The 144,179-nt window shown below is 40.2% G+C and overlaps 2 protein-coding genes across 2 annotated transcripts; one reads left to right on the top strand and one right to left on the bottom strand.

The window, feature by feature from the left end:
• The first annotated feature begins 53,267 nt into the window (after nt 1-53,267).
• Nucleotides 53,268-59,206, top strand: TMEM252 (transmembrane protein 252). Its single transcript, XM_038124150.1, has 2 exons — nt 53,268-56,967; nt 58,775-59,206. Exons 1-2 carry the CDS (start codon nt 56,615-56,617, stop codon nt 59,103-59,105), a joined length of 684 nt encoding a protein of 227 aa, XP_037980078.1. The 5' UTR covers nt 53,268-56,614; the 3' UTR covers nt 59,106-59,206.
• Nucleotides 59,207-59,255: 49 nt separating this feature from the next.
• Nucleotides 59,256-132,317, bottom strand: PGM5 (phosphoglucomutase 5). The gene is made up of 11 exons (XM_038124148.1): nt 131,909-132,317; nt 123,824-123,986; nt 121,135-121,281; nt 116,865-116,990; nt 114,629-114,819; nt 113,584-113,738; nt 89,665-89,780; nt 80,852-80,987; nt 79,726-79,909; nt 76,164-76,298; nt 59,256-66,786 (listed from the first exon to the last, which is right to left on the bottom strand). The coding sequence occupies exons 1-11, from the start codon at nt 132,167-132,169 to the stop codon at nt 66,697-66,699; spliced, it is 1,704 nt and encodes a 567-aa protein (XP_037980076.1). The 5' UTR covers nt 132,170-132,317; the 3' UTR covers nt 59,256-66,696.
• Between the last annotated feature and the right edge of the window lie 11,862 nt (nt 132,318-144,179).

Genomic DNA, 144,179 nt, shown 5'->3' with positions numbered 1-144,179 from the left:
AAAGGCTATTCTCTTGCTAGGTTGGATGCATCGTGTAAGATACATTAGAAAAAGGGGGGATGTGCTGTAAGCTCCAACACCACATGATTGTACTACACACACTGAAAGCCACATACTCTGACACTCAGGACAACCAGGTGTCACCCCCAGCCAACAACGTGTTGCTCTAGAGAGGATCCCCACCAACTTCAGATGCCACATTTTCTCTAACAGAGAAAGTTTCTGGTGCCTGAGCAGAAAGAGCCCAGAGCTGCTGTAGATATTAATCTTCAAAATGATGCCATCAAGATATTTACAGTGCTGTGTCATGGCACCATTTGTTTCCTCAGAAAACGTAGCATCTCTGCTGTGCTCACCACAGGGCTCACTGGCTGGGCACAATCAGATGTGACTCAGGACTGTCTGACTCAGCAGCTCTCCAGCAGGCAGGTCATATACCAGTGCCAAAGGTCTGTCACTCTGTACTCTCACGTGGCAATACATAAGGAAGGCAAGTAATCAACATATGAGCTGTAACACTCAGCTATTAATCACCTGAGTGCATAGAGCTCCCAGGATAAGATATACACTGGGTTTATCAGGAAAATGTCTGTTCATCTTTTTTGCTTTTGAATTTGTGATCTTTGGAAATCTGACTTCCCTCACTCACCTTACCCTGCAGTAGTTTTGTGCATCCTTGTGCCAGGATGATGCTGCCTGGCAGGGTGTCAGGAGCCCACTTGCCTAGCTGTGTGAACTTTCGTGGCACTGACATTGGGCGGGTCTGATCCTTCTGAGCGAATATAGCATGCTCACCTTGGTCTTCTAGGAGCAGGCATCATTTTGGGTGTCTCCCTCAAAAATGAGTCACCACTATCCTATGCAAGATCAGATTTCTGCAATCTGTGGAGATGGAGAGCTTGAGGCACCCAAACTCACAAGCTCTTTGTCAGAGTTTATGGTAGTGCTGACTCATTTGCCTGCACAGTATCTGCATCAAGACAGAAACAAGAGATGTGGGCAGAAGCTCAACCAGTCCCAGACATGTTTCCTGTTGAAGGCAGTTTTCAGAAGCCTTTATAATTCCAGTAGGCTGGGTTCTTCTGCACAGGTATCACTGATATCTTAATGCCTTCATCTTCTAACAGCTTTCCTTGCTATCTCTTCATTTATTTGTGCAGTATTAACCATTAATTTTTTCAAATACTCACTCAGTGTAACTGCACTGCTGAATCTCTGTAGTCTTTTGTTTACCCTGCCTAGATTTATTTCACACAGAAGATTGGCACAAATCCCAAAAGACAAAAAAACTAATGAAGGATTGATTTCCATGGTGACAATTACTTGCCTGTCCAAGTTATAAAGGAAGAAAACCTGGCATGTAGATGATGTTGGGTGAGACTGTTTACAGTAAGTGTGTGCTTCAGTCTGAAGATTTAATGTAAAACTGTAATAAACACAAGCTGGATTTCTTTTTTTTTTTTTTTTTTTTTTTTGTAACAATGAGGCTTCAGTTGCAATATTCTTGTCAAAGCTGGCTATTCTACCCAGCAGTGCAACAACTGCACCACTCCTATGATCCTAAGAGATAAGTGGAATATTTTGCCTCCCTTAGCTCAATTTCTTCCAAGAACTATGCTGCAAATATTATGTCCTTCCTTACTTGCAGTTATTTCCATAGATAACCTGATCTTCACTTGTATGTAGCTATAAGTCAGTAATCAAAGAGAAAACATCACAGGGATGCTGTAGATAACATTACCTACACATAAGAGACTTACAGACCAAATGGCAAGAAAGATGTAGTGTTGATTATTGACACCGTATCAGAAAGATTGTAACAACCAGATTAAAACTCATCAGACTGATATGTCATCAAATGCAGAACAATTCTCCACTATGGCATAAACATTAGCTACTACAATGATGACAACATATTTCCAGTGATTTTTGAATATCTAACGTCATTCAGTCATTATAAGTGTAGCAAAAAAAATGACTGATAGTCAGCTTAAATATCAAAATAGCAGACTCCAAAGGCAAACCTAAAGCTCTGCTGGGCTTTACTGTTGCTAGCAAAGGTGATGATATTTCATAGTGCAATGGGCACAAGAGGAAAGATATGGGCACTTCCTGCATGTTCCCATCCTCAGCTGAGTTCCTGGCTCACCAGTGCATCCCAGCCTGGAAAGGGCAATTTCAAAGCTCATCATCTACATTTTTAAGATCAGAAATCTTTCCACTGCCAGTTCCTCCTAGTTTCTGCATCCTGTCAGAGCTGCCAAGCCATTGCCAAAGGTGCCCAGATACTCAGCAGGAATGCCAGATGGGGAGCAGCCCCAGCACCACCAAGCACAGGGATGTCGGCTGCTTGGGAGGAGAAGGGGTTGCAGGGGGAAAGACAAAAGAGCAGCAGCTGATCCTGGCAGAATGCTCCTGCCATCAAAACATCTAGGGCACAATGTGAGATCCTAGTAATGACAGAGATATCATCTATCAGCTCTATGTTACTGTCCTATTTTTTAACATGGAAAAGCAGGCAATGCATTTTTCTGGTTTAAAAGAGAGAATATACTCATCTGTTCAAAAACAATTCAACATATTTTTCCCCTTTTATTGACTACCATCTGCAAGAGACTACATGAAGTCAGCATTCATACCAAGAAAGAGGATAGCAGTCCTAGACTGAACTGTTTTTTTTGTTCTCCATCTGAAAGCGAATACCAACATGTGATGGCATAAAAACTCACCACTCCCATGAACGCAGAGTAGTCACTTCAAATAGTGCTGTGAAAAAGTGCTGCACTATCAGAAACAAATTAATTTCAATTAAATAGTTCTTGATGCAAACTATGCAAATCTCCATCTTCAAAGATAAAGTAGGGGGTACACAGTTTGAGCCATAGACAGGATATCCTAGTCCTTGCCTGGCTCTTTGGTCACCATTCCACAATTCCCAAGGGGTCACAGTCCGCCATCCACTGGCTCTCCATGGATAACTCCACTGGTGTGGAGTTATCCATGGGCTGAAGCTGGTTCTCTGCTCCCCCTTGGACTTCCATGGGCTGCAGGGGCACAGGTGCCTCACCATGGTCTGCACCAGGGGCTGCCAGGGAATCTCTTCTGAGCTGCCTGGAACATCTCCTGTCCCCTCCTACTTTACTAAGCTCATTGTCTGCAGAGCTGTTTCTCCCCTCTCCTTCCTCTCTCTGCCTATTACACAAGGTTTTACCCTCCTCAAATAGATTATTTTGGAGGTTCTACCACCATCACTGATGTGTTCTTCTTTGGCCAGCAGCAGCTCCATCTGAGAGTCAGCTGGCACTGGCTCTGTTGGACATGGGAAACACTCCTGGCATCCTCTCACAGAAGCCTCCCCTCTTAGCCTCTCCTACTACCAATCCTTGCCGCAGAAACCAAATACACATAAAGAGCAATCATCTCCCAAAGCTGCATGTGAGTGTCTGAAATAATCTGTAGGAGGTGATCCAGGCAGGACTGCACTACAGTTCCTATTTCCTCCTTCAACTGGGACTATTAAAACATTATTTGAAAAATCAAAGGAGTGGTAATTTAAGTATGTCAGGGAGTCAAGATAAGACAATGAACCACATAATTTTCTGCAAACATGAGCTGAAGGGGATAAAGCTAGAAACAACTGTTTGAATTTGTGAAAGCAGACAAAGCGAAATCAACTGAGCAAGGAAGAACTGCAGGCAACATTGAAAATAGGACAAAAGTCTTAGCATCTGATAGCATTTAATTTCAATTAATGGACAGTATTAATTTCAATTACTATACTAATGCAAGTTGTAGGATCTTGGGCATAAAAGTTAAAGAAAACAAGATGTTTTTGTTAAAAAAACAAGTGATTTTGTAATAGATGTATTTGCGTATCTGTAACTTGTACCTCTGCAGCTCTTCCAGTGTTATTAATAGGTAATCACTCCATCAGCTTTGAACACATCTGGCTATATCTAATCCTACACATTTCCTCAGTTACTAGGAGCTTAGAGGTGTACTTCAAGATCAATCTGAAGACATCTGTCAGCATCTGCAAATAGTGAAGAAATATTTCAAAATACAGTTTTGTGAGCATTAGCAGTTATTTTAATAAGTAAAATACTGCAAGATCATACTCTTCTGGTCACTTAGTTTGGAATGATTCATCAACACAGTGTCACCAAACTGTCAAAGTAGTGAATATTCAAAATATTATTTCTCTTGTGCCTATGTGTGACATGTGCAGACAATGTTTCTGTGCAAACTGAACAGGTAGTAGAAAAACAACCATTTCTAAGTCTCATGGCTGTAAATATAGATATTAACTTGCAGTATGGGACTACTGAAATAGGTTACTAAAGTCCTAATTTTAGTGACTTAAAAAAAACCATAGCTAACAAAACCATTATTTGATTTATTATGGATGTAATCCAGGGAATTAATAGAACAGCATGTTATGGACCCAGGGCTAGGTTCTGTCCTTTCAACACCCTTAGAAACCAGGCAAAGGAAAATAATTAACTTGTTTAATAAAATTAACTTTGACATGTTCCATTGAATTCTTGTTTCAGGAACTTTGGATAGTCAGTTTGGATACTTATGTGAACCTTCTGTCTACCATTGATCATAAAATTGACTTTTCCTTTTAATTAAATATCTAATTTTCTTTATTTCTGGAAATACAGAAATGTGGGAGCTTTATTTCCCTAGTACATTCTAGCCTCCCTACATTATATTAAGATCAGATGAGAACAAATTGTTGGAGACAGTTTTTGTAAATAAAACCATCAATTCTGTTTCAAACTTTTATGTGTCATTCAAATGATAGAAGTAAAGAAGTATTTTCTATCCTTCACTGAAAATATTTTATTAATGAGAAAAAATACTCATTTAAAATATGCATTTAGATTTACTTATTTGGTTCTAAATGATACCCTGTCACAAGACTAACTTTAAATGTGAGAGTAGTCCTCTAAATTAAATTATTCATTTTTCTAAATTAGATATGCACATAAATAATGACTCTACATTATGAGAACCAAAGAAATTAAAATAATCACTGACAATCAGCCCAGTCCCCATACAAGCTACATGCAGAGTCTGCATATTTTTTCTACTTTTGTTGCAATTCTAAAAGTTATTTTTCATTTATGAATAAATTCTAATAGCAATACATTAAACAGATGCAAAAATGGTGAAAGATGACAAATTATCAAGTGCCATTTCCATTTTATTTTATTGTCCTAAAATGGTATCTTCCTTAAAATTAAAAAAAAAAACAACCAAAAACCAAAAAACCCACCATTTAAAGGAAAAACATTTAACTACAACCCTATTAAGCAGAAATAAAAATCCAAGGGTGGAAATTTCCAACTATCTCTGGTCATGCTTTGCCATGGTAGATGATCTGTACTATATGGAGCATATTCTTCATGAAGTCGAGCTTCCTGTTAGGTTTTCATTAATCAAGGTATCACAGTAGTTTCAAATTTCTTTGCTTCTGAAGGGGGATTAGTTTTACAAATATCTGCATTGGAAATTTTGCAGCACTGGTCCTTTATTCCACAAATTTCAAAAAGTCTTCAGGCAGAGAAATATATTTTTCTCATATTTGTTCCATATTTTGTCTTTGCGCAAAAAACATAGCCATATGTAAAAACTGACTACGACTCCAAAATTCCACATTTAACTGACAGAAGAAGGATTCAAAGGTCAGCCAGCTACAATATACACTGAAATGGATTCAAAACAGTGACACTGTTGGAAAATGTAATAGAATATTGATGTCCCTTCTATTAGTGTATCAAGAAGGTAAAGAAAGTGATAAATTATTATCATCTGTCTTTGGAAGAATACAGTAAGCAAATGCAGAGTCCTCCTTCTAGATCTCTTCTGTTGCTTCTTAGTGCTGATAAAACATTAGTTCTTGGACCAAGCCCCAGAACTAGAGGCAAAACATCAGCACACTGAGAGCAGACAGAGGTGTTTTAGTCCTAAGGCTATTTTAAGGGTACCTCATATAGAAACCAACTGTGATCTCCATGCATATGCTTGTGGATTGCCAGTGTTATGCCTCACTATAAAATGGTGGGGGAGAACTCAGACACATTTCTGACTTACATTTATGACTATCTTCATCATCACAGGTCTGCCAATTTTTTTTTACTTATTGTAAGCAAGTGTTTACCTTTTGGCTTCTAAACTGATTTTATGAGCCCATAATGCTCTGCCTTGCCACCATCAGTCTTTGCAGGCCAGCTCTCTACTGGGCTGATTCTCATGGCATAATTCTATGACTCAGCAAATGGACACAGATGCTGCCCCTAGCCCATATTGCTGGTGGTCAGTGCTGGCCATGAATGTACCCTGTTCATGGCAATAACCCCTAACTTGCTTTCTCCTTAGGGTTGCACGGCAGATGGGCAGCAGTTAGTGAGAAGGAGAGAGTAATTGAATGGGAAATCAGGCAAAGGCCTGTAAAAATCTGGGAGAAAGGCTCAGCTGGAAGGCCAATGTTTATTATGAGTGCTGTTCTTACCAGTGAACCTAATGCACAGATTTAGGCTAGAATAAATGAACAGAATGCAAATAAAAAAACTAAAACAGTCAGAGAAAGCCATGGAGAGGAATACATGCTTCATGAGCACTGATTCATCCCATTTATTCATTAAAATATTTCTTCTCCAGAAGGCACACACCTTGCACCGCTTGCTGCCATAAATTGATGTATCCCAAGAGTCTGCTCCTTCAGATAAGCTTGCAGTGCTTTTAAGGAAGAACTAAGCATCCCACAGCATACTCAAACTGTAACATGCAATGAAGGCTGCCCACAGGTATAGCAAGGTGGTAAGACAGCCCAGTCCCCAGAAGAACCACAGCAAGAAAAAAAGCAAGAGATAACGCCAGAGGAGGCCAAATATGCCAAGCTGTACCAAAACAGCAAAGAAAAAAGGTGTTTATGGACTTAAGTCAAGGTGAAAATAAGATAGTGCTGCCAAAGGGCTGGGGGGAAGAAACAAGTTTGGTCAGGTGGGAGAGGGAAGAATCAGGAAAGCACAGCAGGGAGAGAGCAAAGTAGGAGAGGGATTTTGTGGCACCATAATATATTGCCACTGTTACAGTTTTTGCACAGCAAAAAATTTTCCTTGTTTTTCTGCTTTCAGCCTTTGAGACAAGTGGGAATCTTAAAAGCTTGAGCTTTTGTAAAGATTAAATGTTAAGTCAGTAAATGCACAGCACTAAGCCTACTGAAATGGTGGTAGGGGTCTCCAAGGCCTTTTCTGTACCTTCCTAAGGCTGAGACAGTATATGGTGCTGAAGAGTATCCCAGCGCTCTTCAGTGCCAGCTTGTTCATTGCTGCAGTCACTGTGATGCATCTTTCCTCTGGTCTACAACCAGTATTTATTAGCAATTACTCCTGTAAAAACTGGAAAAGGCTGGGCAATGTGTAATGGACTTAATATTGGTCCCACCATACACCTTGAGATTGCAGACCACTCACTAGTTTATGTAAAGATACAGGTAGAGCACAAAGTAAGAGCAAATTAGTGTAAAGGGTTTTAGAAGCAAATGTTAAATCACAAAAGCTATTTGGTCTCCTAAACCATAACGAATTGAAATGTGATCTAAGTGTTGCTTTGCTCTAATATATCTTTGCAAATGGAAGATTATGATGCTGTTAATGCAAGTCCATGAAATGTATTGTATTCTTTCTTCTACTATATCAAACATCCAAAAATTATATAGTTTTGTATTTTCAATTTTAAACACAATGAGCCAAATTTTCAAGTGATATCAAAAGGTCATTTTCAAAAATATATGGAACAATTACAAGGCTGATTTTTGTTCAGTTATGTTGACAGTGTCTACATAGCAGGTAATATGTCTTCCAGATAGTAATTATGTATCACACAGATACAGAAATGCAACTGATCTTACACAGACTAGCTTTTAGGGATTTGGTGCCTTTCTAATAAGTAAAAACAAAGGGCACAATGATAACCTGTTTCTCTACTCCTTCATTACTATTAAATCCATACACTACTATTAAATCCATACATTAAATAAAAAATATTTTCTGAACTCATGTTTGGCTGTCGCAGCTCCTGCAAGACTATAAGAACTAATAAGAACACAATCCAGTAGCATTGAGTTTCTCAGAAACTCTACTGAATTTACTGTCAGGCCAGTCATTCTCATTTATATGTTTCATTCTCATTTAGATGTTTGGGTTTCTTTCTCTGCTTCAAAGAGCTTCTGCAGTTTCTCTTGATACCCATTGATCAGAGTGGAAAAAAATGCTGTGTATGACTGAGCGACAACTTCTGGTGCAGTAACTCCATCAGCCCTGCAGCTGCTGCTGCAGATGCAGAGTATGCGCTTTCACAGCAAGCAAGCCTTTCTTACAAAGCCGTGAGGGTGTGTGGTGACAGCAAGATTTCTGCTCCCTGCCTGGGGTAGGCAGTGAGATCTAGATAGCCTCTTTGGCCCCTTGACTTCTTACATGGCTTCCAGTGCCATCATCTTCATCCTCTCTCTGCACTTGGATGCTACAGGGAGTTTTATGGATCGCCTCCTTCTGAGAAATAGCACCTTTCAGGTCATATTAGCAGCCACCAGAAGAGTTTTGTTTTTGCCACGATTACTCCCTCTTTGCCCCAGGGCGCCTGGAGAAGGCTGTAGAGCCTGTGAGTCTGTGAGTCCACCCTGAGAGTCTGCACCACCTCCAGCTCGTCATTTCCCAGGATGAGGGTAACACAGACTCTCCAGTCTGTGACTGTTTCCTGAGTGCTGATGCTACAGCCTAGATAAAGGGTCCTCCCCTCAAATGTACTTGTCTTCAAACAAGCAGAATTGGTCCATTTTCTCAGGGCAATCATGACTCCATACATCACCCACCAGGCAAGTGTTGGCCAACACTGTTTGAGTGGGTCAGTAAGTCAGTTTCCCTGTTTTCCTTTTCCAATTGTAAATTATAATTAGTCATTTACAATGCAAAGAGGCAAGATGGGGCAAAGGGTCTCACAACTTCTCTGCTGTCTGGGAAGCCCATGCATCCTGTCCTTCGAGGGGAGGAGTACAGTGCCACCATTCCCAGGTGAAGGCAGGTACCGGAGGACTGGGGACAGACAGTGGCACAGCCTTGGTCTGGTCTCACAGCAGCTGGCATGGAGCATGCTGCAGAAGCTGAGACAAAGCTGAGCCCAGGAAAGGGTTCCATTTTGCCCTTTTGGTCAATGAGCACTCAACTCCAGTTATATGAAAGCCTTCTGCAGGATATACTTGCAGAATTTTATTTTTTACAGAAATTAAATGCATAGATACATCAGTGGATTATCAAAGTGAGTGGGAGACGCACAACACAAATTTGACAAAACCCACTCCTACCCTGGTGTTGCAGGAGCTTGACCGAAAATATTGGTTCTTAGTACAATATTTTAAAATTGCCTTACTTTATGATCCTTGCTTCACAGAATTGCCACTGTCTTCTGATACTGAAAGGGAGAAAACAACATATATTTTTGAAACATATTTTTACTTTGCTATCTAAGGGATATTGAGAGACAGAATGAAATCTGCTGCCCAGCCCCTACAGTACCAGCCATATGGAGGACTGACAATTTTCAGAGGCAGAGAAATGCAGAGAAAACAAAGCTTATAAGTTAATAATTAGTGTGGCTATGATTGGTAAAATATGCCAAAAGTCTAAGTGGCCATATTACAAAACAGATCAATTCTGCATTTGTGCTGACTGTAGAATCATTTTTCATGGTTTTTGACCAGTGAGCCTTGGCTCTTGCTGGTGCAGGCCTAAGTCTTCTAGAGCACCCAGCTATATGGCACCCAAGAGAGAAAGCAGAGGCCTGAAATCTGGGATCTGACTTCTTCTCCCAGGTTTTAAAAAAAAAAGATTTCTTCACTTGGGTGAAAGTCAGATGTGTGAATCAATGCCTGACAGTGTTGTTCTAAAAACAGGCAGAAGGCTGAAAGAGTCACTTTAATGTGTTTTATGGCCTTTGATTTTTTTTTCCTGCATTATCAAATTTTTACAGCACTAGGATTTTGCCAACTGTATATGATACCAAGACAGGAAGTTCTGCCAAAGGTTTTGCTTTAAGGTAGGGGAAGAAAGAAGAGAGTGTTCTTCAATTTAATGTCTGTGATGAGCAGTTTATAAGGTCTGCATATTTAAAGTACTTTGCATTGTTCCTGCATAATTCCAGCCTTGCTTTAGAAGCAAAGACATGACCAATCACCTCAGTTGCATTCAAAAGTTTCCATTTCTTGACATCAGCTGACATTTTGTGAATTATTTACAGTGGGACACTAAAGCATGCATTACATCTCTCCTAAAAGCTTAACTCTTCAAGGCAAATGTCTAGACTTCCTGTCATTGGAATATCTCATCCAAAGAAATTATGCAGGAGCCAAACTCACCCTTATGGCCCCTCAAACCTATTGCAGCCATTTTATCATTCTGCAGATTCAAATAATGTAATTAAAGTGCACTGAGCCTTTGAAAATTAGTGCTATCCAAAGACTATATTTTTTTCTTAAGGCAGGAAAATGCCAGGCTCACAGTCAGAGCCTTCGAAAGACAGATACAGGCTCTGCTGTGAACACCTTCCTCACCAGCTGCAAACACTCAAAACTGCTGTACTGAGGAAGACAGTCCAATTCAGCAGATCCCCACAGTCACGCTGCTAAATGATTTCCAGGAAATGATGTTGAGCTCCTCTGGGAGATGTGGGCAGCGCTACCATGTAAGGCACTACCATGTAAGGCATCTTAAAATACTCACCATCCCGTTGGACTCACTTTCCTGCAGGGCCACTCCCATGGCATTCTTCCATGAAGTTCCCTGAAGAGGCCGAAATTAGTTCTCCTGAAATCTAGGGCTGCAATCTGATGTTCTTCATCCTTGCCAGATACTGAACTCCACAATCCATGGTCCCTGCAGCCAAGGCTGCCTCCAGCCTTTCTTGTTGATTAGTATAAGATGCAACAGTAAACCTTTCCTTGTTGGATCCACAGCCTCTGCAAGAAAGTTAACATCATAGGTGACCTGAAAGGAACCTCAGGGATTGTTATCACAGCCTTGCTGTGTTTTTCCTTCAACTGACATCAGGGTGCTTGAAGTTGCCCACAAGAACCAGGACTCATGACTGTGAGGCTACTTCCAGATGTCTGCAAAAGGGCTCATCCACATCCTCCTCCTCATCAGAGGGCCTGTAGCAAACACTCACTGCAGTGTCACCTTTTTTAGTCTGCCCTTTAATCCTAATACATAAAATGTCACCTTGCTCATCATCTTCCCCAAGGCAGAGCTCCAGCTGCTTCCCTGCAGTTCTGTTCATCAGGCTCCAGGCTAAGCCTGTGGGGAGCTGAGGTCCCCATCCCTATTCACAGTAGCATTCATTGTGAATATTATGATGGTAAAGGTGTCTGCACAGCTCCTTATGTGTCTCACCAGTATGGATCATAAACACAGACACAACTGTCTTTGTGCTGCTTTTCCGTAAGAATATGTGAATATTTTCATAGAAGGGGGTTTGCTGTTAATATATGTGCCTGGAAAAGAGAAAACGGATGAGGCTAATGCCCAAGCATTCCTAAGCACAGATTTCCCTATTCAATGCAAGATTCAAGCACACTGAAGATTTTACACAGCACATTTAACTTCCTCATGTCATCCAGAAAATCCATGTGCCACCTGGGAACTGGGCAGTGATCTTTTAGATCTTTGTGGATGTACACAACTCTCCCACTCTCAATTTCACTCTCAAGTGAAATCCTAGACTGGATGCCCTTGTTCAAGGACATGCCTTAGAAAAAGAATATCATGGGAATAATTCTGCATTAAATGTAGATAATTCAAAAATTTCTATGCCCTTCAGAAGACATGAAGGGCAGGGCAACAGCAGGCAAAAAACAATAGTTACATTGGGTTTTTGGTGATTCAGGAAGGACTGAGGTTCAACCTCAGCTGAAACAGTTGCTTTCCCTTGTATTGATGGGCTACTGTACCAATAGAACAGACCAAGGCAGGCAGATTGCAAGCCTTATCCCACTGAGGTGAAAGTGAAGGCCATTTGAGAGCATTACTTATTTGGATAAGACCAGTGCTTTCATAAATGCTTGCAGTGATGTAGGAAATCGGTCATGAAGCAACTATAGGTGTCTAAAGGGTGCAGAACACCCCTTTATCCAGACATCCTCTTCCTTTCTTTTCAAAATGCCTGTTTTCCAGCTGATAGCATTTGCTTAAGTCTCAGCTTCTGACTAAGGGTTTAATGGCTGAAAAATTGCCCAAGGGTCAGTATACTCCAGCTTGGTTCATCCTTGGGTCACTGCATTGAACCAAGCCTGCAGACAGGAGCCTGACCTCTCCAAAATATTTTATGCCTTATAGAGAAATGCAAGTATTGTACTTGATGTATTGTTTAAAAATGTAATTGATTTTAAAGAACTCGGAGTCTCTTGGATGAAGCCACTAATGGCACTGAAAGCTGTTATTGCCATTCTAAAATTTGCTGAAATAAAATTAATGCTATAAAGAGCAAGACCCTACCTAGCAGTCTAACCAGGGATTTTATTTGATACATCCTGTTGAGAAAACCTACGTGAAAATGTATGAAATCCCGCTCTGATGAATCAGGCAATGTGTTGAGGATATTCTGGCAGCTAAAGGGCACCTTGTCCTGTATTCATATCCACACAGAAAAATGTGTGTGTGTCTATGTGGTTGTTACCTCTTACCTAAACACGCATTAAAGAGCACATGGGTGCAACAAGGTAAATGCAGGTGTAGGTTCAGCACAGGTTGGAGACCAAACTTTCCATGTGCATGTATGCAAAAGAAATCTTATTTGTCTTCATCTTTCAGAAGTTTTGCTCCATTTATTCTTCTGCAGGAACAGCAGAAAAACACCTTATGTATAACTATACTACAATACGCAGACATGTAAGAAGGAGGGAAATGGCATTGAAGAATCCCAAGCAATTTGGTCAGTAAAGCATGCTGTGGTATCTCTGGCAGTCTGTCAGAGCAGTACAGAGCTGGTTTAACTGGTCAGCCATCTGTACAAAATTTTAAAAACATTTTCTGCTATAAACCATGTAATTCGTAGACCAGTTCCTTTCTGACAGAGCACAAGCTGTGACAGTCCCATATTTTATGCACAGCAAATCTCCTGTGTTCCTGTAGATCAATCCATCTGGTACAAATTAGAGTCTCTGTGAAGAGAAGTATTGGCTTTTGGGGTTTTTTATTCATCACAAAGGAAAATGTAAATATACTCTTTGTATTTTTTATTCATCACAGAAGAAAGTGTAAATATACTCTTTCTCTTTGAAAAATGAACATGGAAAAAACATGGCAATGCACCAAAGGAAAAGGAAAAGCACAGCATTGAAAACAAGCATGAATGTATTTTTTTCCCATTGTCTGACACAACATACAACCAGAGGGCATGTCATATCTTTATTTTTTCTCAACAGCACAACTATATTCCGCATATAAAACCCGGGGGAGAAATTACTATAGAGAAACTCCACAAAGTCCTGCACCAGCCTACCACATGGCTTTTTGATCTGCAAAAGGGGCTTTTCCCAACATCACACAGCACAAGCCATCAGATGCAGATTTAATGGCCCAAGCCCCAGCTGCTGCTACTCATGAGAGCAGGATTTGGGCTGTGCACATGTTATTGTACACGCTGAAGCACCCAGGCAAAACATCACTCCCCTCCCTACAGCTGAGTGATATAAAGAAGACTCATATCTTGGTTCACTTAGAAGAAAAATAATCTTTTGCTAACAAATGCAGCCAGGATTATTTTTTGTTGCAGAACAGAGATCAGCTCAGTTGTTTAAAGCAGGGTGCTAATAGCACCAAGATTGCAGGTTCAATATGGGCTATTCCCTTAAGAGTTGTGGGTCCCTTCCTAATCAGAATATTCTGTGATCTGTGATCTATATCAGTGAATTGCTAAATAATGTTTTGAAAGCAATGTTAAAGGGCCGTTTTAACGCAGCCCTTTATCCTGCAGGTTTTCTAGGCATAGCAATATAAAAAAATTACCTGCAGTTTTATTTTCTGATAGCTTATTTTCTCAGTCCAGTGGCTCCTGAGAAGCACAACGTTGATACTGCTGGGCTAAGCTGTAGCACTTGAGACATTCCCAGATACTTCACTGACAAACACTATCAAGAATCCCCCAATATTATTGATTTTTAAGGCTAGTGACAACATCCCTATATAATATATGTTTCAGCATCAAAAAGATGACTATCATCTCAGACATAATTAATGCTGACAACAAATTGGTAGCATTGCCACAGATTGCTAAAAGATATAACTCAGGATCCTGGAACTGACACAAGGGATGGAGGCATTGCTACCCTAGAATGGCTGCGCTAAGAGTCGCCAACACTGCCACAACATTCCACTGAGGGATTAATGCCTTTTTCCCTTTCAGGAAATGTAATTGCCTGCTCTCAGAGTCTGTCACCCAAACAAAGAGAGTGAATACCACGCCTTGCAGAACAGCCCTCAGAAAGGCTGGCCTGGGACCTGTGTAATCCCCAGGGAGCAAAGCTGGATGAGAAGCAGTAAAGCTGGAGCAAAGCAAGGGACTGGGTTCAAGCATTTACCATGCATCCCTTCATGAAACACATGTCGGCGGGAAAAGCCCTCTCCTGAACATGCAGGTTTCTCAAAATTGTATAAGACTGTCCATGCTAGAAAGCCAAATTTATTCTCCACTGCATCCAAAGCAGCGTGGCCAGCAGGGCCAGGGGGAAGATTCTGACCCTCTGCTCTGGTGAGACCTTAGCTGCAGTGCTGCATCCAGCTCTGGGATCCCCAGCATAAAAGGTTATTGGCCTGTTGGGGAGAGTCCAGAGAAGGGTCATGTGTGGATGTGACAGCCTGGTCAGAGAGTGAGAAAACTAGGTAAGTTCTCCCAGAACTGGCTTGTGAGACTTTAGGGAGTTGAAGATAGACAATAATAGCTTATTATTATAAACAAACTGCAGCTGTTGTTTTCCTACTTTCTGTTTTCTTGTTTTTCTCAAAGATTGTTTGTAAGAAAGGCGTTTTGTTAATTAGCCAATCAGATGAAATGTATTGATTAATTGACCTATCAGGTCTATCTGTATTGGAGCAATGCATGAAAGAGGATCTGAAGTAAAGACATGGGGTGCTGTGCAAACCAGCCTTCTGATGAGTCTGCACCATTTCTTACTCAATAGCAATAGCCATGAAGATGATCACAGGGATGGAGCACCTCTCCTTGGAGGACAGACTGAGAGACTTGGGATTTTTCAGCCTTGAGCAGAACAGCTTCTGAGGAGGCCTTCTAACAGCCTTCCAGTACCTAAAGAGGGCTACAATAGAGCTGGAGAGGGACTTTTTACAAGGGCAGGTAGTGACAGAACAAGGTGGAATTGTTCAAACTGAAAGAAGAGAAGATTTTGATTGACTATTACTGGAAAAAATTTTCTTGTGAGCGTGGTGAGACATTGGAACAGGTTGCCTGGAGAAGTTGTGGATGCTCCATCCCTTGACATGTTCAAGGCCAAGTTGAATTGAGCCTTGAGCAACCTGGTCTAGTGGAAGATGTCCCTGCCCATGGTGGGGGATTGGAACAAGGTGATCTTTCAGGTCCCTGCCAATCCAAGCCCTTCTGTGATTCTCTGCAATTGTTTTTCTGAAGATTATAAAACCAGACAGGGTCAGCAAGAAGTACAATCAAAGTAAAAATGTACATTGAAGAATGTAATTTTATGTATGAAAAGATATATTTCTGTCTGTATGTGTCTCATAGTTATGATTTCCTCCCCACTTCTTGTGGTAATTGCACACACATATAGCAAGTTGCAGAGCTCAAGAAAAGCTGCATTTCTTCACACTACTCTCTGTTGACTAGGGTTTTGCAGGCTTTTTGTGTCAGTGTCTGACAAACAGGGTTGCAATTGCCCAGGATTCTGGTGAGAGCAGCAGAATACTTCTGCAATGTCACTCAGTGTGGCCAGGAATGGTTTTAATTTTACGGATGAGCATTTAACTTATGCAGTGCCCTTTAAATCAATGTACTAGGTACACACATTAATAATTAATATTGAAATGCAATATAAAATGTGACAATGCTGCACATTTAATCCAATATAGTTACACCAAAGCTGAGTTTGGCCCACTGTATTGACTTTTGCAGATAAAAAGAGGCACAAATAACCCAGAAGCTGAGAGGAAAAAAAAGAACAGAATATGTTGCTGAGGGGAAACTATATCAAAAAAACTGGGGAAAAAAGTGTATGAAAGAATGGATTAAAACCTGAAATACAAAACATGTATTTCTGTGTAAATACAGCATTTGGAAAGTGCTTGTACAATGCAATGGCAGTATTTCCCTTACAGACATACGTGTGTTGAGGAAGAAAGGCAAAAACCAGCTTGTGGTAAGATGGGGTGAATGTCAGCAATAACCAGGTTCACTGCAGAGAAGTACACCTAGCAGTTTGGGGTCTTTTGTTTTAATAAGCCCTCTGAAGCTGGAATTTTCACAAATGCTTTTAAATTAGCTCTGCACCTTCTTTGTTGTATGAGAACAGCCTGTGTGTGCATCTATTACCCACATGATGAATGTCAAAAAAGGCAGAATGCAAATTCAAGCTGCAGCCAATTAAAACTGGACTGGAAGACGTGTCAGGGGACTGTGGAGCAGCCGCAGCTTGTTACTGGTGAACCCGTGGTGCGTGCTTTCAGCTGCAGACTTGCACGCATCCCCCACCCCCAACAAGTCACATAGCAAACACACTGAGAGCTTGCCTTGCCAGGCATCACCAGACACCTGGTTTGCCAAGTGCTGCACTGGGAGGGAGTGTAGACCTCAGCACAGCTGAAATGTGAGATTATTTCTGGACAAGACAGTCCCAAACAATGAGTGCTCCCCACCAGCTGGAATGCATTTCTCTGGGAGAAAAATAATGTAAAAAACCAGCTTGTACTGAGACAAAACAAAATCAAGCAGCTTAAACCACCTTAGAGTCTATGTGGTTTATATTTATATAGCTTGAACTGCAATCCTGTCATAGGCCCCCTGCATCACCACTCACCTTCATTTTTATGCTTAGCACTTACAAGCAGGATCTGTTTTGACGCAGTGAATTACTGGGAGACAAAAAGCTTTGCTCCAGTCAAGAAATCAAATGTTCATATCCCTCAGCTATAATACAATTTATTTCCCACAAAGTTAATAATCCTTCCATGTAAAATTACACATACAAACTTCCCATATTGTCTTTCCTTACCCTATCCTCAGGCATCACATAATATTTGCAATCCCAAAGAGATAAAACATTTCAGCTGCTCCAAAATGTTCAGAAGTTAACTCGCAAGAGTCACTGTGGTCTTTACACTTTATTCTGGAGCTTTTAGTGACACTAAATAGTGCACAGACAGACAAGAATATGATAGCAAGATTGCAGAATAGAGGAACAGCAAACGTGAACTAATCACTCTAAGACAACACAGTAAGAAGCAATTTATTTCAAGACTGGTTTAAACAAAAAAATGTTCTCTGCTCCAGACATAACACTTGATCAAGATGGTATTTTGCATTTTGATCTCAATAAGTGGAGGAAGGAACTTTTAGGGAATAAACAGCCCTTGCCCTATGGATATTTCATATCAGCATCTCTTTCTCTATACCTATATTTTCCAGTGGTCCAACTTGTGTGGCACAGGTGGCTTTTCTGAGAAAGGAAATTGCGTTGGACAGTCAGAAGCATCCTGGTACTTGTAAGTTCAGATTTCATACCCCTGCTTTACCGTTCAATGCTTCCAGGAAGCAGGCTACTAGTGCCTTACCTTGTGGTACAGAGACACTGATGTCTCGTGTTCAGAGACAGCTGTGAAAGTAAAATTTGCATCTCTTTCACTCACAGCAGCCAAGAGGAATTAGGTACAAATTGATAAAGGCATGCTTAACCTGTTACTGGAAGCTAATACATCATTGCTGTTTGCTTATACAAGTTCCTACCTTCATAAAAGATCATCACATGTTCACATCAATATATTCAGCTACAGCAAAAGTTTCTGCACATTTGTAATGCTGGGCATTGCTGCTCTACACGTGGTAGTAGAAAGTCAAATAGAGGAGTACTGGGCCAAATAAAGAGGCCAGAAGTAGAAGTTGGAGGTTGCTAGGAAGGGACAGTGAGAATACAAGGAGATCTGCCTTCCTCGAGGCTACCATTGGGAGGAAGAGAGGTTACTTGTTGCCTCAGAGACATTTCAACAAAAGTGTCACTTTCTCTATCCTTCATGAAACTTCAACATTTCCCTTGCTCAGGAATGAGCATTGCTTTTTGGGTGGACCGTGGTTGTGCCATAGGTGGTGCCCCAGCACGGGTCTATCCCACCTTTGGCCTGTCCTAACTGAAATGGAAGATCAGAGCGTTCACAATGAGATGAGACTAAAACTGGAGGAGATCTGTTGCTCACCCATGCACACCTGCAAGGCCAATTTACTCAGTACTCTGAGTGGATGCTCCTGGGGTGGAAAAATGCTATTTTTTATTGTCTGCAATAATAATGTTTCCACTCCAATCTCCACACCTTTCAGCATTGATTTGGCTGTAGAAGTAAAGACACTATCTGGCCCTGCTATATTCCCACAACTTCTCTGCAATTTAAGGACTCTGGTGTGTGGCCTCCAGTTGCAGTCCCTTGCTGGAGCCAGTAGCAGCAGCAGCAGGCCTGCTTGGGTAGGGCAGTCTGCCGGGTCTCACCAGGTCCACCATCATGGTCCACCAGCTGGGGCTGCTAGAGGAAGGAGGAAATGAATGACACAAGGGCCTCTTGTTACAAACATGTTCAATCAGCAGCTAGGGAGCAAAGTTAATACGTTGCTGTATTAACCATGGAAAGCATTTCATGCACTGTCTGTATGAAACCTGTATTTCTATTTTCCCAAAGCAAAAGCTGTTTTTTTTTACTTTTGCAGCTCCATAATGTCATACAAATAATGCATTGATCCTGGGTATGCTGGTTTTGTCTGGGGAAGAGTTAATTTTCTTCACGGGGCTGGTATGAGGCTGTATTTTGGTCTTGTGTTGAAAACAGGCTAATAGTATAGAAATGTTTTCGTTGCTGTTGAGCAGTGCTCAGTCTGTTCAGCAGGCTTTTCTGCTTTTGTACTGTCACTCTGGCAAGGAAGCTGGGGGTGTTTGGGAGGCTGGGAGGAGACAGGACAGGTGACACAAACTGACCAAAGGGATGTTCCAGACCATGTGACATCATGCTCAGGGTATAAAGTGGGAAGAAGAAGAAGAAAGGAGGGGACATTTGGAGTGAGAGAGTTTTGTCTTTACAAGTAACCATTATGTGAGATGGGGCCCTGCTCTCACAGAGATGACTGAACATGAACTGCCTGTTCATGGGAAGTACTGAATTTGTTCCCTAGTTTTTCCACTTGCATGTGCAGCTTTTGTTTTGCCTATTAAACTGTTTTTATGTCAACCCCATGAGTTATCCAGCTTTCACCTTCCTGATCCTCTCCCCAGTCTTGCTGGTGGAGGAGTGAGTGGCTGTGGGGGCTTGGCTACTGGCTGGGGCTAAACCATGATATTGGGAGAGTGGCCAGATACCCACCCTCTTCCATGTACCTCCTCTGGTGCCATACCCCAGATCATCAGCCTCTCATCCATTCCACTGCATTTTGGACAAGCTTCCAAGAGCAGTGACTCAGGCAAGCTTCCCGCTGCAGACAGAGACAGAGGTTTTCACTGACAAGTTTATTGTGTTCAGTTATTGTTTCCATTGGTGCTTTCACAGATCCTAAGTTAATGTATTTTTCTCCTGTCTAGTGCAATGACCTGTATTAAGTTTTTTCATGCAAATCAATCATCTACTTATTTCCCTCTGCATGTGCTACCTTTAACAACAGATTGTTGATGAGAACACATAGACAGACCAAAACCATGTGATTAGGCCTTCATTGCAGAGGACATTGTAGTATCTGTCCTGATTTTCCTCCCTTTATTTCTGTCCTTAAGCAAGGATATCTCCTTTCTCAAGGATAAAGAAAAGGGAAAGCAGAAGCAGGGGAAAAGTCTGGCTTCCTGAAATTTGGCCCATTTGAGAATTTTTATACTTAAGCTATTATAAAAATAATTTCTTCTACTCACATACAAGGCTACAGTCACACATAGTTGCATGTCTTGGCTACTACATTCTAATGATCTCCCAAACTGTCCTAACATGGGACCGTGGTGCCTGGCATCTCTTGGCTGGACATGCCTGAGCGCTCACACTTTGGGAGCATCATGTTTGAAATTCACTCTTTTGTCCATAAAACGGAAAAAATAGTTTCCAGACATGAGAATGAAGTCTCAGATGGAAATTCTTTGAAGGAACAAGGGAGGGAAGGTTAATGAAATGTGTGAGGTGACAGAAAGAATTTTCTATTTGTCCCCAGTGCTAGTTGGGTATTTACACTGAAGCAAATCAAGAAAATTAAAAATTAATAAAGCATTAAATACCAGACATTGAATCAGAATTACGGTGCTGGAGCAATGCACCCAGAGAATGAAACAATATACAAGCTAAAGATCTTATCACTGTTGGGGTAGAACATGGTTTTCATAGAACATGGATTTCATAGTGCTTCTCTCTGCAGCACTGCTCCTTTTGTTCACAGTTTGCCTAATTCAGCACTGTTTCGTGGGAAAACAGTCTCATTTCATTGATGCTGCTTTAAGGCACAAACTTGCACTCTGACAAAGGGCTGGGGGTAGAGAATGCACACCTATCTCTGCGTGATCAGGCATGGTGACTTCAACAGGAGTGATGCATGGCCCAGTAACCCTTGCTGCTCATGGCTCATGTTTCCATTAGCAGGAGACATGGGCAGCTGCCAGACAGGGAATCACACCTGCCCTAAATGTTCAAGGATGTTCTATTGTCTGTGCCACAGTACAGGAGCTGCTGCCTCTCCAATGTGAGTAATGCAAGACACCTCTCTCCTGCCGCTCATTGCTGGAGTCCTGCCATGGATCTGTGCAAGTACAGCAGCACCCGCAGATTAGAAATTTATTCAAAAATGTAATATGAGAGTTTATATTTTCTGGTACTTCTGTGTTCCCAGAGGGCAAGGAAGATACCTAAAAACTAAATACACAGCTCAGTAACACAGAAAAATTGAGAAATACAAAGCCGTGTTTGATGGGAATGTATAATTGTTTGGCACCTGCTACTAAGGTTTTTCACACCAGGAGAAAAAGAAGGAAGAAGAACACCTTCAGTCTGGAAACACATAAATCGTAGAGGTAAGTGGCTCACAAATACCACCTTTCTTTAATGCTGCTGACAAGAAATCAAGGACTTATCTAAAATACATGTTATTCAGAAATAACAAACAGTTTGTAACAACTGCTGTTCAAAATTGTTTTGCTGTGCTTCATCCAGCTAATGAGCCCAAATCACTGCTTTGGTCATGTCAAGGGCTGGACTCGGATTGCTGTTGCAAATTCATCCATTTAATAATTTCAAAAACTGTTTCCCAACACTGTTGCAAATTACTGACATAATTCCTGCACATCTGCAGTGTGGATCATAACCTCCATTTTAAGAGCCAAGCAGTGCTGCTCAGAACCAGTAGTCAGAAGCCATGGCAGCTCATCTCAAGCCTGGCTATCACTGCCCTCCACCTTGGGGACCTCCACTGGATGAACCAATGGGACAGCTGGAGCTGGACAGCAGAAAGATGGTGTTTCCAGGGTCATGTTGTTTGTTGTCCTGACTTCCTATGCAGGCACCACAACACTTACCAGACGGTCACAGAAAGGAGGGATAACACACACACCTGCTCCTTGTTGCCAAACAACAGGAAAGCCCAAAGTGCAGATGCTAAACTCAGGGGACACTTGCCAGATTCACACATAGGAACTGTAGGGGGTCTTGGGGGTCCCAAGACCGAGAAACAGTGAAACGCTCCTAATACTCACATGAGCTCAGATTAATAGAGGGCCAAATGTAGAGTGGGATCATTCACAAGAGAGACCCAAACCTGCTGATAATACATGGACTCCAATAGTTCTGGCAGTAATTTCATTCTCTGTGTTTTATATAAGATGAAATCTAATGAAAATGGAAATCTTTTGAAAAATAACTGAATACAAGTGATGGATTATAAGAAAGAATCAATCAAAGGCTGAAAAGAAAGCAGGGTAGATTTTCTGCTTCTTCCCTCCTATGCATATATAAAGAATGGCATACTTTATATCGTGAAACCATTTCTTAAGCAGTTTATCTCATAAAACTCATTATGCAGCTTAAGTTTAAAAAAAGAGAATATTTTAGTTATAGTGACCTTCTTTAGAACTGCTTTGAAAATTACAGGAAAAAGGCATTATCCAGGAGCTACATGTTCCTCCACCCCAAAGGGAAGGAGCTTCACAGAATCAGAAACAATAACTGAACTACATTGTGAAAGACAAAAGCTATCATTACAGTAAAACATTTAATTAAAAAATCCATGAGTTTTGGCAATGTTATAAGCTTTCAGTATTCAGGGCACACAATAGCTTCCCATCAAATGGGATTATAAAAAGTGTTATTTTCTTGAAAGGTTAATTTATGATTGCCCATATCAGAACCTTTTCATGTGTGTCTCAAAGCTTCTTCATTAATTGCTGAATACTGGTTTAGATCAGAAACTCATCCACTATCACCATATTCAATATTCAAGCTCCCACCCCAAACAAGTGTAACAAAAGGGAATGCAAAACGATCTTAGATTCTGCTCAAAGAGGCTGATTTTTGCTCATATTAACTGAAGCTCATTTTAACAGCAGTTACTTCAGGATTTCACTAAGTAATCAAGAGGTATCCCCTATTACTGGCAATGTAGCTGTTACAAGATGCTTGCCTTGGCCAAGAGGCAGACAGGGAATGTGTGAAAGTATTTGTTGTACATCCATCTTCAGCTTTGCAGGAATTGTGCATGAGCAAAATCACACTTTCTTCAATACTTGAGAATTTAACACTAGTGACCCTACTGGCAAAAATGGCTAATAATCACATCAGTTAAAAAAAACCAGAATGCCATTATTAATGTATCTGATCACACAGAAATGAATATAACTTTAACTGAATATATGGTTCTCTCTACAAAGCCTCTGTATAAAGCCTTCCTTCATAAGCATTTCTCCGTGCTTCATTCAATATTTCTACCATACAGAGAATTAATTCGTATTCTCACAGATGTAAAATATTTAGAATACTTTTTAACTTTTGCAGAATGTCATTTTTGTATAGGCATAATTATAATGAAATATTTTTGCTTACTTATTTTACTACATGCTAAACATAGCTGGTATTGAATTCCAAAAATTAAACCACTCCAAAAGTCCATTTGAAGACAATAGTGCTACAACCAAAATATAAAACTTATTCATATTTTTCTTGTCCTGAAGTATTTAGAGCTGAGCCTCAACTGGCAAATGAGTCAGCCCTTGTCTTGGGTCACTGTCTCCTATTTCTTTGATTTACCTTTCCGGATGGAAACTCTTCACTGACAAGAAGCTGAGTCTTAGAGCAGAGCTAAATAACACATCTGAAATGAAAATTACTGTTTGAGATTTTGACTATTTAGACATTGTACCTCTGCTTTTGCAGCTGTAATGCTCCTAGTGGAAAGGTATGAAGAGGACAAGAGTTACGAGGCGGGTCAGTGTGGGTGCCAGGATACTGTGGACATGGGCATGCAGTGGAAATTACTTCGAGAGAAGGCTGCCAGGCAGGAGGATGACCATTGCTGCAGCCAGCTGCCTCCAGCAGGCTCACAAGCTTACAGAAAGACTTTCACAGAGGTTGGTGCAAATATTTCTCCAGGTCCAGCAGCCAGAGAGCAAGGGAAACCTGGAGCCACGGAGGCTCACTGTCCAGGTAAACTGCTGTCATACTGCTGGACACTAAAGGAAGATTTGGAGCAGAGGGATGGTATGTTGTGTGGAGGTCTCTGGTGAAGGTTTAGTAGCTGAGGACATACTATTGTCCTTTTGACGTTCTTCCCTTTTGTATGGAAATAGTTCCAATCTCAAAAAAAAAAAAACCAAAAAAAAAAAACCAAAAAACCCACAACCAAAAAATCCCAAAACAAAAACCACCACCAAATACAATCTATCCAAACCAAAAACCAAGACCCCAGCACCCCAATATCTGAAAAGTATTTTCCAAATAGTTCTTGCCTGCCTAAAACAAATTTCTGAGAACTGACCTGTAGAGTTCCGCCTGTTGGCACCTCAGGCTTGTTGTATCCCATACATTTATCCTGATTTACTTACTGCTTGCATCAAGCCAGTATAGTCTGGTATGCTTAATGTAGAGAACAGAGAGAGTAAGAATCACCTAATGTTAAACCTAAGTTTTATTTATGTATTTTTCAAGTGATCAAGTTAATCTGTGCGCACATCTTGAGTGTGGCAGTCAATAGTCTGCCACAGCAGTTCAAATTGGCCCCTTTAAAGAAGATATTCTACACCTAGGAGGTGCAGAGAAGTGATTTTGCACAGATCTGTGAAGATAACAATAACTGCCATAAGCCTTTATGGAAACTTCTCAATCACAAGGCACCATGAAAATGGAGCAGATGATAAAAGACATTCCAGCCTAGCTTCTAGAAAATGTGAATGGACTCTTGCTAAGAAATGTGAAAATGCAGAAGATGATGGCAAAGTGACTCAGAAATTCTGAATTATAATGCTATTCATATTCTTACCCTTGGTGATAAATTAAGTAAATTTTATTCAAGATTTTCACATACCTTTTGATCACAAAAAATTCACATATTGCCTCAATATAGCACTCCCTCTTAGCAGAGGATAAAACTGGAGTCTCATCTCAGGTGTACATAGTTACCTATATGGGCACAGTTTGTCTGAAACACTGAAAATAACCAAATTTTTGCCTATCTGTTTTTTATTATAGAATTAAAAATAAATGATCCCAGGATTTGGTAGGGTTTTTCCTAGCTGCTTTGGGGTTTTTTTGAGACCGGAGTGCTGCATTATGAATTTTTTTATCTGTAAAGAGTGTGCTACAGCCAAACAGCTTGAATCTTGACAACAGATTATGTTTTGCAGATGATTTTGGAACACAACATGAGAAACACTATCTATTTAGAGATTAATAGAAAAGCAGAGTGAAATTTACTTCTAGATAATTGTTCCATTTAGATGATAAACTATGCAGCAAAGTACACCATAGATAGTCATACTTTACTCCTAAAGACTATAACATATTCTGAATTACTTTTATTCATCTGCCAGAAGTGTTTCAGAATGATAAAAAATTCATTTTTTCAAATGTGAACATGCCTGAATACCAAAGCATCCTCTCACAAGACAGTTATGGCTTCATCCTGCTGCTGAAAGGCTAAGCATGTCTATCAGCTATTATATTTTACTTCTGAATACCAGGTCAATTGGAAAAATCTGACTTTATATGCATTAACATACACAAACCATGCATTCCTGAAGAAGAAGTTGGGGCCCAAAGGTTGCTTCACCACATTGATTTGTTCTAGAGTTAACAAAGTATTTGTCTGGGAACATCTTCTCATCAAGTGGGGACTGGGAAAGTGATTTAACTCCATCATGTATCCAGTCTCAGGCCTAATTGCATTTTATGAACAGAGTTAGCAATTGAAACAGGTTAATCTTGCTTTATTCTATGCAATTTTTATTTTGTATAAACAGATGCCTCAAGTTTGCCATGAGGCTTGGTAGCCCTTGTTTATATCCATTATATTGTAGGCTGAGAAACACAGTAGTTGTTGTGTATGCATCTTTTAAGACCTTTGCACCATTTGTATCCATCAAAGTACCATTTTAAATAGTAATATGAAAATCACGATGGCTGCACTTTCATTTTTGAAGTGCAGAAATTATACTTCAGTAAAGATGTATTTTAGCACAGGCAGAAAGGAAGAATTAAGAATTCACATTAGAACCAGTGAGATATAAAATATATGCACTCAACATGACAGACTGTCCTGTTCCCTGTTCCTGTATCACCTTCTGTACTCAACACTAGGACAGATGTAGTCTGAATTCAATCAGTCCACAGTAGGAGAGTGAAATTCCCTCTCCATTGTAAAGGGATCAGGCTGTGATCACCTTCCTTCTCTCAGAAGCACTAGGCTTTACTCCTTTTCTGTGGCTGGGGTATGTGGCCTTTCCTCCACACAGCAGACTGCAACTGCACAGGCTTCACCAACAGAATATTCCCTGAGTTATGGATGCTTCCCATTTTTCCTCTCCTAGTACACCCTGCTGCTAGTCCTGGAATTACTGAGATGTTTGCAAACATTTGTCGTGGAATATTTCATTGTCTGTACAGATCTTCTCCACATTAGATGGCATGTTCACACTTTCCTCCTAAACCCTTTGGAACAACACCTTGCTTTGAAATGGAAAATGCTGCACTGGTTGTACAGACACTGTACTGGGCAATGACTGGTTTCCAAGAACTGGAAGCGGTAAAAAATTTTGCCTTGTGTTTACCTGAAAGAGAGCCCAATAGCTACAGCTGTGGATCTGACTTATGAGCTTTGGGGTGCTCACCTGGCACCTGTGTTTTTCTCCCATGTGAAGAATCAGTAAAATTGTACCCTCTGAAAACTTTACTCCTTGAGTCTTGCCACAATTTTTCCTTTAACCGTGATCTTTCCAAAGGCAAAACTGTGCACTTGTCAGAAGCTTGTGAGAGGTGAACCCTGCTCTACACATCTTACGGACTGAACACAGGAGAGGACACTGCTGGTTGCTACCAGATGTAATTCATTAATTTGTGAATTTTAGAGACAAAGGGACATTTTCCTATGCAAATCTTATTATGACAGGCTCTTTCCTCTCCTAGTTTAGGAGATTATTTCCAATGGGCCAGCAGCAATTCTCACTGCCACAGCAATCACAGCCACAGTCAGTCATGTATTTTCACAGACTGAATTTTAAGAACATGTCCCTGAAGGGAATGTATTTGAATAGCTTAGTCAGAATTGTATTTAGCAACTATCTTTTGACCCTGGAGCAGAGAGGGCTTGAGTCAGCAAGTCTGCAATGACTGTGTTTCTACAGACTTCTTCACTCAAAGAAAAGTTATGGATGGTGTGATGTTTGAGATTTTTAATTATGACATTCAAACATCTCCCTACATTTATCAGGAAACAGCTTAGCAAAGACCTCAGCTAATGTAACAGTTGCCTTTCCTTTTTTGCTTTCTCTAAAGTTAAAGCAAAAATTTAGGCCTTCCTTTCCTCCTTTAGATATAGTGGCATTTTGAAAAAGCTGTTATTTTCCTGGCAGAAGCACACAGTATATCAATAAATTCTTTTCCTCAGAGGTGTCTGTTACACCTAATTGAAAATTTAATTTTACAGATAAAATATACTTCTGAAACAAGAGGTGGAGGGCCGTTGATGCTGGGGACTTTTCTCCTCTGATGTTTTTCCCTACAGTCCAGCTACAAGAAAATCACTGTGGCTAAGTCCAACCACTACAGCCAAGTGCAAGTGGTTGTTTCTTGTTTGTTTGGGTTTTTGTTTTGGGGTTTTTTGTGTGTTTTTTGTTTGTGTGTGTGTTTGTGTGTGTGTGTTTGTGTGTGCGTGTTTGTGTGCATGTGTTTGTTTGTTTGGTGGTGTCCCTTGTATTTTGAGCTGCACTACTGCCCAGCACTGCAGTGCATATTCCCACACAACAGCTACCAGCTCCTGCATCCCTTGGAAATTGAAAACCAAGTTGTGACTCAGCAAAATCAAACTGGAAAATAATACAATATGCAACACAGAGTAAATTGCAAGTAGCTCAAAACCCAAAGGACAATAAACGCTGAAGAAAATCACTCCTTTCCATGGAAGAATATTCTTCATTAGAATGACGTCATCCATCACTAGCTGTTACAGCAGTTAAACTAAAAACAGCTACAAACACATCAATATCTCAAATGATACTGTATCATTCTTTCTTCCTATACGCACAAGAAGCTTAAAATAGATAACTCTATTAGTGCTTGATTTTTACAATGCCTTGTTCCTGCTAGCCCAAGATTTCACTCTCTAAAAGCTTTTTAAAAGGCAGGCTTCATTTGAGCCTGGTTTTGTTCAACATGACGGCTATCTTATGAAATTCCTAAGCTGGTGACTTTAATCCTTTCCTGATTTCAGACAGCTTCTAGTAATGAGAGAGTTTTAACCTTCCCCTTACCTGGCCACCTTAGTGAAGCAGGAGGGACCACCAACAGAGAGGACTTGTGCAGGGTGCATGGTTTACCTTTCCTCTTACAGGCTGGTTAAGAAAACTCTGAGCCTATAGTGAGCCCTGAAGGGAGCAGAGAGGAAATCTTTTTTGATTTCACTGATTAATTTCTGAAAACCCTAAGGAAGCCAAAAGGGTTTCCACACAAACTGGGGGGTCGGTGCCTGATTAGACCAGGCTGCTTCTTCCATTAGACCAGCCATAAGGTTCTTCCACAGATATCTTTCTGAAAAGAGCATGAAAAACAGCACAGACCTCACTCCACGCAGCAAAACATGATCTTACTCCTATGCATTGTCTAATTAGTCTCAGTGGAAAGTGAATCTCAAAATGTCAGCTCCTGCAAGTCATGCTGACCTATATTAGCTAAGAATCTGCCTTCTAAAGGCTCTCAAGAGGACATTAAATGGATTCCAGTGTGACATCCTCCAGCACAGCTGCCTATTCAAGGAGACCTCTAGTGTAAAGGGTGAATGGGGAAGTTAGTGTAAGGTTGCAAACACTAAGTGCTTCAATGTCTAAACATCATCTTTTATGATATTTCTATTTCAGCAGTACCCAAGTCAGAACTGTGAGACACAGTTATTTCTCACCCATAGGCAGAGCAATCTGCAACACTGTGCACACAACCCCTGTTTTTGTTCACTTTCTTTTTAGTTATTATTTTTTCCTTAGAGTTTAGGGTAATGAATTCAAAGATGAGAGAAACACCCTACTCTATCCAGAAACGGCAAAACAAAATGAAAAGCATGGGGAAAGCATTTACGAGATTGTTCCATTATTTTTTGACATAATGTTCCAGAACAACGTTCTGGAATGTTCTCACCTGGAATGTTCATAATGTTCTCATCTCAGACCTTCTCCATGCCACCCTGGGGTGGCACATAGCTTCCGCCAGCTCCCACACATAGCTTCCACCAGCCTCCATTTTGTACTAGCAGTACAGATACCCAAGTGGACAGCAATTGCTGACCACAGCTGGGCTCCTGTCCCTACTACCTAGCTGAGTCTCTTTGGATAACAGCTCTTCAGAGTTTGCCAGACTGTCATGCTTTGCTGCTGCCCACATGCAGAACAGCCACCTTCTTTTGAATCATTCCAGAAGCATTGAAAAAGGACTCTGCTGCTGTGGGTTCCTTATAAAGCACACACCTTGTCAGGAGCCAGTGCAGGCAATGTTACATTTGCTGTAACATCTGTCATGATTCCATCATTTCAGACAAACATCACCCAGAGCTTCTCTCTAGCTTCCCCAAAGCACAGGTATCAGGACTGTGCTGTGCCTGCAACGCTCATCCACCCTGAGTAATAGGATGGGCAAAAGGAAAAGAAACCCTCCCCTTCCTTCCCACTTCCATACGGGGTCCCTGTCTGCCTCAAGCCCAGTAACAGCCAAATGACACTCAGCTGCTTCTTGGTGTACCCACAGCAAAACTGTTGTTTTACATCCATGGGAGATGGAACTAAATCAAAGAGCCCAAACCCAGACCTGAATCCCCCGGGACCATGGCGTGGACTGGTCTGAGGGCTGTATTCCATGTGCCACCAAGGCTGAAGATGCTCTGCTGCAAGCTAAGCCTAAAAAAAATGGTATTCTCCTTCTGAAATCAGCTAATTTCTCCTCCTTGATTAGAGAAATGAAGGAGATTACACAATTTTTAGAAAGAGAGAGCAAAAGGAGCTTCAATGCCCCAGGCAGCAATGCTAAAGCAGATGGTAAGATGTGCTGCAGGGAGAGATAACCACAAGGATTATAACAGCAAACCATGAGCCCTGACTATTATCAAATAACTACTGAAGTAGAAGGATCTGAAAATCCAGTGTCTGAAATCCAGTGACATGCGGACTAAGGCTGAAATTTATAAAAGCAATGCTTTGTTGATGCTTTCACAAGAAACATAGACACAGCAACCATCAGAAAAAACCAAGACTCGGCTGTGTAGATTCAATAGGCTACATTTAAAAGGATTTTTGGTGTCAGGTTCCAACAACCAGTTTAAAAAACTGGAGGCCTATTACCTCAACAGCTTGTGGGAAATCAGCCTGGATAATGGCCACTTATGCTAATACTTGCACAATGCCCTTGTGAAATACAGAATGCCCACCCAAAACCACCTGGACACCAGCGTGGGGGAGCAGCAGTAGCAGATGCTTTTCTCTTTAAGACCCAAGGGCTTAAAGCATTAGCAGCTAAGCTTTGCCTGGGCTTCATTTAAATAAAGAGTGAGGGTGATTTTTATGGGAATCATGCCCTCTGTTGTTGCAGGTGAAGCACTTTACTGAGATGGTGTTTCTGGCTGAAGTATGGCTGCCTCAGTAAGATATGTTCATAGCTAGGAAAGGGTTGGTTTTGTTTGTTTGTATAGATTTTTAATGATATTTTTCAAATAACCCCACATCAGACATCATCTGAAAAGGTCTTCATAGAAATGCATTAACCTGGAAAAGCTTTTCTGGTCACTACTTATGGCTTTTCCTCCTGGGATGAGCGCGAGAAGAGCAGGCCCACGTGTCCACCTCCCTCTGGTGACTATACACGAGATAAGAATAACAGTGTCTTGAGCAAACAGGAGAAGACAAGGCCATGTACTGCCATGTGAGTGAGTTGCATCATTTGCAGGATTTCAGTGCCTGAGTCAAAAGACAGAGCAAGAATGAGAAGACTAATAACAAATTAAATTTATATCACAAATTAGGGCTTCACTAAGTATCTGCATTTCCTCATATGTTCCTTCAGACATTTGTCTTTTCCAAATCATACTTCTAGCAAATATTGTTTCCCCCAAAAAATCGGAGGAGGCAATGAAACTGTTCAAATATACCATGTCATATTCAGCATACAGAATATGCCAATATAGCAATGCAGAATACACATGAATTTTCCTTTAAGAGTTCTCTTTAAGCAAGGCTTTCTAAGCAAGTATTTTATCCCCCTGGTCTATAAGACTGTATTACATTAGCTCAGGTTAGATGTACAATTCAAACAACGGGGCAGCCCCTCCAAGCACTCTTTTTGGTCTTCTACTCTGTAGGCTTTTCTAACAAGACCCAAATGTTGTGTTCATTAGGGAGATTTCTAATGGCATCCACCTAAGCTTTTCTGAAGTCTCACTGCTCTGTGCTGGTTTTGGATCCCTTTATTCTACATACCTCTATATCCTTTTTCATGTTTGTCATGCTTGCTGGAGATGAAAGCCACCCTTCCCAGAAACCAGTCATAGATGCATTATTTAATATCCTATGATATGTATATTTTATATTTTAATTTTTTTAAAAAAATGCATTACAAGCAGTGATTTCAAACCTTGGTGCAATTCTTGGATGCGAGTTTCAAGCAGATTGTCTGCAGGGTATGTGCACAGACACACACTTGGATGGAAAAAATCTGAGGAGTTCTGCAAAGACTTGCTATTTCCATCTGAAGAGTGAATATGTTATCAGAGATCAAGACATAAAGCTTGGGAAACAGCTAGTGTGGTTCAGACTTACAAACTTAAAGCCAGGAAATCTGGCATCTGCCCAACAACAATACTGGCTGATGCTCAACAGGAAGGGAAAAGTCTCATAAGGATCAAGGAAACTTTGGAAATGTTAATTAAATGTTGAAGTTAAGATTTTAAGTCAATGCCTGACCCCCTGTTTGCATTGCTGCCTCTGCCTAGCAAGAGGCAGCCATCTGTCATGCAGCTGCACTGGCTTTCCCAGGCCTCGCCAGTTCTCCACAGGGAGACAATATTAATCACCCAGTGCGCATATGAAGTGTCCCTGAAAGGGATGGGGGAGGCAAATACCTTTCCCTCCTTCTTTTCTCACCTGCCTTGTCCTGGACGGCTGGAACAGCTGTCCCATAGTCTGAGGACAAGTCCTGTTCATCCTGCTCAGGTAGGAAACATTAACATGGAGAGAGTTTCCAGGCTCTGGTCATATTCCTGAAGATTTACCAAAGACCAAAGGGAAGAAGAATACCAATTCCCAACTTTTAGGCACTCAAATATGTACATATGGGGAGACCTTATGGCATTTCAGTACTTAAAGGGGGGCTGTAAGAAAGAGGAACTCAAACTTTTTAGCAGGGTCGGTTGTAACAGGACAAGGGATCATGATTTTAAAATGAAGGAGGTTCAATTTAGATGAAATTTAAGAAATTTTTTACAATGAAGGTAGTAAAACATTGGCACAGGTTGCCCAGAGAGGTGTCCTGAGTTATGGCAGAACTAGATAATTTTATAAGATCCATTCCAACCCCAACTCAACCCTATGATTACAGACAAAAATTTATCCTGTGATGACAGCTTTGCTGAGTGCAAATAATGAATTCCAAATGGAAAAGGATCCTAAAAGTTCACCATTGCAATGAGACACTGCAGTGCCACTGAAAGCCCCATTGCAAAAGGATTATCTTGCTCAAACATCACAGGTGTTTTTGGAGATAGTACACATTAGCAAGAAGATTGCTCATAGAAGACAATAACAGAGGCACAATTTCTTGCTTTCTTGCTCAGCTTGTCAAGGTTGTGTACTTTATCTAAAAACAGATATAATCAAAGAGCATATTCACCCCCAATTGTTATTACAGAGCCCACTTACATTTGCTTAAGATAGATAATTGTAACATACCATGCTACATTGTGCTCCGTTAAACATTTCCAGTCATTGTCTTCACCTTGCAAATGCTTTATTTGCAGAAGTTCGACATGAGAGTAATGCATAGAGGGAGAATGTGCTAGAGACAAAACAGGCATCTCTGTTAAGCCTTTGCCTGAAAGGAATCTGATCAAACATGCTCTCCCATGTTCTGTATTAACTGGCTGGTTTCTTTTTAACCTTGAATAGTAAGATAGTCTCTGGGAGTATAAAAATCTCATTGAATAATTAGTCATAATTTATCAATTTACCTCAACAATATATTCATTCATTTCATAGTTTGGAAGGAAAATCTGGAGGTTTCTAATCCAAATCTCTGCTTGAAACAGAGTTGATACCAAAATTACATGGGGTCTTTCATGGCCCCACCCAAAAAGGTTTTGTATATCTCCAATGACAGAGACCCTAAAGCGTCTCTCAACAGCCTCCTTTAGTGTAAAGACTGTCAAAAGGAGGAACCCTTGCCTAGTACATAATAGAATTTCCCTTGGTGCAAGTTGTGTCCTTTTATCCTTATATCTTGGAAAAGGATTCTGTGTCCATGTCCGCTATAACTCTCATTAGGTACCTGGAAACAGCATCTAGATCCCCATCACTAGATCCCCTTTCAGGTTTTTTACTCCGTGATGAACTCATTCACCTCCCAGGAAAGCCAAATTCAGATGTGTTATGTTGCTCCTGGCCTCTTGCAGAGTGCTTACTGAGGTGAGAGGAAACACATTTTCATTTGCCTAAACCATCATTTTCAAGCCAACTCCTAATTACAGCTGACTATCAGGAAGATTGATTTTAAACATCAACTTTTTTCCTCAATAACTAAGATTCCTATTCTGGTCCCACATCAGGAGCAGCAAAACAAGCAGAGCACAAACTACAGTTATTTTTGCTGCTTCTAGCACAGCCAAGTCCAGGAAACAGAGTTTCTCTAGGGACAGGACCACCCTGTGAGTCTGCCAGGCCAAGGAGTTGTGGTTGCAGATGGAAAAAACAGGAGTCTTCCATGGTGTGGGGTTTTCAGAACAGCTTGTGCTTTTTCTATGCCAGTACTTATCTAGTCCTCCTTTTGATTGCCTCCCATTAGGAAGACACTGAGAAAAAAACCCTGGGCACTTGATTTATGAGTATTTTGGAGAAAGGACTGCCTTTTTTACACTTCCAGTACACCAAGCAAACTGTCAGATCTTAAACAAGGGATTCATAAATAAGTAACTGTGTTGCTAGGCATATTAGAAAATACTACATATATAAAAAATTCTCAAACTTGTCTTGCATTCAGAACCATCAACGGCTCAGCACTCCTCTCAAAAGAAATCCTGTTAATTTTAACATTGGGTTATGAAGGTGGGCCCCTTCCCTGTTTAACTTAGGACAGATGAGGCATCTCTGCATCAGCTGTTCACACTGCTGCCTGTGTTATAAATGCCAGGGTGATCAAATTTCTCCTGCTTTTGTAGACATTTCCACTGTAATTTCCTAAAATAATAAAAATATTTAAAAATTATACAGTAGTATTACCAGTGGTTATCCTTCTTAAAAGGAGACAAAAAACTGACTAAACTGCTTTTGAGACAGCTCTGTTCCAAGCCCTTCTGTTTGCATTGTGTGTACCATTTGCTGACCCTGCAAGTGAGTGAGTGCATTGAGAACAGCTGGGTGCAGGGAGCCCTGTCCTGTTCCTGCTTGCATGGGGCTGGGCTGGCTTTCTGTGCCTACACACTCTTGGGAGGCATGAGGAATAGCCATATTCCCCTGCTGCACTTACATCAGGAGCTTCCCACCCTCACACCCTGAATAATTACTCATATTATTCTTTGCAAAGGAAATAATTTCTTGGAACAACAATAACATACATCTATGCCTTATTTGGCACATGACAGGCAAAATTAGGCTTTTCAAAACTATTTAATCTCATAAGCTCTGTAGGTCTTTCCTTCACTTGAGCTTTTTTTAAAGCACAGATGAATGCTAATGGTGCCCACCACACAACAGTGCAGCACTGACAACATTGTAGGTAACCACAGCATGTACTTGCAGCCAAGAAGGCAGTGGTGTCCTGGGAGCCATTAGGAACAGCATTACCAGTAGGTCATAGGTGATCCTGGCTGCCTCAGGGCCTTCAGCCCTGCTGAGGCCATGTCTGGAGTGCCATGTCCACCTCTAGGCTCCTCAGGATAAGAGAGACATGGAGCTCCTGGAGCAAGTGCAGTGAAGGACTACAAAGGTGATTTAAAAATAGGAGCATCTGTCTTAGGAGAAAGAGCTGAGGGAATTGGGCATGTTCAGCCTCAAGAGATGTTTGAGAGGGGACATCATCAAGGTCTATAAGTATCTGAAGGGTGGGAGACAAGAGGATGGAGCCAGGCTCTTCCGAAGGGTGCTGAGCAATAGGACAAGAGGCAAAAGGCAGAAACTGCTGGACAGGAAGTTCCACCTAAACATAAGAAAAAACTTTATTGTGCAAGTGACTGAACACTGGAACTGATTGCCCAGAGAGGCTGTGGAGTCTCTATTACTGAGGATATTACAAAACTGTCTGGACACAATCCTGTGTCATGCACCCTGGGAGGCCCTTCTTGAGCAAGGAGGTTGGAACAGATGACCCCAGTGATCTGTTCCAACCTGACCTGTTCCTGGGATTCTATGATTCTATAACCTTTCAAAAATATTTGGTTTTCAACATCACTATCCACTCATGTTTTATGGTGTAAGCACCCACTTATGTAACAAAGAGACATGCTTATGTGTTAATATTTTTTCTTAAGCCATGCAGAGGTCTTGAAGAATTAGGCCAAATTCTAAATTCTGGTCTCAAAAATCCATGAAATTACAGGTCTAGTTAGAATTTGACTTCAGTTTGCACTTGAGATTGGTCTGTATCCTAAGATCTGTTGCAGCTGAAATTTCTGCTTTTCCTCTAACTGGCCCTTATTACAGCACTTTGGTCAACACAGGGATTTGACCACAGACCTCTGGTGCTCTCCAAACCAAAGTCCAGTGTGGCTCCCAACACCTCCTTCCGTTTTTTCCAGGTCCAGCTTGACTGTCAAGGCAACTTCTGTAGTTTCCTCTGACATGCACTGAAATAAGCATCACTTGTGCTTTTGTGTGGTGTCCCATCGGCATGTGCCCAAACTCTGTGGCAAAGGCACATCAGCAACTTCTGGAGATGGCAGGGCTCAGTATCTTTGTTGTCAGCTTTTTAGTCAACACAAATGTTGGTCAGGGGTAAGACAACAAGCAGAGATGTTTGCTTTTGGAGTTTTTTTAAGTGTGGAAGGAACATTTATTTTAAAAAATAATGGTGTCTTGATGACTGCATTACACTAGATTTCAAGGAAGAAAAACACCATCTTCAAGCTGTAACAACCCAGGACCTAAGCTTGCTTCTTGCTTTCATTGTGGTCAGAGCTCAGCCTGGGCCTGAGGGCAGAGACTTCCCCTATCTTCGTGCTCTCTGGCTTTGCTTATTCTTCTTTCCCCTTTATTCAGCTTCAGACCTTCACACACACCTTACTGAAACTGTTGTGGTTGCCATAATAACCCTTTCCTGCTCAACTACCTCTGCCTTTTCCCCTTTCAAACCCCCCACCCCCATTAATAACCCTCTCCTTCATAACCGTATTGTAGTCCCCATCATCAGAGATACTGCTAAAGGCTGTGCTTTACTCTGCAGAAATCAAGAAGCTCTTCTTCTCAGGCCCATGTGCCACTGTCTCTGCTTATTCCTATTGGTCTCAATTTTCTTTTGCAAAGTTGTCATGAAAAGAAGTGCAGATAGCATTTGATCTGAAGCTGTGCCACTCAGTCCTGTAATGGAAGAAGGGTCTCCTCGACAGTGATATTCAGAGGAAAAAACATCCCCTTATCATTTCCCCTGGACAACTAAAACCTGTAGACCAGATGTTTCAGTGAGCTACACACAAAGATGCTTAGGTCAGAAAACAGTAATTATGGTCTAGCTGTATGAAATATGCATATTAATTAACTATGACGGCTCTTTATGGACTGAAGTAACTGTGGCATATTACAGTGCTTTTGATTTGTTTTCCTAATCATCAGTCAAGTCCTGGATAAGGTGAAAAATCAGCTTTCTGTTAAAGTATTCAGTTCATTTTCTATGCAGGCTTTATTGAGCAACCAGTATTAAAATTGCATTCCTTAACTATGCTTTAGATAAGAACATAAAAAAACCTCAAAACATTGCATTTTGCAAAAGAGCTCTAATAGCTTCAAGAAAGTGTTGTTACTTAATTTATTAGCAGCAGAAATACCCGCAAATCCATATGATTCAGTTTACATTACAATTCAAAAAATTAAAAAAATTCATTTATGTAGCCATACTAACAAGGAGACATTCAAAAGTGGCTTAAAAGGGCCAATTATTAGATATATTTGAAAATGAAGTATTAGTTTCCAGGGGCCTACATGCTGCTGGTAGCCCTCTCTTCAGCAACAACCACCTCTAGCATGCAAGCTAGCTACTTGTAAAATGGCAGCAGTGCTTATTTGGAACTCTTCCATCAGTGATGGAAGTGATGAAGTTTCAGTGTGATTCCAAGCCAGCTAAGGCTAAGGTTCCTTTTGTCTTCTTCAGAATTTGCCAGATGCAGAATTAAGAATTCCATATTGTTGTATCACTTAAAGTCCAAGTAAGGCTTCGGAGGTGCTGAGTAGGGCAGTCCTGTTACAAAAAGCATATCTCCCTAGAATCACAGAATCATTTATGTTGGGAAAGACCTTTAAGATCAGCAAATCCAACCATTAAGCCAGCACTGCCAGGTCCACCACTGAATCATTTCCACAGGTGCCACATCTACATGCCTTTTAAATAACTCTGGGCATAGTGACCCAACCACTTCCCAGGCACTCTGTTCCGATGCTTTAATTCTGTATAGAAATTCTGTAGAAATAGAAATTATAGAATATCCAATCTAAATCTTCCCTGGCAAAGGTTAAGGCCATTTCTTCTAGTCCTGTCACTTGTTACGTGGGAGAAGACGTGGGAGAAGACCCCCGCCTCACACAGCCTCCTTTTAGGCAGTTGTAGAGAGTGATAAGGTTCCCCTGAGCCTGCTTTTCTCCAGGCCAAACACACCCAGCTCCCTCAGCCCTCCTCATGGCACTTGTGCTCCAGACCCTTCCTCTGCTCCATGGCTCTTCTCTGGTCTTGTTCCAGAACCTTGATGTTTCACTTGGAGTGAGAGGCCTAGAGCTGAATACAAGATTCAAGCTGTGGCCTCATCAGTGCTGAGTACAGGGGAATAATCCCTGCCCTGGTCCTGCTGGCCACACTATTGGTGGTGTCCTTTGGCTAGCACTGTGCTTTACAGAGAACAATGGAGACTAAAGAGGAAAAAAGTATTTGGTGCAATAAAGTTATGTTTGATTTTTGGTGTTTTGACAGCAATCTGAGCAGTGGTATCTCAGAGGTATCTCAGTGATGAGAGACCCCATCTCATGGTATCATTTAAGCTAAATGAGAAAGTTGAACAGTTCAAGAGGGCATTAGTGATAACAATGGGGTACTGCATAGAAATTCTTCAGCATAATCATACCAAGTTAGATGGGGCTTTCTGCCACCTGGTTTAGTGGAAGTTATCCCTACCTATGGCAGGATATTTGAAACAGACTATCTTTAAGGTGGCTTTTAACCCAAGCCATTCTATGGTTCTTTGATAACCAGAGGTTGTAAACTCTGGCCCCTTATTTTGATTCCCATAAATACAGGCTGGAAATTTATAGATAATTTTTCTGCCTTGAGCACAAATGACCAGAAAAAGCACAATTAAAGTGTTGCTGTCATCAACTCTGTGTGCATACAGATCACAAAAACGACTGAGGAATGCCTTTTTTTAAAACAATAAACCACAGACCCCTATGTCTATTGACATATTTTGAAACCTTAATCAAGGAATATTATCACTGCATTTGCTGTCTCTCTAAATACAGATTATTCTCCTTACTCTGGAAGAGAACTCTTTGGCAAGAAACATGCAAAGTGTATACTAATACCACCCTTGTACAAAGGTATCATATATAAACCACAGATATGAAGATTAATTCTGTTCACCATAACGCAGACTTGTAAAGCCACCAGTAATGGACCTTATTTAAGGAGAAAGATGTAACTTTCTGATCTAACTTTGCCTCCTCCAGGGTCACAGCATACATCTGTTGTTTCTATCACATTGAATACACAGGGTGAGTAGTATCATTATGGTAATAGGTTACTTCAATCTAATCACAGAACTGTAAATACAACATGTATTTATAAAGTACTCGGAAGGTGTCCAGATTAGCTCAGAGCAGTGCAACATTTAAATGGTGTTATTGCGCATACTTAATTTAATACCTGACATTTTAGTTGTGCCAGAATTATATGCACAGCCTGCTACTGCCATTCAGTGGGAGTTACTGGAACAGCATACAGAGAAGGGAGCCAACACTGCCAAACAGGAAGAGTTCCTGAGAGAGGTCTGTGTCTATTTCAAGGTCTTGAAAAAAGATTTAAAATATACCAAAAAACCACTACAGTATGTGACAAGGTCTGTTGCAAACAAAGAGAGTGTCCTATCACCTAAGGTTTTCTCTCCCCCAAGCTTTCCTTGCCAGAGGGCTGCTTGGGGACCCTGATTTCTTGAAAGCCAGGTGAGTGCATGTTTCTCTGTTGTTATGGTGGCAAGGCCTCACCATTAACCAAACTTGTGTGCTTAAACTTTATTGGTTTCAAGAAGATCCTACAGCAATGGAAAAAACCTGTGGCTTTCTTTTAATCCTACTCTCAGTAACGCTGTAGATCAGACACTGCTTATTTACAAAACACCACAAATGTCACAGAGAAAATGCTTTTGAAAAGTTGGATTTTCCAGCATGTAGCAGATACATACACTACATACCACAGCTCTTTCAAAACCGATTTGGAATAAAGGGTTTGCAAATCAAAGCTCCTGCAAAGCACACAAATCTGTGCAAGAAGGTTGGGGAAGAGGGTATTCCTGCAATTGGGAAAGGTACCCTTGCAGTTAATCCACATCACAACAAATGATTGTCAAATAATTGCCACACTCTTCCTAGGTTTGGCTTCAGCTGGAGCTAATGTACTAACATTGTGTCAGGGACAGAAATGATCTTGCAAGAGCTGCTGTTTTATCAAGATAGTCAAGACAATCACAGAGTACAAAGGTGAAGAAATAAGAAATGTTTCCTAATGAGCATGTGCTGTATATCATGGTAAACTGCAAGTGGTGATACATTGCACTGGTGATGGATGCCTCCGCTGACTTACTCATTTGATTCCAGCAAGGCACTGGCCTCATTGGTGGGAGTGTCAGGATGGTGAGAGGTGGTCCTTGCCTTGTCTTGCTCTGCCTTTCTCTTCTCTCATTTTTAATGATTCTGTTATGCTGACTGTAAATTGATTCCTATGATATTCTTCAAGCACATGCTCATGTGCTTGGGAAAAGAAATATGCATCTTAGGCATCGAAATCATCCTAGTTTGAGGTCAATTTATCCTGGCTTCATGTATAAGTTTTCCTACCAGCAGCAGCTTGCCTTCAACAAGACAGTAACTTTCTTAGAAGTCCTGTATGTCAGCCTAAGGATTTCCACACGTGCAAATACCAGCAAAATAAACACTTAAAAATTTACCCTGCACGTAAAGGTACATGATTAAAATCATGCTTTAGCCCATGCTAAATGTGAGTCTGCGTTAACCTAAGGATGTCTAGGATAGGGTGTTAGCAGTGTTATTCCTATTTCAGCAGCACTTTTAACTGGAGTAGCAATGCGGAGTGTGAAACAGGTACTGTCCCCTCTTCCCATCCCATGGTTCTCTCCATCAGGCAAAGCCATCAGCAGGCCAAACCCAGCTCCTGGATGGGCAGTGATGCTTCACAGCTGTCCATTCCAGCTACAAGGCATTCTGCTTTGCATTGATCTTCGTCTTGTAAAACACATGGCTAGGTGCAGCTAACACATAGTTAACTTTTGCAGAAGAAGGCAAAATCTCTAAATCACTTTGCATGAATAATTCTCCCCCAGGAAAGAGAGAAAGACTGACAAACCCTGATCTCACAAGTTAGCATGTATATCACTGCAGCAGTACCATGAACATTTTTACTGACTCCTCAGGTCAAAACTGAGGGAAGACACTCTTTTCCAGAGTGTTTGGGATCCAAAACTCCTGACTTTCAGAGTATAAAAGCCTGTGTGTAATTCTACCTAATATCCACAGGTGTCAGTGAAAGACCAGTACTTCTGACATTTATGAGGTAAAAAACCACTGAGTTGGCTGGAAACATAGAAATTTAACATAGCTTTACTCCATGACTGTAGGCTCATCACCTGGAAAACACGCAGTTTTAAAAAGAGTTCAAGAGACATTTCCTGGCAAGTTCAGAAAAAGCATTCCTAGAATGAAGCAGGCTGAACAGCAGAGTGGTTCCTTTCAGCACTGATCTAATCCTCTCCTTTGTAGCGTAAAACCCCATCTCTTTTCATTTATTTCCACAGCACAGACACCTCCCATTTCCCAATCCCTTAGCTCCTTCCCTGTGCTAAACTCCTAGTGTGTTTGCCCTTCATTTCCCTGGACTTTGCAAGTCTGGGCTCACATTCTATGTCAGCACTGGATAGCTCTGCCTCATTTGTATTTTTCCATGCCAATTCCATCCAGCCACCTAGTGCCTCCTGCAGCCCTTCAAATTAAGGCTTCCCAACCTGATGTTGCTAATCTGAGTGCTGCTGGAGGAGTGAAGGAGACAGGAAGCCCTTAGATATGGTTGTTTCACAGTCCCCCCACCCAGCCCAGGCTCATGGCAGACACCAGGCTCTTGCAGTCATGAAGGCAAGATGGGTCTTAAGGAGAGGAATTGCGGCAAAGAGAGGGGACCAGTCCTGGTAGCTGTCCCCAGGGACATCTGATCAGCTAAACAGCTGCACTCTCCATGGGGTCTGCCTGTGCAAAATGCTGTGCTATTTGCATCTTTGTGATCTCCATTCAGGCAGGGCTCCTTCAGGCGATGTAGGCTAGGACATCCCCTTGCGGGAGCTACCTGGCACCATCTGGGGATAGACGCCTCCTACACGACTTACAGATGTAAACCACCTTTTTGCTGTGAAGTAGGAAAAGGTGCATAATCCTTCCCTAGCAGATCACTGCTCTGTATGTGAGCACGCCCCCAGCTGTGCGAGCAGGTATTTCTGACGGGAACACACTGTGGTGTGAAGTCACCCTCCCTTGTCAAAATAAACTTACAGATCAAGCTGGAAGACAGCTACATGGCTTCTCTGGTCATTCCATGATGCAGCTGAGAGTGACCTTGGCTTCAGATGAGAGCAGTGCTGCTACCAGCTGCTGAGGCTGGTACAGTCCCAGCCAAGCCAGGCCAGGAGGGAGCTCCTTGGGCCACCACATTCAGCTGCAGGATGAGGCTGAGCTGTTTTGCCTCTGACAGACATGTCTGGAAGGGACAACTGGGTGCAGCCAGGTGCTAGGATTGCAGTGCTTGCTAGTCTGTAGCCCTATCAGATGTTTTAGCACTGCAGTGCTACATAAACTAATAAAGGGCATGTAGGCATCGTCACCCATCCTGTGGAAAATCTCACTTCTGTGAGATCTTACTTTCCTTGATTAAACTATTTTTATTTAACTTTTACAAAGAATGTAGAGAATTTGAGAATTAGGAAAGAACTGAGATGGATGTTACCAGTGAAACTCATGAAAAATTGCAACTGTAATGCTGTTAGCATGTTAATTGAGAAGAATAATTATGTATATGGTCATTTCTAAAGTATGAAACTTCTAGCTTGCAGGAGAAGGGGATAAGATGCAAAGCTTCAATCATGCAGATTGCTTAAAGAAATGAGATGAAAGTCCTTTAGAAAAAATGGGAAATTGTTCCCTGAATGAAGGAAATATTAAGTGTATTAAGAAAATTTCCTGTTGTGCAATAAAAGTTAACATAAATTCTTGGTAAAAAAAAAACCCAATATAATGCATGAATGTATTTATAAATGCAAATATAAATATTATGCCACTGTAAAAATAATTTTTAAATCTGAAGCATGGCAAAGTTTCCCAACAAAAAAGACTCTTTATGAGATTTTATGTCAAGTGTAAGCAGATGTAGAAGTACATTCTGCTCACTACTGTATCTTTTGAAACTCCACTTAACTTCCAACTGTTCAAAAATCCTTCTGATGTAACTGGAAGAGCAACCAAACCAACGTTACAGTCTGTGCAGACTTACATTAATCTGCACTATTTATTGTCAGTGAAGTAGTTTCATGCCTAATGATTTACAAACAGCTCTGATTACTGAAAACCTCTCCAGCTGCCATTGTTCATCAAAATCTCTAGAGCATCTACACAGAATTCAAGGGATAATTCATAATTTATGTGTTGTATTGTCCCTAATTTGATTTGGAAGAAAAATGTTCCATTAGAACTAGCTCCAACCCTGTAAGTCTTGCAGACTGCTCCAATCATGTGTTAAGAAAGAGAAGTGAGTTCCCTATAACTTCTCTCTGAGGTTGCTTCTGAGCCCTGCAGCTCTGGTCCTTCACAGTGTCCAAACAGCGGCCCCCTGTGCGCAGGTGTTGAGCTGAGCCATGATGCAAATGTCTGAATCCCAAAGCTGTGCACAGCCCTGTCTCACCACCTGGCTGAGCTCTTTGAGGATTTCTAGGGATCTCTGCACTCTATATGCAAAGAATAAAACAACATTTTCATCTGAAGTTGTACATGCCCCAGCGGTTATCTGGCAGTTTGTATGATTCTTATGTCTATAGTCAGGTGTGAGGAAACATTTGCCTTTTTAAGCTGCTCATAAATATTAAAATCCAGCTCACACACCACTGCTTGGGCTGGATAGTCAACTTGGTTTGATGTCAGCTGTGCCCTAGGCATGTTCAAATCAGACAGCGTTGCAGAGGAAGAATGCTGTGCACCAGAATGGAGGTACTTGTCAGGGACATGGCTCAAACAAACACCAGTTCTGCCTGACCAATCTAATGGCCTTCCAAGATGGGGTGATAGCATCTGTGCACAAGGGAAGGGCTACAGATGTAATTTATCTGGACTTCTATAAGGCCTTCAACACAGTCCCTCACAATATCTTTCTCTCTAAACTGGAGAAAATCTGTGATTGTGTTACTCTTACTTATATTCTGTATTTAGTGTGACATCTCTTCTGCTCAAAGGGTGTTTTTTTTCAATTCATGTTTTTGCAGTGCCTTGTTATATTCTTATGAGGCCAAATTATCAGGTGAGAAACAGCATGAAATAGAAAGGTGCCAGCAGTATGAAGAACTATGGGTTGAGAAAGGAGGATTTCAGGCTAGTGGGGAAGACAAAGAGATTGATATTTACCCATAAATTTTACTTTTGTGAAGAATATTACAATCTTTTCAGATTGTTATTTAATAGGTGATGACTAGGAAAGTCATATGGAACCTGAAAATAGGCATTTACTTCCATAAAAATGATGGAACTACTTAATTATCCACTTATTTCACTCAGTGCAAAAGATAAAGTACTTCCATGATCAAGTTTTTCGGATGCCAGGCCTGAAGGCACAGTCTCCTTCTTTTGCCTTGACCTGGAGCATCAGTTTTAATGTCCATCTTGTTAAGAACAAAATCTTAATTCAAATGAGACATCTGAGGGCTGGGAAGTGGAGGTGGTGTTACAAAGCCGTATTTTGCACGGCTGAGTAGTGAGTAATTAGACTGCAGTCAGTATGTGGGTTCTCCTTTACCATTACAAGATGACTCCCTTTCATCAGGTAAGATTGCAAACAGAGCACAACAGAGCCTTAACATCAAATTTGTCACTAGGAGTTCAAGATGTTTTGAGTTATATCAAAGGAAATAGCTCCCAGAGTGAGATCACAAGTTGCATGGTCCAAAGCTGTCTTTGTTATTGCACAGCTGGGGGAGAGATCATTGAAGTAACATTACAAGAAAGTAACAATGCAAAATTTAATAACTTATCTTAGATCTTCTGTAAAGATGGATGCAGATCTGGTCTGCTGCAGGGAACAGAAGCACTGACCAATGGCAGAATTTGAATTGTGTATGGACTGACATATTATTAAAAAGCCTAAATTTTAACACGCCCTTCCCTCCCTTTTGTTCCTGTCTAAGATCTGTATGGAAGCCTTCTAGTTTATGTGCAGACATTCTATGTTTAAGGATAACAAATTTCAAAGAGCTCTCTTTTTCTTCTTAAAAACCACTGATGTTTGTTTACATTTGCTGGGCACCATGAGTCTGATGAACAACAGCAGAGTTAAAATGCTGCATATCAGAGCTCTACACATATTGAGGTGTTTTGTACTTGAGAATTCTAAGGAAAAAGCAAAGTTTCCAACAGCCAAATCTCGTAAGTATACAGGTGTATTTTTTTCTTAGAGCTTTTTCTCTGTCATGCTTCATGTAGATGGTCTTTGCTGGCCTCAGCATTTCCAGTGGAAATCATCCAGGAGTCAATCAGACATTGAGATGAAATGAAGCAGAAAACAAACAAATTGCACATGAACAAAGTACTGAAGGGTATGCAGAGACTTCATCAACTTTGGTAGTTGCATAGTCAAGGATTAGAGATAAAGGGAAGAAATACTTCCTTTATCAGTAACCATGAACAGGACCTGTAGAATTCAGGAGAGTGGATTGCAAGCAAATAGGATGGAGTCAGTTAGAAAAAAGGAAAACCGTGAAAAATGTTGAAACCCAACAAGTACTGGATACTTTTCATCTCTAAAATGTATCTGTCTTCATTAAGCAAATAATACACTATAAAGGAGGGTTAGTCTGCAAGGTATCCAAAGTGAGTTGTCGTATAATAAACTCACTTTCTTTTCAGTAATCTCCCTCCAGGAAATGGAAGGCTGCTTTAGTTTCCCCACCTCCTCCTGCTTGCACTGGGATGAACAGGAACTCTCTACCTTTTTCTCATATTTCCTATGCTCCAGCTACAGCTATTTAAGTCATCCTTACCACAAATCATTAAACTATATTGATATCTGTTTTATAATCAGGGGTTAAAATTGGACACTTGCATGCTGCTCAACTTGAAATGCTGCATGTTTTAAAGAAGAATGCAGCATCTTTAAAGAAGGAAGTTGGCTTTGCAAAAAGGATTGGGTAAGGAGTAGGAAGAAACTGGGAGAAAATGGTGAAGATGAAGAGCAGGAAAGAAGAGAGAGAATGAGAAGCAGAGAGCAGAACTTCAGCCTGAGGAAAAAAAAAATCTAATCAGAATATAGGTAGGAACTGTTTCTCCTTTGGGGGTGTAATCAACAAGTACACAGTTACCAAAGGTGAAGTTGTGCCTTTCTTCCTGACCCAGCTGCCCAATTCTAGCTGTTCCTTCACTTGCTGGAGGAACTGAGCAGCTGCAAATTGAACTAGATGAGTGGAAAATAAGGAGGAAAAAAAAGTTCTTTTCTCTGATTCAGACTGTGGTCTTTTGAGTGTAAGTGCTGGATCAAATGGGAAGGGAGCAAAAGAGGGGCTGGGAAGCACAAAAGGCAGTGACCGTGAGCTAGGAGATAGGTACATAATCCTTTGGATGCTGCTTTATGCTGACTGAAGGGCTGCAGCATCATTCCAGAAGTTAAATTACATGTGCACCATGTTCAATAGGAGCTGAGAAGTAAATGCACAGGACTGCAATTCTGCTCCTCCTTCAAGGTTAGATTATTGAAGTCTTTGAAAGACACCCAGCTGCAAAAAATCCAAAAGTTGAGTCTGGGTAAATAATCTGCTCTGGCATATTATAAAATACAGACTCTGCTCAGCAGCTATATTTTTGACAGAGAAATCTCTGAAGCTGTACCCCAACATCTTTTTTATAGCATTCTATGTGTTCAGTGTTTGGAATGTGATGGTAAAGACAACAGATATCAGGAGCATGGGACATCATATTTATGAGACCTGGCATGGTTCAGGTGGACAGAATCATTGATCAGTGATGGTCATCTGGGAAGAGAAAGCTGGGAAGGTGACTCCAAGTGACTTACCTGGAAAAATGAAGCATTAACCAGCAAGCTATCATGAGGTTCCTGCATGTGTGTGGCTAAAGGTTTACATTTTTTTCTTTCTCCAGAGAACAATCAGTCAGGAACAGAAGTGAGCTAAATTGCTGACATGATGAGTTGGAGACCAGGTTCACCTTAAACTTTGCAGGTAAAATACCTCCAAAAAGTCTTTTATGCCTTCCTGTTTTGGAGGCAACATACTGGGAAGGAAAGTTTGACATGATTTCTCTCATAGACTACACTATTGTTTTAATTAGAGTATGTTGTATGAGTTCACAAAACAGTAATGTGGTTCAGATTAATCCACTGAAATGAACTTCAAAGCCCTTAGAGTGTCTATATCCTCCTTTTATCAAAGTCTGTTTATGCAAGGTATCTTGGGAGTACAGAGCAGGGAAACTTGTCACTGTAGATATGCATTCACTGGTATTTATTCTTTCCTATTTAGTTAGTTTCACAGTTATTATATGTTTTCAATCATTGATTCTAAAAAGAATGAGGAATTTCCCTCTTCTAAGTCCACTCATTTTCAGGCTAAGTTTCTCCTGGCTATTTTGAATCCTTTTTTTCTTATGCTTATAGTAATAACTTCAGTAGTTCCTTTCCTTCTGACCTTGCTGTTCCCTTGTTGATGTGTTTGTGGACAATAACCACATTGCCTCTCAGCTTTCATTTTGCCCAGTACAGCATGTCCAGCACCTTCAGTTGCTTCCTGTATGATGAGCTGTTGATTCACCCTTTACTTAACAGCACTTCTGTGTGCCTGCTACAGGTTCAAAGAAACCTTGACCAGAATATCAGAAGTCATGTATGGAATCAATGCTCTTGAATATGAATATTAACGCTTCTTCATCCTTGCAGAAAAGATCTTTCTTGAGGCCTCCTATGGTCCTATCTGTCTCTGTTACAGTTGTGTCATTGAATCTTGTCATCAGCAGTACTACAGATTTCTTGCCTCCCCTCTTGTGAAGCTGGAAATGTTCTCAGCGAAGTGTTAACTTTCTATGTGTGGTCCTATTGGTTCCAAGGAATTGGAGTCAGTCCAGTATGACCTACATTCCCTGCTTCTTCTGCTCCTTAGTAAGAATATATTTGATATTTCTTGGATTTACTCATCAGCTCCTCTTAAGTCTTAAATTCAAGGCAGAGTTGCTGTCTTACTTATCCAGACAATGTTTTTGGTTGACCCATGATCCAAAGGAAAAGTTACATTTTTTTTCCAGTTTTCTGTTAGCTTGCTGGTTTTTTTCCTGTCCCTTTCCTTCCTAGTGTTTTCAGTCAAAGAATCACAGAATCAAAAAATTACTTGGGTTGGAAGGGAACTTCAAAGGTCATCCAGTCCACCCTCCTGCAGAGAGTAGGGACATCTTCCAATATATTGTCCCCATCCAAACTGACCTTGAAAGTTTCCAGGGATGGAGCAACTACCACCTCTCACCTCTTTCAATGCTTCACCACCTTCATTGTAAAAAAACTTCTTTGTTGTATCTAATCTAAATTGACCCTCCCTTAGTTTAAAACCATTATCCCTTGTCCTATAAACAAATCATCAAAATCTGCCAATCAAAAGCAGTGACTTTCTTAGATTCTTTTTGAGTGTCATCATGTTATCCACCAGATCATTAAAGATTTGTCAAAAACAAAAGTCCATGTTATACCCTATGGTCTCCCTAACACTGATTCTGCCTCCTGCATCACCACCAGCTGTGGTTCTACTTGATGTTTCTAGTACAAGCCCCATCAGCCACACTGTTTAAAACATCCTTAAGTTTTATACCTCAAAGAATTATGCAGGACTTTGCTACCTTTTTTTCACCTGTGAATATAGAACCATCAAGGGGTAACTAGTGGGGTCCTGGACCATAAGCTCTACAGACTCACCAAGAACAAACTGACAGCAACTGCAGTTCATAGAATAGAATATTCCTTGTGGTGGAAGGGACCCAGAGGTATCATCAAAGTCTAAATCCTGGCCCTGCAAAGGACACCCCAAGAAATACACCATGTGCTTGAGAGCATTGCTCAAATGCTTCTTGAACTTGTCAGGCTGGTGCTGTGACCACTTCCCTGGCAAGTGTGTCCCAGTGCGCAGCCACACTCTGGGTGAAGAACCTTTCCCTAATATTCAACCTAAACCTCCCCTGGCACAACTTCATGCAATTGCCAGGTCCTGTCCCTGGTGACCAGAATGAAGGAGTCTGCCCCTCCTCTTCGTCCTGTGAGGAAGCTGTAGACTATGATGAGGCCTCCCCATTGATTCATTTGGACATCCATGATGTTGCAGACCTGGCGGTATTTTAAGTATGCATAGGTCAGCCTGCACCATCTCTTTGGCCAGAAACAGGGTCTGGTCTGTCACTCTACACCCATGGAAGGTCTTCAACAGACACTTATTTCCTGCAGAAACTCCATGACCACTCAAACAGATGCCTCTTCTGAGGTGGGAAGTGCTCTTTCATCTTCTCTAAGAAGAAATCTACAAAGGAGACAGAGTTTGCACATGTCTTGTGAGGGGCTGAAGATGATCCTGTATCATGTATAGTAGTGGATCTCCAAATAGTGAGAAGCAATGCCAGTATAGTGTCCTGTAGCCACCTGCAAAGAGAATGGAAATGCTTCCTCAAGCATGGAATTAGTCAGCTTTTGCAATGGGACTGCCAGCCTCTGCATGCACCTGTGGCTTGTGCATTTCACAACCTGTAGTGGCTGGAGACATTTCTCCTTGAATCATCAGGGAGATACCAGTCTCCTGCACTCCATTTTCCTGTAAAGCAGCAAAATAAATGTAGGTCTCTTTTCTTCATGCATTAATGAGCAGTGTTGTGTAGGTATTTCCTGCCAGTATCAGCAGTCTCATTTATGAACAGAAGGTTAAAGAGCCCTGAGGGTCTGCTGATATTTCTGGGTCCACTTGTCAAAATGCAGACCTTCATCTCAAACACCCATCTCCTATGACACTTCTTATTATTCTGGATTTTTTGTTTGCTTTTTTTTTTTTTTTTTTTTTTTTTTTTTTTTTTTTTTTTTTTTTTTTTTTTTTTGCGTGTGTGTGCGTGTGTGTGTGCTTGGCTGACCAGTTTTCAATCAGTCAGGCTTGTTCATTTGCACAGAAGTGTGCAAACTTTGCCCAGTGCAAGCTTCACACATGCCACAGGCTGTAGTTCTTCTCCATGTGCTTTTCCAGACAATTCATATTTGTGTTAACTGCTCCTTAGGACAATGTGCTTAATTCTCTCTTTTTAAATTGTTTTGTGTTTTCTTGTGATACTCACCTTCTTCATTTTCTTTGGCAAATCAGGTATGCTGTAAGTGCTGCTAACAGCTGCTTCTTTACAAACCTGCTTCTTTACAAACCTGCCTTATTGAAAGGTAGACTGCTGACATTTACCTGAGTATTGATTAACTCGTTTGGTTCAAATTAGAAATGACTAGACCTCTACGAGTAAAATTACATAGCAAAGCATACACTGCATTTATGGAAACAAATACAGATAACTGTAATTTCTAACACCAAATTCACTCTGAAAATAATTTTGAAAGATATTTTAAGATCTCACTATGTGAGATCATTTGATAATTTTGTGTAAAACTCAAAGGATTTGTCTAACCCAGAGCTGGACTTTTGCATCTGTTCCACTTAAAATTCTTAAAAGTTACACCTATGATAATGAAACTCTACTGATGTACAATATTTGATTGTAGTGTTCAGCCAGCTTGCTGGAATGACGTCAAATAAGAAGAGTTTCAGGAGGTTCAATCTAATTGTGTTACAATATTTAACTGTATTTGAAAGCCAATACGAATCCTTGTTTTAATATTAAACAGTTCAGCACAGCCAAACAGCTAGGTCTAAGCTTTTTGTGCTTTGTTAGATCAAGAGCTAACAGCAGCTCCTTCAAGGTTTGCTTTTGATCTACTTTTGATAAAACTCCAGAAATCTTCAAGCCAAGATAGAATGCCTGACTTTGCCCCTGCTGTCAAAGGCAAATAGACATCAGCTCCAACAGGACTGTGCTTCAGTGCCTCCCACACCATAAAACTAAAGACAGATTTAAAAGGTGCTCAAGGCAGTCCTTGCCTTTCCTAGAGGAGAACAACACTGTTCATATGGGCAGGACCCTATGCTCTCATGCTTATCTGAGCCCTACTTGGAAGTATCTATACAGGCTATACGTCTTTCTTTGACTCCTTATACAAAAACATATTTTACTCCTAGACCTCAATATAAAAATCCTTAGAACAACCATCTCCTGGAGAAAAGAAGTATGCAGGAGGAGTAAAAGTTAAAAAGAAGAGTGACACAAATTTTGAATGGAAAATAGTGCTTGTTCACTTTCTCCCTAAGTAAAATTTTCCCCCAGACATTTTACACTGCCATTAAACCATAGAATCAGCTAATTACCTATAATAGCACTATTATTTAACTGGTAATTTTTTACCATTTTATGATTGGAATTCTGCCAAAATCCTCACATATGAAATGGTGGAATACAAATCTTTCAGTAAAATGAACATTTCAGCTGGCACATCATCTACAGTACTGATACATGAATGAAAGGGACTTTGTCTCATGCACAAAGGATGCTCATTCTTTGGGGTCAAAGTTATCCATATTTGCTAAGCAGTACTGTAAAATTGTTTCGTACTCAGAAGTCATGCAGATACAACTGTGCTGGAGGCACCACAAACAGTTGAAACAGAGCAGAATGGAGACGATGGCCTTGCACAGCCTCTAATCCACACTGCTCAGCCAGGCTGTCACTCTGCTTACCCACAGCTCTGATCCTTATGCTCAGGTAAACAGACACCAAAGCCTTCTGTTTTGTGGGCTTGGTTATTCTTGTTTGGTTTTTTGGAGGTTTTTTTCTCATTTTAAAAGCATTCTATTTCACTTTACACATGTTAATTTGTTTAACTCTTAATTCCACTGAAAGAAGCATAATGTCTGATTCAATAGATGTTCATATGCAATTCATAGCTTTCCCAAGCTCCTGGATATCAGGCATGACATGGTATTTTAAAATATGTGAACATGAGACAAATAAGCATGCCTGTATTTTCATTGCCAGAACCTTCCACTATATCTTCTTGCTAAGAGAAAAACAAAAGCAGTGTCCACTGTATTTTTTTTCCTAACACAGCTAGCATTCTGGTTTTGACATATATAAACTAAAAGGGAAGGCCTCAGATGTCTTGATAATCCATCATGTTCATTTCAAAGTTTTACAAAAATATACATTTGTGATAGATATATCAATAAATAGCCTGATAGACTACAGATAATTCCATATTCATTAGGGAACTGTCCCATTTATGTATTTTTTCTGACTAACCAGTTCACATAATCACTTTAAACTACTTAAAATGTTATAGCTTTAAACTAATAAACTCTGAATTATTGTTAGTTATCACAATTTTTATCAAACTTACTGTATGTCATTCTTTTAGTAAATAAATAAAACAGTAAAATTTGGAAAAAATACCTGGGGAAAAAAATCTGATTCACCAAAAATAAAGTTTAAATATTTGTTACAATATTGGCTGTTAAACATCAAAATTTTTGCCATTATTTCAAAACTTATTCTCTTAATTCTTCTTATTTTAAGTATTTTTTTGCTGTTTTCTGTTACCCGTTCTAGAGTAACTATTCTCAACCATTTGGGGAAATCTCTCAACAAAAATCCTGCAGTGTATTATTTTTAACCCAATTAGTTAATTTCTGCTCTTTTCAATTATTTGTAGAATGACTTATACCCAGTTTCCTTTACGAAATTCAATCATTCATTCTCAAATAGGAGCCACATTTCCTAAAATCGCAATACTTTCAGACACAAAGCGTAGCCCTGGCTGTGTTCATGCTTTTTGTTTTGTCTAGGCATTATCACATTCTCAGGTTGGAAATTTCTGATCTGTGAAACATGATTTTGTTGTTCATATTGCATTGACTCTCAGTCATTCTTAAACTTTTCTATGCTCTCAAAACTGTCACTAATTCAGGTGTGATGTGGAGAAGAGACTACACCTGCAGAGCTTAAAATAATTTCCCATTAGCTCAGTTTTATATTTCTAAGGAATACTGGAATTGCTAAAGAAACCCATTGGCAAATCTGCTCTGAATTATTGACAACAACATAAAAAACCCTTTAGGTGAGCTATTACAATAAATCATGTCAGCTAAGGGTGCTAGAAAGTTACAGAAAAAAAAAATCAAAACTGGTATAAATTCAGAGTTTTAATTTTATTTAAAAATAATTAATTTCAGACCAGAGTAAAACATATAACTTTCAAACTTTTGGTAAAATATCACTTTTTAGTAGCAAATGTGACCTCAAATATGACATTATCATATATCATGCACGTATTATGATATGATATGCAGCTGGCACTAACACACCACAAGTATTGGTATTAAAAAGTCTATTTTTTCATTTTCTGATTATCAAATTTTCAATTTTATTAGTAGTTAAAAAATAAGTTTGTGTTTCACAACTCTAAAAAATGTGCATGATATCACAAATTTCTTTTTGAGTAGCAAGCAGCATAATTCTAGAAACTGGTTTGTTGAAGCCTTACATGTTGCAACAGGATACAAGATAAGCAGTGACCTTTCTAAAGTGAAATGCAAATTGCCAAACAATCACAATTGTCAAATCATCCAGTGGAACACCCATTAAGTTCATCTTCAATCAGACTTCCTAAGAATTGCTTTTTCTCCATCTGGACTGCTACCTTTTGACCTTGGTCTGCAGCCAATTCTGCTCAGTAACCTTTACACCATGTTAGTTATTCCCTTTTCCCACCTGATCTCATTAGAAGCAACTTTCTTCCTGTTTTGTAAGAGAAATAGGAAATCTGCTCATTCAGTGTGATGCAGTCCAAGACACTCACTGCCAATAAAACAATCAAGATGCAAAATGTTGGGGAAATTGGATAAGGCCAAGAATAACATTACAGAAAATATGAAGTGATGGAAAATAAGAAAAATAATGGAACCCTGATAATTAAGCAGCATTGTGGTGCTCTTGTCACTTTTTTTTAACCTTTTCCTTTATATACCCCCGGCTGAGATACAGATGCCATTTTCAGGAGTAATATACCTATAGTCTGTTGCAATGGATGAACTGACCTCTTGGAGAAACCACCAAACTTCTGAAGCCTACAAAAAAACCCTGCAAATCTCCAAATGCAAAACAAGAGGCAGATAGCTGTCTTCCCCAAAAAAGGGGCTCCTGTATTTGTCATCTTCTCCCACAGCATTGCAAGGACTAACCCCTTGTTGTCTGTGATCCCCATTCCCAGCTGCTGGGCAGTGCCGAGCTAGCTGTTGTCTGGTCAGAGCACCTTGCAGCCCCTTCACAGCCCTGCACCCTCCCCGCGGGTGGGTTCTGCCTTCACCAAAATGTGGAGCCAGCAGCTGCCTCTGACAGGTCTTGCCTGCTTCTCTTTCATTTCTTACGGTTGTCAGGGAACTGGCTGGCATAGAAAACTAGTTTTTCTTTGGCTAAAGATTATCCTGCTATCTAGTTCTTCCCTCTAAGTGAGGTGTAGCCTAGTCACTGGCTTTTGATTCTTCTGAGAGTTACAATATTTATTTAATCTTTTTACTTCCTAATTAAGGATTTTTTTCAGACTATCCCTTTTTATCTCTTTTCCTATAGAAAGGGAGTGTATTTGAATTCTTAGATTTTTTTTTTTCACACAGAGAGAATACAATTTCCTGTCCAGGTTTTCCTGTAACATTTAATTAATCCTTTATCACCACAAATATGATGCTATAATATTCCAAGTATAAATTTCTATGACCAGGCAAGTGAGTACAGATCTACACAGAAAACAAGAAGTTAAAATTATTTTTATCGACACCATTCTTTCATAAATACCATCTTGTAGCAGAAGGAGTAGCATTACAGAAGATGTGAATTACATTAATTAACTGAACTTTAGATAGCAGTCATGAATAACTCAATATTTCTATTTAGGGTGAGTTGAGATCTGAAACATCAAAAAACCCAGAAGTAATAAAAAGTATTTTGTAAAATAAAGTATGTTTAACAGATATGCAGAAAGTAGAAATTGTACAGGAGAAGGATTATTGTAAATTCACCTGGATCTGTTAACCTATGGGAAAACAACTTGAAGGAAGAGCATTCATTAATATTTGAAACCAGAGAGCATGAAGCGAAGGTGTCTCGGTAAACAGTCCTGCAGCAGAAAGAAGATGAACTGGTGGACTTCATATTAGGCAAGACAGATGTAAATTACTTGCCTTTTGAAACAGTTTATTTTAATGTGTTTCTGTCACAGTACACTTTTGCAGTTACATTTCTGGAAGAGAAGCTGTTGCTGTTGAGTGGGCATCCAGCAGCACTGACTCTACCATTTCACTGTGCTCCACCTGCCTCCCATGTTCTCAGCTTCACTCACACCTTCCCTGCACTAATTCCTACCCCCAACAACCAAGAGCTTTACCTTCCTTATTACTGATTTCCTCTGTCACAACTGGGCCACCTCTTTTAAAGACCTGAATTCAGTGAAGTCAGTGTCTAAAATAACAGCTTTCCCTGACCAGCACAACCTCCTGCCCCCCATCCCTGAGAAAGATGCACCTGCCTACATGCTGAGTGGCAGCTCACATTAGTGGGAATCTGCTCCACTTTATGTCTTTTCCACTGAAGCACATCTTTTAAGGGAAGTAATCTATTTTTGTGTCACTAGTTGCTTTTGCAGTTGAATTTTTTTCTGTTTTTGCAACTTGAACCTTACAAACCAGTACAGGGAGGTGTGAGCTGGCTGTTGAAAGACCCATCCAATGATAACTACACAAGTTAGGCAGCTGGAGAGAAAGCTGGGAGTGCTTTTCAGACCCCAGCATATCTTTGGGGTAACTCCATGTCTAGGAAACCTGCTCAGTAAGAGACGCATGCCTTCTGCTGCTTCTTCTGGGAGCTCACAGACACCCCTCAAGGTTGCCCTGTGTCCCAGTCTGGGGTGCTGGACTCCTGCATAGGTCATGCAAGTGCTTCATGCCAGCTTCCTAGGCTCTCTGGACCAAGGTACTGGATGGCAACATGTAGTGCTCAGAGAAGTAAATCCTTTGTTGAACCTAGATTGACACCTCTCAGATACTAATATTCTTTAGTGCTACTGTATCTTGGCAAGTCAGAGAGAAAAGGTGAGGTGACATCCCCCCTCACAGAACAGCATTTTTTACCTATGCCCATTCCCCTCCCATGTCAGTGTCTGCATTTATATGAAGCATATTTTCCCTCAAAACTTTTAATGGGGATTCATGAAGAGCATCTTTGATGGTTGTTGGTTGTTTTTCTTTTAAAGTCAAGTAAGTCAAATTTAGCAAATACAGATCCCATTCATAAGCAGTGAAGTGTATAAACCTCTGCAAATCATGCAATGAAGGGAGCAGTCCAAGTTTACACTCCAAAGATTACAGTGGCAAAAGAACAGTTCAGGAAGTTTCTGCTTCCTTCCTAAAGTAGGTAGAAGGTTACAAATTAATCTCAAAAGAGTTTATAAGTCTTCAAAGAGTTAATAAGTAGGTTAAAACTGCTTGCTTCTCTTAATTGTCGACAGGGCAGTTGGTCCTGTAGCATATAAAGTACCCATACATGAAAATGAGAAGAACAGCAGAGAGAGACAGCAAACAAACAGCAGACATGAACAAAGTGCTGTGTCTTCTGCAAAAGATGCCAAAAGGTTTTTTTACTTTCATTCGTCTTTTTATGCTCTTACTCAGTTTCTCCACTATTTGCCTGGGAGTACTTTGCATGTCCACAAATTCCTCCATGTGCAAATGTGGGAAAAACAAGCTAGTGTTTTATTGCCTGTTAGCTCTGGGGCTCTGTCTCCTTGTTACTGGTATTTTCTGGAGCACTTTCCATGAAGTCTTGAAATACAGGGCCCTTGGCATCTTCATTCGAAATCCCAGCCACAGAGAACCACATGTCTGCACCATAGACAGGTATGTGTTGCAGATGAATTGGGAGGGAGGGATGCTATTTTTTAAACAAACCGTGAAAAGAAAGAAGCAATACAAGGTTTTTACAAAATGCAAATCCTGTAGCCATTTTATTATTTTTCTGTGGAGAGAACTGTAGTCTGAAATTTTATTTGCTAGAGTAAGCAGCAATGTGCAAACAGCCATTCATGCAAACAATACCTAAGGTAAGGTATACTACATGAAACAGAAAGTTTCAAACTTCCAAAGCCATGCATGGAGGGACTAGGTGCAGCTATTCCAGCTTCACACCGGAGCATAGTGAGATCCATCTCAGCAGAAAATTTAAGATGCTGCTGGGGCGTAGGCGCTCACGTAGGTCGCCAAAGTTGAGGTATGCAGGGGGCCTCCACTCATTCATTATATGGCTACTGCTTAAATTTTATTGTTTAATTGTGCCCCTGATTTAAAAACTTCAGGAAATTCAACCAAACACAAAGTTCTGCATCTGGGTTGGTGCAAATTGAAGCACAAACATAAGCTGGGCAGAGAATGGTTTGAGAGCAGTCCTGGGGAGAAGAAGCTGGGGGGGTTTTGTTGATGAAGTAGGTCAATGTGACCCAGGAATGTGCACTTGCAGCCCAGAAAGCCAAATGTGTCCTGGGCTGCATCCAAAGAAGTGTGACCAACAGGTTGAGGGAGGGCATTCTGCTCCTCAGCTGTGTCTTTTTTAGTCCTCACCTGGAGCATTGCATCCATATCTAGTGTTCTTGGCACAGAAAGGGCATGGACCTGCTACAGTAGGTCCAGAAAAGTGCCATGAAGATGACCAGGGGAATAGAACACTTCTCCTGTGATGACAGGCTGAGAGAGCTGGAGTTATTCAGCCCTGAGAGGGTTCCAGTGAGCTACAGCAACCTAGGTACATGAAGGGAGCTTACAGGAAAGATGGGCAGGAACATCCAAAAAGAACATGTAGTGACAGGACAAGGGGGGATGGTTTCAAATGGTGAAAGGTATTGTTTATATTAGATATTGGGGAAAAAATGCTTTACTGTGAGGGTGGTGAGGCACTGGAGCAGGTTGCCCAGAGAAGCTGTCCCATCCCTGGAAGTGCCCAAGGTGAGGTTGGATGGACAACCTGGTCTAGTGGAAGGTGGCCCTGCCCATGGCAGGAACTGAATGATCACTAAGGTCCCTTGCCAAAATATTCTGTGACCCTCTAATTTTCTTCTTAACGAAGTCTGATGCTTTGAGAGAGTTTCTTAAACTGCACTAGTCCTGGCAAACTCTTTAACATGGTCACTGGATACAAATTTCTTTTCCTGGACTGTTGTGGAAACCGTACTAGAAACACTGACAATGGGTGTTCTAAAGGCACTATAAAAGCAACATTCAGTAAATTTTGGTTAGATAAGAAGAAACATACCAAATTTATTTTTAAACTGTGGAAAACAATGGTTATTGCAATGATAAATAAGTTTGAACACTTATCTCATTCTTCTTCCAAATTAAACCTTTCTCTCACTTGTTAAAATACTCACATGCATGAGTGTTTGTCTGCCATGGTTGGGAATTTTCATGAGGAAGGACTGTCTTTTTAGAGTGCTATGCTTTAATAAAACATTTTGTACAAAGGCAAGGCAAATGATACCAGTTATGCCTACATTTTATATTAATGTATTTCATTCTTTAAACACACTTAGATGTCTATTTACAGTTAAAGCCTCATCTAAATTTTGGAAACATAACAGATGAAGCATCTAACGAAGCTCTGTGAGATGAATCACACTTTACCATGATGTGCTTCTTTTTGGTTTTCTTATTTTAGGCCTGACTTCTATCCTCCCTCTTATGAAGACAGCATAGATCCTGAAAAACTGGTCTCCCCACTGTCAGTTGCCTCCACACTAAAACAGCAAGAATTCATCAATATTCCTCCGCCTCCATACAGTGAAAGCAGCGCAGAGTTTGTCAGTGAAACAAATGAGCAGGAACAGCCACCACCATACACATTATCTCTGGAGCAACAGCAAACAGCTGACCAAGACCCAAATCCCAGAAAGGAGTTAAATTCTCATATATTCATGCAAGAAATCAGTTGCCAACAGGATACAGATTTCCAGAGGGCCTCAGGAAGAGCAACACCTGTCAAAACATGAGAGACAGGCAGCCAGTAAAATCCTGCATCTGCAAAGCAGGGAAAACTGGAAGAAGACTTGTGTCAGTGATCCCCAATAGTAATACTATTTAAGGTGAAATTGGCACCATGGTGTTACCAATCTTGACTTGTGCTTCATAAGGAGTTTCAGAAGAAAACTCTCATTTTTCATTTTGAGATATTAACTGACTTGGGAAACCTATTAACTTAGCTTTTGTTTGAAATTTGCAGATTATTTGTTGCAACTGATTATTTTTGTATTGTGCGCCTTTCAAGTTGTTTGTTTTATGTGGGGATAAAAAGAACTGCTATTTTACTAGTGAATTCATGAATAAATTTTGTATTTAAAACAAATGCCTTGTATTTGCTTATATGACACAAGGTGTCCATGATTCAGGATAAGGGCACAATAAAATACACCACCTAGCTGCCAAACAGAGAGCTCTGGTTATGCTTACATCTCCTCAGAGGGAACCATCAATTGCAGGAGGAAAAATCATCTCTGACTCCTCTGAGCCAATGCCAAGAGCAGTTGCTTCTGTCACAGCTTACTCAAGACTGTGGGAACTGAAAAATGGACTCTATTCTGACACAAGTGACTTCATAATTACACAACAAACACCAGGAAAAGGACAGGCTTGGACTCATCCTTCTTCTGTTACATGTATCCTTCCTCCCACAAAATCACCGAGGCAAGTTTGCATCCAGGCCACTGTCATCTGTAATTCCAGATGGCAAGAAAAATTTCAAGAGGGTTCACTCAGATTTGAACTTGTAATATTTACTTTGGATGGAATTTTTCTTTCTGGGTTGGAAGGTTTGGATTGGAGAAGATCATTTAGTCCAAGCCCTTGCAATGAGCAGGTACATCTCCAATTAGATCAGGTTGGTCAGAGCACTGTCCAACCTGACCTTGAATTTTTCCAGGAACGGGACATGAATCACCTCTCTGGGCAACTTGTTCCTGGTTTTGTTACAGACCAGTGAGACAGAAAAGCTACCACACTTTCCAGATGTTCACATATTTTAAGACTACAAGTTAAGCATTACAGCTGTACATGCAAACCATGGTGGTAGCCAAGGCTAAGGCCAGGGAACTGACAGTTGCCTCAGTTTGGTCTTTCAAAGAATTTCATCCTTTATGGGAAGAACACACAGTTGCCTCAGTTGCTATAAACAGAAAGGAAAGAAGAATTAAAAGGGGTGGACAAGCTACAGAGGAAGAAAAATCCTTCCAGGACAAGCTGGGGATGAGAAATGTAGAAAAGTACCCAGAGGGAGAAAAAAAGAGTCCCTGAAAGAGACAGAAGATAGAAATACTTTTCAGAGCGACTGAGAAGCAGCACACCACAGAGAACAATAAAAAAATCAGAGGAACCAAACACATTATTTCCAAAACAGTTAAAGCGAGGGTCTGCTTGAGTGACCTTGTTATGGCCTTACCTCCTAGCATTACAATATCCATCCTCTAAAATTTCCTGCTTCTCTACTCCAGAGTCCCAGATTCTGAAGACAGCCAGCATTGTGCAAGTATTAGTGCAGGCATCAATCACAACAGGTAAGACTGATTAACCAGGCGATATCCCACAGCAAAATCCTTGTCCTCTAAAGCAAGACCAAGAGAGTGGAAAATGGCTGGCACTACAGTTCTGGGTCATACTAAGAGCAAGTATTGCAGGAGTATCACTGATGTTAGCTCTTGGAGTGGTTTGGTATAGGAAACACATTCAGAGCATTTCCACACATATTTATTAACAGTCAGGAAGTTCTTTCCTTTCTTCCAATTCCACAAGAGTCCTGCAGCACCCCTTTTTAGCGCCAGCCCTTTGCAAATGTTGTGGGGTCATAATGGAACCAGAAATGTGAAACTGAGGATAAACGCATCCTCAACCTGCAGTATGCAATAAAGTATTTGATACAAAAAACTTACTGAGGTAGGGAGAACATTCACATTAATACCTAATATTTTGATACAATCTGGTTTTAAGTTTCTCTTTTCAGCTAATGATTATGAACTTACTGCAAAATGCCATGGGCAATGAGCTCAAAAATGTCAACAATCTTAAGGCAGCAAAAGGCTTTAAACACTTTGCCTTTGTTTGTATTTAATAGCATGAATTTATCTTTGCCAGGAGTAGCAGCTGGAAATTTTACACTAAAATAAATGAAGGGTATGAAGGATCTGAAGGATATGAACTGGTCAGACTAAAGCTTCAGAGCAGAACAGATTCAGTGCATTGACAAACAACTTCCTGACAATGATGACTGAGAAACCAATCTTGGCACTCATAACACCAGAAGAAATGTGTGGGCATGTGAAGGTTTTTGCTGCAGGGATCATAAGACGTCATGAGACCGTGAATTCAGAAATTTGAGAGGAGGGAGAATAGCAAAGAGTGGAATGGAAGTTTGCAGAGCAGACTTTAACATCTTCAGCTGCTTGAAAGAGTCACATGGGTTCTGGCCCTGGAGAAAAGATGAGTCCAGGACAGATGTTTAATTTTCAAAGATCACCTCCTTTAGGCTCAGGAATTGTTCAACCTAATATGCAGAGTTCAAACAAAGGCAGCAGAAGGCCTACATGGATGGCCAGAGAGCTCCTGACTAAACTCAGATATAAACAGGAAATGTATGGTCAGTGGAAGCGGGGACAGCTGAATTAGGAAGAATGTAGAGCACAGTCATGCAGGGATAAGATGAGGAAAGCCAAAGCTCACCTGGAGTTGAACGAGGTGATGTTATGGTTTAAGATCAGCTTGAAATTAAGCTCCAAACAGCCACTTCCCTTCCCTTGACGCCCTCCAGTGAGAAAGGGACAAGAAAAGAGAGATTATGGGTTGAGACAACAATTTACTGGAAAAATAATACGATAAGGAAAACAAACAGTAACAGCATCAATACTAATAATAACACAATATTACAACATGGATTACATGCCAAAAATGCTTATGGAAGTCCAACTATCCTGTTGTTACCACGACCAGCAACATGAGGCTTTTCCTGAGACAAAGGAGAAAAACGGCAGGTGTTATCGCATCCCTGGTAGCCATGTGGATTTTCCAAAGACAAAGGAGAAAAAGGTGGACATTACCACAGCCAATGCGAGGGTTTTTGTCCCACATCTGAGACAATGGAAAACAACGGTGGACAAATCTCCCAAGCCAGTCTGCATGGCTTCACCCAGACCACATCAACTGCACCACTCTGTTTGGCACTGTGCTTTCATGGGTAAAGAGGGAATAAAAATGTCTGCTCTTCCACTCTGCCTTTTCTTTCACCCAAAACCACACCCTACAGCGATGACATGACTAGTATAGAATAAATCACCTGTACACATCCATATGGCTCCAGCCTCCTTGACCTTCCCATACCTCCATCCCAGCAAATGCAAAAATAACTCTGTATGGGCTGAAACTAGGACAGATGGGAAATGTGAAGGGTATTGGTAAAGTTTCTACAGCTACGTGAGTTTAAAGAGGACATAGAAAAGGCTGAGGTGCTCAATGCCTAGAGGAAAAATGTGGAGTGAGGAAGACTTACATTGGATGGAGCAAGAAAAGGTCAGCAAGTACTTGAAAAAACAGGACATACACACATCCATGGAATGACTTAGGATGGCATGCACAGAGCTGAAGAAGCTGAGTCATGCTACTGCAAGCTACCCTCTACTGCCTTTGAAAGATTGTGCGTGACCGGAAGTGGTCCCTGAAGTAAGAGAGCAAATATCACTCCTGTCCCTGAAAGGAGGATCCGGGGTGTTATAGGCTGGTCAGCTTCACTTTAGTTCCTGGAGAGGTGATGGAATAGCCAGTGCTGGAAACCCTTGCCAAAGCCAAGGACAAGAAAGTAATAAGGATCAGGAAGGATTTATGAAAGGTAAATTGTGCTTAACCAACTTGACAACCTTCTACAATACTGAAGATCAACAAAGGGAAGTCCTGCCCCTGTGGACGAACAAACCCAGACAGTAACACATGCTGCAGCCAGTGGGCTGGAAAACACTACACAGAGAAGGATCCGGGGGTCACGTGCTTAACAAAAAGTTGTCAACTCATCAGCAACTCACCTGCACAGCAAAGACAGCAACTTACATACTGAGTTGCACCAGGAAAAACAGCAGCAGCAACTGGAAGAAGGTGATCCTTTCCCTCTGCTCAGCACTGGTAGAGTTAAGGTACATCTGGAGTGCTGGGTCCAGGTCTGAGTTTCCCAAGCACAAAACAGTCATGGACATTCCAGCTCACCTCCAGCAAAGGACCATAAAGGAATTGGAAAATTTGTCATTCGATGAATCTATGAGAGAGCTGGGAGTGTTTAGTCTGGAGAAGAGAAGGCTCTTGAAGGACCTTACTGATTTCTAGAACTGATTTCTAGAAACACTTGGTGGGAGAAAAAGAAGTGTATGGACCTAGGCTCTTCTCAGTGACAGGACAAGAGGCAATGGGCACAAACTGGATGACATGAAATTCCATCTGAACACTCCATAAGGTTTTGCTATTCAGTTTTTGGTTTTGGCCTTTTTTTTTTTTTTTTTTTTTTTTTTTTACCATGGGAGCAGTTAATCACTTGTACAGATTGCCCAAAGAAGTTCTGGCATCTCAGCCCTTGGAGATAATTAAAACCAACTACATATGGTCCTAGGCAGCCTCCTCTACCTGATTCTGCTGTGAGCTGGGACACAGCTCACATAGCATGGTGATTTTAATCCTGATGAACTAGATGGCCCCTTCCAACCTCAAGGATTCTGTGATCTCGGGTTCAGGTGAGTAGTATATCCCCTTCCAAATTGTCTCTGAACACAGGGAAAATATGAGGGTTTAGGAAACAGAATGATCCAAATTAATGTTAGTGCAATCACAGCTGAATAATACAGGAATCTTGCAACTTCCAGACTTGAGGAAGCTGCTCATTAAACAATAGCACAAAAGGGTGTCTGTCACAGTGCCTAGACACTGTGATAAGATGAACAGTATTAATAATAGTTTTCCCCCTACTAAATGTATGGTCTGGTTTTAGGAGCTCTGCTTCTTTTTGTAAGTTCATACAACTTGCTTTTTTCCACACATTTATCTATCACATTAATAATTAAAAGACCTCAGGAAATGCACATTCCATGAGACTGTGGCTACAGTTCTCTCCCACACACATCAGACTTAAAGAGCTGTGCTTGAGCCTTATAAAGTTGTATTCAACTTCTTGCAGAGAAAAGCAGTTAACTGGTGGAAAATACCAGCAACATTTCCTTATTATCACCCATCACCATAAAAAAAGGGATGATGATTTCAGGTTAGGCTACTTCTGCAAGTCTGCTGTTTGACAGCTATTCAAAACCAGACTCAAACAACCCTTTTCTCAAACAGCCTTTTTCTCCATTCCTGTACATGAGCACAACTAATGTTTCTCCAGCCCAGGACAAAGTCAATACAGAGATTTTAAAACATGCCCTTTGTTTATGATGACTTCCTTCATGAAAGTAGACTGCCATCTATGGCAGCTCTAGTGACAGCTTTCTGATAAAAGCACAAGTATCTTTCTTCAGTCTTCATCTGTTCTTGAGTCTTCCCACTGCATCCAAAGACACCTGGCATCAGTATATTTTACTTTTCAAACTATATTCTCATTTCAGAAAAGCTTGATAAATGGGATACTCCATAGTATAAACAGCTAGTTCACATGTGATCAAAAATAATTTCATTGTCCAAGAATGTGCAAGAGATTTTAGAAATTTTAGTGGACTGACTTTCAGAATGTTCCCTCCCACAACCCAATAATTTGAACTGTCATAATCCAGAATGTGTCTATGCTTGACTATGTGTGATCTACTAGTTAGGAGCTTATTATCCTGCACCTAGAGAAGCTGAATATAAAGATATATATAAATATATATGTCTACATTTATATATATAAATAAATACAAAATATTATATATACAAGGTTTCTGTGAAGATGAGTGCTCTTACATTATAAAGCAGATGTCCAAACTGTGTGAGAATGTCTTGATCATACAAAAGAAAAATCTCTGTAAAAAAAACTGAAGTTTGAAAATCTCTTTTGGTTTGTGGGAACATTTAATGGTAAGGTAGGACACCAAGTGAGAACATACCTGATTTGTTTAGAGCCAACTAAGTAATAATGTAATTGTAATAAAGGCAACTTTATTAGTATGCTTGAAAGTGCAGGGTGTCTCATCCACAATTATGTATTAAGACAAATATACAGCATTACTCTTTATTGTATACTAAGTGCTATAGCCATTTTCTGACAGAATTGTTCAAAGAAATTTAAACAATTTCCTTTGCTGCAATATTATATAAATTGTACTAAAATTTGACAACCACAATGAATTGAAATACACTGCAAAGAGGCAAGCTGCACAAAGCCACCTTGATGAATGATACGAGTGATCATACCATTTCCAAGGAAGCAAAGCTTTCAGGCAATCACATGCATAAAGTGTTTGTGTTCTTTTTCAGAGCACAGTATTGTAGCTAGAACTGCTGTATCACTTCACAGGCAGAAAAATGCTGATGTCCATATCCCCAACAGCCTTCTCAGATCTATGCCGGGAACATCTCTTGCACTCCCCAAATTTTTATTGCATGATCCACTGTTACCAAGAATCTAATAGAAACCATGTCCAGAGGGTGAGTCAGACTAGTATTTCTACTCAATTGATTAGGGTTTAATTCCCTCTCACTCACTTGCTTTGTGGTAAGTGGAGCAAGAGTATTCCAAAGACTTAAAAAAACTTCTGTAACTCCTTAAACAATTACTGAACTTGCAGAGATTATCTTTCAAACACAGTAAGCACCAGTATCATCTCCTGACATGAGGAATATTATGAAAGACAATCAGATTCCATACCCGACATATTGCTGGAAGGACAAAATCAGCTTTATAGAACAAAGGCCTCCTTTTGGAGGAAAACAACCAAAGAGTCAAAAAATAAGGAAAATCTAAAGGCACAAGTCACATTGATACATTTTAAAAGCAGGGTTAAAAAAGTATGGAATAACCCCATCCTTGGGCACAAGTGTAAGTGTGTATACAACACTGCTGTCAGTGTGCATCTGTGAGCAACAGGAGAGGCCTGAGAGGAGGCATGGAGCCAGGGGAGGAAATACACCCCGTGCAAAGCTTAGCACATGGCCCTATGACTCAGACATGCTCTGTACACCTCTTCAGAAACCTACCAGAACACGACAATAATCCCAAACAATACTCACCAAGCATGTCTTTGCTTTGCAACTGCTCCCTCTCTCCCACTTACTGAAATTTCTCCAACTTTTATCATAGCATTCAAAACCAAGAAGTTGTCATTTTTGGCTACATTACTGACAACGTTTGAATGTTAAGGCCTCTTTCTTTGGTTATACTGTTATCAGAAATTATGATACTGCAGGTAAAACAAGTCAATACGCTATTGCATTTGGAGATCAATGCAAATGATTATGCTTAATGTTATATTGAATTTTTCTTCCCACCTAACTTTTAAAATCATACAAGGCACAAATGGCTAACAAGTTTTAACAAGGTTCTGTCTCTTCCTTGCTGTTCCTCTTTTGGCCCTGGCTTAACAATCTTCTGTGGCTTCAAGTGATGACAGTGGGTCCCTTTCGTCCTGTCCTCTCATGAATCTGAGATATTTTCAGTGCAATTGCAATTAGAGGACTCAGCACAGCCTAAAGATGAAGAAATACATTGAATTACATAAAGCAGAAATATCAAAAGACATCTCACATTTATAAATCCTTCTTTTAACTGCACAATTATACAATAATAATAGTAAATAACAATATCACAATATCAAAAACTGACACAACTATGGTGTCTGTTGCTGTTACACTTGACACAATGAAGTATCATGCTTAGCGTATGTTTTGTGAAGTGTTACGTAAGTGAGTATACCTAAGCTATACAGAAAAGAGAAACAGTAAATATAGACTGTACTGATCACTCTCTGTGAAACAGGAAATGTGGAGCTCTTTGAAATCTGCAGTACAAAACAACTCAGAAATAACAGAGGTAGACTTGTTTCTATTCTGATGAGGCAAAGTCAAACACATGATATTTGCTTCCTAAATACACTTAATATGTGAAGCTTAGGATCAGAAGGTACTGTAACAACTAACTACCTTAACAGAATTCACAGAAGTGTGTTTTGACTAATACCACATGCAACTGTATTAATAGGATAAATTCCAACAGAACAGCATGAACTTTCAAGTTTCAGGCTACAGGCCTTATTAAACAGCCATTCATAGGCCTGAATGGGTGAGTACAGATCACAGCTATGATTACCACATGAAAATCAAGTAAAACACAGTTTTTTAAATGGCAATTGGATCTTCTTTCAGTTAGTTAAATGATTCACAGAGACAAAATAGCAGAACTGAGTTTTGTGTGAAAACTTTCTTTTCAGAGACTCATATATTTGGTTATCAAACTAATTCTTCAACCCCTAGAGATTTTCTACAGCCTCCCCTTTCAAATAAATTAATTCCAGCTTCACATACATTAGGTTTGAGAATCAAATTAAACAGAACAGTAATTCTGGACAGCTGAAATTTACATATTATCTTTTTTATAAGCCTGTTTAATCAATACTTTGAATCTGTTTCAGCCACCTGACAGCTTCTGACAGGATGGGGTATTGCTTTATTTATACAAACAGTCAGACAGTTAAATCAAAAGAGTGAAGAGACTAACTGTGCAAGCAGAGTCATGGACTAACACCATGAATGCCATTGGTGTCAAGTGAGTTAATGATTAAGCTCAGTTATGCACAAGTGTGAGCAGTCTGACATGTTATTGTTAAAAAAGTTCCATATTTGTAGATATCTATCTACTGAATAATCACTGAAGCAGAACACAAGTCTATTAAAGTCAAACATACTTAGAGAAGATTAATATGTAGAGCATAAATTCACATCTATGAGCAAATGCTGCAAAAGTAAATATTAAAATGTGCCAATTTATAAGGTCTGGATAAGGCTAATGCATTTGAAGTTCTCCAGCACTCCCCTAAGAAACCTCTCCCTTATTTAATCTAAAAAGTGCAAGAAAAATTAAAAAACAACTGTCCTGACCCGCTTTACTGGACCCTGCTTTTTTAGGCAAGAAATGCACTCTGAATTAAAAAAAAATTCACAAGCAACACTTTACTCAGTGCTGGAACAAAACACGGAATCAAATGAGTTTATTTGACACCCACTTACAAAAACAATTTAGCTTGCCAAATGATTCCAATTACTACTAAGTATTCTGCTTGTTGCAATCATGCTTCTCAACAGAGAAAGTCCTTTTTTAAGTCTGTCTTTCCACACTTCAATTTTATTTTTACACTTTCTTCATCCAAAGTATGAAAAAAAGGCAAAAGTGCATCATATATGGAATGGCAAGAACAGGACAGAATAACAAGAAACTAGGACTACATATGCCTTTAAAAAATTCCTTTACCTCTGCCATGAATAGTTTACATTTCAGTTGCAAGAGATAAATCTCAGCCAACAATCATTTATCACTAATATTCCTCTAGAAAGACTTCTATATCTCAAGGAGATCTTTTTTTAAAGTATTTTTATTGGTTCTGTCTATTTGAGAAATTGTAAAACTTTACTCTTTACATTTCAACTCTAAGTGACAATTGAAATTACTCTGGATGTTAAATAGCCCATTTATCTCTTGGCAACTGTTTAGGACATATGGCATGCTACCCTTTAGATAAAATGTAAGAATTGAAAATTAACCCAACTGACTTAATCAGAATCTTGCCTTAGTAAACACAGGTAGAAGTTATAGCTCTAAAAAAATAGCTGGGAGGAATGATTACGAGAAAACAAATCAAGCAAGCAGATATCTAACATCACGCAAATACAGATTAAAAGCCTTTTCCTTGGGAATAATCTGTACCAGAGCTGTCAGACACGTATAATTCCTCTTGGCTCGTTAGCAATTTTTCTCTCTGTGATCTTGCAAAAAATTCCATACAATTTCCTCTCTTCTAATCAAGGTCGCAGATAAGATTTGTCCCAATGATGCATCAGGTTTATCAAAAAGTTAGGAAGCGCTGAAATGTAGCTGCTTGCAGTTTAAAAAGCTCAGCATGTGCCTGTACATCCTGCAGAGCTTCTGCCCTAAGGGCTCAACACAGAGCTCATCACACTGTGCCTGCTTTGGCCTTCCATTCCAAAAACACCCAGAAGTCTTTGGAAAGGTTTATGCTACAGCCACCTGCCCTAAACGATCTAAGGGATGTGGTTAATTGTGAAACAAACGGAACTGATGGTGTAATATCCACAGCGCTATTGGTGTTCAGTTGATTCTGAACTGAGAAGAACACCTTCCAAAGAAAAAAAGGAAACTGATCTCTCTAGTCTTGTGCACTGTCTGCCTGTTAACTCAAATGGAAATACAAAAAAGTTCAAGAGCCAGTTGTTCTGCCTCTGGCAATAGAGGAGGGCAGGCATGAGAGGTGAAATAAACAGAAGGAAAATGGAAACCAAGTGGAGCATGAAAACACCTATGTTCACAAAAGATTAGCTCTTTTCTAGTATAACGAAAGAGCTTTGAGAGAAAATTAGGTTTGATTAACTAACTTTCTTGATTCGTGGAATATCTGATAATTAGTGTCCTATGATTTATTTCCTTTGCAGTCCCAGTTGATTTAAAATTTCTTCCCTCTGCAGTGTGACTTCGGGAAGAATCTGAAGCTGAATTACCTGAATAGCATAAACATGCTGCATTATCTAAGAGTGTGCTCAAACAGATGTAAGTCTCCACATTCCATGTGTCCTCTACTAAAATCTTAAGAATTTTAACAGTAAAGGCAAAACTTTTATTATAGTTCAACTCCAGCCAGCAACTAAGTACCCCACAGCTGCTCGCTCACTTCCCTGACCCTGGCAGATTGGTAAAAAATTGGAAAAATGTAAAACTTGTGGACTGAAATAAGCACAGCTTAATAACTGAAATAAACTAAGATACAGTAACAAAATTAGTAATAAGAGAAAAAAGAGTGAGGAATAAAATCCAACCAAACTCCCACAAGTGATGCATAATACAGCACCCATCACCCACTGACTGATGATCAGCCTGACCTGAGCAGGCATCAGCCCCTCACAGCTAACTCCCATACAGTTAATAAACCAAACAAGATGTTCTGTGGTATGGAAGATCCCTTTGGCCAGTTCAGGTCACCCATCACAGCTATGGTCCCTCCCAGATTCTTGTGGACCTCCTCACTGAGAGAGCATGGAGACTGCGAAGTCCTTGACATGGGTTAACTTCTACTTAGCAACAACTACAACATCAGTGTGTTATCAGCATTATTCTCATACCAAATCCAAAACAGCACTGTACCACCTAGTAAGAAGAAAATTAATTCTAGCCAGATGAAAGCAGAAAAATTTTATATTTTTTTTATGGACTGTACTGCATGTTCTGATAACTAAACAGAGTCATGCTAAAAAACCCTCAAAAGTAAACGAAAAGGCAATAATTGTCTAGCAAACTGCACTTGTGCTTAGTGTTGTATGTGCCTTGCAAGAACCATATAGATTCCTTTCATTTTGTCCCAGTGAAGTCCAGGACTTCTGGATTGTTCATTTCAGTTCCCTGCTCTTGGACCACCTCACACCATAAACAATCATTTTTTATAATCACTCATATATACAATCACATATAATAAAAATTTTTCATGCACCAAACAAGATCACCTGCAAATCAGAAGGTTTTTCTCTCTGCTGCTCACTGTTCAAAACTCATTTCAGAAATTCATTGTTTGATGATCAAGATGTATTTTTAACCTTTTTCAAATTTTTTCCCTTTCTAATTGGCTTGCCTTTTCCAATAAAAACACAAAGAAGCAACTCCTGCCCCAAAATCTTTGCTTGGCTGCTGCTAATCTTATGATTCTGCAGCTAACTAGTACATTGTTTACTAGTCTTCAGCAAAAGTAATTGCAGCATTTGTGATTCACTGCATCCCATTTAAGGAGTACCCAATATAGACTGCACACAACTAAGGGAATTGATGTAGTTGCACAGCCATTCTCCTTGATATTTGAAACCCTGGTACCAGCACAGGCTGGGGATGGGCAGATCACAGCAGCCCTGCCCAGAAGGACTTGGGGGCACTGGTGGCTGAGAGGCTGGACATGACCCAGCCATGGGCACTCACAGCCCAGAGAGCCACACGTGTCCTGGGCTGCATCCAGAGCAGTGTGGACAGCAGGGCGGAGGGGATTCTGCCCCTCTGCTCTGCTCTGCTGAGACCCCACCTGCAGTGCTGCATCAGCTCTGGGGTCACAGCACAGGAAGGACATGGACCTGTGAAGCAAGTCCAAAGGAGGGACACCAAGCTGAACAGAGGGATGGAGCACCTGCTGTATGAGGAAAGGCTGATAGAACTGGATCTGTTCAGCTTGGCAAACAGAAGGCCTGGGGGTGACCTAACTGCAGCCTTCCAGCACTTAAAGGAAGCCTACAAGAAGGAGAGGAATTTTTTACATGAAGTGGGAATGGATTAAAACTGAAAAAGCGTAGTTTAGATTAAATACTAGGAAGAAATTCTATAATGTGAGGCTGCTGAGGCACTGGAACAGGCTGTCCCCAGAAGCTCAATATGTCCCATCCTCCATCTTCAAAGTCAGGTGTGGATGGAGCTCTGAGCAATCTGGTCTAGTGAGGGAGGTTGGAACTAGATGATCTTTAAGGTCCCTTCCAACCCAAACTATTCTATAATTCTGTGACTCTATGTAAACACCTATTTATTGCTGACAGAATTTGCATAATAAATTATAATGCACTGTAAACAGAGCTAATAAGGTTATTATCAGAATAATGGGGACTACTGACCATTGACACTCCTTCCAGGACACTTATCCTGAAACAGCAGCACAACATGTTGTTGAAGAACACACTAGATCTGCAAGTACAACCATGGATCATTTCTTTCTTTGTCTTTGTATATGAAACTTCCTGTTTGAATCTTATCCAAGTTAAATAATACATCCATGTGGCTAAACAAAGGACAAGACATGGATGGGGACGTACAAATATGAAATATTGAGGTGACATAACAAAGTAAGGCTATAAATGAGATTAATGGTCAACAAAGCCTAATTTTAGTAGTTCATGCCCATTGAACATCTTTCTACTTTTTACAACTGTACTAAATTTAGGAAAACTCATAACTCTGTTCACTTAGAAAAAGATACATGCCAATGCTTAAAGGTCCAATTCATGTAAGTCTTCAGAGAGAAACCTGTTGTTTGTTATAATGAACTGAGCTTTCTGAAATGCTAGCTGGATGCACATTTGAATAGTTAAAAACAAAGAAATAATTTTTAAATATAAATCTTCCATGTAAAAACTATCTAGAAAGCACTATTCTCAGGAATGCCCAGTGATGAGGGGCATCACTTGTGACAAGGCAAAATCAACAGAGTGGTGTTTAATTCTTCCGTTTTAGTATCTTTCAGTTTTAGAAAAGTGTTAGGCATTTTATTTTCAAGACCTTGTTTTAGATCTACATTGCATCACCACTCTAAGTTATGCAATATTCAAATGAGGATGACATTGAATTGAATTTGATTTGTTTGAATTGAAAACATTGAGTTGTTTCTGATACACTTTGGAGAGAGCATGCTAATTTTTCTTTATTGCTCCTGATTTTCACTGTTGATACTGGCTTGCAGAAAGAACTGAACAGAAAAAAGCAGCAACCCCTTATTTCCCAGGTGTCCGTGTCCATGAAGCTGCTTCTGCAAATCTCTTTAAATGGATCATTCAACAGCCAGAAGTCATGGCTATTCACATTTGTCCATGACCTCAAACATACATTATTGGAAAATTTTACCACTTTCCCCTGAAGTCTTTTGTTGTAGACCAGGAAGTTGTCTATGCTTCATTCTTGGTAGAAAGTATTACCAATTAGTTGTATGAAAAATAGTACTAAAATATGATTTGGGTGACTCTTACATTCATTAACACCTATGGTTTACAACACATACTGGCCTACATATAAACTGGAACAAAAGGTCAAGAAGGTCCACTTCAACTCAAAAAGTGCCACAATTAGTGCTCCAGAAGAATATTCACATCTCAACATGCACAATAGAAAATGTAGTTCAGACGTTTACTTATCTGGGAAAGATTCACCATCAGAAGCTACATTGTCAAAGACTACAGAACCAAAATAAAAGAACTTGAACACTACTGTAAAGTTGGATGATACATTTTGGAAAAGGCTTCGTCTGGAAAAGGAAAGGGGAGGGGGGGGAAAGGATGCTGGTATGAGGCAAAGTCAAGCTAATTACCATAATGATTCCACAAAATGGAACCTCCAACATGACTGAGTTGCCTGTCAATACAGAGACATTTATTTTCTGTGACAAAAAGCAAAAGATACATCAAGGTATTTTTGCCTTTCAGTTCAGGTTTTGACTGGAATTGTCACCAGGCAAAAACATGGAGCAGTGCATTATCTAAAACAAGATGCTGGAAAGACGTGGTGCAATAAAGAGGACCATCTGAATATTTACTTAAGCAGCCAACCATCAAATAATCTTGTCTTGGTTTATGATATAAAAAGTATGGAAGGGAGATTTTCTTGATCATCTATTTTAGAAAGAGTGCAATAACACAGAAACCACATACAATTGTCCCCTCAGCTACAAAAAAATATACATTTATCACTCAAAATGTAACAACTTTCTTAAATACCATAAGGTAATACATAAGGTACATGTATATACTTAACACACTCCTTTATGTCACTGCTTTTTCCATAACAGACCACTTACAAATATGCTGTGTTCCTATTACTGACAGCAAATAGGCATCAAAGTTCTTGAAACTTCAAATCTGTCACACCTCTTTTAGATGTGTGCATGTCAGTTAAGAACTTTAAATCAAACTGAACAATAAAGGAATTACAGAATCAGGAAAACTATGGCACCCCTTCCTAGCAATGCTGCTTTCTGAAAAAGGAGTATTTTATTCACATTCTTTTACATACTTCACTGAAGACTATCAAATGTTCTCCTGGAAAATGTTTAGTTATTTTTGTACATGAGGATCTCCTAAAATTTATGCACTGTCTTGAAGTCCACCATCTGCCGGTCGGATACAATCTATGACCTTGTTGTTTCTAATGCACTCATGTTGTTGGCAAAGCATGCAGCCAGGGCAAGAAGGAGAAGCAGTGGGAACTGTGCAATATTATGCAATGAGAAACCAAATAAAGAATTTATTGTATTAATTGAGATGAAACTTCTATTTATCCCAGATGTTATGCACATGGCAAGAGGTGAGGAGGGTGTTTACAGTACCATGTATTTCCTGAGGCAGTCTGGATATTAAAATGCCTGTCTGCACTGCATAAATGCAGGAAAGTCCCTGTAGCAAGTTTCAAGGCAATGACGTTTCTACCCCTGGGATTATTTGTTCACTAGTGAATGTCCTGATTAAACAGCCAAAAGTGCTATGATCTGACAGGCTCTGTTACCAATACAGAAAAAAATCCCTTCCAGCCTTTCTTCTGTCCTTGGGGAAAGCAGACCCTTTTGGTGTGCTGAATAAAAGACCAAACTCTGAAATCCTCGGGGACAGTCATAAGCCCTACTGGCCTGCTTCGGATCCCCTGAGGACCTTCCACTGCACCCTGGCCACGGCCCATTACATTCGCCTGTCCCAGGGGTGTTGGTTCCTGCCTGAGCTAAGCTGTAGGAGTGCTTGTCTCCAGCCTTATCTCTGCCTCTGTTGCCTGGGTGGAACACAGGCCCATGCTACAGACAGCTTCTTTCCCTGAAAGACTGCTTGGATATATGCTGTATCTTGTCTCCAGTTTTGACTTTGACCCTGTCTCCTGAGTAGGTCTACTCATCCTTGTCTCCAGTTCTGTCTCTGGTACCATCTTCTGCTGCCCCAGATAAACCCTGCATCTGATCCATCCCTTGTTGAGGGAGCTTGCTACCAGAGAGCTGCTCTGTCTGCCTCACTTTCCTGCTGTAGGACTGTCCCCTGTACAAGGAGGGCGCTGCCTCTGGTGCAGCAGATCTGGATACCTGGCTTCTACTGCCTTGTGCAACAGACCTATTCCTGCTGCTCCCTGGACATTGTCTGTATTCTGGTGAGACTTCATGCACCTCTCACAAGCAAATGCAAGCAGAATTTAATAGATCATATCTGCAGACATGGGATCTGCTACATTTCTGTGACAACCAAAGCACGTTTCATGACTTATACACAACTGTTTAACAGCATAAGAAGAAACTCACTAAGTTTATGGTAAAACACTTACCTAGAGTTCAAATTCATTTGACAGCATATATGTTTTTGTAGATTTGCATTTGCATTCCAGTCATGAAGACACAACTACATGAGACTTAAAACTAAAGAGTTTTGATTTACTACAAGCCAAAGGTTTAACTTCTTTTCCATGAAATATCCTTAGTCCTCTCTTGTATATCACAGCTTAAAGAACATTTACTGAGAAGAACCTGAGAGTGTGGAGCATGATTTATTTTATTAATTGTAAAACGCATCTGCTGGACAATCCAGCAACTTGCTCTTAATCTTCACTCTTCTTAGGAAAAGTCTGGTTATGATATGAGATAATTCTTAGACAGCTGCAAGTCTTTCCCTTACAAGGAATTCCTACATTGTTTAGACTCTGGTATCCATATTTCCTAACTGTACTCTGATTGTGAAGAATCCTTGGGATGCCCTAATTAAGTGGCTCTCAGATAATCTGCTTCAAAAATGGTTATCTTATTTTTAAAATACTGTTCCATAAATCAAATCACAACTCTAAAAAAATTCTTAAAAAAATTTTAACTTGAATGACTTCTCTTAACAGATTTGAAGTCATTGATTAAAACTGCTGGTCCTTCCTCAAAAGGTGTACACTTAGAATACTGGGGGAATAATCTACGAACACAGTACGTGGGTCAAAGCATTGAGTGTTGCTTCGGATCAAAGATGAAAACCTGTAGCCACTGCTATTACCGAGGCGGTGCTTTACTTACTGACTTATTACAATCCTGTTGCATTACCTGTGGTTCCTTATTGTGCTGGCTAGGATCCTTTTCATAACTCTCTGCATAAATCCGCAGAGTAGCTCTCACATGACTAGAAGCACTCATTCTGAAGATGAGTCTGGAAGCATCTGAAAAAATAATTCGCAGCCCCTAGGAAAGGAGAAGGAACATATATATGTAAGGTCATAGTACCTTAACAAATCACCAGCCACTGCTCCAAAATAAAAGTGAAAGGAAGAGTCATCTGAATGCCATTCTTCTTTCTCCACAACTTTGGACAACACACTCATTACTCTTTTTTCCTCTCTGAACACTAGAAATTATGCTGTGCATTCCCTCCCACTCCTAATAACAAATACTCTCTTACTGATGTTTTTATTTCTTTTACTTAATTTGCTCTTACTCTGCATGGCAGAGCACAAAATCAATGGCCTGAGAAAAGGTATAGGATCACTAAAGGTAAGTGGCCTACAAAACAGCTACAGAATCCCTGGATCAAAAAATAGTTGTCAGTAGCAAATACAAGAGATAGGACTAGCTGCTACCCCTCAAACACTACACATCAATATATGACTGCAAGAATTTCAATGTCTATAGTACAATTTGGAAAACTTAAAAGTGTTATTAATTTCAAGTACATTAATTAATGCACATTAACTATGTGCACAATAAAGAGGATTGATTAATTCATTAATTAACTAAAAATTTGCTTTTTGCTGCCATCTTCACATCTTTTTTTCTTTTTTCCTCCCCCGTGTTGTACTGCACGTGTGAACACTTTTTTTTCACAGACCACAGCCCATATTCTTGGATCCACAGTTTCTGTACATGAAGGCCATTAAGGCCAGAGGACTGAATTGCACAGATAAATAGTTGTAGTGTTGCAATACTCTACCAGCTGTGCACTAATACACATTCTAGTTCCCTTTATGTAAATGGTATCCTTAGACTAAGTACAACCTCTGATAAGCCACTGAACTTTTCTTCCCCTTTGTCCTTCTGCTGTCAAAGGTCTAGTGTGCAAACTTAGATCCTTGCTACGTCTGTTTAAAGGGCAATAAGCCATTAAAAATGAAAGAAGAGAATTAAAAGAAATGCATTTTATTTTTCCAGTTTTATCAGCAGCTTGACAAAACACTGATGTCGGAAATGCAGTGTGTCAATATTCTAAGGTATAAGTAAAACATAAGTAAAACATTTGCTTCCTCAGATATATGCCGAAACATCTTTAGCATCATACAAAGCATCGTTTGATAATCACAGAATCATAGAATAGTTTGGGTTGGAAAGGACTTCTAAAGGTCATCCAGTCCTGATGTCATCAGGTCATCATGTTCACTGCAGTGCCCAGGGACATCTTCAATCAGATCTGGTTGTGCAGAGCCCCATTCAACTTGACCTTGAATGATTCCAAGGATGGGGCATCTACCATCTCTCTGGACAACCTGTTCCAGTGTCTCCCCACTCTCATTGTAAAAAAAAGTCTTCCCTACATCTAGTCTAAATTTACTCTTTTAGTTTAAAGCCATTACCACTTGTACTACTGCAACAGGCACTGCTAAAAGAATTGCCCTCATACTTCTTACAAGCCCCCTTGAAGTACTGAAAGGTCACAATAAGGTCTCCCTGGAGCCTTTTATCTCCTAGTAAAATGGACAACTTTTGTCTCTCATCCTTATAATTCAAATTTTACACAAAAATGTCACTGGTCCCATCCTTGGCTTGCTGGGCCCTCAGGAGCAGCCTTATTATGTGCTGATGTCTGCAAAAACACAGTATAACTTTAAAAATTAGAAGCCTTCAAGAACAACAGACTGTTTAATTTGATTTTAAGTCTCATTATTGCAGCATGATAAACAGTATTAATGGGTTTCAAGAAACAGAATTAATTAGAAGCAACACTCTGTGTGTATTGTTTGTTGCCTATTTTCTCATTGCTGTGTTTATTTTCTGAATATGTTGTTTATTAACACTGAATAATTACCATGTAGCCAGCTTCTCATTCATGAGACATTGCAGTTACACTGAATATAAATCTCTCTCCCCTATGTCTGGGGAATAAAACTTGGCACATGCTTCTGAACTCTTAGCTCAAAAATCCACAAAAAGCCTACAACAGTCTGAAAGAGATAGCTGTATTTAGATGATGAGCAAGCTACCCGAGGAAAATGGCAGCAGTGAACTGTTGTTTCATTTGCATAGATCAATATCCTCTCCAATTTAGTGTGCTTGGAGAATCGCAATGAGGCTGCAGACATATGAAGCTAGGAATGTGTCCTTGCCAAAGGACAACCTGGTTGAACTGTACTCTGAATAAATAGGAGCTACTCCCTATGAAAAGACATGCTTTCTGGTTTTATGGGCTCCCCTTCAGAGTCTGTCTGAAAACAAGCCAAGTCATGTTTCTCTGTTTGTGTTACATGGTGATATGATTAGCAATTATATTCCCATACAGAGTAAGTGCTTTGGACAAAAAAAATTAGGGAAAAGAAAAGTGCAATTAAAATTCACAAGCTGCTTTTTGAACTACAAAGGTCACGAATTTGCCATGTCTGTAATTTTCCACTGGACTTGGACATGACAATATCCTCATATCTTGTTTCAGTAGTAATACGCAACAAGAAAGTAGCTCAGTGGCAGATAGGCTGCTCATATTTTCTGGATGCAATGATGAATGGAAACTACAAAGACTCTGAGCAGAAAGGCATGACAATACTTTTAATGGCTGGTAATATAATTTCCTAGAATCTGTTTAGGTCAAATAATTTAAAAACCAGAGAAACCACTACCATAAAAACATAAACAGCACAAAATCAGGACAAACTTTAATAGGAGTCACAGCTCATATTCAAGTTACTTGAATATAAATTTATACCTGGTAAAAGTACATGGTTACTTTCAAGCACATAATGAATTTCCAAACACTGAAGGCTCAGTTTGAACTGCAGTTCTTGATAACCAAGGAATCTCAGTATAGATGGAGTCCAGAAGGATCTGGTAATTTGGGCTAGGGATGTCAAATATGCCTGCCTAGGCTACAACTTTTTAAAGTCTTCTGCATCCTACTGGCTACAACAGATATTGCATCTCAGTTATGTAAATCCTGTGGGTCACCACGAACAAGAATTTTTTTGGTTTTGTTGTTTTTGGTTTTTTTGTGTGGTTTTGTTTTGTTTTGTTTTCTTTTTGTAATGTATAGTCAGTGGAGATTTCAGACAGAAAACATAAAAAGGGAAGACCTTCTTTCTGTATGATATTTTCTGCTGTTCTGGAAAATGAACCTTCCCTATACAGGCATTGCTTTCAACAGGGACTTCATCCCATCCTATGCTCCCATCCTATGCTCACTGTGACACTGTTGTCTCCAGTTATGTACAGCAAGCGCAAGATAAACTAAAGGTGGATTATTTTAACCAGACTGAGCTAATCTTAAGTAGGAAATGCAGTATCTATCACAGCAAAGGAAATACCATCCCATAAATAAATGGACAGTTTTGCCAGCTGAACTTCAGAAACAACACTGTTGGAGACAATACGACAGCTGCAAAACTTTGCTAATCCATCACTGCAGCCATACCTGTCTTTTGGTCACAGTGCCATCCACAGGATCTATGTACTCAAAGCTGTCTGTTCTTTCCACACTGTAGATATTGTTACCCACAGCAAACTGCTGATGGCTGAATGATTTGTCAGTGATCAAAGCTTCCAGGTCTCTCATTATGAAATACGCTGTTCTGGGTTCCAGTGCTTCGTAATCAAACCTTGCACATATATCAAAAAAAGGTAGAACCAGAAAGTAAGTCCCCAGAGCTGAGAAGACAGTTCTGCTTTCAGAGAACTGTATATACTCACAGTTAGCAATTTACTGCTTATTTCAAAAATCAGAAATGTACCCCTGAAGTACTGATTGCAAATGAAACCAGCACACACATGCAAGTCCTGTGCCATCTAACCATTACATGCGTGCAACCACAGTTCTGCATTGGCCACCTGACTCTAAATCAACAGAAAGCATCTAGAAAATGTAATTTCTAAAGCAGCACAGAAAATATACAGCTAGCTTTCAAAACTTAATGACACAATCGGTGCAGTGCTCAACAGACAAGTGAAATAGAGAAAACTTTGCTACAAGTTTTGAGGAACAGCTGTGTGCAAAAGATCTTACAAATGGCGAACACTAGATTAAGTCCGGATTAAGACAGACACAGAAGCAAAGAAGAAAATGACAGCTAGAATTCACCATATTGAGATCTTAATAAAAATAAGTAAATGTTTGTATCTTTGGAGGAGTTATCCTGAATTGGAAGCAGGCATAGGCTTCAGCCCTCACTAAAACAATGTCACATGGAGGCACTTACAGAAAAAAATGCAGGAGCAAATCTTGCTGGGATTTTGTTTCTTTTTCAACATTATGTAACAAGCTGCACCTATATATTCCACAAGTAAATAATTCAAATCTTTCTGCCATTCAATATTTTAAAATTACTTATATGGTAGCAGTGACACATACATGTAGCTCCTTTTTCTGACATTTACTCCTCTGAAAAAGCCTGTCTACAAAACAGTCATAACCTGTGGCACATTTTCATTCTGTAGGCACAGCGAATGCACACCTAAGCACAGCTGAGCACATCTAAACAAGCAATGATTGTAGCACAAATCTCCTATCAGCTGCATAAGTGCCTTTTCCTCATTTTTCTCACCTGCAGTAGTAGTGCCGGCCAAATTTTGCCCAGTGATCCCTGACAATCTCCTCCACACTCTGCTTTCGAGCTGCTAGGATTGAAAGCCAAACTAGCACAGCCCACAGTCCATCTTTCTCTCGAAGGTGGTCAGACCCTAAAGAGACAGACATTAAGCACATTATTTGGTATCAATGCAAATCAGAAAACAAGGAAAGAAGGCTGGGAAAATGTCTCATTTAACTGTGTATGTCACATAACAGTAATCAATAGTATTAGCCCCAGCACCTCTAATGTGTTCTAGACAGAAAACCAGAAATAATGCTTAAAATGTGATCTATTTATGCATGACAAAGCCCATACTTGTAAAGTTAAATAAAAATATGTACAAGTACTTGAATAGAAACATTTGTAGTGATTATTCCTTCTAAATGATATACAGTGTTTTCACATCTCTGCTGCTGTTTCCCAGAACTGGACTAGATTATGCGAACCCCAGACATGAGCCAAAATGCTCTCCTTTATGAGAGTCAAGCTCAACAGCATCTCCTTATCTCTGCAGATGTTCATCTCCACATGTTCATCTGCAGATGTCAAACTGCAGAGAAAGAACTTCCCATTCCATAAAAATTGTGAATTTCCAGAATGTTCATGACCTCCAGTCAGGACAACAACTAAGTGCTTGAAAGATTCTTCTGGAGGGGAAAAAAACCCCAAGTAAACTAGAGAAGGGGGCTGTTCCCTTTTTTGTGTTTCTTCATACCTCTCAGTGCTAAAGAAGACTGGATGCTCCTATCTAGGTTTGTATTTTGTACAAACCTTCATAGGTTTGTATTTATGACAAGAGAAATTGTTCCAACAATGAAGACCAGGAACAGTTTTGGAATCCCTCACATGATTCAACATGTAGTCTCATATCTAAGTAAGATCCAAGACCACTGGCACACAGTAAATACTGACGGCAATTACATAAGCTAACATACTCAAGAAACTTGAAGAGATATCAAACATGTAGCCATTGCTCTGGCATAATACTACCAAATTTGGTTCAAGTTTGTTGGCTGCAGCCTTAGGGTTTTCTGTCTAGTCACACATTATTTAAACCATGAGTACAAAGCAAGTGCAGTAATTCAGAAGTTTTGTTTACTCCATGAAGTACCTACTGATTATGGAGGCAACCAATTAAATGATTTGTCTTTAGAAGATAGTTAACAAAATCCATCAGAGAGGAATCTAAAAACTCTTAGGCTGAAAACCTGTTTTCTGAAATATTCTCCTTCCTCAAATACAAAAATCCTGTTGCAGCAAGACTCCTTTGTACGGCTTGGCTTTACGTAACAGCATGCAAAGTCCACACAAGATAGCCATCTGTCTAAATAGCAGTGTTTTGCTACTGGCAGAGGACAGTTCCCATAATATAAATTGATGTACTGAAGCTGTTAATCTGGTGAAAAACTGTCAACATATTAAAGGCATATAAGGAAAATAACAAGATGTGCAGAGAGACACCATGATTCCTAGGGTCAATCACTGCTGTTACCTTGAACTGCAATCCCTCTTCTTGGGAGAAAGCAACAATCAGCAGCCTCTGCTCATAAGGATTTTCGAAGAGCCCATTGTCCTGGGTCTGCCACAGATCTGCCTGCCACTTAGGCTTCTTGCGTTACATTCAGCTTCAACACTCTTTATTTAACATTATTCTTAACATTAAGTTAACTACCACAGGGTTAAACAAATGCAAGTTACTATTCAGCACAATAGGTTGTATAGGAATGATTACTGAACACCTGTTGATGAGGCTAAAAATTTGCATGAAGATTTTGTCTATGTCTGTGTTAGGTATTACAGAAAACAAGAACACCGTAGATGGACTTAAGAGCTGAGACAGTAACAAGCCTTCACATTTGCAAAGTAGCTGTCACGATAGTAAGAGTATCTCTTTTTTGCTCCTTGTTCTGTAACATGCAAACTCTCTGCAACAACAGCAGTGTCCTATTACAACAGCCAGAGTTTAGCCTGGTGCTTGAGGAGCTGCTGCAGGCGGAGCCACAGCTCACTGATCCCTGCTCCAGTACTGTGAAAGCATGGAGTGCCAACCAGCCACAAGAAAAAGGGCAGGGTTATTATGAGCTCTCAAAGCTTTGCAAATAGCTTCAGATACGAAAGGAAAACAAATGTCCCTCTACAGAGAGTCAGTCCTTCAGACATTCAGGCATAGAATCACAGAATTGTTAGGCTGGAAGGGGCCTTAAAGGTCATCTCTCAGCTCTTCTACTCCCTCCCTGCAGTAATATGCTAGATCAGGATAGGATATCTTAAGGATATCTTCTACAGGAACACCAGCAGTATGTCCTATGTTTAATAAAGTCAGCTTATTCGTAGGCAAAGCAGGCAGCAGAGTCACAGTCATTGTCACCAAAGCCAAGAGTCTGTTCCCAGATAATGGTGCAGTCTTCTGCTCTTGCCACCAAAACAGAAATCTAGAACAGAGCTTTCACTTCCCCTGCTATGCTGTTCCTCTGGTAACAGCAAGGAAAGTCATCACATCACCACAGGGGCCGGGAACACTCAGGGGACTGGGAACAGCAGGGCATGAGCAGCCAGGCCACCAGCCAGGGCCTGCCCAGTCCCACCACCCCCACAGCAGGGCAGTCGGGGCACCAGGGCAGCCCCAGCTCCCAGGCACTTCCTGGGAATGGGGATAGGGCAATACCAGGCTAGGTTGCGGGAGCTTGCGCAGGCCTGGCTTTGGGGAACCCCTGGCCTGGCATGGCAGGGTTGTGGGGAGCAGGACACTGGCCCTGCTGCAGCATTGCTGGGGCAGGGGCTGACAGCCCCGGTGCTGCTCCTGGGCAGTGAGGGAGCCCCAGGGGCCAGGCAAGGCCCTGGTAACAACAGGCTCACCCCACCACATTCCCTTCCCTCTTAACCTGCATGCCTCTACATGTCTCTCCTTTCAGCCATTCATCCTTAGCACAGAAAAAAATTCTGTTTCGCCTAAAATGTCATCTCTGTTGCTGATTACCACCAACTATTTAAATGGCTTAAGTGTCTCAGACACCAGCAAGAAGTGGAGACATGCAACTCAGCTTAACCCCTCAGCAATTTGTTCCAATATGAATGACCATTTATTCTCCTGCTACATAACACTCAGCAGACTGCAGGCCAGCAAATCATACAGTGAAGAGCACTGCAGTCCTTCAGCAAAACAGTCTATATCATGACAATGGAACAATAGGCTATGCTGAACATAAAAGAGATGAGTTCTGATTTAGCAAACACTTTAAGGATATTTCACTGAACCAAAATGTTCTAGTGAAACATGGACAGAAGCATTTCTGAAGAGCTCTTTGCCACTTTCTGAACTTTGTTCTGGTATGGCTTAAGTGCATAAATCTATATAAGGAGGGCTGAATGTATTATTCTTCGTATACATTTAGCATATTTGGCACGTTCTCTGTCCTTGCATGTCCCTCAGAGGACATAAATTGTTGATTCTCTGGAAAGAGAAAGCAATGGGAGAAAGGTAACCCAGAGAAGAAAGTCTGGATATCTAGGATCTGGATATCTTGATTCTGTTTCAGAATCAAAAACCAGCAATTAAAAATCACCTTGCCCTGACACAAGGAAAAAATCCTGTGTGCCCAGGAAGTGTTTCAGTTTGTTAGTCTTAATGGAAGTGAAACTAAGAACATTCATCAGCTTGGTTACTGCATACATATATGTTGTACTTATTGCCCTTCCTTCTTTCAGCAAATTAAAATCTATTTCTGCAATTCTGTTACTCAGATTTTCACCTACCAACAGTCCTCTGTAGGTGTCTTCGCTTGATCTGACTTAATTTAGTCCTACTGCACAGCTCACATTGCAGAAACTCTAGGGAGGAAGTTTACTGTGCTGCCTCAGTTCAGCTAACACCATTCTTTGCTCTACAGATCCAATGAATTTGCAGAGGCAGACCGGTCCTGCGCAAAGGGAAGATGGAAAAGGTGCCTCACAGTTCTGTATTCCTGAAGTTGCTATACTAACACTGCCCCCAGCTTTCTTGGGGGTCTGAGTAACCTCAGGGTGATTCTCAGCGCTACTTTTAATTGAAACATCCTGGAATTAATGAATTCCTGATTCTGTTCAATGAGCTGAAGCAGAAAGAGACAGCAGAAAAAAGGAGTAAATGAATTTTTTTTCTGATTAACCCTTTATATTTAATTTGCATTTGTAAGAGAAATTATAATAACTACAAGTGTTTCAACAATTTATTTTTAAGTTAATTCATTATTTCTCCATATAACAGCAGTAAAAGTTTTTTTTTTTTTTTCTATAGTAAATTGCTATGTCCAGACTCAGAGTAAACTACGTGGGCAAAACTCTCAGAGCATGTTCCCATTCATAGAGAAATACTCTGCTTACACAGTCTTCAACAGAAGAAAAATCTTCAGAGGCAGTAGCTTGAGAAACAAAGCAAAATCATGCAAATACGTTCATATTATGATTCTTCTACTATGTGAAAGCTAATTTTGTCTGTATCTGAGACATCCAATTCTGAAAAGGAAAGCAAACCTTCTGGGTCATATGCATGAATAAAAGGTAACTGCTTTTCCCTGATTTAGTAATCTCAGTCTATCATACTGCATTCTGTAAATGTGATTTTAAAACAAAAAAACAGGAGTTCACAAACTCACACCAAATAATTTTGTTTGCACATACTTGAGTCTTTATCATCCAGCTGAAACTTAGCAATATTTTAGGCAAATGGAGATTTAGGGGCATTCTGATCTGATAGTTTTTTCAAATTAATAAGATTATTTTAGATTTGTATTACTGCAACAGACAACCAAATAGCTCATTTGTGGCTTTCATTCATGTCAGCAACCACATATTTTTATATTCTCCACTAGTTCTTTCACATAATCTTTCAGGAGAAGGGGGTTGATGTTAATAGAATCTGAGATGAAGCAAGAAAATTAAAGAAAGTTGTGGCAATTACTGAAATGGCTTAAACTGCAGAGAGATAAATCAGCCACACATTTCTCCTAATCCTGATTAATAACTTGCTGATGAAATTTAGAAACTAATTGCTGCTGCTGAGGCACTCCTTTGAACTGTGTGCTGGGCATTAGTCATAGAACCAGAAAGCTACTAACCTCATCTGACAAGCTCCCCACACTGCTACAAAAATGGAAGAAGTTTTTAGAGCATTGGTTTAGCTCCAAGATCAGCTGCCAGAAAACAAGTTTGGGAAATACAGCTGTATGGGATGTTTTCAACATCTTTTCTCCTTTTATAGCAGAAAAATTGCTTTTATTTACTTGCCAGACCAAAGTCCCTTAAGTTATAAAACCAGGGCTCTGTCTTACTTGGAAATTTCAGCTGGGCATTATTACCTAGGAACACAAACAATTGATTTCCAATGCAATTGATTTCCAATGCAGTTTGATGACAGAAGGTAGATTTTTAAAACTCCTTTCTCTTACACAGAGCTGTAAATTTCCCACTCTGATCACTATATTGTACACTTACACAAATATTCCATGCAGAAAGCTAAAGAAGTGCCAAATTTCAGTGCCCTAAATAGATATGATTGGGCAAAAGCTGTAAAATTGATTCAAATGCCCAATACTGGCAGAAACATGTGAGGGTCACACAGCTTAGGACATTACTAAAAGATTTGCAATAAGGTAAATATTTATTCCTAAAAACAGATCACATTGCTAAAGTACTGGTCATCTACAAAACAGGACATGTCTTAAAAATAAACCTCCTGGCATATGAGGACACTTTTCAGACATCTGCATTAAACTGAAAGATGATAAGGAAATTGAGGCAGTGAGAAAAACAAACTTTAGACATCACAGTCATTACATAATTTGCCCCAAAAGTATCACAGGATCACAGAACAGGTCGGGTTGGAAGAAACCACACCAGGGCATCTGGTTCAATCTCCCTGCTCAAAAAGGCTTATCCCAGAGCAAATGACACAGGATTGAGTCCAGACGATTCCTGAATATTTCCAGTGAGGGAGACTCCACAACATCTTTAGGAAATCTCGTTCTGTCTTTTTATACAGCAACTACACATGGACTAAGGAATTCAAACCCAGTGCTCAAGTTCTCTGGATGCCCATGGGATCGAATCTCGAGTGTCCAGATTTGCCTTTAGATGGAATTGGATAAAACTGGGGGTCAAGAGGCTTTCTGCACTGAAGTGCTGCAGGTACAACAAAGTTAATCTGATCAGAACATACCGGGATGCCAAGATATTGCTGTAGGCCAGCTCTCCATGCTGGCCAGCAATATGTTGCTCAAGCATTCATTTACAAGAGTCAGGATTTAAGAGGAATCTGAAGAACTGATGATAGGATAGAAGAACCAGATTAATAGAAGGAACACATAGTGGTAAGGAAGGTAGAGACTAGTCTGAGGTCAGATCCTGCAAATTTGGAAGAGAGATCAACGGCAAGCAAAGAGAGAAGTCGGGGTAATTTTCTTGCCCATCTAGAACAGTCAAACCTTAAAGGCATTTCCTTGACCTCCATGAGTGTTTCTCTTCCCAAATTCAAACACTGTCAGATACTCAGGATAATAAAATTAGACCTACAGAGATCACAATGTCCTTGTTCTTACAGCTGATCAAAACACCTTATTTTCATTTCTATATGACTGATCTCCAGGGCTAAAATCCACCAGTACTTGGGACACCCTGCTTAGCAAGACCTGAACATGCTTTTGCAATGTGAAAGCAAAATCTAACGTTTGCCTTTTTTTAATAAATGCACCATGAAGTTTAAATAGCAAGTTTCCTCAAAGAAGACATGGCTTCTACTGAGCACAACCAATGATTCCTCTCTTCTCCCCCAGACGGAAAGCATCTGAAAGAGTCCTACTCAACACCATTAGATGCAGATGGTCTAGGATAATAGCTCCCCAAGCAGAGACAGAACTGTGATAGTGGTTTCTCATGACATATGGCACAGAGAGGCCACTCCTGTTTGTTTTACATACCTCTACACATAAGCCTACATGCATCAGGAGGTGCTGCACTCTGTGGGCTAAGATATCTTGTATATCTAGATATACTTCAACACATGGGAACTCACCACCAAAACTCTTACAAGTTAAAATCCGATTGAAATCCACACTTGAAATCTTCTAGTTAAAATCTACACTTAACTTTCTTCAGTAGGATGATGAAGCCAGGAATTTTCTTCCAAATAATCTGTGTGCTACTGAGGTCATACTGATGTCTTTAGAACCACCCAAATTTCATTAAAGTACCTGGTTTTGCATGAGCACAGGAACTTCAGTATTTAGAGGGAAGAGGTACAGAATTGGCCCAGTGAAAAAGTATTAAAAATCAGTGAGAGTTGAAAACTCCCCAGTTCACACCTCTCATGGGTTAAAGGAAATGCAGTTCAACAACACACCACAACAAATAGCAGTACATTCTGAAAGGTACAAGATCTTCCTGCCCTTCTCTCCCCAAATTACATCTCTCCCAATGACCTCACAGAACACACTGTGGAGGAAGTTTCTATTCAAAAGATACAGTCAAGGCAATACAAACCTGTGCCACTCAAATAGTGGCACATGGTGAGAGCAAATAGTGAAGGCATAGTTTGCCAATCATGGGACATTGGTTCCCATTGACAACAGAAAGAAAATAATCATTAATTATAAATTTGAATTCTCTTCCTTTTTACATATAAGAGGCAAAGAAATATAAGATATTTTTGATTCTTGCATCATAGCTAATTCACACCCCTAGAGCAAACAAGAAGATACATGAAGTTCCATGTCTGTGGCTGCTTAAAGGTATCACTATTTTTAAAAAAGCAGCATTCCACTCTAATTGACCCCAACCAACAAACTTAACTTAATACCTGACATAAGTCAATTAAAGCAAAATGAAATTTGTAATCAAGTTTCACTCCATGGAAAGTAACTTCTACAAAGAGCTGCAGTCAAGGTATTACACATTCAAAATAGAGAACTCCATGTAACTCACATCAAAATATAGAATAAACTAATAGCCAGGAAAATTATTAAGTTATTCTGGTCTGTGGTTTTTAAAGGACTTGTAATATAGCCCTACTGATAAACAAAAAGTAAGAATTTCTGTGCCAGAATCCAGGAAAGTAAAAGATAAACACTCCAAAATTTATTCTGTTATTCTCATAAACTAAAACCACATTTGTGTACATTTACAGACTACATAGTTTGATTATTTGCTCTATTTCTTACTGTCAGTACTATATTTCTGATGGCTCAAATTCGTCATTCATTTTGCATTCTGTTGTTTGATTGGTTCTTAGGACGGATAAGGCAGCAATACCTACGGAAAACATGCTCACATATAACTGAATTTGTTCTAATGATGATTTTATCTGATGCTTGAGCAATTGTGATGTTCCAAAAAGGAAGCCTGAAATAGTTTTCTTAGATGTACCATCAGATATACCAATCCTTTGTGCACCTAATCACATTAGGAAAAAATTATGTGGCTTCCATATAGGCAAAATCCCTCCAAATGCTGCTGCAGTCTGTGAAGACTGCAGAGCAGAGGAACCAGTGAGGCTTTTCTGCAGTATGTTCAAGTTAGAAGAGAATGCCAGGCACCTCCAGAAGCTGTCTGGGCAGTGGTAATGAATATCAATTTCCCACATTTTTCATGCCTCAAAGTGCTGAACACCATACCTACAAGACGAACCTCAAGATGTGAACAACAAAACGTTCTCTGTTTCAGCATGAGACAGAGCTAACAGGCTGATTGTTCTGTTTTGACTTGAGGCATCCAGGAAAAATTAGGTCTGTGGTAATTTTTGATTATGTATTACTTACCAGTGCCAAAACTCTCCTCACCACAAAGGGAACAACGTCCAGAGTCCATGAGATTGGAAAAATACCTCCATCCTGCTGGTGTCTCATACACAGGAACCTTCATTACTTTTGCCACTCTGAAAGACATACAATAAAACATCAAATGATTAAGATCGTGCTTTTTTACATATGATCTGAGGTCAGTTAAGGAATATTCTAGGTCTCATTGCATCTCTTCATAAAGGGACTAGAAGTAAAAAAATAAAAACCAAAATCAAGAACAGATCAACACTACTATTCAAAACTGATCCCTGTCTCAGCACCTAACTTCAGCCAGAACCCAAGTATGTTTATATATTAAGTGTATTATTTTCACAAATGTAGGACCTCAGTTCAATAGGCTTTACCAGTATCTTTCCCTTCTTACTGACCAAGAAACAGCTAATCTAGGGATGGACAGTTTTGTTGTACTAATAGTTTAGTGGAAGTTAAAATATCGTGTTGAAGCACCCTCCTTTATAAAATACAGGTAGCCAAATATCAAAATGCTTGAAAGATACTTTTACTTCTTGTAATGTGTTCAAAGACAATACAGGAATGCTTCTGTTAAGCAGTACGTTCTTTAAAAACCTTTCCTAGTCTCAACCTGAATGTCAACTTATTTTCCCTGTCTTCTATCATGTAATACAAGAAACCCTCTCACTATCTGGGTTATGTGCCAGTGATTTCAAGAACCAAAAGTAACCACCTTATAAGTTGGATGTGCATTCTTTTCCCCAGCTTGTTAACTGGTAAATATTCCTGTCATAAGCTATAATTAAAAAAATCCTTTCTTAGACCAAAAAAAACAGAAAGAAAGAAAACCCACCTAAAAACTCCAAAGAACTCTAAATCTCAAGATGGGATTTACAGAAAATGGATATTACCAGTCTTCTTTCTATTTGCTGTTTTTCATTGTGTGCCTAGGGTTTTCAGAACCAACTGTTTTATAACATGGAAATTAAGAACTGAGATACAGTGAAGCAATCTGACCAACTACCAAAGACCTTATGATTGCTTCAACTATCACACCTAACAATATTTCTTGAATCAATTTTAATTTTAATTTAATTCCAGTCAAGCCAAAGCAAAGCAGATTAATCAAAGATGGATTCAACACAACACAACCTGTCTAAAAGTGTCAAAGTGAGAGCAGTCACCCTTCTGATAAAAAAACCACCTGTTTTCTGATGGCACATCTCTCTGTCTTACATTAAGTGGATAAAGTAGATGGGTTAAACTGTCAAAATATGCCTTCAAAACCCGGTACATAAATATATCTAAATGAGAGAAGCACAGAATTGTCAAGACTGTAAGAGATCTTCAAGATCATCTAGTCCAAATATCAACCACCATAATCACCCCAGTTGCCACATCAAGACACCTCTTGAATACTTTGAGAGAGTTACTCCACCATCTCCATGGCCAATTTATTCCGATGTCTAGCCACTCTTTCAGTGAAAAAATATTTCTAATATTGAATCTGAACCTCCCCTTGCACAACTTAAGGACACTTGTCCTTTCTCTTGATACGCGGTAAAAGAGATTGACCCCCACCTGGTTACGACCTCCTTGCAGGTAATTATAGAGTGATAAGGCCTCCCCATTTCTACATGCTAAACAACCTCAGCTCCCTCAGCTGCTCCTCACAGGACTTGTGTTCCAGACTCACCAGCTTCACTGCCCTTCTCTGCACATGCTCCAGGACCTCAGTAACATTCTCCAAATACAGGAGGACAATCCCTGCCCTGCTCCTGCTGGCCACACTATTGCTGGCACAGGCCAGGATGCCATTGGCCTTCTTGGCCACCTGGGCACACCCTGGCTCATGTTCAGCTGCTGTCAGCAGCACCCCCACGTCCTTCTCCTGTGGGCAGCTTTGCAGCCACTCTGCCCCAGCCTGTGGCACTGCCTGGGCTTGTTGTGACCCAAGGGCAGGACCCAGCACTGGGCCTTGTTGAACCTCGCACCACAGGCCTCAGCCCATGATCCAGCCTGCCCAGATCCCTCTGCAGAGCCTTCCAGCAGATCAGCACTCCTGCCTGATGGTGGTGTTTGTGAACTGACTGAGCGGAATTCTATCCCCTCATCCAAATGACTGATGAAGATGTTAAACAGGACCAGCACCAGTACTGAGCCATGGGGAACACTACTAGTGACCAGCCACCAACTGGATTTAGTTCCATTCACCACCAAAAGTGGTGGCACTATAGTTCAGCCCTTAAGTATTCTCTCTAAAAATTTTTACACTGTTAGCCTGCACTGTAATGTAGTCTTCAAATCAACCTTTCTTTTATATAAGAATATCCATTCTAGGTGTTCAGATTACATCTAAAATTAGTGATTTTTAAATGTGATGGAGTAAGAATTGCTGATATTTATTTGAAAAGAGACAAAAATGTACATGAAGAAAAGGGTATTGCCAAAATTTTTAATCCCGAATTCAGATTTCATACCTCTAGTTTAGTGGTAGAGGTGGGTATGTACCTCCTTGTGTTTATACAGCACTACATGTATTATTAACCCTTAGAAATGTTGTTCCATAAAGGAGGTTTCACAGGGCAGAGTTAAACAGGTTTCTGTCTGGCTCTTCAAAAAAATCAAGAACATGAAAGAATTTAATCCCTATGTGACAATAACTTCAGGCTGAAAACAGGGCTATACTGCCAAAAAAAAGAGAAAACAATAAACCAGAAGGCAATACCTAACATGCTGGCAGAGCAAAACCAATTCTCTTAAGGCAGCCTAACAATACAGCTGGAATATGTTTGCTTGCAGAAATGTTCCCATATCCTGGAACAGTTTTTGGAAAAGGAAATCCTTTCCCATTTACTTTTCTATATTCCTCTATCTGGGGAACAAATAGCCTGGGATGGACTTACCTTGATCAACACTAAAAGCTTCAAGAGGCTACAGCTGTTTTCAAAGAGTTCTATGGACTAGGCCAGCAATGAAAATACAAATGTTGTTTCTGTTGACATGTGGGCTCACTTTGTACAGAGTTTATAGTACGAACAGTTTGTAGTAGGAATATGACAGATTGTTCCATGCACCTTCTTTTTTTTCTTGTTTTTTCTGGCTCTTAATAATTCAACAGAGTAAGTAAGTAGAAGTACACTGAAAATTAGGCATACTCCTTTCTTACTGACATTTTTGTGAAATAAAGAATCATCATTGGAAGTCTTAATAAATGCAGAATGTGCCTTTATACATCCTATAGATATTCATGGTGAAAAATCACCCCAGAAAACATGAGGGAGGGGTTCCCACGGGAAGTTGCAAAAATTCTCAAAGCTGCAGTCTCTGAGAAATAATATGCTGCATTTGATCAAACACATAATCCCACAAAATGCAGGAAAACACACTTAGAGGAAGGAAACAAATATGTGACGGTGAAATTACCAGATCTTCAAAGCCAGGGAAAACAGAGATTACATGCGGGAAAGCGGAGGGATTTTTAATGCTCCTACATCTACATCTTTCTAAACTAAAAATATGGGTATTCTAAACTAAAACTGGGTATTCAGTAGAGAAAAAGTTAAAAAAAAAAATTAAAAATCCTCATTTTCCGGTATTTTTTTCCTCTGTATTTACCAATCTGCTTTTTAATAGACAAAATTCCTGAATCAGAGCTTTCAATCATTGATACAACAAGAAGCCAGATATTTTTTAAAGAAGTTCCAGTTTAGACTAGTAGAATCCCTGTAGACTAAAACTTGAAAATAAGTTTCTGTGTTCTGCTGAACTGAACATTTGCAGCACTACTTAATGGAGCGTATGGCTTTCTGACAGGCTTGATAGATGCTAAGAAAATAAATGCTTAGGATAAGGGTTTCAGGAACTTGCAACTCTGCAAGAACTGCTGATGAGTCACAGTAAGGATTTTTATCTTCAACAAGTCACAGGTCCATTAATTACATTTTTCAATTTTTTTAGAAATGCACCTTCACAGGACGGTTCAACCAAGACTACATATGTACAGCTTTTTAAGTTTCTCTCTTTTCTGTATACTTACACTAGAATCCCCAAATTTGGGGAGTCAGAAATGTAAAGTCAAGTAAGTGCAAAGAGTCTGTATGAGATCTCTTGATGAGAAACGATACTACTTCTCTCAGGAAGTGAGTCTTAGAACTGATACTACCGGTGGCATTTATCTTGCAGAAGTCTCACGTAACACAGTAAATTTTATATATCCTTAGATATGTATAATGCATCATCAACAACATACTGATGCAGCAGTGCACCTGTAAGGGTGATACCTCAGGCTCTGAGCTTTCATGTTGTAGGTACTGGCTGTTAAAAGGCCTGACTTAATGGCTAGAGTATACTTCCAGAGGAATTCAAAATAAAAACTGGGAAAAAATATGCTCTATAAATAGGTTCATTTCCCTAGTCTATTTGAAGTAAAGACATTCCATTTATGTCTAACCACACAGTTGATATACCTGTGTTTATATGTTCTGTGAGTATGAACTATGTTGAAAGAAAACAACAAACCATGGACATTCTGGTTCTTGTCATCTTGGACATTTAGTGGGACTGACCTCAAACACTACACTTTCTTGCCTTCTTTTAGTGTAAGTGCTCACTATATCAATGAGATTAAAGTTTCCTCCATCTGTGTTTGGCAGTAATTACTCCTTGCTAGACTAGGAAACAGAGTATTTACATTTAGAACCAAACTGAAAGGTAGCCTTAGTTCTAACCTTAGAATAACCTCAGTTAGTCTGCCCATATCAGAACTAATGGCATTTATGTTCCCAGAATGCTGAAATACTAATTAAGGCTAAAAAAAGTTAAATCAAAGAAGAGTGGACTGTACTTTCTGCAATTACACGTTATTTAAAATTATACTTTGTGAATTAAAAAAAAGCAATAGCAGATGCCTTTAAATGTGGAGATAACAAAATTAGTGAAAATAGGAATAGAAATTATTGTACAGTCCCATTGTTAAATTTACCCTCCTACTGTTTCACTGTAATTTTTATTTTGAAGAGCTAGTCCCACCCTACCTATACTGACTGCCCACTTTCTTTTCAAACATAAGAAGAATGTATACAATGCAATGCTGAAAATCAGTTTGAGTTATTTCATCCCTAGAAAACAGAATTATTGGAGAGTTTAGTATGAACACAGAAATGGGAAGCCAATTCTTGAACTTCACAATAAGTCTCACTTAAGCATGAGCTGGCCAGCTCACAATAAAGGTGATAATGAACATAATTATAGTCTTCTAATAAAGATTAGAATTTTAAAAAATGTCCTGATAGAAAAAAAAGAAAATGTAACAGCTAGTTCTAACATTACTCCTGAAAGACCTAAAAGACTAATGTGGAAAACTTTAATAGGTAACTGGACTATTTACTGTACAGCTTCACATTTGAATATCCCAGGTCTTCTTCCTTATACTTCGTAGCCTAGAATAGATCTACATAGATCTACATGTCACCTAACTAAGAAAACAGAGGGTACAGGACCCTTGATAGCTCAGATTATTTTCCTTGGAATTCTAAAAATATTAGCCTGATAAACTGTGTAAAAGAGATTTTCATTTTTAAGACACTTTTTTAAAATTTAAAAGTGTTAAAGATCCTTGTGATAACTTACTTTCAGTTTTCAGTAGACTATTATTCAAAGATAGGCTCATAAAACAAAGTGGTCCTTGATGGTATCTCCCTTACATGGTGGTTTTGCACTAGCAGTACACCTATGACACCAGCAGAATGACACTGACTTGCATTAACAAGAGTCAGAGGGAAGTTTTCTCTAACCTAATCACTACAATGCCACAAAAACATCATGATGAATATAAATCATTCAAATACAACAGCCTGCAGCAAGCTGACTTTCTTGTGCCAGTGAAACTCTTATAACTTCCAAGAATAGATCAGTCAATCAGACAGAATCATCCTGCCAAAGTTGTGATGCCTGTTCACCACAAAAATAAAGGTCACAACACTGGGGGAAGGGCTTTGACAGGTCTCATGAACTTGTAAAGATGTAAGTGACTGGCTAGAGATTTGTATTGTAGGTGAAATGCTGTCGAGGATGAACTGCAGCACCACTTTCATTCTGGAGTCTGAACTTTGGAGGAAGAAATAGGTATTAATGAAAGAAACACTAGAGAAGAAGCTATAGCATTTCCTTGTCTCTCATCTTCCACCACCTATAGGTATCAGCTGACATGTGAAAGATGCTAATAGGCACCTGGGTGAACAGGCTTCAACATTGATTGGTGTTCCATGGATACACTGATTTTCAATCCTGCTCCCCTGTGGTGCCAGCACTGAGGTAAACAAGGTGCTGTAATTCAGAGAACAGCACGTCTTCCTCTGCAGAAGGGTAAGCACTGACAGGCACTAACAATTAGGAATTGAAGGAATTTGTGGGACAGATGTGGGCTACTGAAGGATAGTGTGTTGTAGCAGCACTCCAAAAGAGAACAAACCTTTGAAATGGTTTCTTTCAGAGTAACAAGGGCTATAGAAGGAAAAGGTTTCTCACTAGGTCTTCTAAATCTCTACTTAGCCACTGAAGTAGTCTATGCTATCTAATCTCCAGCTGATAAAAGCCTAATTTGATTTTAGGTCTGAAGCATATTTTACTTCAAAGACAAGATTGTTATTTGACTGAAACTAACAGACACTGTTTTTTCTTTCCACTTCTGTAGTTTTGCTTCATGCAAAGAATTAAACATATCTCAATGAGGAACCTGCATCTGATTTTTCAAGAAGATAATTTCTCTAGCTGAAAATAAGTCTTCACACAGCCTAACCTTAGCCTACAAACCTTTGTATTTGATATTTTGCTGCCTGAGTTGCTTGGATTTTTTTTCTAACACTCTGGACACTTCTGAGGACAACACAAGTGATTTCTGTTTGCCTACATCAATTTTGCTCTCTCTTTATTAAAAATACTGGGTTGGCTGTTTTCTAAGCATACACTACAGAATTTGTTTTAAGTGTACTTGGAAACAGACCCAAAATTTAATTATTTCATTCTTTTAGAGCACCCGCTTCAACATTCAAATTTCTTCTGCAAAAACCACCAAATTATTTTTTAAATTTCTTGACACCATATTCATTGCCTGATTAGCCACTGAGTCCCTATCCCATTCTCACTGCATGGTATTTCCACTTGTTCTCTCTTTCGTCTCTTCTTTCCAGTGTTGGAGAGCTCTTTGCTACTTCATTTTTCAACTTCTAAAGTCTAATTTGTCTCATCTTTGGTCAGTTCTCTCTTCATTCTTACTATTTCTTAGGATGCAAGAGTCATGAACCAAATGGTTGTAACATTTTCTTTAGTCCCATCTCTAAGTCTTCACTTTTTATCTATGCAACTGCAATAGACTGTGAGAAATCCACAGTAGTAGCAATGACAGCAGAAGCACTGGCACCAACTATAACATGAAATAGATGTTCTGCTTCTGGATGTTTTCACTCTGTCTGCGCCACCTTCCCTTAAAAGGCTTCAACTGCATATTGTGCAAGGAGCAGAACAAAAACAGTCATCTCCCTTATATGGTCAAGTATTACAGTGTTACTCCTTCCCAGTCTTCAATTTATTAAGGAAAAAGTAGTGGAATGACTAAGCCCTCACACACAACACAGATAACCAGGACATCACTAAGATAAGCTGCAAGCTGCTACGTCTGGCAGAAAGGCTGTCAGGACCCTTTGGCAGAGAAAAATAAAAAACTAGTAGACAAGTTCCCTTACTTTTTGCTTTCTAGTGTGCTACATTTCACAGAGAACAATCATACAAAATAAATCAATGCAGAAAAAGCATCTGGAGACACTTTAACTATGAAGCATCTAAAAAAGTTAGGATTTTTTTTTTGTTTTGTTTTCCTTCCTCCCAACACCTGCAATGTTTTAACTAAAGTACTTATATACAGGTGGAATGAAGGTATGTTGAACCAAGCTCTGGTGTTAAGGGGTAGTTTCTGTCTTGAAAACTGGCGACTTCAGGTGGATTTTTTTTTGCTAACAATAGTCCTGAGTAATGAATTGCTAATAATTGCAGAAATCATCAATAAATTCTAATCAGTACTATGTGAATTAGCTTTCTATCAATGGAGCCTCCTGGCATTCATGTAACATAACTTGTGCTAATAAACCGTTACAGTATTTTCTCTGGCCTCTCAGTCTCACATTGGCGTTTCTTTGTGAAATTGTCCTTTCTTTCTTTTGAAATCTTTCAACAGCAAAAACTAAAAACTGCTCTAGCAGAAAGGCAAAATCATAGAACCACAAAGTCACAGAATCATAGGATGATCTGGATTGCAAGTGACCTTGAAGATCATCTAGTTCCATGGTAAGGATGGAACTAAATGCGACAGATAAGGATGCCACCCGCTACATCACATTGCTCATAGGCCCATCCAGCCCAGTCTTGGGCACTTCAGGGATGGGCTGTCACAACTTCTCTAGACAACCTGTTTCAGTGCCTCACCACCCTCAAAGTGAAGAATGTTTCCTAATTTCTAATATAAATCTCTCATATTCAATTTGAAAACATTCCCCCTTGTCCTATCACTACATGTGCATACGGAAAGCTGTTCTCCATCTTTTCTTAGGTACACAAAGGCTCCCCCAAGGTCTCCCCAGAACCTCCTCTTCTAGAGGCTGAACAACCCCAAGTCTCTCAGCCTGTCTTCACAGGAGAGGTGCTTCCAACTTCTGATTACCTCATGGTCCTCTTTTGGACCTGCTACAACAGGTCCACACCTTTCCCGTGCTGAGGACTCCAGAACTGGATGCAGCACTGCAAGTGGGATCTCACAGCAGCAGAATATCCTCACTGACCCTGCTGGCCACCCCTCTTTATGATGCCATGTGGGAGCATGTCAGAGGCATAACACAAACTTAGGTATATGACATCTGTCAGTCTTACCTTGTCAGCCACGGTAATCACTACATCATACATGGCCACAGTCTTGTTCATCTCTATTAAATACATTGCTAGGTCAAGCAAAAACCCAACATTCCCGCCTTTTTTTAAAGACAAGTTAATTTAATCATAATGCAAAACCCTTAATTTCAAAGGAAATATTTGTGTTCTCATTACAAGCAATTAAATCAGTGAATTCACTTTTAACTGCTAGAAATTACTCTTAGTTACCTTTTACTAGGAATAATTGCATTTTAAAATTCTTTTTCCAAACTATTAATAGCCTTTTGAACTTATCACACTACCAACACTTATCTCTTCTTTCTCTTCCACTGAATGATGAAATTGAGAACAAATCTGTGTTTAGAACTAACCCAGACTGTCAAACTGAATGCCTGTATCTGGACTGAGTACGTATATTTGAATTTGCGAAGAGCAAGCATTTATTTTAAGTATGGTATTTAAAATAGCGTACTTTTCTGCTCTGTGTGCAGGAAAACACAGACATAGCAAGATAAGAATAAACAAGAAAGAAGACAAGAAAAAAGTGTGCTGCATTTCTGAGAGGCAGGTCTACAAAGTTCATAGCCAAACTTTTCATGGGAGGACTAGTGGTTTAAGCCCCGCTGGATATTTACTCAGCTTAGGTACCTTTGAAGGTAAATAAAAAGTGCTACACTGACCAACAGAGCATGGTGCAGGTACTGGTAAACTCAGGGTGAAGGAATTATCTGTTAAGCAGGAAGCAGTCTGGGCCCATCAGTGTGGCACTGTGCCCCTGTTGGCTAATCTCCTTCACAGGCCAGGCTTGGTGCTTTGCAGGCCCAAACAAACAGGCAGTGGAACTCTACAGAAGACCCGCACTGCCCTGCATAGATACCATGTAGACATATGGTCTTATGCAGGCTTCCACAAAAAACACCACACTGTGTGAAGAATGTGTAATTCAGGCTCTGATTAATCTGTTATCTTCCTTAACTGCAGCAGTGTTCAGAATGTTCACAAGCTTTACGTGATTTCACACTACAGTACTGTCTGTGGACATGTAACCCCATCTTCTGAGTTGTGTTCTTCAGCACTCTTCCCCTTCCATATCTTATGTCCTTCTGGCCCAGCTTCAGCATGCCACCCACACTGAGATTTATGAAGAGATGCAACCTAGGAGGTTTGTGCTGGGGGATGCTGATTCAGGCATAGCACAGCTTCAATTTCTCCTTTACAGAACAAGTGTTCTGTACAACAGTTCAGTGCCAGAAATAAATGAGTAAATAATAAATGGATGAAAATTTTTTAAAAAAAAGTAACTAATAAAAAAACCTGTACTTTCATGCAGATCTTCTTTTTTTCTCTCTTCTCCATCCACTTATTTTTTTATAAACTTCTACAAAGGGATTTCTTATTTCCCTTCAAATTTCTAGGGGTTCTCATGAGTCCAAAAGTAAAATGTGCTTAATTACATTGCTTAATTCATACCAAGAGGAAAATGTCAACTATTTTGCTTTACTGAGTATTAAACACCCATTATAAAGCAACATTAGTTATGTGGACCGTAAGAGGTGTTTCCAAGAAATCTGTTAACAAATTCATTACCTTACAGACAGAAATACCACTCCCTGTGAAGAGAGGAAAAAATGTATACCAAGGTGAATAGGTCTGTGTATAAATAAAAATAAGTTGGAAGGTTTATTGTTTAAAAAGGGGGAGGAAGCAATTTCGAAGTACAAAATTCAAGTGCTCATCCTCTCGTTTCCGATTTCTCCTGATCATTTTTAATCTATACAAAAAAACAGGATGCTGTCAGCACACTCCGCAAAGAAGCCAAACAATTCTGTAGTTTAACTACACCTAGCTGAGAGGTTTATCTGTGCTGAGACTACAGACTGCATGGGCTCCTCTTGCCTAGCCCCTGCAGACTCCTCCCTTGCCTTTAAAGAGAAGTACCAATAAGAAAATTCCATTTCTAGAGGGAAAAACTCTTAACATTGCACTTAAAGCCCATCAAACCAATTAGCTTGACCAAGTATCAGTCACCACTACTAGGTTAATTGTAGCTGAGATGGACTTCAAAGCCAACAGAAGGCAGGCAAATTTGTCAGATCCACACGAGGAAAGGAAACCAACCTAGAATAAACAGCTACTGAATGTTAAGAAATTAATTTGCTTCACTGAGACTCTGCCCATACAGATTGCACTAACTTGGGGTCACCTTCCAGCATTCTCCTGACCCACAGGGCAACGTTTAAAAGATTTAAAGATAAGTAACTAAATAAGGAACATGTAAAACAGATCTAGGGCATGAGCAACAGGCACAGGAGAAACACAATAGACTCCTTGCCTATTTTGCCTCAGGTATGGAAATACTTGTAAACATGCTAAAGCATTGCCAAGACTCTCATCCATTCATTAGTAACAAATTTTAATCTTCTGAATTATTAATTTGAAGAATTTCTAGAAAAGTTACTGCCAGGCTTTCCACAACTCTTTCCAGTAAAACAAAAAAACTGAGTGATCTGATAAAAAAAGAAATCTCTATAAAATAATGACATGTGGGCCTTGATATATCCTGCGTTTAATGGTGGCTGTAAAGATAGAAATGGAAGGGTATGATGGGTTAGTTCAAGCTGCAGTTCAGTAGCATTACAGTAAATTCAGCAGGACAGTCTACATCATTTCAGTGAGCTACAAGAACCTTAATTAGCTCTCTAATTATGCTGGCTGATGATACCCACCACAAAGACAATTTCTGCAAAGGAGCAAAGTCAGATTGAAACTGGACAAGGAACATACAGCTCACAGACTGGTAATGATGTCAGTAAAATCCTCTAACCGGCAAAAGCAAGAATGAATCAATCATCTAAAGTATTTCTAAATGATGGAGGAGAAAAACAAACCTTATTTGTGCAGAGATTTGACAAAAATAAGCAAATAGAGCTTTGGTTGTACCTGATAGGGACTTGATTCATTTGAACAAGAGAAAGTACTCTTAGAAATCTGTAAGTTCACAGCAGTGTTCCTCAGACCACATTAATTTGATTTTAGACAACAATTTCTTTTGTTTCTGAAGAACAATTTACTCAATATTCTGTTAACTAAGAGGGGTGTAGAATTAGCTGGTTTCCAGAATTGATTCTGGAAATCTCAAGAGCTCAGAGCTGGTGTGGACCACTGCCCAAGGGCTGACAACCAGTGCTGATTGGCCCACAAAGGAGCTATCCTTACAGTCCCATCATGTTCCATCTTATCTAAGAAATCAATTTGCACTTGGGAGGAAAGATACTGAGAAAAAATACGACACTGGATGATTGCAGAGATAAACCAGCCCCCCAGAAGACTACTTCAGCACTGGGTGTTCAGCCAGTCCGGAGCATATCATAAAGAATTTAATTCTACAGTTTACAAATAGAGCTCTGACTAAGCTGATTTCCTAATACAACTCAGCAGTAACTTTATGGAGACATTTGTTCTATCTACATTATTCCTCTCTCGAATCACAGAAAGATTCTGCAAGCCAGTCAAACTATCCATAACTACACATACCACACCTCAGATCCATAGTACCAAATGAAATAAACAAAAAGATAAATCTTTTAAGGAAATTTACAGACTATGGCTTAATTCACTCTGTAATATTCTGGTAACCTCATGATATTGCATTAGTGGTAATAAATGCTATTTGGACAGTGAAACTATAGTAATTTTCATCAACAGCAAATCCCATACTTCTTCTCATAAACTCAGACAAATGATACAATTGATAAAAGTGATGAAAACACAAAAATTCTCCCTGGGTTCCCTGTCAAAAACAGTTAGGATAAAATCTATTTATGCATTACAGTCACAAACAATATATATGGGCAACATATCCTCTCTTTAACATAAGTTACACACCCCTCCATGTATAATATGCAAGTTTGTGAAAATGCCATAATTGCGTTTGAAATGTACCTTTCCACAAACCCAAACTTACAAGTCTGATAACTTCCAACAAAATGCATTAGAGCAACTAATGTTGTTCCTAACCGTTTCTCTTGGTTACAAATGTACTGGAAAGCTTTGCACAGGATGCAGTCTGTAGAACTCCTTATTATGGGGTTGTTTTCCTCAGTGTGTGGGATGTTAACAGGTGTACTCATCATGATGTCCCACACCAAATGCTGTCTCATGTTGCTTTAGTCATCAGTTTGAGATTCAAATCCAAAATGCCTAACTCCTCACCCTCTTCTGCAAATCTTTCAAGAGTCAACTCCCAAAGGAAGTATAACCTTCAGGACAGCGTGCCTGTGACTCCATGCCTTATGAAAACCTCATTGTCCTTTTCACACAAGCTCTAATAGAATGATTAGAAACAGCTGTTGACATACACAGTATTCAGCTATAGCTGGGCTAGAAGGAAGGATAAAGCAAGAGACAAAAGCTGCTTTGCCACAGACAGCTAGCAAATACACACACTTCTGTGAGTATAATGAGAGAGAGATGTGCTTTGGCAGCAACATACCCCAACAGAATTTTGTCTTTCACATAATAAAACCAGCTGGCACAGTGCTCCAAGTCCTTGTGAGGCGAAATGAGAATCATAAAATATCTCAAGTTGGAAAGGACCCATAAGGATCACCAAGTCCAACTCCCTGCCCCTCGCACGATGACCTGACAATTAACCATATGACTGAGATCATTGTGCAGATGGTCCCTGAACTCTGACAGACTTGTTGCTACAACCACTTCCCTGGAAAGCCTGTTCCAGTGACAAACTGCACACATATGTACTACATACCCACAGAGAATGAGGTTTGATTGCAGAGTTCACAGTAGTAATGAAGAAAAGTCCAACCAGCTGGAAAGCATGCAGCCATGCTCTCCAGATGTACTGCGGTATTCCCAAGGGTTATTCATGCCCTTCCTGGCTGAGATACAAGAACCACTTTTCATTATTATTTCAGCATTCATGTGCCTATAGAGTAAGTTAACTCCTCATCAGCAGGACAAAGAGAATGCACAGTGATCAGATATGATGACTTCTAGCATTCTGAGAACTTTTACACAACAAATGTAATTCCTTTAAAAATTCTGAGTTTATTTTAGCCTCCAAATTCTGCCATGGCTGAGCAGCAAGAAGATTATGCCTTGTTCTAGAAAAGACACTGTCCACTTCTTTTATGGCAACAACTGACTTAGTATTAGACAGCCTGTCTCTGCCCCATTCCCAACTGCATGGCCTGTGATGAGCTAAGCATTGCGAGCAAAGGCAGGGTTTTTTGAATATACATACAGAAAACCAGCTGTCATTTCTATGTTAACAGCCTGACTTGCTGATGGTTTCCTGAGTAAGACAGGAGACCAATCTTCTCAATGTATGGATATAACAGAAACACATAAAAAGGCTGATTAAAGCAAGCTGGTTCCTGGAAAATGAAACTTACCTAAGAATATAAGAAACACCCGAGCATAAAATGACACAAATGAATTTTATAAGTGGACCTCATCTCATTAGGGGAAAACTTCCTGTTTAGTGCAACAATGAAATATCAGCCAGGCCTGTAATAAATGCAAACTACAGAAAAACAAAAATTCCCAAAGCATGAACAAGGTAAAAACAATATTTAAAGCCTTCTCACCTCCCCACCCTTAAACAGGCACCTTTTCTATTCTAGTCCCAAGTCCTGCAGAGTCATTGGTGCATACAGAACCCATGGGTTTTTCAGCAATATAAAAGTTTATGAAGGCAAGGAGAAATGCTTTTTAAGTTTTCTAATTCTACAGAAACTTTCAGGAAGATTTTATTATACCAGAGAAGAAAAATGGCATGATGAATTATAAGGTGTAATAAAGAGGTATTCTCCTTTATGTTCTTCTGCAGATACTTAGTGAGGTGAACCTCAATAATGTCATAACTAAAGACTGGCAAGACCCAGGGTCTCTTTCAGGATATGCAGTAATCCTGTGAACTAAGCACAGGGAAAATACCTTCCATTAACTCAGGAGTACACCTCTCATATTCATTAGCCTTTCCTGGCTTGCTACAGTGAGGTCAGCTGGTTCACTGTGCCTATGCTCATTGACGAAGATGCAAACCAGATGTGAATATATCCACTACATGTGTTACAAAATTCTGTATTGACTGCAATTCAAATTGGATTACCAGTACTCTGAAGTATCTGAATAATAGAGAAAGAATGGCTTTAGGTACATATCAGAAATTACTGATTGCCTCCCTAGCTGCTTCTTCACCTCCCAAGTACTATAATACTACTTCCATCCTCTCATGTAGAGACAACAGGATCGCTCAGAAAATGATCAGGACAGAACCAATGCAGTTTCTCCAGAGGGGAAATTCCTTGTTTTTGAAGAAAATAAAAAAAAAAAACCAAACTATAAGCCAACTTTTTTTTTTTTCCCCCAATAAAACACCTTGCTGCTACATAGTAACTACAAGAGTGCAAAGGTGCAGGCAGGCTCAACAATATTGGTGGTGTAGGGGTTTTCCAGCAAAGGTTTCTTCATAAGGACACAGTACTATGACTTAGATTGGAAATTACAGAAGGTTCTAGTTCAACATCCTAGACACAAAACTTGCTTCTTTTGAATGTCTTTGCCTCTTGTCCTTCCACCAAGAACACCTGGGAAGTGCCTGGCTCCAGGCAGTGGCTCTCCGTAGGTATGGGCAGCTGTTGTTAGGTCCCACCAGAGAAGCTGTCCTTCTCCAGGCTGAACAGAGCTCCGCAGCCTCTCCTCCTAGGGCCTGTGCTCCAGCCCCCATCTGTGTTGGTGATCCTGTGCTGAACTAACTCCACTTCACTGATGTTCTTCCTATAGTAGGGACCCCAAACCAAACAAAAAACAAAATCTGGGAGTGGTTTCACACATGATAAGTAGGGCATAATAACTTCCCCAACTCTCTGTACCACTTTCTTATTCATACAGCCCAGGGTGTCACTGGCCTCTTCTGATTCCAGAACACACAACTTCTCAGACAGCTGTCCCCCAGGATGCTGGCCTGTCTCTGCAGAGCTGCTCCTCAGTTCCTCTGCTGCAATCTGCATCACTGTAGGGCTCTGCCTTTCTGAGGTTTGTTGTTGCTGAATTTCATTAGGTCTTTGCCATTCATTCCTGCCAGTTGTCTAGGTTCCCCTGACTGTATCAAGAACAGTGTGACCAGCAGGGCCAGAGCAGAGATCATCCTCCTGTATTCCTCACTGGTGAGGCTGCAGCTGAGTACTATGTCAATTTTTGGGCCACTCACTTCAAAAAGGACTTTGATGTTCTGGAACATGTCCAGAGAAGGGCAACAAGGTTCATGGAGGATCTAGTAAACATGTCATATAAGGAATTTCTGAGGCATCTGCATTTGCTTAGTCTATTAAAAAGGAGTCTCAAGGGAGACCTAATCACTCTCTACAATTTCTCTGCAAGGAGGCTGTTATTTGGCGGGGGTTGGTCTCTTCTACTGTGGCTACAGTGAGAGGACAAAGGAAATGGCCTTAAGTTAAGATAGGGGATATTCAGGTTAGATACTAGAAAAAAATTTTTCACTGTTATAGTGGTCAGGCACTAAAATAGGTTGCCTATGGAAGTGGTGGAGTCAATATCCCTGTATATGTTCAAGAGGCGTCTGGATCTGGTGATGGGTTTAGTGGTTATGGGGCAACAGTGGCAGGCAGTGCCAGGTGAGTGGCTGGACTGGATGCTCTTGTAGGTCTCTTCCAACCTTGGTAACTCTATGACTGCTGGCTCGGCTCTCCAGCACATCAATGGAAACCACACAATTTGGTGTCAACTACAAACTGGGTTTGAGTGTCCTCCATCTCCCCCTTCAGACCACTGACAAATATGTTAAACAGGATAGGTCACAGAACAGACCACTGCAGTACCCCACTTTTTACCAGTTCATTAACCAATTGCCTGTGAGTCTGAGCATCAAACCAGACTTTTACCTACCTAGCTCACGGCCCATTCAAACATAAAGTCCTGAGCTGGATACAGGAACGGGACAGTTTCAAAAGCCTTGCTAAAATGGCAGTACATGACATCTACTATCTTAACACCATCAACGGATTCCATCATTTTACCAGCCAGGCAATCAGGTTGGTTAGGCACAATTAATTCTAGTAGCTCCCTAATGATGCCATTTAGATTGGGATTGCCTGGCTTACACTAGTTTTCCTTTCTCTTCCTCACAAACTGTTCTGTGGATTTTACAGACTGAAAATTAGTAAGTGCTCTTTTTGGTTGTAGGAACTGTCTGGGAAGGGAAAGGAAGGAAGCAGTTTCACAAGTATATGATAGTGCTCATAGAAAAAAATACAGAAAGAAGAAGAAAGTATAGTATGCCATAGGTATAGACTGTTACTACAGAATCAAAGAATTGTTGATGTTGGAAAGATTTTCAGCCTCTTTCATTTCCCTCACAAAAGGAAACAGGAGACAATGTTTCTTCTCCTTCAAAATTAACACAACAATTCAAGTGATTATTACCTAAAGTAAGATCTAGTCTAACAGGACTTTCAATCTTCTTCAAATAATTTTAAGTTCCCTGGCTCTGCCAGTCTTATAGTGATCTTATTCAAAATGCACAGAATGTAAAGAACAAGTTATTGTCCTCTTAATTTCTAAACAATCTAAGAAGATTATACTTTACTACACCCTAGAAGTAGAATTTTAAACACACTGTTTTGAAATTCTGAGCCAGAAAAGTTCTCTTTTAAATCAGCAGGAAGCATTCTTCATGAAGGTCACCCATTGACAAAAAAATCCTTTGATGGCAGAGGCTGCCCTTGGGTTGATACCAGCTGTGCTTTCCAGCCTGGGCAAAACATGTTCAGACATGCTGATATACCAGGGAGCCATTCTAAGTCGAAGCATATAATAAGACTGCACAAAAGCTGAAAGAAAAGGGGCTTTTAACTCTTAAGTAGTCACAAAGTCTTCTGTAACTGACTGGATGCAAAATTCCTCAGAATGTTTTAATTAAAACACTTTTGGACTTTTTACCAGGACACCTGTAGGAATTCCTGCTCTTTAGTCATAGCTGTATACTTTTTGAGATATAAGACATGCAGCACTAAGAATCTGTGACTTTCTGTTACCCACCATCAATCTATTGCACACTGCAAGGCCTGCTCCAGGCATTTTGCAAAACGTTTCTTTTTCTCGGGTAGTTTTTCAGATACAGCACATTAAGCTTCGACAAAAGTCTGTTTGTTTGTGAGAACTACAAATACACATACTTCTAAACAGGAGTCAATCAAGGTTACAAAACATATTTATTTCTCACCAAGCACCAAAACTTCATCTCTCTAACTCTGGCTGACAAACTGACCTCACTCTTAGCCAAAGATTAAGCTGGAAACAGAGCACTGCATAGTTTTCAACTCATATTTTCTCTTACATGAAGAAAGCTTTCAAATCACCGTTACATATTCAGTCCTGCAAGCTTCACATTGCACAACCAATGAACCTGCTCTTTTTAAGCTAAGCAGCTACAGCAGTCCACTCCATGCACAGGCCAGAATCCAGCTACCTTTGTGTAAAAGTAAGAGCTGTGTGTTGTGTCAGGCTGCTGTGCAGCCTGCCATTCTCAACAGGGAACAGCTGCCTTCAGGCCCAGAACTGGCCGTGGAATTCCTCTCAGACCCTAAAGCTAAGTTGTGTGCCAAGTAAAAGCCATGGGATTGCTTAGTGTCTCTTGCCATTAATCAATAAAGGACAACAAAGATACTCAGATTTGACTGAAATATCAGTATTCTACTGATATTTCAGAGGACACAACACCAATATGTTTTCTGTCCTTTTCTTCACGAGCAGCCACTGAAGAACACAAGATTAATTCTCTCGTGTAAATGTCAAGAATATGCAATAGATTCTATGCTCATTCTTATCTTTCACTGAAAAAGCATTTGAGTATTCAACTGCCGTTGCCCTGTGTTGAGAATAAATATTTACCCCATGCACATTTAAAATGCAGCCTGTCATGCCTACAGCATGTTTTGACCAGTGTGGGCTAGGATAATGAAACACTGGACAGTCAAGCATATGGTGGGTTTCCAACGCTCAAATATGCCACACTACAGTAAAGCATAACAAATCCAGCATCAAAGAAAACATAAAGACCAAGACAACTCCCTAAGGATATCTTTGAGAATGTTTGCAATGATAAATCACCTCCACTGCTTAAAAAACATTCAGGGACCAAAGGATAGCAGCAAGATTACAAGCACATTGTAGAAATAAAACTAAGAGGCACAGCTAAAGAAAGAACATTAGTGCCCTGTAATGACAGTTGGTTTTTTCCTCCACAAGTCTTCTCAACACATCATATCTGTGTAAATAAAACATTTAGCTGTAGAACATATTTGAAAGCTGTTACAGAAAAAACCCTATTTTTTACTATACATACAAGTACACAAAGGATTTATATGGGCACTTATAGTATCGCAGTGTTACTTTAGAAGTTACAAATCCTAAACACCTTTCCAATCAGAGTGCTCCCCAACTTTATATTACATTTCAAATGTGTTAAATTACATTCATGAAGGTTTTATGCAGTTGCTCTTCCGCGCATCATTCCAGAACACAAATTGTCCTTCTGCTCTATCTAATTTAAAAACTGCTTATATGTGACATGCACTAAGTTTGACAGAGGTGTCTTAAAAAATTCACAGTGAGCCTATTTCAGATAAGAGGGAGTGAGACTGAATTATCCTGCTGAAGAAAGATCAAAGGAGTAAGGTCACGGCTGGCATAACTTGAACAAAGCACAGTCACAAAGTGAATGCAGTATGAACCAAGTAGAAAGACATATTTATGACTTGGAAAAGTCTTTATGTTGAAAAAATCCCTTAAACTCAATAGTAGAGGGTGTCCATGCAGAGAAAAAGAAACAGTAGCTATCCTGCTTCTGGCAGAAACTTTTTCAGATGACCAACCACATAGAAGAAATGCACAGGAAAAGACAGACAAAAAAATCCATGCGGAATTTGTATCATAAGAATTCAAGGAAATAATGACAAAGGCACAACTGGGATGTGGTGTGTTATGGCCCGAGGTAGATCTTTGAAGAAAAAGAGGAGACACTGAATGGGATGGAAGTGGGATAAGAGGAACAGGTGAAGACATGGGAATGTGGAAGGTAAGAGAGAGAACAAAGGTAGATGAAAATAAAGGCAGTGTTCAGCAAAAGAAGAGAAGAAATCAAAGAAATCAAACATGTAAGAACATGAAGGAGGGAGGGAGGGACTTCATGATCTTATTGGTCTTTTCCAACCTAAATGTTTCTGTGACATAAGCAAAGCTTCTTGGTGTGCTTCAGACAAAATGGACCACACTCTAAACCACAATGGTTCTTGCTGCCAGGGGCAGCCTCCTTAAGGCAGACTGGTTAGAGCTCATAGTATCTCTGCTCTCCATGACAAAGGATGTAAACAAGCCAGAACATTTATTGTCACCACAGCCTTCCTTAGAAGCTGTCTCTAGATGATCCGACAACAAACAATCAGCAGACAGAACACTGATGTGTCGAAGTTCCATTAAGAGGTAGGCTCCCAGATGTAAGGTGGCAGGGTACAGCACAGTAGGTGCTTAGCTTTGCCCAGGCTAACTGTAATGAAAGCACTTATATGCTGTTGAAAGAACCCTGCTGTAGAAACCACCTATCAGATGCTAGTCTGAGAATACAGTACTATTCTGTCAGAAACTCTTTTCTCCTGTACCATCTTGACTGCTATTTTATATACACACCCAACTTCGTATTTCCTACAGAAACAGTTTTTATTCACCCTTGTGATTCTCATTTTGTACACTGTTAGCTCACATCTCAGTATTTAATTTCCTTTCCTGTTATGCAGGCATCAGATAAATCAGAATACAAGGATATGAAACAAGAATAGTTTTTTGAACAGGGAATACAGGTTCACATTCCCCGAAACAAAAAGAACACCAGCCTATGAGTACATATTGCCAGAGAATTGAAGTCTGGAGACGTACTGCTACAATCCTGTTGATGTTGGAGCATATTAAAGCAGATGTTTCCTGTCAAGTGTTATCCTCTCCCTACAGTCCATACCAGTATATTCCAGCAGTCACTTCAGGAAAATACATGCAACACTGGTTAAATATTTTGAATGAATTCTCTTGTAATTCACTGCTTCATTTTTTAATGCCATATTCCTAAGCAACATTTAGAGTCCTTTGGATTATTGCTTCCTTCTTTTTAAGTTTAATAATGCCCTTTGAAAAAGTCTTAAGCAACACATCATGCACACAAGTGGAAAAGGAACAGATTTTCTAAATCCTTAAGTTACTGTGCATATTTGTTTTTCTTTAATAGCACTAAGGAAAAGTTCCAGTTCTATTATTTGGGCTAAACTGTGTCCTTCAATGTGGACACACCATACAAAGAGGTGGTTTTCATTTGCTGTCTAGCACAGACTTCAGGAAAGATCTCCGTGACCTCAGAAGACAGTAGCCAAGTGGACAATTGATCCAGTTCTCCCAGAGGAGAGCCACTCTTATTACCAAGGTTCAGAAGCAGGCCAAAGCTCAATAAACCTCCGAGGAAGGTGTCTATGATACTTCTTACAGAGTTCTAATCCATGTAGTCAGCCCACACTCACCCACCCAGGAACAGATAAGGAGTTATGGAGAGCTTATGGGACAGGATTAAAGAGAGAGCAGTGACCAGAGACATTTCAGCCTGAGGGTCTGCCACAGGCCACCTGACCAGGAAGACCAGATGGATAAAGCCCTCTACAAACAGATAGGATCAGCCTTACATTCACAAGTCCTGGTGCTCATGCGGGCTTTCAATCACCCTGGTATTTCCTGAACAGACAACACAGCAGGGCATTTGCAACCCAGGAGTTCCTGGAGTGCATAGATGAAAATTTGTTTGTTCTCCAAGTCACAGGGGAGCTAACATGGAGACATCCTAAGCTGAACTTTGATCTCACCACAACGAAGAGCTGGCGTGGAATGTGAAGTGCACTGACCATGAAATGGTGGAATGCAAGATCCTCAGGGCAGTGAGGAGAGCACACAGCAAGCTCAGTAGCGTGGACTTCAGGAGGGCAGGCTTTGGTCTCTTCAAGGATCTGCTCGATAAAGTGCCATGCGACAAAGCCCAGGAGGAAAGAAGAGTCCAAGAAAGCTGGGTAACATTCAAGGATCACCTCCTACTGGCTTGACAGAGATGCATCCCAATGAAGAGGAAGTAATGCAAAAAACACCAAGAAGCCTGTGTGAATGAACAAGTTGTTCCTGGACAATCTTAAACACAATAAGAAAGTCTAGAGAGGGCAGAAGCAAGGACAGGTAGCCTGAGAGGAATACAGCTGAATTGTCCAAGTAGCTGGAGATAAGGCTAGGAAAGCTAAAGCCCTGACAGAATTAAATCTGACCAGGGAGGTCAAAAGCAACAAGAATAGGTACACTGGTGATAAAAGGAAAAATGTGGAATCTCTCCAGAAAGAAACAGGACACCTGGTTACTGAGGACATGGAGAAGGATGAGGAACTCAGTGGCAGTTTTGCCTCAGTCTTTACCAGCCACAGTGCCCCAGCCACACTGTCTGAGTTGCACAACTAGTGGAAGGTATCCCTGCCCATGCCAGGGGGTTTGGAACCACATGATCTGTGTGAAAACTGCATGATCTACTCTGAACTACATGACAACATGTAACTCCTAAATCTTCAAGAAAACAGGGAGAGCCACAAAACAAAATAAAAAAGATAAATCAAGTGTCCTGGATACAGACTGAAAACTTCATAGCAATAAATATTTGTAAGAACAGAAGGGAAAATACTTAAGTCCTTCCATCATTATCAGTTGCTCAGTTTTATTTAATAATCAGGCTTAGCTTCACAAAACTAAATAAGGCAGTAATCGCCATGAAACAATCTTTGCGCCAGAAGGTCAAGTAAACATTGCAAAGAATATAATTCAAACAGTCACAGTGTACTGACAGGGACTTGAGTTCATGCTTTCTGACATATTTATCAAACTTCATAAAGTTTGATAAATAAAAAGCAGATAGAAAAATATGCTTAAATGTCACTGTTTATTCAGTTCTTACAGAAATGCAGATATGGTGTTTACATACAAAATGAATTCTACTTATATTTCAATATAACGATAATGAGATTTTCAGACTGCTGAACAGAATAAACAAAACACATCCAACACTGACCTAACAGTATTTTCTTAAGCTAGACTATCTACCCACAAGTAAGGAATATATTCTCAAAGACTCTGTCAATCATTAGAGGGAGCTGCAAGCTCTGAATTCAGTAACATCTCAAAACTTCCTGAATAGGCAAACTGTAGATACATCAATCAACCTTTCCACACAACCTACCTTCCACTTTAAAATTACTGTTTCCTGATTAGACACATTTAAGGGGAGCAAGAGATCACTCTTATCATAGTAAAGCTATGCAGCCAGATGAATTGAGACACAACTGATTTAGCCAAAGCTTTTCCAAGCAGAATATAGTAATGCAACAATATGTAATCATCTTGTCTTGATATTTACAGTAAACTCAGGCCTGGATGAAACTTGTTACAAATTCAGCTGCTAACACATGATGCTCATATTTCCTCAGTTTGAGGAGGGTTTTGATTTTTTGAATACTTGTTTAGTACTGAACTATTACTCCATCTTTTCTAAACTTCCACAACTTTCATAAAAAGGGCTCCCAAATTAGACTGTAAACCATTATTTACTAATAAAAATAATAAAGTTTTATGGAAGAATACAGTCAAATATTGGTACATGAGATTTACCAATTTACTTCTTCTCCAAACAGAATTAAACTCTTTTTATGCAAGTAAAAACAGGAAAAAGTAGTGTAGGCAAAACCAAAATCTTGTCAAAACGAGTTCAAAAAATAAAGCACATAAAGACTGGGAAAATTAGAAGCGCTTATCAAAAGACTTCACAATTTTGGAATTGCTGTGTAATAAAAAGTAGAGATAACTAATATAATGACCAAGGTGATACAAATAAATATGTCATCTTACTTGTCCAGAGCTGTGCTGGTAGGCATGCTTCTGCCAAATCCTCGGACACCCATCTGACAAAAGTATGGAATGCAAGACAGATTGGCAGCAATTATAGCCAATGAATCTGATGCATTAACAAAGAAACCGTTTTGGCCAAGGATCATGTAGCGGTCCTGGAGAAAAAACAAATTTAAAATAGCATCCCAAATTCCACATATTGAGGACACCTAATTTCTCTTCCTAGATCCACTGGAAGTAGACAGAAAAAGGGCAGGCTTTGGGTAACTCACATCCATCTTTGGGCAGAAAAATTTACTGGCATCATCCTGGCATGTTTATAAGCTCACTATCACACCATCACTTCCTCCTGCCTTGCAAATCAAAGCTCCAGATCAACTTCTACCTTCTGCCTCCTACATATCACTTCAGCAGCTGTTTCTGCCAAGAGAATGCTTGTGTAGGAGAATCTTTTTGCCAATGGCATGCACTATTACGGGAGTAGGAGAGTGTTTTGTGTTTACTGAGAATAGAAAACAGCTTTTGTTCTTCAGAACCTTTTAATCTTTCTCTCACCTTGTCAGGGCAGAAAGTTCTTTTGTAATACATTGCTTTTTATTATGTTGATAATACAACATTAAAAAAATTAAATAAACAGAGGTTATGACTCCGTGCTTTATTTAGCTAAAAAGCCCTTAATTCATTATGCTAACCAAAAAGTACTTAATGTTGTTACTGTGGTAAGTCTGTATTATCTATATACTGTCTGCTCCTAACCAAGGAAAAAAGTGTTACACCAGCACAAGACAAAACCAGCTTGGATACTTAAATAATTCTCATCCTGCCTTCAAATTCTACTTAATTTTCAGTCATCTGCAGAGAAAAATTACAACATATGTGTCTGATATATGGGTTGCAAATGTCACCATCTGTACCTGAAAGTAATACCACTTTCAGCTTCAATGGGTTACTGAAAAGAAGATAAATTACACTTACACGTCCCATTATCTGACCCCAGACAAAAGAACAGCTATGGTGGAACCTCAAGACAGATCTAAATACTTACTCCATCAGCATCAAAAGCAGCTCCAAATCCATACTCGCCACCTTTCATAGCCTCCAGCAAGGCAGTTGCATATGTTAAATTTGGATCAGGAGGCTGTCCACCAAAATCCTCCAGAGGAACACAGTTGATGGCAGAATTTGCAGGAGCTCCCAATTCATCACACAAGATTCTTCTCACATACGGTCCCATAACTGTGAAAACAGAAATCTGCCATGCAATCACAAAAGCGTATGCTTGACATTCAAATTTTTCACAGCACTGTGGACATTGCATAGAAAACATAATTTCAGCAATTCTATGCATCTGTCTTTGCAACAGCCCCCAAAATATTATTTCACAGAGGAATACGAGATTGTCCTCAAAGTAATAATTAATCAGTACAAAAATAATCAATTCAACATGAAAACCACAATGGTGAAAGACGCAGAGGTTTTTTTACAGATTATTAAGTAAAGAAATTATCATACACATAAAGGAGTTTTTCTCACTAAATAAAATAAAACACCATTCTATGTGTTTAAATAACACATAATAGCAAGGACAGTTAACAGTCAGGGAATACATATGAGAAATACACCTACCTTAAGATTCCAATTAATGTGAAAATTGCAATAGATTTGTCCACCAAAGAATTTTATTACATTTTAGTTGCTACGATGCAGAGAATAAATTAAAATTTCCTCAAAACTAACTCCAAAATATTTTGTTTTTGTTAAAGATATGACCAACTAAAACCCCATGCTGCTACATACCGTAATTATTACCTGCATTTGGTGACTAAACAGTCACTACCTGATGCAGGTGGGAACAGGTCACTCAGAGATAAAAAATTCACAAGTGACTGCTCTCTCCTTCTCCTACCGTACTCCTAAATCTTGCTAATGTGACCAGCGGGGACCTGAGGTAAAACTGTGTGAGTGAAACTTCTTTTCCTGAAAATGCAGATGTTAATTCCGTAAAATATACCATCATTTAGGTTGTTATCTAAAGTGGACTCCTATCACATTACTTTTTTTTCTGCCAATGTTAAACTACCAGCATGTACAGCCATAAAAATATATTCCACTTGTATACACTTAATCTACATGTACTTTAAATTATAGATATCCATCTCTCCACCAAAATTGAAGGTCATAAAGCCAATTCTCTGCCACCTTGCAAATAAACCGAACAAGCTAAGTCCTTTAAAATGTTTGTGATACATCAGTTTTTCTAACCCTAAACAGACTATGCATCTTTTTGACAACATGTAAAAATTCTGACCGGTCCAAAGACCTGAACATGAGAGCTCCAAGGTATTTTATTAATATTCTCTCCAGTATAGTACACGACAAGAGGCAGTGCCTTCCTCACAGCTCCCTCTGCATTGCTAAAGGACACCATCTGCCCTTTTGACACAGTCTGGCAAAACTGGGTGTTCAGAGCTATCATGCTGTACTTGATAAAATGCTTTACAGAAGTTTTCTAAGTCGGTCCAGCTCCTTTTATGGGTCTGTTTTTGTAATCCCATTAAAGAATGAAACCTGGTTTGCTTGAGGTAATCTGTTTTCCATAAGATGATGCTGAACAGTCTTACTCACACTCTTATTCTTCAACTTATTATCTGCAGCAATCCTTATTTACATATTCATAATGTAGCCTAAAATAGATCTTATCCTGGTCTGAGTTTCCCCAAGTGACACAGCTTGTATTTTTTTAATATCAGTACACCATTGATCCCCTTGCTGTCTTCTATGACACTTTCAACTTGTCCACAGTACTCTGAAATTTGCTCACTTTTAACATTAGTGAGACAAAGGTCTCAGCTAACTCTTTAATTTATTTATTCAGACTTTACTAGTTTTATACCATTTATAACTTCCTCTTAGTAGAGACTGCCTTGTAACCTCCTCCATGACTGGACACTGCAATACACTGCATCATCCTGTCATGACAAGATTACCTCATCCTCCTTGCTTCCAATGCAGAAAGAAAACTTTTATTGGACACATATGTCCTTACTCATTTATCAAGTAAGATAAATCTCTTTGCCTCATAAGAAATCTAACCCATTACTAAGACTGCCTTTGTTGTTAGTATAAGGTTCAAATCCTTCCTTATTACCCTTAGCTTCTATTACATAAAAAGTCCAACATTTATATGCTGTATGTTATTGGGAAACCACTGCAGTGTACAACTTTTATTGGGTTATTTCATTGTACCTACAATTCTGTCCCAATAGCACTTAAGTTCATACCTCCATTCATGGCATCAATCCTTATTTTAATCTGATTGGGTCCAGTCAGCAAATTTCTGATGGCATTGAAGTCAAAAATACTTCGAAGGAGATTGAGGTAGATTTCCACGGAATCCACAATTTCCACTAGAAAAATCACACCAAAAAAAAGTGACTACAGTTCACCCAAGTGAAGTTATTCCCTCCAGCTCTCTTTCACCCAACAGAACTAAAGTCAGAGCACACAACCCCCACATCACACAGCTTTGCTTTGAGAAGAGGAAAAGTCTAAAGCTCCTGCTGCCTTCAGTGTGGCTATTATCAAGCTTTAAGCCTTGAAAAGATCAACAGTTTTGCCTGCCAAAACACTGCAGAGATAATGTAAGTTGACAGCTCCTATTTCACTGAAGACATTAATGAGTATACATTACATCAAAGTAAACTCTTTCATCGTTCACTGAAAAACTTTGAAAACCACTGAAAAACTTTTCAAGATAAATAGGTGTATTTTCAGAGGAAAAGGTTGTTCATGGCAAGCTGACACCACTCAACTTCTACCTGACAGCAGTATCTATCTGCATGATTCCTTCAAGAGAGACATACAATCTATTTTCTAAATTCTGGCACCAGGAGTACCTGTATTCAGTTTGTGGTAGATGGACAACAAACTATATTTTGCATTGTAGATCTCACTGATTTAGGAAAGCAAGGCTCAGATACAACATCTGTGTTTTTGCTAAGGTCTTGATAATTTGAAATTTAAATTCATAAAAGGAGAGCACTAAAATTTTTCTAATTCTTTTGCATGTAAAGCATTAAACAAAAATGAATTAATGAAAATAAGTCTGTCATAATGAAAGCAGTAACCAAACAACTGTCAAAAGCCATGGTTCTCAGTCATCTTGGAATTAATTACTTATCCTGATTAAATTAAAAAGCATATGTTATACAAATGTCTTTTCATCTGGTTAAATGAGTAGCTTGAAATATCTTACTTATAAGTTAAATTATTACTTAGAATCTCATCCAATTTTGCTCAGAAACACTGACCTCACACTAATGCTCTTCTTTAGAGTAAGATGAAAATAATAGAGATTTTTTTGCACCTGAGAGAAACACTTAAAATAGATTGCGACAATATGCTTAAGAAACAAAAAAAGGTTCTTGAGGCTGAAAAATTATCTGTAAAACCTACTTGAGAAACAGTCAATTCTATGTTACATGCTGAAAATTTTAAACTCTTACTAGGATTCTATTATTTCTTGTCTTCTATGCCCTGCTCCTAACAGCATTTTAGTAGGCCCTAAGCTTTACACATATGAACAAATGTGGCAACTCTGGTGGAGCTGCTCACACATGTGAGTATAAAGCACATGAAGGATTAAAGTCTAAACATTATTTTAACTCCTGCCAAACCCAACCTCAGTTGCTCCAACACCTCTGTAGCCTTTATTCACAAGAGATAGTTCATACAACTGAAGAAAAGCAGAAGTTTCAAATACTTCTACAACTTAAGATAGTTAAGAGTATCTTAAATTACTTTCTAGGTTATTTTCATTCTTTCTGCACCTTCAATCTGCATTCAAATCTGTGTAAACTGTATTTATTCATGCACTTATAAGCCGATTACATTGTTTCAGTATGGCTCCCTGATAGCTCTACTGTCTCAGGTTGATGTATTCTTGGAAGATATAATTGGGAAATGATTTTTTCTTTTCTTAGAAAAACATACAGAAAACCTGCAAATATTTGTATGCACATTTATACATATTTGGGGGGAGGAGTGTCTTGTTTTCATTTTAAAAATACTATTTGGAGAGATTAAACAGGTTAAAAACCAAAATTTAATACTGTAGCAATTCTATGATTCCAGAGTGGTGCTGGAGTTGAATTCTCTTTCCTTTTTGTTTGCCTAAAAAAGCTAAATGTGCTCTTTACATCACATTAAAATACCTCAGTGAAATCCAAATTTAAAGACTTTTTAAATGAAAAATTTTATTTCTCAAAATGTAAATTGTCGCGAAATGTGAAGCTTGGGTGAAAAACAAAATGGCTCTAATTGTAGCGCATCAGGAATGAAGAAAGTTCTTGAGGCCAAATAGAGTATTACAGTATTTGAAATATATGAAATATACACTAAGTTTGAAATAAATATCAGGACCCCTTAATTTGTTTTTGACTCCTTCAAGAAACCAGCTGTGTTAGATAATTGTAAATCAATTGTAAACATAAAAGTATTCACTATACCTAAAATTAAACATGTGCTTAAGCAATCCCTTTACATTTGGAGTCACTGATGTACAAATCCCGTAATTTTTCAGAAAGTGTGAGCAAAAATTAATAAACTGAGAGTCTCACTTACTCTTTTATCAATTAGACTTCAATAAGCAAACAATTCCTAGACCAAAAAGGTTTGGTTTTGGTGTTTAACTACTAGCAAGCATAAATTTAGCAAAGATAGTTGGCTGAAAGATGAGGCCTGATGCACTTATAAGTCGGTAACACAGAGTCCTGAAATGCAAAACAAACATAACGCTTCCCTAGAAACACACACAGCATTGGACACAAGCAAAAGGAGTTGGAAATCATGGTGCATTTAGAAAACTATGACCTAATTGCAATCACAGAAACATGGGACATGAGTTACATGACTGGAGCACTGCAGTTGAGGGTTACAAGCCTTTCAGAAGAGACAGGCTGGGTCTTTTCAGACAGACAGGAGGGGTGGGGGTGTGACGCTCAATGTTAAAGAAGGGTCAGATTGTGAAGAGCTGCCTTTGGTAAACAGCCATTAACAGACTGAGACCCTGTGGGTGAAAATCAAGAAGCAGATCAACATAGGACTCTGTAGTTCGCCACCTGACATGGGGAGTCTCTTGACAAGAGACTCTCTTTTGCTTTTATAAAAATAAAAAAAACAAACTCTACCTCCATTGGCAACCTCAAACTTTACCACAATCTCCATTTCCTGGGACTGTGGCTAGCTGTTAGAATAATTGCAGCAGCTGCTCTGATCTTTCAGATTATATGTGATAGACCAGTGTCATCTATCTAGCCTTCTTTAAGGTTTTTGGCACTGTACCACATGGCATCACATCTAGTATCTCCAAATTGAAGAGACATGGATCTGATGGATGGACTATTCAACGGAAAAGGAGATTGGACACAATGACTCTGTGTCCAGGTGGAGGCCAGTGAGGAGTGAGTTCCCTCAGGGCTCTGTCTTGGGACCAGTCAGTACCCTTCAACATCTTCACCAATGACATCAACAATGACATTGAGTGCTCCTTCAGCAGGTTTGCAGATGACAAAGCTGAGTGGTGCAGCCGACACATCAGAAGGAAGGAAAGCCATCCAGAGGGACCTGGACAAGCTTGAGAAGTGGTTCTGTGAGAATCTCCTGAGGTTCCACAAGTCCAAGCACAAAGTGTTGCACCTGGGTCAGGGCAGTTCCAGACACGGGTACAAACCAGAAGAAGAACTCATTGAGAGCAGCCCTGCAGAGAAGGACTTGGGGGTTCTCGGGAATGAAAAGCTGGGCATGACCCACAGCCCAGAAAGCCAGTTGTGTCCTGAGCTGCATCCAACACAGTGGGGGCAGCAGGGCCAGGGAGGGAGGGGATTCTGCCCCTCTGCTCTGCTCTGGTGAGACCCCCGCCTGCAGTGCTGCATCAGCTCTGGGGTTCTCAGTAGCAGAAAGACATGGACCTGTTGGAGCAGGCCCAAGAGAGTGCCACAAAGATGATTAGAGGGATGGAGAACCACTCCTAAGAAGACAGGCTGAGAGATCTGGGATTGTTCAGCATGGAGAAGATTCTGAAGAGACCTTACAGCTGCCTTCCAGTACCTAAAAGGCAGCTGAGAGTTCTGAAACAGGCAAACCATGTTACGACAAGGGAGAAGGGTTTTAAACTGAAGAAGAGATTTAGATTAGACTTTAGGAAAAAATTGTTTACTGTGAGGGTGGTGAGGTACTTGAACAGGTTGCCCAAAGAAGCTGTGAATGCCACATATCTGGAAGCGTTCAAGGCAAGGTTGGATGGGACTCTGAGCAACCTGGTCTAAGGAAAGGCCTCCCTGCCCATGACAGCACAGTTGGAACAAGATGATCCTGAAGGTACTTTCCACCACAAACCATTCTATGAGTCTATACTGCCTCGTATTTTGATTACTTTAGTAAGGCATCTAGAAGAACTGAAGTTCTGCTTATATAATTACCCATTATAATTCTGCAGCAATACTAATATTTAGACTCAATGGATTTAGCATGAGTAAAAGCACACACTGATACCTCGGAAAGGTTTGAATTTGTTCTCCAGATCAAATTCTTGTCTTCCTAGGCGTGATAAATCAACTCTGAGATCAGGACAAATTGCATATTCCTCCAAGGTTTTGCTGATTTGATAGATTTTTTCTGAAACTATATCTGGAGCAGGTCCTATAAGAGAAAATAATGTGGTGGGTCATTTCTTTTAACTGAAGATTTCCTATTTTAAAAATGAGTGCTATAGCAAACATTTTTCTGAATATATTTGAGTTACTGTGTAATAAATAAAAACAAAGTACTGTGGTAAATAAGGTCTGTTCTTTCCCTACAATGCAGGTTTAAAACATTTTTCAAAAAAAATAAAACATGGAAATACACTCCAATACATTACTCACAACATTTTGACTGACATAGAATATTTTAATTATCCAGGGGCAGGAAAGATGAGGTAACCACAGTCATACTTGTTTGGGCTTATTGGTCAAAGACTGCCTTTTTTCACTCTGCAAGGAATTTCAACATAGCTATCAAAGAAAAGCCTGCTCTTCAGCAGCAGGTTCTGGTGTTTCATAGGACTTTCTGCAAATGCACACCTGTGAAGATCAGATAGCTTGGTGTTCCACATTATTTCATTAGAAAAAAGTACCATTTTTAGAAATCTTACCAATTTGACCATGGTGCTGTATTGCAGTTTTCCTCCACTACCTGAATGAAACTTATCTTTGTTGGAATTCAACATACCTTAACAGCTTAACAATTAGCAATTACGACTTGGATTGGTTACCTCATTCAGAAACAGAAAACACATCCTACTTGTGAGTTACTTTTATTGCTAAAGCCTGAAAGATGGCTTTATTTTCAAAGATTTACTGTCAACTAAATTAAAGTTGCAAGCTTGATGCAAAAATTACTAGATTAACTATGCCATATGCAGTGCACGGTTGAGTCCGAGCTGCAATTGAGTGTGAACTGCAGCAAGCCCCTTTCTGGCTTATCTGACTCTGCACAGCTTATACTAAAGCTACACTTCTACTCTAAAAATTATTTCTTTTATTCCCTCTGTTGTGTTCTCTCTCCTCATCCAAAATGTCTTTGAAGGCTTTTTCAGTATGAACTTTCCACTCTATGCAGTGCATTGCCACATAAAAGTGTCTTCCATCTCAGATGCAGTGTACCAGATGGTCCAAATCACTACAATAAAAACCAACCACTAAACTCTTCATTTAGCTTACAAAATGACTTCTTACTCATCTAATCCAAACCCATCCAAAGGGTGAGGACATAATTAGCTGCAGATCTTCCTTGATAGATGCATGTATTGTCTACTGGTATTTCCAGCTAAGGAGATCCCACAGGTCGCTCTACATTCTCTTCTACAGCCACAGAGACAAGCCACTTCTGCTTGACCTGGATCTGCAAAACAGACTGAGCAAGAATACAGACTAACAATAGCCTTCCCTAGGAGCTTGTTGCTGTGCTTAAACACTGTCTTCAAGTTCAAACACCTTGCCTAATACTTAAACCCACATTTTCTCAGCTGAAACTTAAACCAGCTACTGTTCATTATGGCCCTGCTGATTAACATAAATAATTAAACCTTGTGACCTCTGTTTGAGGGGTGTTTCATACATAAAGCTTAATAGCCTTTTTGAATTCTCTTTAAAAAGGCAAAGAACACTAGAAAAGACTGCACCACCAACTGTTTCCCATTTATCAAGCAGATTTAAAATGCATGTGGTGTTTTAAAGTTCATAGAGTGCTAATTCATCTAATGGTTTAGCTCTGGTATATGTGTGCTGTGACCCTGGCTTTCTTACTGGCTGACCTGACACAGTCCCTGTAATCCCTCTGGGATTCAAGCCTATTCTGTTTATAAAATCACACTCATTTAACCATGCACATTTTTCAATAACACAAGAGAGAAGGGAGAAAGCACCTCATCTCAAGTTCTCCCACCTTCAAAATGGAGAAGGAAACATAAGCACTTTCAGTTCATTTTTTTTTTCAGATGGAAAGCACTCTACATGTGTGAGGTATACAAGGTGTCAGCAACCTCACATAATGTATATAAGTGTACGCAGATCTATAATGTAAATCATACAGAAACTATAACATCCATAGATAAGTTGGAACCCATAACAACATAATGTGTTAGTTGTCAATTTCAGAAAACAAGACTTTAGCTATATACAAAAATTCACTTATTCAATGGTGGAATTGCAGTGGTAAAATGGTACAACTCTCTACCTGGACAAGTTACTTCCTGGGTAAACATAAGAAGTTTCTCGTGTGCTTTCTTCCACACAAGACAATGAGTTACACTGCTTACAGTACTTCTGAAATTTCATGCTTTAAAGTAAATGCCAAGACAAGCAACACAGAAATATGCCCTCATAGGCATCTTCATAAAAAGATCAGAATTGTTACAGTAATCGGGATGCCTGCATAAATCACTGTAAAAACCAGATGGCAAGTTGTTTATAGAAACCTTACAGCTACCCCAAGGGCTGCAATGAACATTTAATGCTTATTTTTCAGACTCATGTACACAAATATACTTATATTATTTAAAGAAAAAGAGATGCCTACATTCCTCACAGTTTTAAGAGAGTAAATTAAAAACACATAATTACAGACAGCTAGTTATCCTCACAAGCCATTACCAGGATACCAAGATGCAATGTTGTAGTGTCTTTTTTAAAAAAAACCATACCTCCATTGGCAACTTCGAATTTGACTCCAAATTCTCCTCCAGGTCCCCCAGGACTGTGGCTAGCTGTTAGGATAATTCCACCAGCAGCTTTGATCTTTCGGATGATACATGAAACAGCAGGTGTGGATAAGATGCCATTCTGTCCAATAACCAATCTGCCAATCTACATGGAAAAAACAAGCCAAAGTACTCTAAGCAGTACTAAATTTTTGAAAATTAGTATATAACCACACACAATAGGAATATATGTACAGGATATGAATGGTAAAGTCTTGGTACAGAACATACTCCTTTGCTAAGAAATAGCCATGAGTTCATTGCATGCTAACCTGGAGCACTGACAAAAAATACTGTAACCTGGCACATTTAACCCCAGTGGCCTGGATGTGACAGTAAAGCAAGAGCACAGCGACGATAATGATTTGCAAAGCTCCCAAGCATAACACTAGGCTATCATCCTGCTACCAAAACTCGCCAGGTGACCCCACAAATCAGTAAATCCTCTCAGATACTAGTATAGTTTAGGGCTGACCCCATGGATGCATTTGCTGGGCTGGGGTTTTAATAGAGAGAGAATAGAAAGCAAAATGCCTTTCACAAGCCTTTCAGTGTAATCACAAGTATCACTCCCCATTATGACCTGCAGTCTCTTGTAGTTACACTTCTATTGCCAAGACAGCCTTGGATGTCCTGGCCCACAGAAAGCACTGCTCCTCCTTCAGCTATCAATGACTCCTTGGCTATTCCAAATGAACAGGGTGTGTTTCCCAGGGCACAGCTGAGCAGGGGAAGTTCCCACCATTCTTAAAATAAATTAAAAAAAAAAAAAAAAACCTTCCAGGCGGTGTTATTAAACACTGACTCAATGTGCTTGGTATTATATGAAGTTCCACTGCAAGGTTCCAATTTCAAAACCATGCCTTCATCCCCTGCGCAGATACTACAGCTTCAGTTTAACATAAATAATCTAGTAGCCAACAAGAAATGTATTTACAAAGAAATACAAGAGAGTTCCAATTTCTGGGGAACGCAAAAGGAAGATGCAAAAAAACATGGGGAGAAGGGGAGGGTAAGTGTTACACACGAGAAGTGAGGCACCTGCACGTGGAGTTTAAAAGGATATTGTCAAAGTCTGGAAATTCTTAATAACATCAATTTTTTTAAAAAATCAAATAAACCCCCATCACAACCAGCACTACTGAGCAGTAATTCAGGAAGGGGCAGGGCTGTTAGGGTAGGCAGAGGGAAAGGCAGAATACTGAATCCCTCCCACTCCCCATCTGAAAGCAGACTGGAAATTGAACTTCAGACTTCATTCTCTAGTTTGAAGGAGATTTGATGGCTCCACAGTCTGTTCAGCAAAGCAACAGCACAGGAGGTGTCACTACCGGCCTCTTGTCCATATAGAGCTGTTCCTTCATATATAGATGACCTTCTTCTTGGCGCTCGCAAGAGATTATTATTTAAACTGCTTTTGTAAACTATTTTAATTTCAAAAATTAGGACTACAAAGAAATTATCAGCCTCTACCATAAATTACTTTTTTGATAATTCTCACCAATCACAAACTATGTCTAGCCATTTCTCTTTCAGTAAGAATCACAGGATCTGCTCTTGAATTTTAAAAAATCTGCAGAAAATGCACTCTTCTATCTGAGATTTCTGCCTCAAGCTCTGATGAAAGAATAATTGTTTGTCTACCTGCTTCTCTTTTCAGAGTTTTTGCAGATACTCCTGAAGCCTGTGGAATGTTGCCAGAAAACAGGAGAGCTAATAAGTTAAGAAACAAACAAAATATTATTGTGAAAAGAAAAATATGATTTAAACAAAATATTATTGTGAAAAGAAAAATATTATTTAAAAACAGTCAATTGAAATTGTTTGTTTTGAATATTGTTCCTCCCTTTTTTAAGCTATGAAGCATGTAGAAAGCCTAGAGCAATGACTCAATCTTCCAAATACAGCTGTCAGAAATGGTTGCCAGCTCTTAAAACAGTATTGTGTGTGAGTAAACAAAAGGAATATGACAGCAATAACGTTTTACAAAACACTCAAAAACAACACTCTGAATCTATCTGGAGGTACTTAAGTATAAACATATTTACACTTGCATGAAGGCTTATCACAGTATGGTTTTGGTATTTCTAAATCTATAGCTTTCTAAATCTATAGGTATTTCTAAATCTAGAGCTTTAAGTTTTTGTCATCATGCTCATCACTGTATTTTTAGAAGTCAGTAGAATACTTAAATTATTCAGAATGCACAAATTACCTAGGACTATCTCTTTGCCATATTTCGTTTCTTCCCATTCAGCAGATGTCGCACAAACCAGTTTTCCCATTTTTCTGGATGTCAGATATTAATATAAATCTGAGTAATTTGATTTGCCTTAAGCACTTGTCATGAGGCTACTATTTCTACATGTCTTTGAAATATTACTTATTCTGCTAATTTCTGTACTATAGAAATACTGCAATATTTAGTATTCTAAATTAAGGATCCTACAAATCAAATTACATAAATGATACAATAGTATTTTATTTGCAGGGACTACTATAAAGTTTCACCTTTTATTAAGGCCATCAGTGGTTCTACAAAACTCCCTGAGGACAGTGCAGACCTCAGAGGTGTAAATGTGCTATCCATCTTCCTTTGCTGTTTTAATTTTGGTGGCAGGAATGCACAAGGTCGTCTTCTCAGAAACTCTTCATTTTGTATCAAATACTAAACTAGCATTTAATTATTTATTTAATTATTTTAATTAATACCTGCTTTTATAAACTTCTCACAATCTGAGCTAGAACAGTAACCAAACTGTACCCACATACTGGGTCACAATTAAAGTTCCAGTAATATCCTTCTGAAAATCTTGGACAATTTCATAGCATGGAAAGATTATCTCTAGAATTCAAAAACTTGCATGGCTACAAGATCACAGGCATGTAACATCTCTTCTATTACTTTGTCCCTCTGCTACATTCTATTTTGTCTCTGTACTTTAGTAAACGACAGCAGAAACAAAGATCCTCAGCAAACAGTTGTAGCCGAAAGAATGAAGTACCCTAACAAGTACTTTACAAGAACACTTTTATGCAATATTACCACTTGCAGCTGTGCCTTTTGAGATGATTCAGCTGATTACCATGGAGTCACTTATGTTTTTTTTAAATTTTTTTCCCCAGTAATCTCTCATATGCCTCAGTCAATTGTACTTGAAAGAACATGAAGCAAGCATATAAAACCCATGAGACTGACTGTGCCTTCCTGTATTTTACTAGCGTCTTTAGGATACTATAGTAAAATACAGAATATGAACACCACACTCAGTGTAGAAGCAAATAAATATCACACAGACCCAGGGAGAGAGGGAAGATTTGCATGAACGGCCATGGAAAATAAAACCAACATGGCATTACATAGGAGACAACCAGAAAATTCAACTCTGCCATCTCAAACTTCTACAGCAATACTAGCAATACTCTGCAGTCTCTCTAGCATATTGTCATGACTTCCATATTCAGTGTAACAGCACTGCTTTCTGATCTGCCACTGAGACTCACAAATTACAGCTTCTCATTTAAACGCATCCTAAACTTTCCATCAAAAATGAGACACCCCATTCAGTTGGTGGGTCTAATGGAATATTTCCACCTAATACATGGAGGAATTGTATTGCAACTGCTGGAGCTTTCAACCTCAGTTCTTCCAGACATAAAGGTTGACAGATGCTACTACTGGCATGACACAGGTGAAAAGGAAAATAGACCCTCAAATACTCTCCTACCACTTCCACTTTGTCAAACTGATAGTTGTAACCCAGAAGGCTACAGGACCTCTGCCTGGCCTTCCTCATACTCCTCCACCTTCCCATGACAAGCAGACCCTTACCCAGATGTGTTTGCTACCATCCCAGCTGTGTGCCCACTGAAGGGTAACCCTGGTTGGTCACTCTCGGCTCTGAACACAAGGAGCTCGTGGCGCATGTGCTGCTGGCAGCTGCAGAGCGTGGGCCAGCCTGTAGCTGCTGCCACCTCGGGAAGGCTGTGCAGGCTGCAGCAGTGGTGCATGTACCTGCAGCCCGGAGCTGGACGGCATGAGCCAGCAGCACCAAGGATGAGGAGAAGGCAGGCCAAGCACTGGCAGCTGACTGAGCAGGGGACCTCATCTCAATCCTCGTACTGGAGCCTATGCCAACCGTGCTAGGCTGTTAGCACAGGGGGAATGTGGGATGAGTCACCAAGTTAGAACAAGAGGAACCTAGCAACTCTAAAGGGCAATCCATTTACAGATGATAATAGAAAATCACTTTTATTTTTGTACTCAGCCAGCACAACTAGCCATGGCTCTCGGTATGTGTCTTCCAGCAAGGAGATTAAAGTTCAGTTTATCAGCACTGCTGGCACTCAGGGCAGCTGAACATTTTCAATGCACCTTTCAACCCCTCCCCACGTTTCATCTGATCCAGCCTACATCAGTTCACTTCTTTCCCTGGGATACCAGCTACATGCTTTCTCATGATATTAACCTCATCCAAAGGGACAAATCTTTGCTCTCATGAGTCTTCTCCTCTCCCCCTACTTATATAGCACAGCACTAAACAATGTCATCAAGGAGATTTAGGTATTTTCCCAGCAGGTATATTTTAACAGCCAAAAAATAAAACATACAACTAGCACCAATGAAGTAAATGTGAAACTTATGAATTTACATTGTGCTTGTGTCGTGGTTTGAGAGGAAGTGAGTTTTTGGGAGGTGGTGGTGGTCAAACCAATAGGTGCCCAGATGTGGATATTGGCACCTGGTTTGACCATTGAGGATATGGATACGCCTCTGAGAACACAGGGGTTAAAAGCGAGGAGCTCCCAGGGGAACGCTCTCTTGGTTCTGGTGGATGGAAGAGTTCAGACCTCCCCTGCCCGGCTGCGGGCTGGGCGGGGGAGGCAAAGCCACGCGGCCGAGGGAGGAAGGCCGGAGCCTTGGGCAGAGGACGGGAGGCGATGGTTTGGACAAGAGTGAGTTCCCCACAGAGATGGAAGGGTGGAAGAACTCAGAGAGGTGGCGGGCAGCCCCCCCCCTCCTCGGGAGAGAGAGAGAAAGAGAGAGGTGCCAGTGCTATCTTGAACTTGATAGCACTGGCCTGGCCGAGGAAGAGAAGGGGGGGCCGACAAGGGAAGAGTGCCCGGTGAGCTAGTGTGGGAGTTCGAGATGAGCAGAGACTGTGATTTTAACCCTTCTGTGGGATGGTGGAAACCTTGCAAATGCTGATCCTCCGGGAGTCGAAGGAGGAGAGAGAGGGATAAGAGGAAATATGCAAGTGTGATGAAAGCTGTGCAAGTGAAGAACGACTGAGAGAAGTTGAGGAAAAAATCCTAGATGGAGGAGATGATGGAGTGGCTTTTGGCTGGACTTTTCTTGTATAGCCATGGACAGAACCTTTCCTGTAATACAGAGACTGCATTTTAGGGGGAGGCGGTGCCAAAGGAGCGATGTGAGCGGAGATGACAGGTGATGAAGTGATGGTGAGACCCCTCGGCCCCAGGGGGTAAAATATTGGGGGGGACTGGTGTCCCGAAAATGGTGAGAGACTGTCGTTTCCTCCTGGAACTGGGCGAAGCATCCTTGAAAGGGGAAACCCTAAAAGCAGCTCTGGTCCATGTGCAGTGGTGAGAGCACTGAACATGGAAGGAAGAAGTCATGACGTGTAGTGCTGAGTGACGGGGAAACACAGCTGGATTCGGCCGTGTTTTCCAGGGGAAACCTGTGGTAGCACAAGAGGGGCTCGTCTCTCCTTGATGAAATGAGAGGTGATTGTCGGAAGGGTGGAGATGGACTGAGTGGATTATTTGAAGGGTGAGGGACTGGATTAAGATCTAAGGTTTTGTGTTATTCTGTGGAAATTGAGTGGGGGGAGGAGGAATGTTTAAAAGGTTTCCATTCTGCTCTGTGTGTTCATGTTATTATAGTTCTATGATAATAAAGTTTTTTTCTTGTTTACAAGTGGAGGCCTGCTTTGCTCTGTCTCTGATCGCATCTCACAGCAGACACCAGGGGAGAATAGGTTTTCATGGAGGCACTGGCATTGGGCCAGCGCCAAACCATGACAGCTTGAGAGAAACAGAGGTGAAGGTGACCAGGACGAAGATGTTAGAGAGGGAACAGAGCATTAGAACATGGAAATGGGAAGCCCTTTCAATAGCTCCCTACCAGCTGGGCTGCTGAATTTCTGAGGACTCTGTCATTAGCAAGAGAATCACACATGAATTCAGATATTTGTGAGAACTGTGAGCAGAAAAATTTGGGGTTTGGCTTCAAAAAGCACTAGGGAGAAACCACATTTCTAAGAAACTTGCAGTAACTTAAGAAAGGAGAAAGCATTATTACAGAAAGGTGTCAGAATCATCTCAAACTGGAAATCTCCTGAGAACAGAAAGATATTCCAGCAAGATGGGGAATGTGACAGAAGCAGCAGAAAGGAGGCAGGCTGACAGGAAAAATTAGTCAGCATAACTTGGATGAGAAGCCCCTGCTCCTCTAAATCCTAAATTTCTTCAGCATCTCAGTTCTTGTGGCCACCCTGCACTGAAACCCATTCCCGTAGCTCCTATCAGCATGCAAGGACCTCAGCCTCTACAAGGCAGCTCTTGCTTTAGCTGTTGCTGCACCTTACCCCACCTGGGCAACAGGTACAATCAATGAGACCGTCTCCACTGAGCTACAAGGGCAATGCGGCCAGGGAGCAGCACTGCTCTGGTCGTGTCCCACCTTCCTTGCAACTCCCCACACACGAGTCCACTTCCTCCGCCCTACACCCACTCCCTGCACGCTCCTGCCATGACACTGCAGATGGAACCGCTGTGCTAGTCTCGCCACTGTCCCCACTTTCACCAGTGCCCCCCACAGAGCCCTCCCACACCCTGGGCCACATAAACTCTGGCCTCTAACAGGTCCCTATATTAACAGCGATTTTGCACTAGGTAGACAGTATGTAACATAGTCTCTGAAATCTTAAGGCATCACTCAACATCTGCTTGATATTACCAGCATGTTGAGAACATACTTTAGAAGTAAATTTAAAATACTCATTATTCATACAAGACTGGTTGGTCTTGTATGTGACAGCAAATCAGCAGGGAAAATTCAAACACAAATGGAGATTAATTTCAAAATTGAAAGATCTTTTGAAAGGAATGCCTTTAAAGTACTGAGCTTTTGAATTAAAAAAAAATCTCTATTGAAAAAACCCTTTAGAATTATATCACTCCTTTTGCCAAACCTAGAGGATCAGTCTAGGCATCATAACAAGAGATAGCAGCTTCAAGTCTGCTTTGAAGCAGGAATTTTAAACCTGCATTATGTGGTGTTTCCAGTTTTCTGTACATACACATCCACACACGAATGTGCATGTATCTAGCATAAGTTCTCTTCCTGAGTTCTTTCCTATTTTCAAAACGGTACCAAAAAAATTTGTATCTCGTCTGACCAAAGGCTTCTGCCACAGCTGTCCTCCTGCATTTTATAATTTATTAGCAAGTGACCAACAGAAAAGAACTATTATTTTCCTGAGGCTGTGGGTAAAATGCTGAATTCCTCTTCCTTCAACAGTACCCTTTTCCTCGAACTGATTTTAAAATATCCTGAGCAGCAGATGCTTGTCTGATACCTTTGTTTCCCGCGTCCTTAGTTTTAACTCCGCTATGTTTTCTCCTGCAGAGTGATCCTATGTTTCAGCTCCCATGCCTTCCTCCTTCTAAAATAAGGGCCGAAACAGCGCGGCACGGCTGGCCATCTCCGGAGGTTGCCACCGCCCCGATGGACCCACCACCTCCCCAAGGCCCGGTGGCACAGCCCCGGGGACGCTCGAACGGGCACGGGCGGGGCTGGCCGGGGCACCTGAGGCGCGCAGCGCTGGAACAGCCGCACGCGGGCTCCTCCGGGCTCCATCTGCGCCTTTATCGAGCGCTCGCCGGGTGATGACAGTGGAAGGCTCTGCCCCGCGCTTCCCGCGGGAGCGGGTGCCGCTGCCAGAGACGGGGAGCAGGGGCCGCCGAGGGGCGGCGGGAAGGCTGAGTGAGGGCACCGCTTACCCCGTTGGCCGCGGCCATCTGAACGACGATCTCGATGGCCGTCTTGCTGAAGTACCTGCCGTCGCTGCCCACCACCATGGTGCAGCCCTGCCGGTCGCGGAGGTCGACGGAGGAGAGGAGGCTCTGCACGAAGTTGGGCAGGTAGTTGCGCTGGCTCTCGAAGAGCGCCGTAGGCCGCCGCAGGCCCCCTCCGCCGGTGGGGCGCTGGTCCTCGTAGGGCGCCGTCTGCACGGTGAGCACGGGGATGGGGGTCCGCTCCATGGCGGCTGCCGCCCGCCCGCCTGTGGCTCCGCTGCGGAGCGGCGGCCCCGGCGCACGCTGCCGAGCCGGCGGTGGGGAGCCCAGAGGCGGTCCCCGGGCGGGGCCGCGCTCGCTCGGCCCCCGGCGGCCCCCGGCCGGCGCCCGGCGTCGCGGGGGAGCCGGGGCGGGCGCGGGGTGCGCGTCCGCCCCTTCCCCGCCCGCCCCGCCGGGGGCCCCGCCGGCGCCTCGCCGCCCGGCAAGGCGCCCGGGGCTCGCCGGCTCGCTGCCATCAGCATGCGGCGGCCCCGGCCAAAAATAACCCTGGAAAGCGAAGCCGAGAGCCGCGGGCTCCTGCCAGGGGTGTAACTGGAGGCAGCGAGGAGCGGGCGAGCCAGCGCTGCACACTTGCTCGGGGGGATCACGGTCTGTCAGCGCCGGGCCCCCCCCGCGGATCCCTGCCGGGCCCGGGTACCCTGGGCACGGCGGCAGCACCCTCCGGCCGAGAGCAGCGGGCACGCGTAGCGCGGAATCCCGGCGGGGCCGCGCAGTGGTACTGTCCCAGGCAAGGAAACGAGGGAGCAGTCAATTATGGAACGAACAAAGAGAATCGATTTTTTTTTTTTTCCTTTACTGTGTTGCTCAAAACCAAGGTTTTTGTCTAGTGAGTAAAATTAAAGAGGGGCTTGCTTACTGACCGTGCTGTTTTTTCTCTCCAGGCTCACTCTCTGTAAAGCCAACCATGAAGGTACATTTCCTGGAGGCATTTCATACACATGTATGATAAAGCCTAGTTCATTGGTTCATTGACATGGATTCATTCTGCTTAAATGAAATGCAGAGGTGGTGGCACTAGCAACTGCAAAGATGCCTGACATTTCCAGTATAAAGGCTGTGTTTATAGATGCCTGTGACTGTCAAACATCAGCTGAAATTTTCCATCCAAATGCTCTTTTCACACGAGGCCCACACTTTTTTTTTTTTTTTTTTTTTTTTTTTTTTTTTGACAGAACAGCTCTTGGTTGGAGAGTTGGGAAAAATAGTCGTGTAACCTCAGTGTTATTCTTATGCTTAGGAAATCCCTGTGGACCTGCATCTGAGTAGGCAAATATAGTTTTATAGGGCAGTTTTCTCATTTCTGTGAAGGAGTGTGCTCATACACCACTCAGAAGCCCGGTCAGGTGTTATAGTTCAACAAAGCAATGTGTTTGCTGCAATGACAGGAGATGGCCAGGCAAACATGGGGTGAAATGTTTTTGTCTTCTACAGAGGCTGAGGGTTCATTCAGTATTTCATTAAGAGTCAGTGAGAGTCACCTGCTGAATGGTAACCAGAGGAAATCAGTCATGGTTTTGAGCCCTATTTCTGCAGGCTTTTTAGTGGTTCATAGCAGATAGAGTGTGACTGTTTAAGACATAATGTTCTACACATACATTTCTTTGGCAGGGACGGCTGCCATCACAGTTAAGACATTCTAGGTACTACGGCAGGCAATGCCCAACAGTTCAGTTTAAACAAAGTAATCCATCTAAGCAGATACAAGAATTCTAGCTCTGTTGGCAGAATACCTTTATAGTGGGTCATATACTGCAGCAGAGGGCCAGAGCACATACAGGAGGTCAGTAATCTCATTTCTTTTGTTAGACCTACTAGCCTGTAGTCATGATTGTGGCTTCCTATACTGATTCAGAATGCATTTTAAACAGCAAAAGGGAAAAATCTGCCCTGTGGAAACGCCAGTTCTCATATCCCTAATATAAACAAAGCACAATTTAAATGAGATAGCTGTATCTTAAATAATTTTGGGCACTGCCAGCAATAAAATCATGACATTGCATTAGTGTGCCTTAGTGAAAGCTGAAGTAAAATCAGATAACTGGCATCTACCAGAGCAAGTAGAGGTTCCCCGCAAGGAAACAGCAACAAAGATGGAAAGCATTAGAAAGAATGGATAAGATCCCCAAAAATGAAAATGCATGACTAAAGTAAGAAGAAACGTGATAGTCTTTGAAATAAAGAATTGACTGCATTTTTCATATGGATAGACGAAATGTGCTGAGCATTTGGAAAAAAATACATCAATTTGAATCAATTTTAAAACTCTGCAAACACTGACATTCTCAGAATCTATATTTTAAGAGGGACAATCATTGACAATTTTCCAGAATTGCTTATCTCCATCTTTGTAATTTATGTACAGTAATGAAAAAGTGCATTTTACAGCCTTTTCAAGCATTGCCTTGACAAAGGCATTACCAGAAATGTAATGGGTTGTACTGAGCACTGTAAGATTTTTAGTTCAAACTTGTGGGGTTTCACCCCCGGATTGGGATGACCCCGAAAGATGGAAAAGTCTCTCCTCCAACCCGTGCCTTCGAAGAAAGACTCAGTAGTCTTCTGTTGTCTGTTCTCAAGGTTGTTTATTGTTGGTTATCTACAAGATTCTTCTCCCTGAACTGCTGTGGCCCGTTCAGCAGCTCAGACAAAGGCACACTGCCCTCCCAGGAGGCTGGTGCTATCTTTTATATCATATATTATGTACTACATGTTTATACTTTTTCCCCAGTGCCTACTATCTATATTGAATGGTGACTTTCTACTCTAAACCAATCTGTGAGTGCCAACATCACCAAAGACATGGAGGTTAGGAAGGAGAAAGAAAGAGGACAGGGCACACCCAAATCCCTCCATCTTAGAACTCCTGACCCCCATGTACAAAACTTGGACCCCTGCGTACAAGGCTTAAAACCCCCCTGTACAGCACTCAAAAATCCTTCCTTTCACTTCGTGACTATCTCTACTATGCTATCTAAACTTGTGTGTGTCTGTGGCTTGTAATGCTTCATACAGAGTTAGTAACTTGCTCCATGGGCTAAGATCAAAACCCCACGTGTGTCTTTGGCTGCATGCCAGGGTCTCAGAGCCCCCTGCCAGCAGCTCTGGCCATCCAGGGCACCCAGAGGAGAGTCCTGGGTTCCGACACAAACTCAAGCTCTGCTTTAGGTAAGTCCCTCCAAAAGGTTATGTAACCTCTCTTTCATTATGATTCTTGTAATACTTTGCAAAACTGTGTTGTAAAGTCATGCTATATCAGGGAGACCTCAGGTTTTGTTTTAAAAAATAAAATGCCAGCCTTCACAGGAGAAGTGCAAAGGATGAGGAAGTCAATGCAGAGAGCCTGAACATTTTAGTACAAAAGCTGAAGAAAAGGAACAGTTTTTTGCATTTTTTTGTTCCATTTTTCAGTTTTCCAGCACCCAGATTAGCATTATGCGGATACATTTATCCATGGGTAAGTGCTTCAATTTCTGTTTTATAGCAATGCAGTCCTGTTCTCAGCAGATGTCATTGAGAAGTGGAGATCTCTGTAAATGGCCAATACTGCAGTGTATTAAGTGATTACTCCTGTGTATCTTCAAAAAATGAATAATTATCAATTTGGGGTGATATTAAAAGTCTGGAATGTCTTCTTGGGAAACAACAGCTAAATGTATTCTTAGTATCACCAAACTGTGCTGCTAGTGAGTTTTTTAAAGGTTGTTAAAATAAAAACCAGCTTAATGGAGTGACAGGAGTGATAGTTAAATTTGTTCCGTTTCCAACTAAAACAATTAGCTTTCTGAATGCCAGTTTTAGAAACTTGACATATTCAGACTAGTTCAGGAACATTTTCTCCCTGTAGTTGGGTTCTTACTTGACTCTTAAAGCTTTGTAACTCCCGAGCCTTAAAATGTTTACTATAATTAATTTGTCTTGTGACAACATGGCAGTGTTAATTACTTTAAGATTATTAAACCGTAATAACTTTAAGATTATCTTAAAGTTAATTACTTTAAGATAATTACTGTATTTTTGTGTTTGCCCGTCTTTTTTTTTTTTTTTTTACCAGCATTGTACTAGTGCCTTTGTCCCTTTAGGTCCAGTTTTTTCATGCACTGAGCTGGGAATTGGATTGTTGCCTGTGTGGACTAGAAGGAAAGAAGTCTGTCCCATTGCAACAGAAGCCCTTTATAGCCATACAATTACTTCTAATTCAGTTGACCTGGTGACCTGAAGTGTCCCCTCTGCAAGATGGCAGAAAATACTAATGGATTTTCTTGAAGGTAGATTATGGAAGCCCAGCCCAGTTGTGATTTGATGCCAACGTACAGGAAATTGCCAGGGACATGACACTTCCTTTCCGTTAAGGAAAAATATTTTGTATCAGCTTGCAAATATTGTAGGGGAATTGAACCAGTGCCATTAACTAAGCAAGTTTTGCCTTTAAATTCACAATTCATCACTAGTATAATCCTGAGTTTTAGATGGAAACATTTTTCCAGTTGTTCCATGCAATATGTGTTCCAGATAGAAATGTGGATACTCAAAATTAATTCAGCCATTCCCCGTGGTGCCATGTTTTGAAGTTCAAATTCTCATCCTCTACTGAGCTGGATACTCCAGTTCCTCTTATAGTGCAGTTATCATATGAGAAATAGCATGCACTTACTGTAAGTTGGTAACTTGAGCTATTGAAACAAAAAAGTTCTAAAAATATATCAGTTTATTTAAACCGCTCCAAAAAATTGCAATTCAATTAATATATTGTTTTATTTTCATAAATAAAAAATTATATGTTTTTACTTCTATTATTATGTAATAAGAACAAAACAACTTTTAAACCCCAGTGCTTCCAAATGGGGCATTTTTTACTTTTTTCTTAAACTAGCAATGATTTTGTTTCAAAATGTAAGTTACTTAGGAGTTAAAAGAAATTATAAGAGAAAATAAAATTGAAAAATTGGTGGTTATTTTGATTGACTTTATCTGTTTTGTCTTTCAGTTCACAAATTAAAGCTTTTCCATGCAAGCATTTCATTATGTTAGAAAAGGCAGAGAAAAATGTATTTTATATTCTTATAGGAAAATTAGTTCCCTTGTGGCAGAGTTTTATTGAGAAGTAGTATTTATGAACTCGTGGATATCCATCGAGTTCTTTTCCGGAAATTTTACTTAATCCCCAGAAAGGCTATATTTCACTACAGCTGCAAGTCTGTAATTACTGTGAAACAGCATGACTGTTTTAAGGAACATTTTCACACAAACTTACATGCAAATTGATTTACAAAGCCCAAACAGGAAAAATTTCCCGAGCACATATTTCTTGTAACTGACAACTAATTTACTGCTATGCCAGCAACTTATGATTGTTGTGTAAGTCAGATCTGACTTATAAAATTGCCTGTTACTATCCATCTAATCAGAAGAAACAGGAAGGAAGAAAAGAATTGAGAGAAGGAGCCAGAAAAATCATCAGCCATTAACCTAACAGAGAAAGCAATTCTTACAAAAGAATTGCCAAAAAGTCCAAAGGATGCAGAAAGTTTATTCAAATGGTTTTGCCCACTCTCAAGTGAGTGATACTCTCTCTCTCAAACTGAAAATAGGTTAGGTAATCTTACTTTGTGTAAAACTAAGTGTGCAGTCACCACAATCTTGCTAGACTGTGTGACGGAGATAGATACACTCTGTTTAACAAGCTGTTTGTACTGCCAAGTAAGCACTGTGTTGTCAAGGCCTGATTTAGCAGGAACTTATTTCATAGACACTGTGGAAGCCTTACGCTTCCATTTATGGTTATTTACCAATTATGTCACCAGTTAAGAGTGGGAAATTTATCCATATTATTGCCATTCCAGCACATGATATGCAAAGAATAAAACACAACTTCCAAACTGTTCCTACTGCTGCAGACCTGCCAATTCCCAGTCTGATTTTCAGTGGTGCAAGAAATAGCTACTGCCACAGCATCCAATGAGAGTGATGTACGACAAGACCCTCCAGGCTGTAATCCTCAGATGACGCAATGTTCTACAATGTTCTACATCTTACAGATACTGCCAACCGAATGGCCTCTTTCACATCAGCACCCACTTGAGCACTGTGGGTTCCCAGCAAATGAATTACCTCAGGGTCCAAAGTCCCCTCCTTACAAGTGAGCATGTACTATGTGTATCTCCATCCTTCTAAGGAGTGGAATTACTGAGTAAAATGAAAACCTCAGCTGAGAGACAATGGTTTGATGCTGGGAGCTGGGCAGTGATAACATGGAAATGGGACATGCATTCTCAAATTTATCCTATCTACCTCCTAGCCCAGGGATGCTAGGTAGTAAAGGTTGCAGAAATACTGCTGTTTTTCTTGCTGTACTAGTAGATTAGTACATGAAAGAGAAACCAAATTGATAGCAGAGATCTATTTTTCATCCATTTTAAAAGCCCGTGATTTTTAACATTAAGTCAAAGCACATGAAAAGTTGAAAAACGCAGAGAAAGAAATGTTCCCACAACGCCTCTTCACCAACATATCTGAAGGAAGATATACAGTCAACATAATGATTGATACAGGGATTCCTTGCCTTAGATATGTTTGTCTTCTGCAACAATAAAGCAAGAGAATAAAAGCAAAATTCCATCACTCTGCTCTGAGTTGTAGCATCTCTGACAAGAACTCAAAGCTTAAACTACTCAGGAACACCAACAGAGAAACACAAACAAACAAACAAACAAAAAAACAACAAAAAAAAGGAAGAATAAAGCAGCATAGAAAAACAGCTCCTTCAAATGGAGGAGGATTTTAATAGCAGCATTTTTTCTGAGTTTTTGGCAAAGGTACAATATGTTTAAGTCTCAGTTCAACAAATTCACTGGCCTTTTAGAAAGCACTTTGACACCTAAGCATTAAAAAGCCCTGTTTTAAGGAAGAGTCCCAGACAGAATTCCAGTGATTCTTTAATAAGTGTCAACATCATGATATAGATCATTTTGCGTAGTTGCTTAACTGTTTGCTTTGGGGTTTTTTTGCACCCACTGAAAAATACATAGTTAACTTCACCATGCCAGCTGTATCTGACTCTACCATTTAAGGGGATACTATTGGACGAAGCACTTGAGATTTTTTTCTCCTTTTAAGAATTCTTCTCTTTCTCATGTGAAGGGTCAAGTAATTTTTCAGCATAATAGTCTAAATTCCACCTGACAAATTGATTCTGTCAGGGAACTTGTTTTATCTTATGACAATGGCTGATGAAAGGAAGAAAATTTCTCACAGCAACAACCTGTCTGCTAAACAACCTTTCCATATTCAAGTGACTCTTTCTTCTGGAAGATTAGACAGACATAAGAACAGTTCTTTAAAATTATTAAAAAATATTCTGGAAGAAACCTTTCACCAAGGTCCAGGGAAAAATCATGGAAAACGAGTCAAAGGTGTAATTTCAGGATACCTGAAGAGATTTGAATCCAAATCCTGGCTAGCAGCTGAGGACCCTGGGTGACTGCAGGTGCCACCGTGAGGTGTGTAAAGTGGTGGAGCAGCGCCTCCTTCAGTGGGCATATCTGTTCTCTCAGCCTCTGCAGAGCTCTGTCTGCAGCCAAAGTCTGAATTATTTTTGTCTTTTGCAACCTACCAAACCTTTTGGCTCATCTCTGAAGAGTTTGCTCTCACTTCTCACGACCTGTAAGCCAGCAAGGGTGTTTAGGTAGGGATATCCATTAGTATGTATGTAATTTGGAAAACTGTTGTCAGACAAACTGGCTTTCTGTTTGCATGCATCTTCCATTCTTGGTTTTGCCTAACCTTCTATCTGGTTCTGCAGCCTACTACTGCAAAAATGAATCTGTCATTGAACTGGTTTGAACAAGTTTATTTAAACCACAGTGCTTTTAGAGAGTTGACATGCTTAGTTACCAGTTCTTTTTCCTCAGGATGCTTCTCTTGCACAGAAGGGAAGGGCTATTGCTACCTACCTCTTTAACTGAGGGTGCTGGTTTTACTTGCTCTTGTTGACCTTTGCCTGTCAAGGTTTTACTTTGGATCAGATTGTGTCAATGATGCCAATTCCCATCCAGTCACTTTCATGCTATATAATTAATTAGCAACACTGTCCATCCTGTAGCATCAGGAATACCTGAGAGATAGGGGAAGGTAAAAAGAAAATCCCCACCAAAGTAAAAACTTTCATGAACACAACACTTTGCACTCTGACCACTCTTTTTTAAAGAACATGATTAAAGTAATCCCTCTATATATGGCAGTGGGGCAGGAAAGCTAAAACTTACCTTCTCAGGCACTTTTGATGTCATAATTCAGTCTTGCAACTGTGTCAGCAAAGTCCTTCAGCAAAACCATGAAGTCAGTATTCTCTTACTTTTAGAAGAAAGAGGAAAGAATTTGCAGGGGCAAAAAAAATCTCACTCTGATTTTAGAGTGAACATCAGTCTAAAACCTCTGGAACAGCTGACAAAGTTGCTGAAACAAATGTTACCGCTAGATGACACCAAATACTCGTTTAATGTGAGTAGATCGGCTACCAGAGCAGATCGGCTTTTCCTACCTGTGAGGAGATCGGCTACTAGAAGGGAAAAACAAAGAAATGGAGCAGCTGGGATAAATCCTATCTTAGAACAAATTTGGTTTCCCCTGGAAACAACAGCAGAGTTCTCCACCCAGTAAAATTGTCTTACTTATTGGATAGTAAAGTCTTTATTTCAGCTCAAGTAATATGCTGCTTTACAGACTTAACTTTGAGTTGTCCTCTGAGATATGACTTTCTGGTATTCCTGTTTGCAAACCAGAACTCTAGCAACTGTGTCAGTTTTCATTTTTACTCACCTTCCTCCAATTCCTCTAAGAGAGATGCTGATCCCACAGGCATGTTTTCAGAAACAGGTAGCAGAACATTTACCAAGAGGCAAATAAAAACACTATGATTTAAAAAGTTGTGGGGTTTTTTTTTTTTTTTTTTTTATTCAGGCTGTGATTTATAAGCAAACCCATCTAGCTGAAGATGTCCCTGCTCAGTGCAGGAGCTGGACAAGATGATCTTTAAAGATCCCATCTGAACCAAACTATTTTATGATTCTGTGATTCTATGGTTATGCTTGAAACCTCCTGGAAAGTACAGCTTAAATGTCATAGGAATGTCAAGCCTTTGATCAGGTAGCCCCCAGTACATTGATAGTAGCCATATCAGTTTACAACAACCAGGCCCTTTCATTTTGTTGTTACATTAGAATGGCATTATGTTGTTATATATTGCTAGCAGGCAATTGTAGTATATATGTAGGGGTTTTGAATAAACTTTCTCTATAAGATGAGATTCAATGCTGTGATTCTGACCAGCCTCTTGTGAATTAAAACAAAATTCTCTAGTGGTTAAGACAGAGAAATGTCACCATTACTGTTGCATTTAAGTGAAATTATAAAAATTACTAATTTTATCAGTATAAGATTATTATTAGCTGCTCATTCCGATTAAAAAGGAGCTTGAACATTTCAAGAACAGTACTGAAAAAGCAATAAAGAAACCAAATAACACATTAGTTGTGCTTGTCAATTGAAATTATTAAACTGAAAGAGATGCAACAGATTTGAACCCTATGAAGAGAGCAATGTGAAATTAGTAGGTATTTCAGACTAGCTGAGTGAGAACAGTAAGATCAGTAAGTCCATTTTGCTCAAAGACTGGAAGCACAACAATGAAACTACAATTTAGACCAATATTTTAAAGTAAATGCAATGTGCTTTACTCATTTCTTGATGGGCAATACACATCCTAGACTGCTTGACACTTGATCTATTACAGCTACATTATTTTCTGAAAATTTCTGTGGATGTTGGTGTGTGCGGGACTGAGGCCAAGGTGCACTGGAGCCCTGATGCCTTGAGCGGGTGTCTCTGTGCAGCTGCTGGTCGTAGTCAGACTTGGATTTCCTCTTTGTTCTCTTCGGCTGCATGTACACAGCTGGAAGAGCAAAGGACTATGTGTAGGGCATTTGGATGGGAATGTAGCCTTGTCATCCTGCAGAATGCCACTCCCACTGCCAGAAACATGCCACAGGCTTTGCACAGAGTGTGCAGCACCTCAGGGCTGAGATTTGCCACACCTGGTCTGGCCAATCTTTTCCTGACCTGCCTGAAGCTCTGACTTCAATTTATTTGTGACAGCAGTTTCTCTAACTGGCCAGGTGTAAATTGCTAATTTGTTTTACTTTTTTATCCTTGGATGTTACAGCTAGTGTTTTTACAGCTAGTAGTTACAAGCTGCCATTCTGTGTAGGATGAGATATTTATGGCTTTAATGTAAGGATGAAGCATAGGGAAACATGACTGATACAGTATCAGTGGCCTTGAGAAGTGGAGACAAGTGTTGTAGAGGAGTAAAGGCATAAGGGGTGATAAGAAACGCAGCACAGGCCTAGCACTGGAATCCCACTGCTATAAACAATTTACCTACAATCAGTTAAAACCATGCAGACCTGGACCTGTATGTAGTGTATATAATGTATATACAATTTATATAACAAATTTGGATGCAATGTGAAGCTGTAGAGCAGTGCAGGATGAGCAAATCATGGTTGCTCATGTGGACTGAGGGAGAAGTAACAAAAAATGGACTGTTTGGGCCAATGTTCCTGGTAGCAGAGGAAATGCCCTACAAGGAGAGGCAGATGCTGTTGCTCTGAGCTCGGCAGGGCAGCTGGGCTGATGACGGCAGTAGAGAGACAGGGTGGCTCACGAGGACAGGCTGGAACCCAACCCTATCCATCCTGTCCCCTCTACATCCAGCCTACAGGAGTTTGAATGGAACATGGAGAACATGTTCCATGCTCCAGCAGGTGGGAGATTATACATAAGGATTAAAAAGTAAGAATCTAGTAAAATACTACCAAATTCAGAACTACCTAAATTTTAAAGGGCATAATAAATTAAACCAGGATCATCCATTCATCTTCCCAGGTAATTCCTGAAGATTAAGCCAACAGGTGATATAAACAAATGGCACAAGAATGCAAGGCTATCATTTTTGTTACTTTTACAGAGCTCCTAAAAACATGTGGAAAGTATACTGTGGGGGAAAATGCTGCTTTGTAAAGTCTATTTCTGTAGATGTTTGATATTCATGAAGGCACAGGAGTGATCAAATCATTGCAATTTGCCTCTAGGACAGAAACTCCTCAGCCTCTGCTAGGGAACAAAATGTGAAGGGTTTGTTGACAAGATCACTTTCTACCTACAGCCTTGTGGCTCTTGGTGGAGGGACTGAAGCATCATTAGTGTGAGCTATCTGGTTGGGAAGCAAGACCAGGTCTAGATGGCCATCATTTTTTCAGATGTGGCTGTGCCCCTGTTGGAACCTGCACAGGAAGAACTGCTAATGTTTGTCTTCACCAGATCCCTCCTCACCCCAACCTAAGCATCCTCTGGCTGCCCCACCATCCACACACCAAGACAGGGCTGAGTGGTGTCTGCCTGTCCCTTTCACCCTCCCGCACAACCTCACTTCCGCCCAAGTGTAGCTCCTTGGAGAAGGCCATCCTTGACATAGCTCCCAGTAACACAAATATTACAGTAATTACACAGCTTTTACAGAGCTGTCATTAGCTTTCCTCCTCTTTTGGTTCTGGCATGATGCAAAGACAAGACATAGCACCCCAGGCTGGGCATGTAAGAACAGACCAGAAAATATTGGTTAAACAAATATCCAAGAAATGCAACCAGTGGTCTTCTTGGGAGATGGGGATAAAGATGAGGTGCTTGGCATTTTTCCAGCGTCATTATGCATGAACAGAATAGAGGACAAAGTACTGGGGCATCCTGACAACCATCAAGAGTACAAACCCCACCCCTGCTGAGGAGCTGCTTGCTCTCCATCCCAGGGGATGCCTTGAAACATGCAGGCAGTTTACAGAAGACTAGCAGAGACAAAGATGTGCATACTGACTAGAGCTTCTCTGACATTAGCTCTGCAAGCAGTGCAGGGAAAGTCGTAACAAGAAAGGGTAAGTGGTACCAACATGAGCTATATAGATTGCACAGCCTATACTTCCAGCTGCAGAAATGCCCCTCTACAGCAACAAACCCCCCAGTATATTGACAGTTGTCATGGAAATTTTAGAGTGTGGTAGAGTGTGTGGTGGGTGAACAAATATTAAAAAATAAGCATCCAAAAATGACTCTGTGTAAGTCATCCATGGCTTTTTTCCATGGTTGA

The sequence above is a fragment of the Motacilla alba genome, chromosome Z, assembly GCF_015832195.1.
Source record: "Motacilla alba alba isolate MOTALB_02 chromosome Z, Motacilla_alba_V1.0_pri, whole genome shotgun sequence".
Classification (NCBI taxonomy): Eukaryota; Metazoa; Chordata; class Aves; order Passeriformes; family Motacillidae; genus Motacilla; species Motacilla alba.
The sequence above is the reverse complement of the archived record's forward strand: the minus strand, read 5'-3'. Positions and strand labels throughout refer to the sequence as shown.

Excerpts from the sequence above, each read along its gene's own strand:
- TMEM252 (XM_038124150.1), top strand. The coding sequence starts at position 56,615 with ATGAAAATGAGAAGAACAGCAGAGAGAGACAGCAAACAAACAGCAGAC. Across the intron at positions 56,968-58,774 it reads CATGTCTGCACCATAGACAG|GCCTGACTTCTATCCTCCCT; the intron begins GTATGTGTTGCA and ends TTCTTATTTTAG.
- PGM5 (XM_038124148.1), bottom strand. The coding sequence starts at position 132,169 with ATGGAGCGGACCCCCATCCCCGTGCTCACCGTGCAGACGGCGCCCTAC. Across the intron at positions 89,781-113,583 it reads ACCAGCACAGCTCTGGACAA|AGTGGCAAAAGTAATGAAGG; the intron begins GTAAGATGACAT and ends TATGTCTTTCAG. Across the intron at positions 79,910-80,851 it reads GGCCGGCACTACTACTGCAG|GTTTGATTACGAAGCACTGG; the intron begins GTGAGAAAAATG and ends TATATGTGCAAG.